Source organism: Nipponia nippon, unplaced genomic scaffold (assembly GCF_047370975.1).
Source record: "Nipponia nippon isolate SJK-2023a ecotype South Korea unplaced genomic scaffold, ASM4737097v1 scaffold_4, whole genome shotgun sequence".
In the NCBI taxonomy this organism is placed as follows: domain Eukaryota; kingdom Metazoa; phylum Chordata; class Aves; order Pelecaniformes; family Threskiornithidae; genus Nipponia; species Nipponia nippon.
Genome location: NW_028262358.1, coordinates 102971777 through 103115955, shown reverse-complemented (window position 1 = coordinate 103115955; position 144179 = coordinate 102971777). Strand labels below are relative to the sequence as shown.

Sequence of the window (144179 nt, the reverse complement as noted above, 5' to 3'; positions counted from 1 at the left end):
CATACTAGAGGGAAGGGATACTGTCCAGAGGAACCTTGACAGGCTTGAGGAGTGGGCCCTTGAAAACTTCATGAAGTTCAACAAGGCCAAGTGCAACGTCCTCCATCTGGGTTGCGGCAATCTCCAATATCAATAAAGACTGGGTGATGAATTGTTTGAGAACAGTCCTATGGACAAGGACTTGGGGATACTGGTGGAGGAAAAACTGGATATGAGCTGGCAATGTGCACTTGCAGCCCATGAAAGCCAGTCGTATTGTGGGCTGCATAGAAAGAAGTGTGGACAGCAGGTTGAGGGAGGTAATTGTCCCCCTCTACTACACTCTCATAAGACCCCGCCTGGAGTCTGCATCTGGCTCTGGGGCCCCCAGCACAAGAAAGACATGGACCTGATAGAGTGAGTCCAGATGAGGGCCACAAAAATGATCAGAGGGCTGGAACACCTCTCCTCTGAGGAAAGGCTGAGAGAGTTGGGGTTGTTCAACCTGGAGAAGAGAAGGCTTCGGGTAGACTTTATTGTAGCCTTTCAGTATATAGAGGGGGCTTATAAGAAAGACAGAGGAAGACTTTTTACCGAGGCCTGTAGTGACAGGACAAGAGACAACAGTTTTAAACTGAAAGAGGGTAGATTTAGCTTGAACATAAGGAAGATGTGCTTTGCTATGAGGGTGGTGAGGCATTGGAACAGGTTGCCCAGAGAAGTTGTGGATGCCCTATCATTGGCAGTGTTCAAAGTCAGGCTGGATGGGGCTTTGAGCAACCTGATCTAGTGGAAGATGTCCCTGCCCATGGCAGAGGGGTTGGACTAGATGATCTTTGAAGGTCCCTTCCAATCCAAACTCTTCTATGATTCTTTGATTCTATGAAATTGTTATATACTGTTTTTATTTTATTTATGGTAATATAAAACCTGTCTCTCAATCTTCATGTGCTATGGTCATTTATTAAAGGGATCTCCATCCTTACAGCTATCCTGTTATAACCATAGCAGTGCAATCCCTTTAAATTCACCAATAAGTAATTCTTGAAGTTTCAGAGTAGCCCAAAGGCATTAGACACCTAAATCCTATTCAATTTAATGAGATACGTGTATGCCAAGGTTTTTGGCATACAAAACATTTGGGTTTTCTTAAAACCCTCTATCTTAAAATCACAGCTCACCAGGTTCAGCCCTTGACAATACCTCAGAGAACTAGATGCTGAGCAGATTTTATCTCTATGAAGAATTTCTGTGTCATGAGCCCCTTATATAATCAGATCACATATACAGGCCATGTTCTCAAGGCCAATGAGGTTCAGGTGATAAAACTGAGGAAAAAAGTTACAAGGCAACTAAAACCAAAGCCTAAATTATGGCTGCCTAATGTCACAGAGAAACAGAACCAGAACTCATGAGTTTCACTCTAGTGTTACTAATGGCAGGACCACCAAATATGCACTCAAACCTTTTCTGTAAGACACATAGAAAACACATAGCTACAAGACATATTTTAATTGTTCACCTGAAATAAGTGTATGCTGTTCCATTGAATTAAATGGTGGTTGCACCTCTGACTAGAACAAAGAGGTATTGCTACTTTTACATGACGCACCTTGAATGTGTGCACACATATAAAGCATAGGTATTAGTATGAGGGGACGTGAATGAAATAAATGTAATAGCCCAAGTAATCAAAAAATGGGAAAGAATTGTAAAGTAGAACTTCAGAGAATGTTTACAGCCTTCTGCCTATAGCTGAGATTACCAAGTTTTGATGCACATTTTCAGCTTCAAGAAATGAAAGATTGATAGTGTGAAGCTGATTGTTATTCCAGTCACCATTGTCCTTGTTGATTTTAGCTAGGACTCTCTTCTGCTGTCAAGATCAGTTTATATTCAAGTGTGTCATAGTATCTAGTGACAAATGCAGACAGCACTGAGATATGGTCAGTATAATTTGCAAGCAGTGACCTTGATTAAAGATTTGTCAGACTGTCTACTTATTAATTTCCTTCTCTAGTGCTATTTCAAGTTAAAATATCAGGAATGGTGAATCCAACCAGGAACATTTTTATGGGTAAATATATACCTGTAGAATAAATTGATTTAATTTACATAGTACTGTGAATTTCTCTCCCTAAATCAGTAGCAAAGTAGCCTGGACTGAATTGTTCTAGGTCTTCCCTACAGCCTCCTTTTTCAAGTATCCTGTATGTTTATGAAAGATGCAGGATTGATGCAACTGTGAAATTAAATCTGCTATTTATTTTCTAGACATAGAAAATACAAGTTGGGCAGTGACAAAGTCTCTGCACACAAGCCAGTCACTGTCTTAACTTTCTCTCCAAGGGGCCAGCTCTGCATCTGCAACTGTGTTTGTCCTCCAACTCATTTAATCTTGAGGTCTTTTTGTGAAAACTGCCATCTAGGTTGTCAGTTCTGTTGGCTCTCTCTGTAATGTTGACACCTCTCCATCAAACAAGGCATGACTGATTCATTTAGCATGTTAATTTACAAGTATCGTTTCTCTGATCTGCAACACCTATATTCCAAGTTATGCTTCATATGTCTGTAATGAAATAGTTATAGTACCTTTATTAAACTTTGCATTGTATTTTGTATATAAATACATATACATAATTACATACATACATAATGCATAATATATATGTATGTATGTATACATGTATCTAAAATACACAGCCAAGTAGTGTTAACAAAAATAAATGCTATTTGTTTGGATAGAAAATTCCTTGTGCAAAACTGAGTATGAACAATATAATACACACAGCAGGATCACATTTTCGTTGTGGTTTATGTGGTCTTGTACAGGATGCTTTACTTGTGAATTTATTAATTTCCAGGATAGCGCAGAGCAAGCAAGTAGATAAGGGTATAGTCCTGGATATGTATCATGTTACATTTGAACTGCAAAGTAGCACTGCTCTACATGTCATATTTTAAAAAATAAATTTACCACACAAAGAAATGTTATTCAAAGTTTGCAAATACTAGGTCAGATCCTGAGATATATAAATCAGTGAAGCAATGATTGAGCTCCAATGACTTTTGCCAACCATTACTTATACCAGTTAACTTACTTACACCAATAAGTCTATAACTTACTAAATCTAAAAACTGGAATGATTGTGCTATATACATCCATTTAAATATACATGGTTCAGCTAACATAATACATTTTCTGTTACCCTTTCATTTTATACCACTTAGCTGGCAATAATAGATTAAAGGATGATTGCAGAGAAAGTCACTAGACCAAATGACTCTCAAATGTTATGAGTAGTGATCAAGTGTTTAATTTAAAAGTTAGAGTCCTTTTACAAAAAAGTATGGGGGAAAGAAGTGTTCTTCATGGAATGTTTGACTGGTGAACTACAGCATTTTGTATAATATCTTTTGTAAAACCTGCATTTTAAACAAGGAGCCAAAATCACTTCAGACAGGCATTACATTGAGAATGTGAGAGGGAGGGAGAAATTAGGATGCAGAGGCAAAGGAGAAAATATTATTACTATTGCTTTTCCAGAAAGGTGAGCTGTTGGTAAGAGTGATAGTTAAAGACAGGCTCACAAAAGTGAGAAACTATTTAACATAACTGAAAAGGAGAAAAGATCTAATATATCATGCCACAAATGAGTACCATCACAACAGAAACATATCCAAATTGTTTTATAATTTATAGCCCTTGTCTTAAGTAAGATGGAATTTTTTCCTCCCCTCCTTACATATGCTAAAGCAGTCAACACTGGAGATAACTATGAGTTACTTAGGTAACTCATATCATCAAAGAGACCTGTTCATTCAGTTTTGTAGAGGTCTTCATAGCATATTTTGAAGGAGAGGCATTAGAGATTAAAAAATGCTATTGGAGTAGATTTGTCAAAGTCTATGAAAAGAGTAAATATGGGCTCCATTTTCTTCAGGATCACTATGCCAAATTCTTTTTCATCTAAATGTTAAATGATGACTTCACCACCTCCATAGTGCCTGTTATCTCCTCCTCACTTAACTCCACACGATGTAGGACCCACACAGAAGATAGTTTGCAACCTGAAGGACGTAGAGAACATAACCACCCTCATCCTTACTCTAGTATTATAGACCCTTCTCAGTCACAGTCATGCAGCCCATATGCACAGCTGTTTTGCTGATTTTTATTTTTTTCTCTCTCTCTTAGAAGAGCTACATAATAGCAGCCAGTGCAACTCCTTAGAAAAAGTCTCCTTCAATCAGTCTTGGTTTTTCTTGGACACTTTGTGAATAAAGAAGCTGGTGGTTGATAAATTCAAACACTAATAAGCAGACCTAAAGAGTCGAACTCTACTAAGAAGGTCGAGACAGCACTCACTGAAACTTTCTCTTAGAACTGTTTCCTTCATTGACATGATAGGGACTCTCCGTTCAGGTAGTTCCAGTAATACTTTTTCGGTAATCTACAACTATTACAGATACTTTTAAGTGTGAAATTGTGGCTTTCAGACTTCCAGTTTCACATGTCTAGTTTCCCTACAGCTTAAACACCCAATGAATATAATGAAGTATATAAGCTAAAATTCAATGAAAACTATTCTATAAAGGTGCCCAAGCTAAAATATGGCCCTTCACTTTTATCATAGAATTGTAGAATCATTTGTGTTGGAAAAAACCTTTAAGATCATCTAATCCAACCGTTAACTAGCACTGCCAAGTCCACCACTAAACCATGTCCTTAAGCACCACATCTACACATCTTTTAAATATCTCCAGGGATGGAGACTCAACCACTTCCCTGGGCAGCCTGTTACAATGCCTGACTACCCTTTCGGTGAAGAAGTTTTTCCTAATAGCCAAGCTAAACTTCCTCTGGAGCAGCTTGAGGCCATTTTGTCTCATCCTATCACTTGTTACTAGGGAGAAGAGACTGACCCCCGCCTGGCTACAACCTCCTTTCAGGTAGTTGTAGAGAGCAATAAGGTCTCCCCTCAGCCTCCTCTTCTCCAGGCTAAACAACCCCAACTCCCTCAGCCAGTCCTCATAAGACATGTGCTCTAGACCCTTCACCAGCTTCGGTGCCCTTCTTATCTAATTAATAAACACAGCTTTATATAGATATTGTTGCATATTTTAAATTACTTTAAAATAATGTACTTAATGGTTGATATTTTTTTTTTCTTATGTATAGGTACCAATCAAAATGAAGTGGTTTTCACTCTTCCTGGTATTTTAGAATTTTCAAGCCCAAAGACTGCCCTTCCAGTTGTAGACTCTTTATTTTCCCTAATTCTTATTATTTAAGCAAAGTGTAATGAATATACATTGGGTTTTTTGTGAGTATTGTAGCAGTCTCATAAACGCTCATTTCTGAGCCATTCAAGATATGCTTAGGAGAATGAAACTATACAGGCTGCTCCAAACAAAATGGTCTGAAAAGGATTAAAATGAAGATTATGGAGTCTGGATCTAAAAAATGTTAAATCAGGTAAGACCTGAGAGACCTTACACAAACTTACTTGCTACTGCAAGAAGCGGTCTCACTTTATAATCCCATGGAACTCTTACATTAACACCTTTTGCACTGCTGTGGGAGTCCAGGGTTTCAAAACCCTCCAAGGAGCTGGGCTGCTTGTACTCAAGGACAGCTCTGAAACAGTGCAGCCATGCAACATGTAATCAGGCTGCTGTGAACAGAGCTGTGAGAAGCCTTGTCAGCCCCTCCTTCACCCAAGAGCTGCACTTAAGCTTAGGCCTTCACCCTTGGACCCTTCCTGTGCTATGTTGGAGTCATGCCAGTGCTTGGCCATATACCTCACTGAGCCTTATCCTGACCTATTGACTTGACTTCCTGGCTTGATCTTGGACCTGTCTCATCTCTGTGGACTTGCCTGGCAACCACTGGACTGACACGATACCATCACTGCTCTGTTCTTCTTGTTCCAGAGCCAGGGTCTGCCTGAATCAGCAAGGTCAGGGGTCCTGCCAGCCTTGCTGCTGCTCTCTCCTCTCTGCTCACCTTCCTTTGAGTATCAGTCCAGTCTTGCTACTGTTGGACACTCAGTGCCTGACACCATGAACTCCAATTGAACTAACATTTCACAGCTCATTATTATTGGCATTTGTCATTTACAAGTAATGCACCAACCCAGTTCTATTTGTCAGAAAAGAGAAGTTTGCGTAATATGTTGGCAATATAGGTCTTCAGATGTCTTTCCATCAATGAGACTGTTAGGAATACATAAGGAAAACCTCTTGTCTCTGCCACAGTGTACATTTTTAGTTCTGTATGCCAGAAATCATGGGAAGATAGGCTATATACTGTCTATATATATATATCTATAAGCAGAAATTATACTTAGATATAAAAAGGTGAGTAGCATGTGTAATTGTATGTGTGTGCAGATATGCCTGCATTCTGCACTGCTCAATGAAAAATGTTCGAGAGGATTTCATTTGGACTTTGGACCATGTAACCGGTAGTAACCAGGAGAACCTGCATGCTTTGGGCTTTTTTTGTTAGTGCCCCTTGATCGGGCCCTGTATCAGTATAATTCATGACATCTGAGCAGATGAAGACTGAGCTGTATGCTTAGGTGGTTAAAAAGTGCTGTGCCTGCCCTCTTGACATGTTAGATCATGTTTCCTATGAAACATTATGAATTATAAATATTTTTTAAGATCTCAGAGGTCTGGACAGTTAGATAAGCTGAGAATGCTTATATATTTATCAATATCAAATGGAACCTTCCAGCCTCTAAGCTTGTCCATCACACACTACTAAGGTTTTTTTTTATTATTTATTTTTCTTCTGGTATATTTATTTTTTGCTACTAATAAACTATATTTTTAGTGTATCAGCCATGTTCCTCAGTCAGATAACATAGTGAGAAAGATGTGTTTAGAATAAATTTCCTTTCAAAAATTAGTGTAGAATCTTTTCAAGTTATGCTCCTGGTACTGACTTTACTCTTATGAAACAGTCAATAACAGGCAAATAGCCACTTTTCCATAGGGTATTACTGTTTCAAAAGTAGCTATCATCTTCCTCTATGCTTTATTCTGTAGACTAACATCTGCTTAGCTCCTAGAATATGTCACTATTGTACCAAAACCCAGCTGTTATCTCTCCTTACAGTGGATTTTAGAAGGTTTTTTAATTTTCCTTAGAAAGATTTAGGGATGACAAGATATCTGGCCAAATTATAATCGTTATGTCATTTTCTCTCTTTTACACATCTCATATCTTTGTTGGACAGCTGCCCAGATGCAAACAAACAAGTAAACAAAAACCTTCACTATATTGACAATAAACATCTTGCATTTTGAATAATAATTCAAAAAGGCAGAACTGATACAAATAGATATAGTGTATTATTTACTTACCATAATGCCTAATTTCTAATGATTCTGCAAAGACTTTAATAGAGCAGCATGAGCAGGTGGTATTAAACATTAACCTTGACAAATATTGTCTGCAGCTTGAAAACCAACAGCTTTTATTATGAACTTTTTTTCTCAGAAGTGATAACTGAAGTTATATTGCAGAAATAGCATATGTCATGTCATGTCATGTGTGATTAAAGTGTCAGCTAAAAATGCAAAAAGGAAAGAGTCATTGCATGTACACTTTTTTGGGTTAAAAAAATTAATAAAAAAGCAACAGATTAGGTAGCTGCTCTTTAAAGTCATGTGTCGATGTTAAGTTTTTACATTTTATTTTTTGAAATATAACATCAGCAGAACTATTAACATAAAAAACAAGAGTTATCATGCCTTTCCCTCACTAAGTGAAAAGCAGCCTTTCTCAGTCAGAGCTGAAAAAAATAACACAACCAAATCCATCAAACCAAAGAGCAAGTAGCCTTTTACAGCCAATCAACTACTGGCCTTGAAGTCCCAGTTTTTCAGAAGGTAAGCAGTACTATGCATTGATTGTAATTGATTCAATGTCTTCTCATCAAAGTCTACCAAAGAATGGAAATATAGCCTCCTCTATAAGGCGGACAGTCTGCACAATGTTTTAAATATAACCCAATGTTAAACTACTGCTGTATTCTTCAGCTAGCACTGCAAATAAGGCTGGAAAAGAGTTCCCTTATAATGCTGAAATATAGGCTTCTCAAGTTAGACCTTTCAAATTTATCTGAGATTCAAAAATCTCCTATGTTTCGTTTTACCTTGAGTAGGAAATGAAATGGAGAGTTGGAGCAAAGTCTTTATAGTTACACGTGAGGAATAGGAGTGAGAAAATAGAGAATAATCAGGCATCAGGCAACCAGGCCAACATATGCATAAGTTACTAGTGAAAGATATCTATAGGCCAGGAACAAGGATCAGATGTCCGTATTCATAAAGCTGAATCTTCTTTCAGTATCTAATGTAAATGACTGTACAACCCTCCCGTCTTGCTTTATGGATATGGGAGTAATTATATATATTTTGTCTGTATAACATTGCACTCCAGGTGTATTCCAAATATACAATACTTAAAGTTTGATGGCCTATGGGCACTGCTGTCTAATGCATTAACTTCTATTCTGCTTTGCCTCCCAGAAAAGATGCTGCTTTCGACGCAGAAATTTCTTATCCCATGCCTTTCATTGTAATTTGAAAAACTCTTCTTCAAGCTGAATTGATTCTTTGTGCTACAGCAGCGAGTTACTTGTAGGTGTCTGGTCCCTGCAGTGACTCAGGAGTTTCTCAAAGAAAACTCTCCCACCTGTTCAGATCACTGAAGCTCAGCTCCACAAAAAAAACCCAAAAACCCCCTTTTTAAAATACCTTTTTTTTTTTTTTTTTTTTAAATAGAATGTGAAATGCTGAGTTAAGGGCTAAGTCTAATACACAGAGAATGAGGAACTCCGGGTGCCTCAGAAGAGGATCCATAAAATCCAGTACACTGAGAGAGACGCCCTCTCTTCAGGCATAAGATGTTCAGCAAAGAGGGCTAAGCAAAATTTTATTGCTTTCACAGAGTGTGTACATATCTACAGCCTTGAAACATGTTAATGGGGATTCTCAACTTTAAACCACCTGGCTGTGTGTCCTCAATGGACTGTAATAGTACACCTACCAGCTGGTTCAGTTTGTTATATTAAAGGAACAGAACCAGACAGAGAAAAACCAAGAAAACTGTTGACATGGTTGAACTGTGGAGCAATCCCGTGGGAAGAAAGGGTCTTTGGTTCTGGTCTTGACTACATGGATTTCTTATACATTTTGCATTAAAGTGGGAACTCGATAAAATGCATAAATAAAGTTGTGGGTGGAGAGGAACTAAAAAGCAGACTGTCTAGTCCCTGTGCTGTGTCGTAACCACTGGGTTACTAGATCAAAGGTAGGTGTGATTGGGATGGATGAGTTTCAGTGATAAATGTGATCGTTCTGCTTTCTGCTCAGACCAGTCCATCTAGGCTGGCTTGTAAGCATTAAAGCTGCATCATACTACAGGAGGTGGAGGTGAGGGAGAGTGAACAACATTAAGTTGTCCTAGGCATCAGTTAAACTCACAACAATTCTGGATATCCATGATTGAACAAACTTAGATGTCAAGACAACTCTATAGGCAATATTTTAGGTATCTGTGTCCTCTCAGGTCAATAAGCAGACGAGTGAAAGGGAAGAAGAAGAAAGTGTGTGTGTGTAAAAGTTTAAATAGTATTATTAGGCTCAGACTATTAAAATATAATGTAGGTTGTACTTTAGTCACTACTGTGGCTTTATATGACTGGTTCAACGTTTAAAACAGTAATGTAAGTGTAGTGTAAGGTAACATTATCCTGATGTAGTAGGATAGAAATATCTTATCCAGCTGAAATAATTCCAAATTAAGTCTGTATAAGTAATGCCTGGAACTTCAGAGGGATGGTAGCATCTTTCTTGCAGCAAAGCCTGTTAAAAAGGTAAATTTACAGTTTCAGAACTATATAATCTAATAATTATTGTAAACCATTGCAAACTATTGCATATTATAAACGTTTTTTCTTATTCTGGAGTTGAGACACAATTCCATAAGATGGAAATGAGTACATCAAAATGGAATACATTATCAACAGAAAAGGATTATTCCATATGATCAGATTTTGGCATGAAACTTTGGGGCAGAGCATTTGGAATTTGATCCCGTAGTCTTTCTCCCTGTAAAACATGCATTAACTTCAAAGGTGGTTTTGCTTGAGTAAGGACTGCTAAAAATCAAGCTCTTGAAAAGGAGATATAAATGACACATAATTCAACACCAATTAAGTTTTTTTCTTTTTTAAGATTCAGAAAACAGAAATGGTAATGGTACTACCAACACTATAGGCTAGGTCCCATTTCTGTTACTATAGGCAACGTGGGAGGGCAGAGGAAATAGTGTTTATACTAAAATTCTGGTATAGTATCTGCAATAATATTCTGTAATACAAGTTTAATTTCCATCCTGCTCAGGTTTATGCATATGTTTAAGAGGGCATCAAATGAAGTAAGTATATACTTGTAGGTTAACAGGTTGAAGTCTTACACTTTGTTCATAACACTTATTATTTATGCTGAGAATTGCATGTGCAAATGTCTTAGGTATGTTTGAATCAGTGTGAAGAAGGATATACAAGCTGTACTGTGAATAAGTATTAGCAGTAAAAAAAAACCCAACTAAAATATTCTTCAGTTAATTGGTCTTCTACAGAATCAGGTAAGTTATGCTTTTCCCCACAACAATGATGGAAAACAGAGGGAAAGTACCAAATATTATTTGTAAATACTTTATGATCAGGTCTCCAAAACACTTCATTAAAACTACGTGAAGGTTATTATAAATGTAATTGTTGAAGAGGCAGCTTATACTTAATGAAAGAAGTTTAAATATAGATATTGGCAGACAGTCAGTTATTGTTTGGTTGCTTGTATGAGAACAGCTCTTGAAGGATCTCCTTAAATTCCTATGGCTTCTGACTACACTTATAAGATGCACTCATGCTTGCAGATATTCAGTGCTCTAAGTGGAACAGTGTGAGACAAGCCTGAATCTTATTCTTTATTTAATTTGAAGCAGGAGCTGACAGTAACCTTTTACATATATCCTTGTGAGAAGCAAGCACTGAAGCCTAAAGTTCTTTTAGCTTCTAGTGACAGTTTTTTTGGTATGTCTTCACAATGCCCCTCATGCTATGTTAATGCACAGCTTCACAAAGGGTCTACAGCTTAAATGCGATGTTTTTAGTCTTGTTGGTACAGTTTTCTATTAATCAACTGAATTGTGGACTATTTGCTAAAATTTATTCTCCTATTGTCTGGAACTGCTACAGACTAGTTCGTATGCTGGCATTTCCTTTAAGATGCTAGGAGATTGGTGGCAGTTTTCATTAGTGTCCCAAAGAAAAACACAAATGCCACAGACATGTAAATTCATTAAGATTTTCTTTTTGATTACTTGCAATTGTAAGCTGCAAACTTTGCTTGGCTGCTGAAAGGTAGGCACTCTAAAAAGCACTTAAAGAGACCTGAAAGGAACTGGAAACATAGCCAAAATGAAATTGCACTTTGACACCAAAAATAGTATTTTCTGGCATTAGGTAACAATGGAAAAAAATTTCTTGTATTCATTCCCTATATTTCTCTTTGTATGTGAGATTAACCACCACTGGTAGACAAAACATGGGTCTCCTCAAATTAAAAATGTGGTATTGTTCAGTCAAAAACATTTTAAGCAAAATATTTAAATATTTATAAATAATCCAGATATAAGACTTTCATATTCTATCCAATTCTTTTACCTTTCTAATAGTTTTGGCAATTTCCACCCCCCCCTCCCTTTTCTGTTAAAGAATAAATTTGAACCCAACATTTTTGATGCTATTATATTGTTCTGAGTTCTTCATTGCCTAATCTTGTAACAATAGGCAATAAACAGATTATTGTGAATCATTAGGAAAGTGTAGAAACATCTTTAATACAGTACAAGAGCATGTAGGTTTAGAAATTGTGCCAGTGTGTGATGTAGTCTGAATAATCTGCTCCAAGAATTCACTATTATTTTATACTGTTTCTGTTTCAACTATATGCTCTGTGCCAAAATCAACAAAAAAAATGTGAAAACTTTATTTATTTATTGTCTGCATCCATGCTGTGGGCAATGGGATGGAAAGCACCCTCCTCACATTTGAAGACAAAACCAAATTGGCATCAATGGCTGGTACACTGGAAGAGGGCTGACATCCACAGGAACCGCAAAAGTCTGGAGAAAGGGAGCAACAAGAACTTAAAGAAGTTCAACAGAGACAAATACGAAGTCTTACACCATGGACCCCATGCAATAGCATAGGCTGGAACCAGACTGATTAGGCAGCAGCTCTGCAGAAATGGTCCTGATGGAGAATAAGCTGAATGTCAGTCTTAATGCACCCTTGCCTTGAAGGCTAAAAACATACCGGCTGCATTAGCAAAAACATAGCCAAAGGAAGTGCTTATTCCCCTGTGCTGCATTTATTAGGCTGGATGTGGAACACTTTGTCTAATTTGAGGACTCTCAATACAAGAGAGATATAAATTGGAGTGAGTCCAGTGGGTAGCCGCCAGGATGATCATGGTCCTGGAGCATCTGATACATGAGGAGATGCTGAGGGAAATGAACTTGATCAGCCTGCAGAAGGCTAAAGAGAAATCTAATTACAGTCTTCAACTATATAATGGATAATGGTGGAGAAGATGGACCCAGACTCTTCTCAGTGATGTGGAGCAAAATAAGAAGATATAACAGTCACAAGTTGCAGCAAAGGAAATTTTTTTGTAATGTGTGAGATCAAGCACTGGAACAGAGTGTCAAGAGATGTGCCATCTCCATTCCTGAAGATTTTCAAAACTTGGCTAGGCATGTCCCTGAGCAACCCCATTCAACTTTGAAGGTAACCCTGCTTTGAGTAAGGAGTAAGACCAGATGGCCTCCAGAGCTTCCTTCCAAACTGCACTATTCTATGATTCTGTTATTTAGAAAACCATTCAATGCTAGATAGGTTGTAAAAGAATCATTCAATCAGCTTGTCTGACTGCCTATTCATATATATCATATTGAAATATATTTCACTCAGTTACAGTTGCAGTACCAATACCTTGTCTTTAACTAAAGCATATTTTATACTTGGCAGTAGCATACCTTGGGGTAAATACAACAGAGGCATTTTGGGGAAAAGGCCTGGTGAGTGGAAGCACAAGAAACATTTGGTAAATTCTGCAGCATTGCAAAACAAAAAAACTGGAGGGAATATTTAACCCAGTTTTTTGCTTCCCACTTTGGCCATTTCTTTTCAAAGAATTTTTCCATTTCATCTTTTACTTTTGCTTGAAATAAAGTGTGAGTTTCAACTGTATTGCAGGTAATCAAAAAGTGCAAAACATTGGAAATAGGGATAATTAAGACATCTAGACTACAGTGTAGTGTCTGTGTTCTGTAATTCATTATAATATCTGCTATAATCATTCTATTTTCTCATATATTTTGCAATGGTCTCAGTTCTGTAAGACAGAGTGTATCTATTCCCTCCATATCTTCATAATTACTGCAGTTTTCTTCACATTTTATGTCAAGGTGAAGGAGCTGTGTTACATGAAAGTGCACATGAAATTTTTAAGGAAAATATTGCTTTCCAACCTCTTACTTACTTTCCTACTAATGTTTGTAAAACATACAGTAAATATATGTTGATTTTACACTTATTTTTTTGAATGTTATATCGTCTTTTACTGTCTCTTAAAACATTTTCTGTGTAATACTTTTTGTAGAACTCAGTACTGATAACACCAATAAAAGTGATTGTTTCAATGTTTCCTGGATAAGAAGCTAAGGGATAAACAGGACTGACATCACTACGTTATGAAAAATTTAAGAAATATATGATAAGTGAGTTGTAACATGTAAGCAAGATTAAATCATATCGTATCATTAAATGTACTAAGGGGCAAAATTATATATGGAAGGAAAAGATGAAGTAAAAGGCACAAAATGAAGGAGATCAGAAAAGAAATTTAATTTCTGAGTTTCCTGACACTAGGCAGTTTATATGTAAAAATCTATGTTTCGTTAATGTTCTTTTGCACTGTAATGTCTTATACTGTTTTATGGTTATGAAAGAGAGAGAAGAGAATGACAGAATGAGCACAGCCAAGTTTGGCCTATATGACAGTATTTCTTCTTTGAAAGTATTACTTTTCTCCATTAATTCTAGCAGCTTAAACTGTGTTTGAACTCTCAAGGGTGGACAAGTAAGGGAATGGGTTGTTAAATTTAGGATTTATATCATAAGTTACAAAATATATACATTTTAAATTAACTAATGATGTAAGCACAATTAATCAAATGAAATTCCCTGAGCTAGTTTGTGAAGTCTAAATCAAGGGGAGTGTTTGAACTGAATGATTTATACTGGAGGTATGATTGTCCTTGTTTGACTTATTGTTGGTGATTAGTGATAGGAAGTCATTAATGAAGGGAAAAGGCAAAGGGTTTTTATGCTATGTGGTAGGAATATTTCCTGTCTATTCTGTTTCCATCTCTCCACCTTGAATTATTTTTTATGGTCATAGTCTATTTTTACTTATAAAATCACAATAAATTGCTAGAAATTACTGCACAAGTGGAAGGGAGATTCTCACTCTACTGCTATGGCAGCGTACAGATGCCTTTATTCACATCAAGTTTAGGTCCTACTTTGATGAATTTCCACTGTATTAAAGCACCAATTAAAATATTAATTAAATGCACAGTGGGAAGTCTTGGCTTGACTTTAGGCATGAGCAAGCATAATTCCTTATGGCTAAATAACTCCCAGTCTTTATCAGTTATGATAAATTAAACCCACAGCAATAGGTCAGCAAAGAGCAGTCCAATGCATAAGCTACAGGATAAATTTGCATTCCTCTTTTTCTACAGCTCAGGGGGGATGTAGGTTGCCAAGAGGAGGAGGTTCTTGGCAATTATCAGAATTGTTAAAGAACAAGTTACAGAAGCAAAGCATCTGTAATCCATGCTTAAATTTCTAGGGTGTGAGATATCAAGAAAATTCTACACTATAATTTTTCAATATAGGATTTAGATTTAAAGTACATGAGGCATTTGTGGCACAATATTCTGTTCATAGTTGATTGGATCCAGGTTCGTGTGTTCATCAACAAAAATATTAGTTATATAATTTACTTCAATTATTCACAATGTACCTCTTCTATTAAGTTGCAACTGTATTTTTGACCAGTGTTAGCGAGAAAGAGACAGAGGAGGCTGAAAACTTTCCTGCTGTTATTATCAGCTGGCAGCCATCTGACAGAAATACTCATTTCACAAGGGGCTGATTTAAAATAAATTAACATTGGAAGATCTTCCTCACAGAAAATCTAGGGGAAAATCCTGAAACTCTAATACAGGGACCAGGATACTCTCTTTTGCTTCCTCCCTCATGTATGGTTAGAGAACTGTGACTTTCCAGTAGAGGCTGGGATGAGCTGTGCCAGGACAAAGGATTGACAGAAGCCATTGAGTCTTGTTGGGTAAAAATGAATAGCTGATTTGGCAGAAGTAGTAGATTTCTAATGAAACTTTACATGACAGCTGTTCAGAAGCTACCAAGGAATCTTACACCTCAAGGAAGACATAATTTTTGAAGAAGAAACATGACAATTAGATGAAGTGCAGACATGTTACATAGAGGTTTCAGATAGGTATGCACCAATACAGATGATGTCATGATCAACATAAGCCTTAAACAATATAATTGGTTAAAGAAATAGCTGCAAGCTGCTGTTAGGGAACATTCACTGAGGTAATGAAGCTGTTAATAAAAACTAATTAAACTACTTTCCTGTATCTTGTCTCTCTTTACCTATATCCAGAAAGTTGCATACTATGGACTGAGACTGGCAATTAAGCTATATTTACATAGTGCCTTTATACTTTTACAGTCTGTTGATATTTACCAGAACAATATCCAGATTTTTTTCAATGTGAATATATGCATACACATATGTACTTAAATTTATATATGCACATTTACCTGTCTATAAGAGTTTAGGCATGACTATTTTCTGTTCTGATCACGTTGCATAAAAGTATTCTTATAAGTTGTTCACAGTGTTTAAAGCTTGGAGATTAAAGAGTAACAACTAATATATATCTTTGACGTTTTCTTATTCCTAATAAAAATGCATACATACAAGTCATGACGTTGTGGAGGAAAGCCACACAGATCTAGGGACTCCATGTAAAGTATTGTTCTTCTGCTCTTTACTTAGATTGCTTCTGACATATAACTTTAATAAATTGCTTCTCAACAAAGAAAGGATAAAAATTATCTTTCTTAAAGCTTGTGTTAGTATGCTTTTCTCTATGAATAACAACCTCCAGAGTACAGAAGGTTAAGAATCATCAGATTCATTTTTCCTTGTCCTCCCAGGCCTTCTCATCAGTTTAGCTTCCAAGAATTTTACTTGCTTAGCTTGTTCAGGTATTCAGTTAAATCTTCCCTGTGAAGACTTAGTTTCTTCTTCCAGGAAATACTGAGATTTTAGAGTCATAGTTTGGATTTCCCCTTTAGGGCACTTGCTAATTTGGTTATTGGGTGACTGTTGCCTTCAGCTCTTTCGAGTCTGCCACCTCCCTGATACTATCTATGATTTGCTCTTGTCTACTGTTCCTGCCTGTGACTGATACCCTATTATAGCTAACACCTTGGCTTGGTGCATAACAGCAACTTGTCTCTTATGCAGTTCTATTTCTTCTCTTGATTTATCTATTTATTTATTTTTTATTATTCCTCTGAACATCACTGACTATGGGTACCAATAGACCAGCTGGGTGGATGACTTTGTTGATTCTACATAGCTAAGAGTATGAGATATTTCATATACTGCTCCCACTAGGTGGGAATCAACAGTTGATTTAGTAGGTGAAGGAGATATCTAGTAATAAAATTTTACTTGACAGCTGTTCAGAAGCTATCAAGGAATCTTATACCGCAGGACGAAGAAATATTTTTTGAAGCAGAAACATGACAACTAGATGAAATGTAGCTATGCTACACAGTTTTCAGATGAGTTTGTCTTCACTGCCAACAAAAATTTATTTACAGAATGACAACAGGGGCCCAAACAGCCCCTGTTTACAAAGGGAGACTGTCTGGCTGTGTGAAAGCATGATGTGATATGGAATCCAAGCCACTTAAAAAGGGAGGTTTTACTACCCCCGTAGTTCTTTAATAAATTGCAGACATTTTGTTTTAAACTTGTTTAAAGTTATCTTTAAACTATCTTCTCATAAGTAATTCTACAGTAGTTACGTACTGTGTTGCAGCCTCAACAGGATATCATCTCAACAGCAAACCTAACCCAGACTTTATCCTATAGATTAGCACAAACTAAGCTTTGAGACCATATGCAGATACTAGTTTAAAACATGACGTACATATGCTTGTACAATCCATTACCTTCCTTTCTCCCTCTCTTCCTTCCTCTCTTCCTTCCTTCCTACCTGAAAGCCGTTGCTGACCAAAGTATTTATACACAGTCTCCAACTCTACAAAACCAGAGTGTGCAGAGATGCAGTTAGAAAAGCAAAAGCTCAGCTTGAATTGGAACTGGCCAGAGATGTCAAAAATAACAAGAAAGGATTCTTCAGGTATGTAAGTTGCAAGCGGAAACAGAAGGAAAACATAGGCCCACTGTTAAAACAGTAGAGGTGAATCAGTCATCAACAACGCTGCAAAAGCAGAAGTTCTCAACATTTTCTTCACCTCTGTCTTTACCAACACTGTTGGATCCCAGGTGCTGGGAACGAAAACCCTGGAGGATCCAAACATAGACCCACCGTCAGTGAAGAAGGAGTTTGTATGTGAATTATTACAGGAGCTACTTGTTACTTGGGAGAAGAGACTGACCCCCGTCTCACTACAACCTCCTTTCAGGTATTTGTAGAGAGCAAAAGCTTGACCCCTACAAATCGACGGGCCCTGACGCCATCCACCCGAGGGTGTTGAGAGAGATGGCTGATGTCATTGTGTGGCCACTCTCTATAATCTTCGAGAAGTTGTGGAGATTGGGGGATGTTCCAGAGGACTGGAGGAAGACAAATGTTACCCCTATCTACAAGAAGGGCTCAAGGATGGATCCGGATAATTATAGGCCCATCAGTCTTACTTCAGTCCCCAGGAAAATTATGGAACGGATCCTCCTGGGGGCCATCACGAGTCAAATGAAGCACGTGATTGGGAAAAGCCAACATGGCTTCACCAAGGGCAGATTGTGCCTGACAAATCTGGTGGCCTTCTATGATAAAGTGACCTGCTTGGCTGACATGGGGTGAGCAGTGGATATTGTCTACCTGGACTTCTCCAAGGCTTTCGATACAGTTCCCCACAGCGTCCTCCTGGAGAAATTGGTATGTTATGGCTTAGACAAGTGGTCTGTGCAGTGGGTGAGGAATTGGCTGGCGGGCCGTACCCAAAGGGTGGTGGTAAATAGCTCTTTTTCAAACTGGCAACCAATCACAAGTGGGGTCCCCCAGGGATCGATACTGGGCCCGACGTTATTCAATATCTTCATAAGTGATCTAGATAATGGGATCAAGTGTAGCCTGATGAAGTTCACAGATGACACCAAACTGAGTGGGGAAGTAGACACTCTGGAAGGGAGAGCCACCCTGCAGGAAGATCTGGATAGGCTGGAAGAGTGGGCTAATGACCTTATGAAGTTTAACAAGGACAAGTGTAGGGTCTTGCACCTGGGAAAACATAATCCAGGAGTGCAGCTCAGACTGGGATCTACCTGGCTGGAGAGCAGCTCTGTGGAGAGGGACCTGGGGGTCCTGGTGGACAGGAAGCTCAATATGAGTGAACAGTATGCTGCTGCGGCCAAGAAGGCCAATAGGATGCTGGGTTGCATCAAAAAGGGCATCACCAGCAGAGATAAAGAAGTCGTTATCCCTCTCTACTCAGCTCTGAGAGTCTGAAGTTTTCCATGCGGAAGCCTAATGATAAATTTCAAAATTGCAGGTGATTTATGAGATAAATGTATGAGCCTTCTGTCCTGGTTTCATCTGGGATTTAATTTTCTTCCTAGTAGGTGGTATAGTGCTGTGTTTTGGAATCAGTATGAGGATAATGCTGATAACACACTGATGTTTTAGTTGTTGCTAAGTAGTGTCAAGGACTTTTCAGCTTCCCATGCTCTGCCAGGTGCACAAGAAGCTGGGAGGGGGCACAGCCAGGAGAGCTGACCCAGACTGGCCAAAGGGCTATTCCATACCATATGACGTCATGCTCAGTATATAAACTGGGGGAGTTGGCTGGGGAGCAGGGATCGCTGCTCAGGGACAGGCTAGGCATCGATCAGCAAGTGGTAATTGCATTGTGCATCGCTTGTTTTGTATATTCTTCTATCATTTATTGTTATTGTTGTTGTTGTTGTTGTTATTATTACTACTATTATTATTATTTATTATTATTATTATTATTATTATTATTCCTGTGCTGTCCTATTAAACTGTTTTTTATCTCAACCAGTGGATTTTACCTTTTTTTTCTGATTTTCTCCCCCATCCTTCTGGGGAGAGGGGAGGGTGAGCAAGCGGCTGCGTGGTACTTATTTGCCGACTGGTGTTAAACCACGACACCTTCTCACTTCAGAATCAGTTTCTTTCTGCAGAACTTCTGAGAGACTTTTATAGCTCCAGAAAAGCACACGGCCTGTATAACATCTGCCAGACCATGTGTATAGCGTTTGGCTACCACAAAGCATTCAAATGGCATTAGCTGTCAAGGCATGGGCAACTGAACTGGACGCCTTACATAACCTAGCAATGTGCCTTTCCTTGAATTTTACTTTTTTGTTAACAAAACTAATGAAGCACTACTTTGTGCCTTCATCTCACACTGATTGTGTGCTGTAAGACCTTGAATTGCCAGAAGAGAGCAGTCTGGCTCATTTTATTTGCCAGATAGGTTTAAGATACTTTCTCATCAATAAGAACACTGCATCCTCCATGAAGATTCCAGCACCAGGTAACAACATAAGCTGAAGGAATCCTGTTTCCTTGTGTGATACCTGGTTGCATTAAACAAACTTTCCCAGAAGGCTGAAAAGCACAAGGTTGATTTAAGTTTGGTTAGAAGAGATGGAGAAGGGAAAAGGGTCCGAATTAGTTGTGATTTCTGTGTTCAGTTCTAATAATCAGAGGATTTTTATCCTATTACTCTTTCAGAAATTACTCCACGCTTACAAGTACACAATGGCATACCTGTTCCTTTGTCACAAAGAGTAATGTGAATTTCCAGTGTGAGCATTTCTTCAAAGTGAGAAAAGATCAAAATGTTAATAAAGCTGACACTTTCACAGATGGCTTTTAGATCACGTCATTTTAATTCAGGATGTAGTTTCTGATTCACTAGTAAACAGAGGAAAGATTACAAGCAATTTTAAAGGGATGATAAAGGGATGATAAAGCTCTGAAAAAATATTATTTTTCTAATCTTAAATTCAAGTTATTATTGGAATTAAATTATTTTCCCTCAAATATACAGAATTAGTCTACATTTATTTCTTTCCTTGAAAGAATTTATTAAAATTCTTTGTAATGCTTCTTTAGTTCTATAGTATTAAAGAAATTATACAGGATTTTCTTTGTTTTTAAGCTGAAAGGAAAAGATTTAATGAATAAGAAGCTGCAGAACATGGCCAAATAACAAATGTCTTTTTACTGCAAAGGAGTATACATATATATGCACACATATCTATTTAACTTTATCTTAATACAGTTCATCTGTGTTTCTGTATCATATTAACTACCAAACAGGTTTTGATCACTTATGACTGCTGATGTTAATGCATTTAGAACTCATTTTCTTATCAGAATGTGACTATTCAGTCACATCTGTTGTTCATTTTACATTTGTTTCAGTGTATCTGAAGTGTTTAGTGCAGCTTCTGAAAGTTAATATGTCTGCTCTCCACGACAGAATGGAGAGTGATTGATTATTAAAAGGCAAGGGAAAATAAAGTAGAAAGTAATTCTTGTAATGACTACCTGAATTTTGTTAAACAGCATTCCACAACTCTGGTGGAATAGTATAAACTGGATCTTAATGACTGAGGTTGGGGGTGAAATGGATTTCATACACTGCGTGAAGAGCTACTGAGGGTTTTTTTTTTTCCCAAAAAAAATTAGTAGCTCAAATTTTTTTTCAGAAGGGGTAATGCAGAGGCTGAAAGCACATGTTTCTGAAACGATGGTAAAGTTTCTGCCCTGGAATAAGCTGAAGCGAATGGTTGGAAATGTTTGTTTCTCTGTTAATGGTCTGTCATAATTAATGTTTGCATCATGTTTTGAACAGGAAAAACACAACACCAGGTATTAAGATTGCCTTTGCCAAAAATGTTCTTTGGTGAAATTTGTGTTATGCCACCTTTCTTTATTACCGAGATCATAACTCAGCTGAGTAGAATTTTGGCCAAACCGCTGGATTCTGATCTTGGCTAGACCCGAGATATAGGCACCCTTTTAAGAGCAACCAATATGAGACTTCCCCATAGAAGCAGCCCACCTCCCTGTCTATCCTACAATGACCTAAAATTTTTTGTTGTTATGTATGTGCCACATGTACAGCTTTAAAGGTAACATTAGTGGGATGAATTAGATTCACTGGCTAGTCAAAAAGTGTTGTCTATTGTAAATAAGCACATTCTAATCTAATTTGATAAGTTCTGACATTTTTCGCTTTAAGATCTAGGGGTTTTGTTAACAAAATAAAATGAGAAAGTCACACATGGATAATTTTTGATTGAGAAATTGAAGAAAAACTTCTAATTCTTTAGGGTCTGGTTCTAACACATTTATTCATGTTGAATCGTTCCTTAAACTGTAAATAATCTCAGTAGGAGACTTAGGCCCCCATTTAATTTTAAAATCAATACCTGTGTACATTTTAAAAGCAATTAGTGAGCAACAGTTTGTGATTGATTATTAAAAGGTAAGGGAAAATAAAGTACAAAGTAATTCTTCAAATGACTATCTGAATTTTGTTAAACTCTAATCTTCATTCATCATAAGACTTTCTTCTGTTGCAGAACAAAAACATTAAAGTGCTGCTCCTTTGCTGTCTTAGAGAATTAGAAAACTAAGGAAACAGGGAAATTACAATAAAAATAAGAAAAAAAGGAAGAGGATAAGAAGGAAACAAAGGAACCCAGTTTTAAATAATGTTATTAGTTCGTTACCTGTACAAATAAAGGAAGAATTACTAATATATATTAATAACATGCAAGCTACTGATTTGAGCACAAGATTAAGACTAACAAGTCATGAGTTTCTGAGCTATAGCACCATTTACAGACCTCGTTTACATCTTCATATTAAGAAGATCTCTTTAGTGAAATTAATTCTCTTTGCAGAAAGCCTGAACATTTGACCTGAATGTGAATAGGCTTTGTAGAGATTTAGGTATATAAACTTCTCTAAATCTCTACTTGATTGTAACTTCAGTTTATAACTGAAATAGTGGTGTGTGATACAGCTACTGAGTTCCCAAACTCCTTCCATGTTACCCTTTCCTTCTAATCTATGTAAGATTATCCGTATTATCTTTCTTATACTTAACTGGAATATTTACACAACATCACACAACTGCTACACCACTTTTCTCACTTAGCATATAGATAAAGCCCAACTTCTATAGGAGACTGCTTTTCTTAATTTTTTCTCAACCTATAAAACAGGACTGACAGCTGTCTAAAGTTCATCTCACATCACTTATGTAAGCAGACAAGATAAGATGTGAAGGGTCTAAAAATAAAATAAATTAGCTTGTCTTTTTTCATGCCTTTACAGTTTAAGGAGTTCAGCTTTTACTACTACTTTATCAGTTCAACTCCTACACCTTTGAAATAACACTAACCCTAAAAATACCTTTCTATGCCTTGACTCCTTGTCACACACTATCCTCTTCTCACCTTCCATTATTTGCCTTCAAAACCATGAAACATTTGCTGCTAGGGGTGTAAGTGCAGAAACAGACTTTGCCACCTCTTTCCTCCCTTCCCAGGAGTTTGTTTTGTGCTCAAGGTCAGCTGGATATGCCACAGCTGTGTAACCTGGGATCAGACTGTGGTAGGGACAGCTGTGTGAGAGAGCTGTAATAAGCCTTGTCTTGAGGGCATCCTCACTTCCCTTGGGAGGTGCAGTTAAGCTCAGACTGTCACCCCTACTCTCTCTGAGCTACTGTCTGTGTGTTCCTATGCCCAGCCATGTACCTTCCTGATTTTGTAATTTTGAGTTGCTGATTTGACTTCCCAGCTTGATCTCAGACCTACCTTATCACTATGGACTTGCCTGGTTATTACTGGGCTATGTCTGATTCAGGTTACTCTCTCTAGACATTCTGTCTTTCCTCAGGTGCTATGGGACTGCATCCTTTGGTGGTGAGGACTCTGCTCCTGCCTGCCCTGTTATGACCTTCCTTTGAGAAGCAGTCTGTCCTTGCTTCTCCCTGACACTACCATGCCTACATTTCTGCATTGTGATGCCTTAATTATCCATTCTGCTGTTGTAAATTCCAACAGCACCTCGCTCCTTCACTTCTGCTATCATTTTGTCATTGTTTTGTTGTCATCTTCTTTTCTTTATCTTGCACTTCCCCCCCCCCATGTTAATGCTGCCTTGTATTTCATTGTCCAGTTTGAGATTTGCCTGTGACAAGTATGACATAGACGTGTTTCACTTCTAGCTGTAGAGCAGGACTCACAAATCTGATTCCAAATCTGAGGATATGTTTAAAGACAGAAAAAAATGTATTGATGCACAATTTTATTCATTTGTAACTTCTTAATGTGAATTTTTTGTAATCGGTGTGAATCTGAGTGTGACAGGATTCCTGATGATATTAACAGAGCAATACTATGATACCTTCTAGGAGGCAAGCTATAGTAATCAGGATTTATACAACTAGGAATAGCTCTGCTAAGTACTAACTAGCAGAAAATTTGTACAGGAAACTTAGGTTCATAGCTTTGTGAAAGATTACTTTGCAATGTATTTGACTTCCAAAAATGCTTCCAGTGTGAAGAAAAAGTAGAAAAGTAGAAATCTGCTGCAATGGATACTTGCATGGGTGTTCTCTTCTTTTTTTCTTTTTAACGATATTTGCTCCAAAATTTTGAAGATTCAAGTATTTTAAAGGAAAAAGGAGAGTGTAAAAAAAAAACCCTTGTAAAAGAGAGCACAGCTTTTTCTATAGCTAGTAAGAATTTTGAGTTAGTGCATAACTAGATACTGCCAAGTATCCTAGGCAGATACTTAGCCACGTATTTGCTCAGATCCTTGGTGTTTTCTGCATGCATCCAAAAATCAAATGTTGCAGTGATGAATACTGCAAAGACTAATTTTTAGGTAGAAGACCCCCCCATTGTGGAAATCAAGACCTTAATTAAATGTCTAAACTGCGTGGGAGAAATTGGTTGCCTCAGAACCATGTTTACAGTGCTGGGAGCCTGCACAGGCAAAGATGTACATCTTGCCCCTTGAATATTGATTTACAGTAATATGATTTTACGAGACACTGAGACTCAAATTGAAGAAAACTCTTTAAGTGGGCACTAAAGGTCTGTTTTGTATAACTAGTATGCTAAGTTAACTTTAAACTTTTTTTTTAATTGAGATAGTGTTAAATTTTAAACAATGAATTAGTAGATAGAGTACTTATCCATGATGTAGAAGATCTGCTGATAATTCTGGCTTCTGGTGGGACTGAAAAACAACAGTATCATTTTCTTGAAAGTTTTTTCATCTTAGGTCGCATATTATAGAAAGGATAAAGATTTTTGACTGAATTTGTTCTACTTTGTATAAAAGAACTGAAAACTCATTTGGCCAGAGAAGGAGAACAAGGCTGAACATGACAGTGTCTAGTAGCTACAGTAATCCTCTGAAAGATGGGGACAAGATGGTCCAATTTTTGTTCTACAGCCTGATTACAAATTTTGTGTGAATAGGTCTTTGTGCAAAATATATGTCCAGTTTTCGGTATAGTGGTCAGAATCCATTACGTAGTCCAGTCTGTCCTCTGGCCACTAGGATGGGGAATGACAGAGTCAATCCATCCAGCTTTAGTCATGGACTCCTGCTGAGTTCAGCCTATAAAACCTGTGGATGCACCTTGATGTTTTGGAGAATTCAGCAGTAAAACTGCCTGATCACGGACAGGCATTCACACCTATAATGCAACATAGCATTTTCTCATTTGTGTCAACATGATACTGAAGCCACACTGGAAATCACCTCAAGGAACTTATTTTCATACATAAAGAGGCAATAGGCTGCGCAGAAAAAAGTGACTAGTCTTTATAGGAGGCAGGTGAATGGGAGTCTGCAAGGCTGTTTTGCTGCTGAAGTCCCGTGTATTGTATTATGGCTTGAGACGTTTAAGGTACAAACACAAGTAAAACTTCAGGTTCCTGGGGAACCTTAATGATGAAAGATAAGATGACTACAGAATTTGGGTTCCTTCAGGTTGCAAAAAGTGGGATTTTGAAGACCTGAGTCTTGGTTTTAGGATCCATGATTTAATTTATTTCACCAGAAATTCAATTTAGCTAAAAAAATTAGAACTGCTCAGAAGCTTGATATACCAAGCCTAGCTTGATTCAGGGTGTCCTTTAGTGTGAAGGACTTACTCTGAAGTTAGACAACTGGTGAAATTTTGCTAAGGATTATATTTGGAATATTTTCTTAGTTGCAGTAACTAAACCTCATTAACAGGTTTTGGAATTTGGTATTTCTAGAGGTTTCAAAAGTAGAAAATTAATTTTCTTCTTTTTTGTAAACTCCACATTCTTCTGCTCTTCTTTCCTTCATTCTCCTGCAAACCTTTATTCAGAAAGCGTTCCAACATGGTATGAAAAGATATTCAGATATGCTCATCTTTCAATTTTCTAATGGAATCCTTGACCTCCTGCCATTACAATTATAAGTTGAATGAAATGGTTATGATTAATTGTTCCTGGTCATAGGATAGTTAACTATCTAACAGATGAATGATTCAGGCAACATGTTGCTGTTCATTCTAAATGGAAAAAAAAGTATGCAGACATTAGTGCTTAAGCAAGTTTAGTATATTAGTGATCTGATTATACTCCTTGTAGTATGAACTGATAGGTTCTGGTTATACTATGAACCTCTTCTAAATGTTGTATGTATTACTTCACTCACTTTAGTGTTGTAAATAAATCCATTTTCTTTCAAGAGTGAAATGACTTGAATTCTGATTCAGTGATTCCCCACAGAAGATAAAAATGGGAAATATGATCTGTTAAGCCATTTATGACATTACATGTTTGTTGTCAGCTTTTCTGTCCAGCTCGAGGAATCCAAGTTCACTTTGTTGCATGTATTATACCAATCTGAAAGATCATTGTGACTGACAAAAGTGTAATTTTCTATTTCATAACTTGCTGATATTGCCAAATATGAAAAGTATGAAAATATGTTAGCGCAATTTCCATTACTAATAGATTTAATAGTGTGGCAACATGCTTCAAAACATCTAATTTCTATTCACTTAGCTGATGGTTAACGTGTTGACACAGATTACTTTTGATACTTTTCCTATTTGACTTTTGTTGAAATTGCTCAAAGGAGAAAATACTAAGCAGAAGAAAGGTAATTAAATATATAGAATATAGATGATTCTTTCTATGTATTTATCTATGTCCTTTTAATATGATTATTATTTTTAAATCGTGATTTGTATTCTCCTTATTTGATCATTTTGCAAGTCCAGTTGATCTAACTGAAGTATAAATTTGTTTTTCTGCAACTTTTTTATAGAATTATAGGAAATAACCCATAGAAGTAATTTGTGTTCCACAGATGAAGGTCAAGAAATGCAGCAGAAGAATAAGTGCTAAATTTAGATTGTTACCTAGAAGATGTACCCTTTTATGACCACATAGAGAAATTTAGGATTCTAGATGTGGTTTTATTTGTTTTTTAATGACCTTAATGAATGAAAGAGGACATTCTTTGGCCTTCAGCTTTTTTTCCTTTTTTTCTACTTTGGCATTCATTTAAAATACTCTCCAAACAGCTCAGAGGTTGCCTTTAATGCAAAAGAGGACAAGTGAAAATTTTTAGGTGATTAGGACTTCAATATCATTTTGTCTGGTAGAACAAAGAATGCTATTGAAATTTGAATTAAACTTTTTCATTAGTTCTGCTAATAACATGTACATGAGAGGAAAAAAAAAGGTAGAATTTTTTTCTGAAGTCAGGAGGTGTTGGAGCCACAGGCAAAGTAATGTCAAGATGGTGAGAAGCTGGAGTTCTTGAATCATCTGCCTCATGCTGTTTGCAGGAATGATGTGGAATTGTCTTTATCTCACTTATGTTCAGGGACATTGTTATTGGTTTTCCTACTTAAAATGTCTGTTTTTTAGGCTTGTGTGAAGAAGAGTCTACGGCCTGAGTTCCCACTATAGATGCTGGCAGTTAGACCCCCATACATACATGTGCATACAGAATAGGGAGTCCCTTACCCAGGAAAAGAGTTAAAAATAGTGTTTAATCAGGAGACAAACCAGGCTCTACTGATCAGGTGTACTGATCATCAGTAGGCCCTTTTATGCCTTTATCTCTCTGTTTTCCCATGTTTCTTCCTCCCCAAACCACCTTAGTTCCTCCCGTTTCCCAATTTTCATTTTTTCCCCTGAACACCTGATAATGTCTTGCACAGCCCCCAAATGCTCCTCCTCTGAACCCCACGATAAACCCCATGCCCCTGGGAAGGGACCTCCTTCAGTCTGTGAGGTGCCATAGAAAACTGCCACAGCTTACTCCTGGTGCGGAGTGTCCCGTGGTCCCTGGGGCTGAGGATCACCTGGAACAACCCTGGGGGGACCTGGGGTGGAGGTTGCATCTCTGAGTGGGGTATTCAGACACCCCTGCCTGCCCTGGGGCCTCTGGGCTCCTCTGTGTTCATAGAAATGAACCTTTAATCACCTAACTTTTCACTGTGTACCTGTCAATAACAGACATAGTCAGCATAGTCACAAACTGATGACCTGGTGAAATTAATGATCAAAGTTGGGGTTACAGGAAATCCTATTTAGCATGAGCTTAGTTACACAAAAACATAAAAATGTCCTTACCGGTTCAAACTAAAGGTCCATTTAGCTTAATAACTCTCGTATCTCATCGTCAACTTTGGTAAATAATAAACATGTAGGAAAGAATATAAAAACAGAGTATAAACAGAATGTATCTTCCTCAGAGGTTTTGGGAGAACCAGAGGTTGCACCTGGACTATGATATCAATGGATGTGGTTTACCTGGAGTTTAGTAAAGCCTTTGACACCATTTCCCACAGCATTCTCCTGCAGAAACTGCCTGCTCATGGCTTGGACGGGTGCACACTTCACTGGGTGAAAACCTGGCTGGATAGCCAGGCCCAAAGAGTTCTGGTGAATGGAGTTAAATCCAGTTGGTGGCCAGTCACAAGTGGTGCTCTCCAGGGCTCAGTATTGGGGCCAGTCTTGTTTAATATCTTTATCAGTGGTCCGGACAAGGGGATCGAGTTCACCCTCAGTAAGTTTGCAAATGACACCAAGTTGGGGGGGGAATGTTGATCTGCTGGAGGGTAAGGCGGCTCTACAGAGGGATCTGGACAGGCTGGATCAATGGGCAATTGGATGAGGTTCAACAAGGCTAAGTGCTGGGTCCTGCAATTGCGTCACAAGAATGCTACAGGCTTGGGGAAGAATGCCTGGAAAGCTGCCTGGCGGAAAAAGACCTGGTGGTCTTGGTCAACAGCCGGCTGACTATGAGCCAGCAGTGTGCCCAGGTGGCCAAGAAGGCCAATAGCATCCTGGCTTGCATCAGGAATAGTGCGGTCAGCAGGACCAGGGAGGTGATCGTCCCTCTGTACTCGGCACTGGTGAGTCTGCACCTCGAATACTGCATTCAGTTTTGGGCCCCTCACTACAAGAATGACATTGAGGTGCTGGAGTGTGTCCAAAGAAGGGCAGCGAAGCTGGTGAAGAGTCTAGAGCACAAGTCTTATGAGGAGCCACTGAAGATTGTTTAGCCTGGAGAAGAAGAGGCCGAGGGGAGACCTTATTGCTCTCTACAACTACCTGAAAGCAGGTTGTAGCGAGGTGGGGGTTCGGTCTCTTTTCCCAGGTAAAAAATGATAGGTTGAGAGGAAATGGCATCATTTGCAGCAGGGGAGGTTTAGGTTGGATATTACGAGCGATTTCTTCACTGAAAGGGTTATCATGCATTGGAACAGGCTGCCCAGGGAAGTGGTTGAGTCTCCATCCCTGGAGGTATTTAAAAGAATGTGTAGACGAGGAGCTTAGGGACATGGTTTAGTGGTAGACTTGGCAGCATTAAGTTTATGGTTGGACTCGATGATCTTAAAGGTCTTTTCCAACCTAAACAATTCTATGATCAAACAGTGGCAGATGTAGCTGTCCTCCATGAATTTATTTAATCCCCCTTGAATACATATATAGTATTCATTTCCTTAGGTTCTTAAGACAGTGAGTTTCACAATTTAAATGGGGAGGAGGGAGAGAACTTATTACTTAGTTTTAAACTTGCTACCCACTCATTTCACTGGAAGCCCCATAGCTTTTATAGACGTCGTATTTCCCCTCACTTACATCTTGCCAGGCTAGGCTGAGTAACTCTAGTTCTGAACCATCTTTCTTGACATTTCTGACCATTCTTAGTACCCATATATAATTCCTCTTTCCCTTTTGCAGAGTGAGAACTGAACTACACAAAATATTGCATGAGTGAATGCATTAAAGGTTGATGCACTGGTTTAATGATGTTTTCTGTTTTATGTCTCACCTTTGACCAGGTCAAGAGAGTAATTTGGTCTCTGTGCCAGTTTTACAACAGCTATGTTTTAAGGCAATCAACAGGGGAATGTGATACAACATGTTTCCTGGTGGTAGCACAAATAATTGAACTGACATTCACCAATTTATTTCATATATGTCATAAATCAGTTGGATAAAGTTCACAGTTGCCTTCTTAGAGTTATGTGTGGGTATATTAGATAGCTGGAACTCTTCTGTCTATAAGTATTATGAATAACAGCAGACTCAGTGACAACTGACAGCACTGCCTTTGAATCCCTAAATTTCTAGGAGAAAATGATTCAACTTCTCTTGAACTTGTATCTCCGTTGGTGTAGAGGACAGGTCTTCATAATGAATATTTTTGTATACTTTGTACTTTTATTCTTTATTCTTATTTGTCATACACTGCATATATATCACACAAAATATTCTGCATATAGTTAATATTTTTAAAAATATATACTGTATTATATTAACAGACAGCTATAATTATATGAATTAATGTATATACAAGTATACATTTTTTAAGATTTTGGAGTTGACATGTCTCACCATAACACACATTATAGAAAGATACATTTTTAATAATAAAACAAAATCCAGACGTGTCAGTTTTTCAGAGCTACAGTGGCTTTGTTTAATCAGTTTACAAGGTTCTGTACTAAGCAGCAGTTACTATGGAAACCTGAAAAGATTCGAACTCAAATAAATGTGTTGCTTAATAGTATGATGCTGAAGACTGATATTCAAAGTGACAAACCTGATGTCTAGTGATCAAGAGAACCATCTAAATTAAAGAAAAAGCAATACAGAAAAAGATAATCTTCTCTTCCCCCTCTCTCCCTCCCCTCCCAAAAGCAGAAGGACTAAAGGAATAAATGAAAAGCAAAGTCTTATAGGGAGGAATAATATTGTGCTCTCAGTAAAGAAAAGTAAATTGTTAATAATATCCCATAGGTTATTTGAACATTAGGTAGCTCTGAGAAAGGAAATGTTCAGTGTGAAAAATATGGACAGAGCTCTTGGAGAAGAGTTGCAATGACAGTGTGGTATGAAGGGAGAAAGACTTTAACATGTCTGTATGTTCACTAGCAGAGATACTAAAATAGCTTGTCTTTTAGTGCCAGATGTTCACTAATGGTACTTGACTCCATGGCTCTATTTCAGTTGACACTGAGTATGCAGCTGCTTTATTTCTTCCATGATTAGCTAAGGCTGAGGTTTAAAGGGGGGTATCTGTCTGAAACACCATCCAGATAGAAAGAAATAGTGATGGCAGGTTGCGGTGAAGGCACAAGGCGATTTGAAGAAGTGACACAGGCTCACTTGACTGAAGGAGCAGAATGATATTATTACCTGCAGGTGTCATCTAGGACTCTTTTATGCCTTTCATTACTTTGTGTGCCCGAACAGATCTTTTGCAATACGTAAAAAGGTGTGCTGTTAAAATAAAACAAAACAAAACTTAAGCAACCTGTTACTTTATTCCTTTATCTAGTAAGGTTCTGGAGTTTTGAGCTTCCTAAATATTTTCATTTTCTATTGTTCTTGCTTCTTTAGAAATAAATAAATAATATTGCCCACTTTCTCCTATGTAGCACAAAATCTTGTTGAACAGAAAAAAAAACCAGGAGGTGACTTTAGTTCTTCTACCTCTAAAGGAAAATGTTGGGGATTCTGCTCTCTTAAGCCATAAATGTCAGAAATCCCCTAGGAAAATTTGAGAGGATTATCTAGCATGAATAAAAAATTTCCAAAGCTACATGAGTTTGATATTAATTTCATAAACAGGAGGTTTAACCTCTAGGATCATAGAATCATAGAATCATAGAATGTCCTGAGTTGGAAGGGACCCAGAAGGATCATTGAGTCCAACTCCTGTCCCTGCATAGGACAACCCCAAAATTCACACCATATGTCTGAGGGCGTTGTCCAAATGCTTCTTGAATATTGTCAGGCTTGGCACCGTGACTGCCTCCCTGGGGAGCCTCTTCCAGTGCTGCACCATCCTCTGGGTGAAGAACCTTTTCCTAATGTCCAAACTAAACCTCCCCTGGCATATCTTCCTGCTGTTCCCTGGGGTTCTATCATTGGTCGTCAAGGAGAAGACATCAGCACCTGTCCCTCCCATTCCCATTGCGAGGAAGCTGTAGACCGCGATGGGATCTCCCCTCAGTCTCCTCTTCTCCAGGCTGATCCCAGGTAGGAGGTGCTGTTTCATAATTGTTCAATTTATAACTCAGTTGATGTAGATCTTCAGCACCCTTTTGGCACTTGAATTTGTTTTCTGTTGATACTCTTGCAGCTATACAATGAGATATCCTTTTTGCCTTGGACTAATGGATTTCTGTCTGTGGCATTGTTTTAAGTATTTAGGGTCTAAACATTAAAACACGATTGCTTTATTGTGATCCTTCACCAGAAATGGTCTCTCTCTCTTTTTCTTCTCTATTTTATTATGCTAAATTGTTCCAGTTGGGAATGCAAATGGTTTTCCAAAGTAAAAGCGAAAACACATTCAGATAAGCAAACAGGAAAGGAAATGTTTATAGCTTATGATTTTGATATTAGCTCATCATTTTGTTGCAAATAACCCTGGAAAGGCACTTTTGGTTTTGTGGATAGTAGAGTGAGGAATGTTAGAAAGAGGAATCCTACCCACTGAACTTAATATAGCATTTTGAATCTATAAAGGTGACTCCTTAAGGACTGTCTTGTTTGACAGATGAGAGATATAGTTTAGGAAAATTTTGCCTCTCAATTGTGTATGAAATTAAATTTATATTCAAATTAATCTGCACAGCTACTATATCTATTATCTGCTGTCATTATCCATTTAGCCTTCTTGTAACTTTGACATGAGAAACAATCCGGCTCTGTAATTCATTAATGTTGGGACAAAATCTGCAGCTTTGTTCTCCATTTGTGTTGGAGTTAAAAGCTGAAGATCTAATCCCTTGAGGTTCCATTTTACACTATTTTGTACTTTCTTTATCTTTTAAATGCCCATTTCCATACCATTTCACCTAAACAAGCCAGGATTTAAGGCAGTAATCTGTGAAAAACTGACAGCAAGAACTGATTTATACACACTGTAGACCTCATCCAATATATTTAACGTGTTTATTATGCTGTCCTATTGTGATAAAAAACATATGCTTTATTGTATTTTGTAATCTGCCTTCAATGGCTCATCATCCATGCACTATTAAAACTTCCTATCTTGTCTATTATAAGTAGCAAGTAGGAGGGAAAATGTGCAAACGTGAAAAGAAAAAAAGGGTATTCCTTATAAAACTGATCCTTTATCACCTCACAGGGAATTTTCACTTATATGCCTTGTTTGTGACAGCATAAATCAAATCTTTGCAAAAATAACAGTGAAATAATTCTCATTGCTTGCAATTTACTAATTCAGATAAACTTGGCAACTTTTTTGCTTCTACATATCTTATTTTGACCCACTGGCTCTTATTCTTGGTTATACTTTGTTCTGATCATTGTGTCAAGCTGTCAAGCACTGGTAAAATACTTTTAGTAATAAATCTAAGCAGAGGGAAGAATTCTTTTTTTCTCCTGTTGCAAATATTCCTTTCCAAAACATGGGAACTGAAGACCTTGTATATGTCACTGAAATGAAAAAAACATGTCATCTTATTATTGTTAATGTGATAAAATTTCTTATTAGAGTGACATAATATTTGTTAAATAACATTTTTGTGATTAATTTTGTTCTTGAATGATTATGATAGGATTTTTTACATATTTTAATGCAGAAACAGTACTGACTTTTGCCAAACTTCTGGCATATGTGTCATCGAAGTAATATTCTTAGGTATTAACTAACGCAAAAATCAAAACTTTTATTTCTTCAGGAGATGAAGAATGATGCTATCAATACTTCCAGCCTATTACTTTGAATAAACTCATAAAATCTTTCTACCTGAATCAGTAGAAACAATGTAAAACTGTATGAATTCATAAGAAATGAAAATTTCTCTTAAAAAAAGGAGAAAGAACATCAAGATTTATTAAATTTCTTTTAATTAAAGTTTACTTTTTAGTCAGTAAAGGTGAAATAGCAGAACTATGAGGGCATTTAAAAATCTGACCACAGAGCATGGTCATTATAAATGTTTTACATAAAATAACAATGTGATCCAATGGAATGGTTCATATGATTATAGAAACCAAATATTTTTATGATGAACTACAATAAGTAGGACAAAATAAAACAAAAATCAAAATTATAAAGGAATAAAACATTATTTACATTTCATATATTTTGAAACCACAAAAAAAAACCTAAGTGAAATGAGGAAAGGAAGAATGGCCTCCATTTAGGAAGAAAAATGAGTGAAAATTTAGAATCATTATATAAGCCTGCCATGATTCTCTTAATATCAAATTTATCGGAAAATATAATTTTGAAATCAAAACCAAAATATATTTACAGATACTTTTTAAATCACTGAAAAAGGGCAAGAATATTTGCAAGTAGCAGGTGCAGAAGACAGAGGTAACTTCTGCAGAATACAGGTTAATTTTCAAATATCTTAACCAGCATGCAGGAAAGCTGATTTAAAAAAAGAAAAAAAGAATGAAAAAAAGAGACACTAATTCAAGAGTTTGAACCTACTAATTAAACTAAAATAACTTTTTTAAAAAAAAGGAAAAACCAATCTTGAGAACAAAAGAAATATATCTGTGTAGCATAGCAAGAAAAAACTCTACACCAACCCACACAATTTCAATAAAGTTGGGAAATAAATACACAAAAGTTTTAAGGAAGAAAACACAGTAGAAAAGCTTGAGTTCAACTAGGAATTGTTCATCTAAAGATAGTTTCATTTTTTCGTACTTTTAAAATGATCAAAGGACATTTTATATCATAAACTTTCATGAGTAGCCATTCATATGGAAATTTTCTAGCCATGTTATTGTGAAGGCAGAATATGAAATATTTTGCTGGAAAATATCACAAATTCCATTCCAAGACCACAGGAGTTGTACAGAAAGCCAAGGATCTCTTGGAAAAGATCTGTTTCTGTGGTATACATTCACAGATAAAATAATACAACTGCAGGTACCCAGGAGTAATATTTTATTGGGTCCTTTGATCTTGTCATGTCATTATGATGAGAAATTTCTTACAAAAAAAAAGGGGGTTGCTGTTCCATGTGTGAATGAGCAAAACAGGATTGAAGTCCACTCATCTGTATAAAGAAAAATTTAGAAAATAAATACTAGAATTTTTTTTTATAGCAAACAAATTATCTAACATTGCACTGTACGTGCAGCATTCAAAATTGTGCCACTTATGGTAGCCTGTACTCAGTGAGATACCAAATCAATTTAATTTATAGTTGTACATCTTCAAATTTCCACATTCATGCCTTTGCCAAGAATTAAAAGATTATACATCTTGTGAAACAGATATAACAGAAAATATTATATCAGTAGTAAATACATTTTAAATAATATTATATACTACATACTTTATAAAATATGTTATCAAACCATCTTCTTGAGAATGAACAGGAACATTTTGATACTGATAATTTGTATTCCTGTTCAAGCTGTCACCAGTTTCAACAGTGCTTACCAAGAGCTGGTTTTAACATGTCATTTTTATTGAAAATTAGATAGTTTTATAATTACCAATTAAGCTTTTAAAATAATAATTAAAATGTAAAGATGCTGCAGATAAGCCATGTTTGAGCATTCTGTCTGTATGCAGATTCTTCAATACAATTGTGTTTAATTTCAACTTTCTTTTTAAAAGACCATGGTAGTTATTTTGCAGGTGTGACATGATCTCCTAGTCACACCAACAGTAAGAACTGCTACAGGCTTTTTTAATATTCACACATGCACCTCTTGGGTGCATTTAGAGAAATATCTTGCAGATTTTCAACCAGGAACTCAAAATAGAGTTATAAGCAAAGAAGTAAAATTTCCTTCCTACATGGAATGCAAGTGAATATGGCTGAGTCCACACTGAAGCTCATTCATATATATCTAGTTGCAGTGGTATAGCCCAGACGTTTACTCCCTAGCACACTTCTCTTGCATGTTTTCTCCATAAATAGGCTCAGCAAGGACTGCCTATGCCAAGGTCATTTGCACAGAAATTTCAACACAGCAATGCCCTAATGAGTCTCTGTACGTTACAGATAAGAAATATGAAAGTACCATGTCCAATTTCATTTGAGACATTTTAATCATTAGATTTATTCACACACACAGTTTCTAGAGTATTTCTTTTGTTGTTGTAGGTTTTGATACCACAGGGGCTAGCAACTATCTTTATTCTGTTAGCTGCTTATCCTTCCTTACAACAGTCCTTTCTGTTCTCTCACATTTATTTTAACACTCAATTAATGCTTAAGTTCTAATAAGTCGTTTCTTAATTCAATGACTGTCTTACATGCATGTAGCATATGTAAGCATGGGATTTCTATTCCTCCCACTGTCTCTTCTCAATAAAGCTAGATTTTCTCAGAAATAACCAAATGGATTGCATCACTATCTGAAGAAGTATTTGGTTCAGAAGAAAGATAATCAAAATATCAATCATAAAATCAAGGAATCAAATTGTCAAGAAATAAAAATGTCACTGTCAAAAATACATGTGTAAACTCACATCTACTTTGATTCTCAAAAGAAATTGAAAAACTTTGTGTAACTTCAAATTCTGAAAATGGTGCTTCTCCTGGCTTTTTAATATCTTCATCAGAGGCTGATGAAGTTCAGATACATTTTCTATTTAAATATGGAAAAATCACTGAGAAACCAAATAAATATTAAATTTTATTTTAATGCTTTTAAATAGATATTGGTCACCAGTTCTTTGGACAACAGTAGCTGTAGCAGTAATCTAAGTGGCATTGTAATTTACAGGTAATTGCATTTCTAGTCTTAGAAAAAGTCTTAACCACAATTTAGTCTAGAAAATGGAACTTAGATGTACTTAAGAGTGAACAGTGAAAGCACTATCTTTAAAAGAGTAAAGGGTCATGAGAAAATACATGGTATTTTATTTTGATCTTACTAAAACAAAATTCACTGGTTTTAGTGCTGGGTACAGTAATTTTGTACAAGATACCAAAATGATCAGTAATATGCTATAGAGGTGGGTCTGGACACTATTGATACTGCAAGCACTTTCAGGGTAGTAGCTATGAGAGAATGAGTGCCTCTGAGCCATGTATGATCAGTTTGTGGTATGGAAAGAGCATAATTTCTGTGACACAATGTGACTTAGCACAGCTCAGCCCCTAAATACAAATTCTGGTTGGGGGCTGCTCAGAAGAAGAGCTCTTTGAGGCGTCATGTCCTAGGAGAGGTCAGCTTGCCTAGCTTCCTTCAACAAAGGCTAGAAATAGTAGTATTATTCTTATACAAATACATAATGGAAATAAAGTGCAAGAGAAGAGTGTTAGTGTTGCTGGAAGACTAAAGGAGACCAAAGAAGAATTAATATAAACTGAAATGGAAGCTGGAAAAGAAAAGTTTTGAATCATATATTTGAAAGCAATGAACCCAGTCAGGAGCCATAAGATTTAAAAAGAAAAACAAAACCAAGAAAACCATAGAAAAATCTTAAATAGCATTTATATAGAGTATCATCATCCTATGAAAGAGACCAGTCTAGTTTTTTGTGACAGCAAAGTACCAGAGTTGATGAGCCTGGAGGATTTTTATAATCCTTTTTTTTTCTGAAAGAGAAGGTAAAACCCAATGCATAGACCAATCACTAGGCACTTCACAAACATGGGACTTCCACAGAAGGTATCTTCTATAGCTATGTACCTCTACGCAATAAGTGTCTAAATCACATACTTTGAGTCTGTTAAATTACTTGAAAGAGGAAAAGTTAGCGAGAATGAAACATGAGGTGTGCTGTGAGAAGATCCAGAAGGGCTGACTTGCTGATTCATCTCTCCTCTGCTGTGCACATGAAAATTTAAGTGCCTGTGTACAGTACAGTGAGAAGTAAGCCATGGAGAATGATCTTGGAGTCTAAATGATCATTCTCTGAGATCTTTTTAGGGATAACAAAGAAAAATCACAGAAAAATGCTGAAGACAAAGACATACTTTCAATCACACTAAGTTCTAGTACTTTTATGCCTCTGCTGAGAGAGGATTCTCAGCTCTGAATCCTCTGAAGTGGGCATCTGTGCTGTTCCTTTGATGAACTAACCTGTCTCTCCATTTTTGCAAAGGCCGTAGGTTAAAGCCTCTGACCTGAAAGTGAGAGAGATGTAGCCTGGAATTCAGTTGCTTAAATACAAACATCTTTTGCCATTTGAGTTATCTCACCAGCTCCTCAGATACTTCTCCAGAAGGGCATGCATCTTCTATAAAGTCTATGACATACTTGACAGAGGTGCGTGAATAGCTTAGACAGCCTGGAGCAACTCCAACGGCTCTAGATGCCTACTTTCGGCACCTGAAATCCCATACATAGAATTTCTTACCATCTCCATGGAAATTTAAGCCAGCATCTCTCAACTTCAGTAGCATGACCTTGAAATCAATTTGGAAGTTTCATGAACAGCAAGAGCAGGGCTGCTTCCACAGGGAAAATGAGACAGAATGGAGAATGACCACAGCACAGGCAGTGACTGCCTAGAGGACCTGAATAGGGTTTTGTTGGTGACAGTAGCAGGCTCCACTGACAGCCCAGTGACCATCAGACAAGGCAAGGTAATGAGTCAGATCTGGTTCTCTGCAACAAGTCCAGCCAGGAACATCAGGAGATGGGATCACCCCCACCCCCCCCACCCCCCAACATAGCTTAGGTAAGGACCAAGGACCCCGGGCTAAGCTGGAATGATGCTCCAGAGTCCATGGGCAAGGGGCAGGGGGAAGCCCCAGGAGAGCTTGGTAAGGGACAGCACAGTTTATTAGTGCCTTCAACAGGCACTAGTTGAGGTCCTCCGTGTACGTGGGCACAGATAGAGACTCTCCACTATTCTTGCTGTAGCTATGCCCATGTACACAAAGAAATCAGGTTTGGCTAGACCACCAATGGAGGCATGGTTCTGGAATTTTAAGACATTCAGTGGAAGAAGAGAGAATTAAATTCTACTTCCAGAACAGTTCAGGAAGAAAAAACAAAATCATGTAAAGATGAGATTAATAGTTTTTTGATGGACAGAAACTTTGCCAAGCCAGGCAATTCTTTCACTGCAAGTTGATGGATCTGGTTCTAATGCACCCAAGCTGAAAAGGGCATTTTACTTTTCACATAGCTAAGGAGAATGACAAAGAAGCAGCAAATAACTATGAAGAGATTCATATGTTTCACCTGTGAATAACAAGGTATTCTCAACGTTATTTTGTGAAGTACCATTATTTTGATTTTGAAGATAGGGATGCAGCAGTGCATAAAGGTTAAGGCCAACTTTTCAAACTTGCTATCCACTCAGGCCATTGAAGGTCACGTGATGAGTCACTGACAGAAACTGGGAGTGATGCCTGGGTTTTCTAAATTCCAGTTGAGTCCTCCAGCCACTGGTTCACATTTCATTTTTTTGTAGTATTTAAATGATCACATAAGCTGTAGTTTGTCACTTACACTCACTCTCCTCTCTTTCCTTTTTTCCCCTCTCTCACACAGACACACAATCTTTAAAAAGCACACAGTATTTATACATTTATATATACATTTGAATAGATACATTTACAGTAGTTCTTATACTATCAGAAGAACAAGTTGAAATAAGCTTTTACTGCAAACAATATTTAAGTACTATAGAGATGGATCTCACCTCACACTGGGAAGATAAATTTCCTGAACTTAAGGAATCTCACTAGGTAGGATGATCACTGAGCACAAAACATACAACCTTTTAGATATAGGTATTGTCAGAGTCACTATGAAAACTAGTCATTCAGGTAGAACTGCAAAACCAGTGATGACAAGCTAATTTAAACATTTTTTTAAATTTAACAATTAACACAGTTGCGGTGTTGAAAGTAATGCATCATGCAAGTATAAAATTAGCCAGCACCAGCACTCCTGTGTTTGTTAAAATATTTGGGATGAGAGCAAGTTCAAATGGCAAGGAAGGGGCATAGTTCTTTTTTTTTTTTTTCCTCTCTCTCTCAAGAACATAAAAAGATAATGAGAAAAAGTGTGTTCAAAAATAGCTCAAAAGAAATATGGCATGAATATTTTCTTACTGAATGACGCATGACAAGATAATGGAGCTAGAATACCATCAAGCCCAGGATTCTCTGTCAAGTAGACCTCATTGTAACTTACAAAATTTCACTTTGCTGTGACTATAGGGAATAAGTTTGTCTGATCTTCTGAGAACACAGAGAACTTTGCAGACAGCATGGTAAAAAAAACCCCACTCTGTTACTGTCAATTTATGAAAATATAGATGGGGACTAAATAAACTGAATTTTGGCTTCTTCTGTTCACAGGAGGATATCTTTTCAAAGGAAAATAGTATTTACTGGGATTTTTTGTTGATTTGCACAACAGCTGGACATACTAATGTTAACTGCCTTTAACATTCTAAGGTAATTAGAAGGTTCTCAATTTTGATCATTTAGTGTTGGATTTGCACATTTCTGTATTGCTTGTTAATGCCACTGCAAACCAGTTCACACATGGGTAGGCAATCACATTTGAAAAGAGCACCAGTAAATTAAGAAGAGCCCACTAGAACTGACTTTCTGATGATGGTACCATAAACACATTGTCTTGTATCCCAGATTGCATGACTCAGGCCATTGCTTGCTAAGACTGTGTACTGGGGAATGACAGGCTTGTAAAAGTACTGTTATATTTTTCATAGATCTGTTGGGGAAGACCAGCCTCTGTACTTGGGATTAGCCACTGCCCCAGCGAACAGCCTTATAAGAATTGCCATGGGACACCATGGTCCATGCCACCATTTACATCTCAGAACTGTAAGAACAATTTATTATTTTCATTTTCCTTCTGTCTGTCAACAGTGACAGTGGTATCAAATAGCCAATGGCACAGGTATACCAGGGCTATATTTGGCAGAAGAAAACATTTTTGTTCAGTATGGATCATAGCAGAAAGTACACATGGATAAGGAGTCAAAAAAGGCTTAGCTGGTGTGTTACAAATTCTCTTGATTATACTGAATAGCTAGGCACGGTATGCAGCAGTAGGTTCCTGAAAAGTCTGATGACTTGTTGGAGAACTTAATCTTCCAACAATGTGTAGAGAAGGGAATAGAGGATTGGGTAGGCAACACTGAGATAGACGCTATAGGAGAAACACTGAAGCGAAAAACAAGAGTCCTAAGTAACACTGAGATGTAGGTACATGGAAGAGCAAAAACTGTTACTTCTACTGCAGAGATGCCAGTTAGTTCAGGACTGAAAAGATCAAAAATATCTTGAAAATTATACTCAACATTAATAAGCTACCCAGCCTGTGCTTTACTCCTGATGGTGGAAATTTATACGGTAAAAATGAGCTTTGTTCACGTAGACTATGTATACTAATATCTACATTAATAAAAGAAATCATTCAAGGACCATTCTCTTGCCTTGAGACCAAGTAGCATGGCATGGCTTGTGTGCACACAGCTGAACACTCTCACTGTGCAGAAAAGGGAGTCTGAATCCACACAGACAATTGGAGACAGTCCCTGGCACATACTTTCTCCTGAGCCATGCCTGGATAATGCCCAGAAAAGCCAGCTGGTTCAATCCAAAAGAGAACAGGGAATGTGCTAACAATTTTACGGTATAAATGACCGTAGGTCACTGCTCAGATGCATGCCCTGATCTGTTTCATTAACTAGTAAAGCCGTAGGAATGAAAACAGAATGTAGTTTAGGATTAGCTTTCAATGGAGATTTGATCTGATAGAATCAAACGCATTTGGAGATTATAGTTCATTTATAATGGATGGAAGTTCCAAACCTGGCTGACTGAAACTGGTGAGCCAATTTCTTTAAGAGGAATGCTGTATTCCTTTCTGGTAGTTATCAAAGGCAATGCAATTTTCAGTTCTTTCCACTGCCTGCTGGCAAATACAGTATTAATTTATAGTGATATGTTGCTGTCTATTTTGTGAATATAAGGGACAACTCTCATGACTCTCAGGCAAATTCAGATTTTTCTCTCCGATCAGAGAGAACTATGGCTCACTCTGCAGTATTAAACATGTTTCCAGTACAATATATGGCACAGCTTAGTAAATCAGTACGCTAGGCATTGTAAATATCCTAGTTGCAGGGCAAGATATCACTTATTTTCTCTTTCATGCCCTTCATGTGGCTGTTAATGCTCAGACAAATGGCTCATCTAGCAGCAGACATACTCCTGAATTAGAACCAGACAGAGTCCACAATCACTCAGTACAGTGCAAAACCTCTGATTGTTTTGCTTCCTTTCTAAAAGAGCCTGATCTGTAGCAAAACTGGTCAATTCCATGTATTCCCAGTGGGAGCAATTAAGACATTTCACTATCAAACTTCTTTGTAACTGGGTTTAATGGGATGATACTAAGCTCCCAAATCTTCTTGAAAGAGTTTTGTGGCATACAGAACATTAATTTATTATATTTGGCTGTTTGCTACTCAGCAGCTGCAGCTGTTTGCTGTGATGTTCATTACTGTCAGTTCTGATTCCTCTTTTCATGTTCATCACATTGTCTATAAGTGTCTACCAAATTTGGTCTAGCAGAATGCATATTAGTATTCTGGTGGCCTAAGCTATCCAGGTGATGAACAGTAAAATACTAACCCTGTAGATCTGACAAGCCTTTTCCAACGTGACCCTCAGGACTACAAGACTGAAAACACAGCATGATTTAAAACAGTAAACTCTTGTATACAAGTATTGTACAAATGATGAAAAGCATGCATTATGACCATGCCTTAGGTGATGCAGTATCTTCTTTCACATAGTTACTGCTTGTTGTAAATATCAGTAATAGGTTATTTGCTGTTTCCATCTAAAATTACACTGCAACATTATTATAAATGACGGAAAATATAAAAACTCCAGGTCACAAAATCTGCCTTGGATCTGAAACAACTAAAGCAGCTTTAATAACCACCACATTATAATAATACATAGGCAAGATGTAGGCTTTTTATATGATACTAGGGTGCTAAAGGAAAAGCATTCACAACAGTCTGTCCCTGGAGAAGTCATTATCAGGTATCAAAAAAAATCCAAACATAACAGTGACAATCCCATAGCTACAGTTGCTGCTCTTTAAAACTTCTTGAAGAATGAAGTAACTGTTTAAAGTGAAATATTCTGTCCAATTCCTTTCCAGGCATGAAAGGTAGGAGCATCACTCGAAAAGTAATCTTTCTCTAAAGGTTATGAAGACATATTTTGTTCAAGGAAAGTTAGTGAGATGACACACAGGATCAGGTGAGAGTCATGGTACAAGTTGACCAGAGCATTCAAAAATTGTCCAAATGATTTATGTTTTGCTGACAGTTGAGCTCTGCTATCTACTCCAAACAGTTCAAGAGGAGGTAAAAAATGAGATTAGCTTGTTGATCATGCTGAAAACAAATAAGACCTGTGACAGTAGTTGTGAACCTAGTATGGGAGGAGGAAGACTGGTTTCCAAGGGTAGATGTGAGATGATGGGCAGTATTTAATGGTAGTGGTTTCAAAACTTGGCATTTCATTGCAAATATGAGCAGAGATCTTTTAAAGAATAACCCCAAATTACAGTTAAGGAGGACTTAGTATGATGCTTAGGAAACAGAAATGTTATGTGACATGATTTAAAGAAAACTGAATGTTAGCAGGTGGGAGTTTGATTGTGCCTGCAGAACTTGTAACTTCTTACATTATAAGTTATAAGAACACAGATATGACCAACATAAATCAGCACAAGAGTATATTTTGAAAGGATTTTGCCACCAAAAGTGGCCAATAGCAGATACCTATTGATATTAAGTATCTCATATACAGGCAATGTGCAGAAGATTTCTCTTCTGTGAACTCATCCAGTTTCACTGTACCTCATGTGAACTTTTACCATCCACTATACCTTCAGTCAAGGAGCTTCATTGTTTCTTGATATAGTAAGGACCATTTCTCTTTGACTCTTTCGGCTCTTGATTCTTACTAACTTGTCTGATGCCTCCTAGGTTTCATACGAAAAGAGTGAGCAATCAATCCCAAACCGTCCTCTTCATGTCATTCATGATTTTATAGACTTCTGTCATATTTTCACTAGGATATCATAAATATGTTTTGTATTACATCTCCACCCTTTTCCTCAATTCCATGAAGGAGTACTACCCTGTGTGGTCATACTCTTTGCAGGAGTAATTCCATGCCTTTGATCCTCTTCATTACCTGGCCATGAACCTATTTTGGTTCTTTCCCCATTCAGCCACATGTTTTACTATTCAGTAACAGGATTGTTAGAATAGGTAGACCTTATGTCTAAAATCCTGATCTCAGTGCAAGTGAAATTCTCAGTACAGTTCCTTCAATAAAGCTTTTTGCTCACATGAACAGAGCAGAATTACATTTTGAAGTGTTTGGAGAATAAAATGCATTTCTATTTAGTAAAGAAAAAAAAATGGAAAATGGAACCATGATATTTTTCTTTTCTACACTAGTAGCATCTGCTTGATTCTGTTGTATATATTATTAAGGCATAAAAAAACTAATAAAAAATTAATTGGTCTTATCTAAACATAACAGAAATGTGTTTATTTCATTTGTGCCTACTAGGTTAAAGCTTAAAAACTAATCATCTTGCTTTCATAGTACTAATTTTGATCCACTGCACACTATTTGAAGTTAAATACAAATTATATGTGATATTTTTAATAGGAAATTCAACATTTTCTACATAGAAATCAAATAAAAATAATACAAGAATTCATCTTGAGATGAATACTAGGGATATTTGCCTTTTAAGGAAAACTATTTTCCTTCTCCCTTCCTCTGTTTTAAGGAACATCCCATATTTCATCTGTGTGTCACGTGAGTAAGGGAAAGGTTGAAATGGATAGCATGCTTACAACAATTTTTTTTTAGGGGATGAAGTCTTACTGAAGAGACCTGACCTTTGGCTATTCTGACAGTTTTCGCAGGAGCAAATTTCGTATTTCCTCATTCTACACCAGAAACAAGGGTCAACTTAAATCAGGTCATCACTCTGGTTCATCATGGGGCAAATGATTTTGCCAACATGGAGAAGATGGTGTAGAGGTATGAATGGGCAGTGAGGGTTCCCAGAATGAGGGGAAAGAAGACCATAAGCCAGCTTTCTAGATGAGAGAAATATATGCAAAAACACAGCTCTAGAAACTAACCACAAGGCTCAAAAAAGAGAAAAATGTTTTCATTTCAGATTGTCTTGAGACTGGAGTGAATTCCATGGTTGAAATAAGTTTATTTTGAATGTTTGAGACTTTCTATGTAAAACTGGGAAGCAAATCTTCTGTTTTTTGCATTTGCTAGCCGGGTGAATGAGTATTAAACACAGGAAGAAACTAAATATACTTCCCTGGGTACACAGAATAAAAGATTGCCATATATTGTCACTAATAAGTTTTATTTCAAAGGACCTCAGTACTATTTACAGGATAGCGTTTGAAATAAGGTGGTCATCAGTGTCTTGAATTTCTCCCAAGAAGCCTTATTAAAGATTTCTGAAAATTTTTATTCAGGCTTAACACTCAACAAATAGATGACTGTGGTCCTTAGGAACTTTGTTGTGTTTTCTTTTCGTAGCGTTTTGAGAAGATTGCAGAAGGACTGCTGGCTGGTGGCAATGGGCCTTTAAAGTTTAGAGGAGAACTACATGTGATTTTCAGAGAACTGAGGTGCGAATTGAGACTACCAAAAATTATCTTGGAATCTACAATGAGACTTCTGCTTTAATACTGAGAAATCTGGTCAGTGAGAAAAAAGTGTTGGAAATCAGTAAAAGAAAATGTCAGGGTATTCATTCCCGAGGGGACTTCTGAATAATCAGTTCTCATCTGTCTTAGCTAAAGGCTGTTTTATTTCTCCAGACTGACTAGTGTACCAGACCTGATGTCAGACAACAATTATATATATAGCAGCTTTAAACCAAGAGTTTTTTGGGTTTTGGTTGTTGGGCTTTTTTTACAAACTTTGTACAGAAATAACTACAGCAACCCTGCAATGCCAAAAGGCAAGTTTGGAAAGTAGTTAGCAGCTAGCCTATCTGCAAAAACTGCAGAATGTATTACTGCATATAGTCAAATTTGTTGCTCCTAAAAGTTATTTGATCTTACAATATGGACACTTCGAGGCCCAGACATCAACAGGTAAGTATGCAGTACAGACACAGTGATAGCTATGTAACATTGAATTTAAAAAATGCTTATGTTAATATGAGTGTATTGTTATTTTGTTAATATGATTGTATTGGTTACATCTTTACTCTGAAAATGGCAGTGGCTGTGATGATTGTGGAAACATTCCTGGCAAATCAATGGAGACCCAGTAAAGACTGAACAGACACATGGTTTTGTATGAATGAGTAAAGGTAGTAATGGCTACCCAAACATGCTGCAGTTTATGAGGAAGTTTCTCATTGCTCATGCATGATAGACTGTCAGCTGTAAGACAGCATGTAACTAGGGCAAAACAAAATAAAAATTATTTTAATGTGGTGTCTAGGAATATGATGCTTGAGAATGTTTTGTAGATAAGAAATGTGGAAACATGAAAAAGAAAAACCAGACTGCACTAGAAGAAACAAATGAGTATCATTGCATTACCCATAGTCATTCGCACAGGTCATTTGATTATAACAATAAATTGAGTAATGTTGCTTTCCAGAATTCACTCTTAGCTGAATTGAAATCTCTTGGTAACACTAAAGCTTTATGTGTTGCTAACAGTTTATTAGTACTTCTTTCAACCAAAGAGACAATTAAGTCTCAGTTGAAAAAGGACATATTTTTTGCTATGGCACTAATACCTCAAAACACAGAAATTCCAAAATGTTTCAAAAAGTCACTCGTTACGGCATACTCATAGGAGAGCAATCCATTGTCTGACTGACTGTTTTCAAAATAGAAATGAAAATTGTTACAGAAATACCCGAGAAAGTAAAAAGATCCTAAAACCAAATGATATGAAATTTAATGATGATATCACTTGCAGAAGATAATGCTATGCTTAGTAGTGAAAGTAAAATTAGTAATTTTCTTCTAGCTAATTTCCCAACTTTTTATAGACTGTATCAGAGAGCAAAATATACTACTGATAATTCATCATCTTATCTTGAGGATTATGTAAAAAAATGTTATAAATCTTTGTCCTCATCTGCTAAAAGCATTTATAATTACTAATTATTTCATTTCCCCATCTTTGAATATAAAGGAGTACTGAAGTATGTTCCTAAAAGATGAATGCTTGTACCCTGTTAAAACATCTGAAAATGTGTTTTTCAGCAGTTAGGCATTATTTCTGAATATCAGATCAGGAACATAAAATAAAAATTTTTATTTTCTTTGAGAATATCAAATGGTGACAAGAGCTTCAAACACTGGCTATTACAAATATATTTTAAGTCCTTTGCAGTAGGCTCAAAATGTTTTGTTTGGTTTTTCTTACTTGTTTTATTTTATTTCATGGTATAGAATTAAAAGTAGAATGAAGAAGAGTAGAAGACTTTTATATGCACTGGGTTTTATAAAATAATTTCCCTGAAGGGTATATTGCAACAAAGAATTTTTGACCAAATTTTCTGGTAATAAATGTACCTCTTCTCTTCAATATATCCTAAGAAAGCAGAAGAAATGAAAGGGAATTTTATTCAGTTTTATGCCTTATTTTTCAAAAAATCTGATATCTCATTTTTATTTCAGTAAACAAAAATTATAATAATGTAATTCAGCCACTCTGAAAAAAACATTAATGTATTAAATGCTCTATCATTAAGAATTATAAGATAAATAGTTAAGTATTAAGTGAAGTCTTGAAACTTGATAAAAAGATGGATAAGGATGTGTTTGTATAGAGTATGCTGTGAACTGGGAGATGTGTTCATGTTTCCACGGTCTTCTACAAGGAAAAGGTCTACCCTTAGAATCCATTTCTTGATAATAGTGGCATTTATTACCTCTGAGGTAGTGGTGGAAAGAGTATCTTCTCTGTGAAATATTAAGAAACTTGCTAACTATTGATTCTGTTAAGGGCGAGTTTAAAATTAATCTGGAATTGCACAAACTGTTTAAAAAATAGTTCTATTAAAAAGCATTAAAACTGATAATAAATACAGTTTACAACAATTTATTCATGTATATAACTGAATGTAAATTTAACAAGATCAGAAACGCATAGAAGAAAAAATAGTACATGACAGAACAGGGAAAGATGTCTTCTTAAAATGCACTTAAATTACAACATTTCCCTTATTTTACCAGTTTTATTTTAGGGAAGCTTGGCCTTAGCTAAGGGAAGTCAAATCAATGGATAAATATAGTAAAATCTTGTAAAATGGAAGACAAAAACAGTGTTATGGATGCAAAGACTGATTGAAAAATGAACTAAGGTATGTCATCTATAAGGACTCCTTAAACCTGTGATTCTTGGGATAAAGAGGAGTGCGGTCACTATAGCAGTTGTCCATCAGTAGACTGCTTTCTCTAGTATAATGTGTTTTTAGAAGTCAGAGAACTGACTGAACATATTCTTGAAAAGCAAGAATATGATAACTTCTGAAAATGCTAAACATAACGAGGTTTTGGTTTTTTATTTTTTCTTCAGTTTTTGAGAAAAAGAAGCAGGGAGAAATTTGGCCCTGATACTAGGAGCTACTTTATGTAAGTAAATGAACTGTGGGTGTTGTTAATACAAGAAATTTTGTATAATTCCCATAATATTATATTTTTTTAATGGTGTCTGTTGAAAATTTACTAAGATAGAATTCCTCAGGCTATTTGTTAGGATTGGTTTGAGTGACAAAGTGCAAGGTTAAACTGCAATAACAATAACCAGAATAATAAGATCATAAGTAGTGATACAGAACTGATATAAATGTAAATGAGTATTTCAGATATTCCATAAGAAAAAGGTAGAGTTTAATTCATTAGTGCTCCTGTCTTTGCTGGATACAGCTGCAGCATTGTTGTTAGCTTATATCTCCATTTATATTTAGGCCTGTGGTTGTATAGTAATAATTTCAGACTGACTAGTCTAACTAAGCTACCAAAGTCACAAATGTTCAGTTAGGTCTCCTTCAGCCTACAGTCATCTAGTGAAATAACTCAGCATGCCAAGCAGCCTGAATTAATTGCTGTGCTACTGCTAAACTACTTCTGTTACTCATGCCAAACAGATCAGAGGCACTCTATTAACTTGAAAGAAGAGGAGAGCTACACAGTAAAAATTATAGTCTGCACCAGCAAGAAAACATAAAAAAAAAAAAAGACTTTGTATAGAATCACAGAATTTCTCAAGTTGGCAGGGACCTCTGGAAGTCATCAAGGCCAAACCCCTGACTCAAGCAGGGTCACCTATAGCAGGGTGCCTAGGACTGCGTCCAGTCAGGTTTTGAATTTCTCCAAGGATGGAGACTCAGCAGCCTCTCTGGGCAACCTGTTTCCAGTGTTTGACCACCCTCACAATAGAAAAAAAAGGGGGGTTTTATGTTCAAATTGAATTTCATGTATTTTAATTTGTATCCATTGCCTATTGTCCCATTAGTGGGCACTACTGAGAAGAGTCTGGCTCCCTTTTCATCATTCCTTACCAGCAGGTATTTATACACACTGATAAGATCCCCCCTGAGCTTTCTTTTCTCCAGGCTAAACTGTCCCAGCTCTCTCAGCCTCTCCTCATATGACCAATGCTCTAGTCTCCTAGTAATTTTTGTGGTCCTTTGCTGGATTTGTTTCAGTATGTCCATATCTTTCTTACACTTTCTTTCCCCACTTATATTTTACTTTATTTCCTGTAGCAAAGCTTTGCTGCCTGGTTCTCCTGCAGAATCCTTCTAGGAAGGATTAATTTCTAATTCTGGGCAGCAGACACACAGTGGAAAGTGGAAAGTCAGGAAAATTGTCTGAATAGCCATGGCCAGCTCTTCGCTTGAGGCCTGAAATCAGTAATTAAGTTTCCTGAACCCTACAGGGACACTCAGGGGAGACAAGGCCATTGCAGAGACTGTAAATGAATTCTCTGAGTTGTTCATTGTAGAAGAAACTGTTGAGGTTCTCAAGCATGATATTTTTGGGAGGTAGTGGGAAGGTTAGGGTGTGAGTTAGCAGAGGATCTGTCTGAAATCAAAGTTATTGTGGAAGTGTTGCGGTACAAAAGACTGAACAAACAGTAGGAATTCACTAGGATTTAAGGTAGTTTTGAACCTCTCACTTAAAATTTCCTTTATGTCTGAAAACTGGAGAATAGCAAATGTGACACCAATCTTAAGAAAAGTCTGAGGTGTACAGCAAAGAAACTTGAGGCTTGTAAAGATTAATGGACACCTGGATAAATTTGACTTATATTACGGAAAAGTCAACATGGCTTCTGTGAAGGGAAGTCCTGCTTCAGAAAATTCTTGAAGCTCTTTAAAGAGTCAATAAACATGCAGATGTGGATGATCTGGCTAATAATAATAGTCTCTCACCAAGTGCTTTAAGAAAATTAAATATCCATAGGAAAGGAGAAACGAGAAAAAAAAGGAATATTGTGACTGTGATATCATTGCTTCTACACTCACTTCCATGTTTATGACACCACTGCTTATCTTTCTACCTTCTTTAGATGGAAGGAACTGCCCCTGCATGTGTCTTTAATTCATGCTTCAGAGGTACTGAAGTTTTTATGATTAAAAGATATAATATTATATTTATAATTTAAAAAGGGAGAGAGACAGAAAAGATCCTGTCAAGAGACAAAGATTCTGTCAAGAGACAGAAAAGATCCATGCAGAAATCAGTGAAACCCAAAATATATTATACTTATTCTGGGACATTATTTTTTATTTATAAGAAGAGAAAAAAATGTCAAGTAAGCGGGGAAAATGCATAAAGCAGGAATCATATAAAAAGTTTTAGGTTTCTGATAATTTCCAGCGGAAAAGTACTATTTAATTTTCTTTTTCAGGTACATAGTGAGATATTTTAGTATCAGGCGAAGGGGTTCTAGGTGAAGACATCTTCTTTGCTAGTGACAAATATTCTGGGCACGTGGGCTATTCAAAGCACAGAGGTTATATAAAGTGATCAAAATAGATAGAGACTGCATAGCTTTTAAAAAGTAATTGTGTCATTACCATACAAATCCTTGCAATTTTGTCACTTAGTTGAGCCACTCAGCCAGTTAGACTGGGAGGAAATATAACAGTATTGAGAAATAGCTATACAGTGATTTTGTAAAAAACAGTAATACAGCATAGAGGCTAATATACTTGGGAAAGCCAGTGATGTTAAGAATCTGTATCCAAACAGTAACAGAAAGACTGATGCAGTTCATTTTCAGAACACTCAAAAATGATAATTAGTATGACATCTGCACAGTTAATAATTAGGTAGTGCGATAAAGCCCTCTCTTTTCTACTGGTTTTTGCTTTTTTTTTTTTTTCTTCAAAATGGAAAGATCATCTGAATAGAGAATGGTAGTTTAAAGAATTATCCCTAACAGACAACTTATATTCTTGTGCATTTCTAAGTTGGTCTGGGCAAATTCTTTCATCAGCCATGAATTATTGAAGAAGTCTAGCTAAACATGAATAATATTCAAAATTTTCTATATGCAATTAATTTATATATATATCTCCAATAACGGTTAGCAGGGCTGAGCCTCTATGCTTTCTACAGAAAAAGATGGGTAGCATTCTTGAAACTATTACATTGTTTTACACAAGTTAAAGAAACCAAATTTAATAAAAGTAATTTCTAAAAAACTCTTTCCATCCTTTTTGTTGCTTTTGGCAATCCTAAACTGAGATCCTCTAGTTTACATTGCTGAAGTTACAAAATAGAAATTACAGATATGTTACAGAATATATTTGATCATTCATATTTGTGAAATGCCCTCTGTGTCTGATTCTACTGATCTGAATGATGCAAATTACATGAGTACAGACAGCACGCATCTGAGAATTTACAGAAATAGGTACATAGAATGCAGTATTAAAGTCCTCAATAATGATAATCTAAGATGTGTTTAGACACTGACTGCTCACAGCTTGCATAAGTGCACTCTTCACTGGGTAAAAAACTGGCTAAATGGCCGAGCCCAGAGAGTGGTGGTGAATGGAGTGAAATCCTGTTGGCGACTGGTCACAAGTGGTGCTCTCCAGGGCTCAGTACTGGGGCCGGTCCTGTTCAACATCTTCATTGATGATCTGGATGAGGGGATTGAGTGCACCCTCAGTAAGTTTGCAGATGACACCAAGTTGGGTGGAAGTGTTGATCTGCTGGAGAGTAGGAAGGCCCTACAGAGGGACCTGGACAGGCTGGATCATTGGGCCAGGGCCAACTGTATGAGGTTCAACAAGGCTAAGTGCTGGGTCCTGCACTTCGGTCACAACAACCCCATGCAACGCTACAGGCCTGGGGAGGCGTGGCTGGAGAGCTGCCTGGCAGAAAAGGACCTGGTGATGTTGGTCGACAGCCAGCTGAATATGAGCCAGCAGTGTGCCCAGGTGGCCAAGAAGGCCAATGGCTTGTATAGTGGCCCTGTACTCGGCACTGGTGAGGCCGCACCTCGAGTGCTGTGTTCAGTTTTGGGCCCCTCACTACAAGAAGGACATCGAGGTGCTGGAGTGTGTCCAAAGAAGGGCAACGAAGCTGGTGAAGGGTCTAGAGCACAAGTCTTATGAGGATCAGCTGAGGGAACTGGGGTTGTTTAGCCTGGAGAAGAGGAGGCTGAGGAGTTGCTCTCTACAACTACCTGAAAGGAGTTTGTAGTGAGGTGGGTGTCTGTCTCTTCTCCCAAGTAACAAGAGATAGGACAAGAGGAAATGGCCTCAAGTTGTGCCAGAGGAGGTGTAGGTTGGATATTAGGAAAAATTTCTTCACAGAGAGAGTGGTTAGGCATTGAAACGGACTGCCCAGGAAAGTGGTACAATCACAGTCCCTGGAAGTATTCAAAAAACGTGCGGATGTGGTGCTTAGGGAAATGGTTTAGAGGTAAACCAGGCAGTTAGGTTAACAGGTTGGACTCGATGATCTCAGAGGTCCTTTCCAACCTTAACGATTCTATGATTCTATGAAAATTAGTCTAAAAAAATTCATTTTATAGAAATATATATTCTGCCTTAAATCTTCCCATTTATCCTGTATCATATGAACTGTGAGAATGTATGTGACAGAAGAATTCCCTGTATTTGTTCTCCTTAGGTTCTCAGGTTTTTTGTACCCAAGTAAGCATGTTAGCGTGGTTTAGGCACCGGTATAATGCAGGATGTTTGAAGCGGATGTTTGAGTGTGGTGTTTAAGCATCATGTACATGGAGCTAAATACTGCAAGGTATCTCTGATGAAATGCATCTCACTTAACTGTAGACATCTGCAGTGTAGACAGCTACACCTGAACTGTTTGCATTCTCCTTACAGTCAATAAAGAGAAATAGGCCCTTTTAAGGTGCAATTTTATCTGACCTAGTTTAAACACTCACATTAAGGTGAGAAGACTTGACTCCTGAGGTGACTATTTCATTTCACGGATTATAGAGAGTTTGCTGGTGAATACACACCACACCCTCACACACACCTAGTTTGGGAATGACACAGACCCTTGCCCCTGCAGCAGCCAGCACCAGGCACATGGGCTGTGGCCCACGGTCCCACTCCACTGGTGCTGAACCCCTCATTCATGCCGCTCCCTACCAGGAGCTGTTTTTTGGGGCACACACCATTCCCCCCCAGTGGCTGGAGGTTAAAGACCCGCCCCCATTCCAGTCACTGGCACTGGGACACCACTTACTCCTGTAGCTGACACCACAGGCCAGGGACACCTACTCCCCCGGTCTGACTTCAGTAGCTGGCATCCAGTCCACGCACACCAGTCCCCCCAGTAGCTACCACTCAGTCCTTGCAACACTCACACACATGGGATAGAGGGTGGCATTACACAGAGAGATAACTAGGGAAGAATTTAATAAGACAGGATAGACTGCGGTGATAAAGCACAGGGCTCAGTCAGAGAAGAGTATTGACCAGCTCTATTTTACACGCAACCAGTCCCTTTTATACACTATTCTCTGTTCTCCTTTCCGTTCCTTCCCCTGCACATTGGCTCTCCCTTGGCATAGTGCAATCGACCCCCTCTCTAACATCCTGCACCCTCAGGTTTGAATCTTTACCAATTACAATGTCCAGGTTTGCCTGCAGTTTCTTGATTGCCCATGAATTAGTACGGCTGATCAGGTTTGTTTCTTGTCTTTGTTTCCGCTATGTTTGTCTGTTAGGTTTGTATCTCTATGCATATTTAGTTTATGGCTTCCACCTTTTTCTCAGTATCCCATTTGACAGGGTCCTTCATCAAGCAATCTTAATGAAATAAACATTCCCATATTCCACATACACTTACTGATTAGTGTGATTGACCAGGTTTGGTTTTCGTTACTGCCTCCCTTACTTGTCCATCAGGTTTGTGTTTCTATATGTTCTTGTTTATGGCTTTCCCCTTTTCTTATTTTCCTCTTTTGCATTGAAAAGCTCCTTGACAAGATACCCTTAAAGGAGCAGACACTCTCTCCTTCCACATACCCTTACAGTAACATTATGATTAGTTAAATCATTTAATTCCAACGTATCTTGCACGATGTTATTCTATAAAACTGGGAAAAATCAAACAGTTTCCTAGTATATTACTACACAGTGATAAAATTTGAAAAACATTGTATTTCACAGCATAACCATTGCTTCAAAGTAGATATAGTTTCATATTTTTGTATGATTAGGCTGAAGTAGAGCCTGAAGTTTTGAGAGCCACTCAACACTTACTAAGGAACTCCCTTTGCAGTATCTATTCCTCCATGGCAAGAAGGAATCAGAGATTTCGACAGCATTTTAGGGTACATCATAGTTTAGATAGAATTATGCTTTGTTTGGGATTACATATCATTCAGCACTAGTCAAAAAGTTGACAGAAGCAGTTAGAAATGTGTCCTGCAAAAATGTGACCATATCCATTTGACAACCTATTGGAACTGTGTTGTTATCAGCAACTGTGAACCATATGCACTCCCATACACATTTTCCCCTGTGAGAAGGGGATTTCTTCAACACCAATGCCTCTCATTTTACCACGGAGTGAATGGGTCAGCTCCTTGTCAAGAAGAAAGTGGCACACAGAGAAATCTACAGGTGTAGAGCTTAGTAATCTATAGATTTTTATTTCTAGAAAATTTAATGATGGAGGTAAAAAATAATGCTCTTACTTCTTATGGAAAGATGAGTATAGAAGCCTTCATAGAGATTTGTGTAAAAATATTTTGAAGAAAATATCAAGTCCAGGAAAGATTTTTTTTTCCTTGTTAACATGGCTGTGCTTGTCTTTTTATGTTTAATCCTTTCTTTGTTTCAAAATAATACTTTATGGTTATTACATACAGAAGGCTGATTAAAGTTGTTCATGATAAACAAGGGGCAGAACCAATGAACTGCAATACATTTCAATTCCCTCAGCTGTAATCCATCAGTCCCTATTAGCAGTATTTGGATATCTTCTGCATGACTATGTGGATACATGTAATTACCGGTTTTGATAGTGAAGAAATATTTTCAAAGGCAATATGTGAAATGCCAGCCAAAGACTCTAGAATACTAACATAATATTTCTTTATTTTCAGAAACTTTTGTGCTAGTTCGCATTGGACTGGTGCACAAAAATCTCCAGTGAATGCAGCCCTTAAAACTTCTTTTGAGATAGTTCACAGCTTGAGAATACTTTCTAAATATAGGAAAGTATCTTAAAAGAAGGAATTAAAGTAAAAACTCGGTGGTCCTTACATGTTTTGTAAGGGAAAAATGCTGCTGGAAAGTCATAGCGGTGTTAAAATGAGGAAAACAGCTATGTTAAACACTATAAGATATTATTTCATCAAAGAGAAAAAAATCAAAGAAAACCAATAAAATATTGCATGGTTGAAAAAAAATATTAAAAATGAGGTTTTCAAGTTTGTTTTCAAAGAAATATCTGTCCACTTGGGAAGTGAATATACTGTGAATGGTAATCAGCACTGCTCAGCATTAAAGGTTATCTGAGAAGCCATTAGGACTATCTTCTGGGAAGAGAGATAATAACTACAGTCACAGGATGGAAGAGTAGTTAAAACTTCAGGCAAAAATTCCGACCAGTTCAGTTGTCTCTGTTTTGCCTCACAGCACTGATCATGCAATTATTTGAGGACTACCACTCCCTCATTCTCAGGTAAATTCCTCCCAATCCACTTCTAATACCCATTTGCCTAAACTGTGAGAAACAAAATATGTAGTGAGAGTACAAGAAGCTATCTCAGTTTATACAATTTGTTCTGATCTGATAGTTTAAATAAAATCACAGAATAAAAATAAACCAATGTTTTCTCTCTGTGATTTTGTCTTTTCTTCAACTCTGTCGATTCTGCTACTGATAAAGGAAAGAAAACTCTGTGGGAGAAAAACAAAGCAAAGCAAACAAAACAAAACATAAATACAAGGAAACCCACACATAATGTTTTACTGTTAAAACAGATATTTTGTTTAAGAGAAAACTAATTGTTTCTGTAAAGCTTGGATTCCAAAATCAATAGGCAACTTACTTGATATGAACCTGCTTAAAACTAGCAAAGATCTGCAAAAGCATAAGAATTTCAGAGAAGCTGATCTAGTTGTTTATTCTCTTACTAATGCTAGAGCATGAGCCCAGAATACTGTATTAGTACAAAGGTCACTAATATATATGGAGTGAGTTTTCTGGAGAGCTGACTTTTTATCACATTAATGAGTCACATTTATCATTGTCTTATAGTTATCAGTTCTATGAAAATACATTATTTAAATCACGAAAACCTCAACCAGACTTTGAGCCCAATTAGCTTCTGAGAGACTTGTTACTTTGCTTCACTGAAACTGATGTAAGTAATATGAGAATCAGTGTCTTTGCCTCTAAAGGTACACTCACACATTGTGTTATGCTTAGATTTGATCCTATGCTTTAGGTTTTCATCTGACATTTTGTGAAATTTTAGATTTCCTAGTCTAGGCACTCCACTGGGTTCTAAAATCCCCAGCTCTCCTAGGGTCAGCTGTATGGTAGTATAATGAAGCAACTTGCATTGTGTTTTTTTACATAGTTTCTAGTCTAAAGAAACTCCATTTTAAGTAGTTTCTTTTTTTGTGCAGCACCAGGTGTCTTTCACGTTAATTTTCTTTCAATTGGCTAAAAAAATTACTAGTTTGCCTTCCCATTCTCCTCGTTCAGTCTTTGTGGCCACCACTGTCTACATAACTGTCAACCCTTTGAACTCAGTCTGTGAAGACAGCAACTAATTAAATAAAAGGGAGCAAAGCTGGAATTACATAAATGGTATTTATTAGATACCTGTGGATGTTGCAGATCACCAAAAATTATTTAGCTACATGCTTAGATTTCACTATTTTGTTCTCAGGAAAAGGAAACTGCAGAAAACCTATATAGACATAAGGTGAGATTTAGCTTGTCTAACTCAGGCGTCTTAAAGTATAAAGTCACAGGGAGTCTAGGTTCTTTATACAAGCAATGAATAAAATAAAAATCTCTAAAGGGTGATTCACCTCATCCTAAAATGACGTCTAAGGTAAGTAAACTGTGTCACCAAAAATGAGCTGTCTGGAAGTAGCTGTGGGTTTCATGGGCAACATAAATTGCATGAGGCAACATAAGTTGAGGTAAGACTGTGTTGTCTCTGGGACCGTTCTTCATCTGCCTTTGGCTATACCTTTCTACTTTCTCCTTTGTAGGGGCACTAACAGTCCCATGGTTCTTTGCTCAATCACAGCAGTTTGTTAATCTTTCTGAAAATGAAATCCACAGAAATGGTTGTTCTTCAGCTAAGTTAGTGGGCTAGTGCTGTGCAGCTCCCGCCCCTGAGCTTGAGGAGGGCAGGATTACTTGCAACAAGATGGTTGTACACTTTGGGCACAGAGAAGCGGGGCTTCCTTTTTCAGCAGCAGCAGCCAAAACCCAGTTTTGAAACTGATACATTTCACAGCACTCTTTGTACACTGTGGTGCTTGCAGAAATGATAGAGCTGTGGAGAGAGAGGCCAGCAACAGCTGGAAATGAGGTCCCAGTGCCTGGGAGGAGCCAGTGTCCAAGACCTAATACAGATCATGTAATTACAGTGTAGGTATATGTTGAGGCAACAAAATGAATTCTACCCTAAATGCCTTGCTTGCTCTCAATAATGTGTAATAAAAAATAAATAGTATTCCTGCTCATAATGAAATGTAAAGAGTTGAACAGAATGCAAAAAGAGATGACAACTCATTGTTAGAAAATTACCCAGTTAATGCAATTAACCACTAATACTGAATGCACAGGTTAGCATGGAGAAGTTTTCACTGCTTTTTCTTTGACAGAGGAGTTATATGGATGATCCTCTTGTCAGTCTTGACCAGAAAAACATGCTACAAAAAAAGTATGTAAATAATCAACATTGAATTTTATTTTATGTTGTAAAGTCAGAATAAACTACGGAGCCAAAAATGTATATTTTAATTTGTAATAGTCCACATTTTAAAAACATTGATGTAAAAATTCTCATTAGTAGCTACTATTAATATAATATTTGAAAACAAGCAAATAATTTTATTTTATTTTTATACATTTGGGACAATAAAATACTGAAAACTATTAAAACCAAATAATTTCCTCAAATTTATTTTGTAATGTATATTTAGAGGCAGGAGTAATGTTGAGAGATTGACAACAAAGTTCACCTTATACATGGAGAGGTAATTATCCCTTGTCGTTTAGACACTAAATCACTGAGCTACAAGCAGCTGGTGATGCATAACCATCATTATAATTTCAGACTGTTGTACCATTTCTTCTAGTTTTATTCAGCAGTTTTAAAGGCAGGATAAGATATTTTTATGGCAGGAAAATTAGTGAACATGTGGAAATGAAAAAAAAAAGTAGAAGAAAGAGGACTATAATTTTAAACTGGGATGATAGTTATGCACCACCAGCTGTTTATAGTTCAGTGATTGAGAATCTAATTGACAAGGAATAATTATTGCCTCTCTAAACAAGGTGAAGAGTGCCTTTGCTGTGATAAGGTTGGACAATGGCCATATAAGGAAGGACCCAAATGTTTGACAGAAATAGTTTTGTCTTTTCCTTCTGTTTAATAGCTTTAACATTTGAGGTTAAATTCTGCTCTGGATTGTATCTGTATATCTCCACTTATGTCAGTGGGTTTGCCTTTGCGTAATGGAATTTGGATAGGCGAACTGACTTTGCATGCATAATTGAAGCAGAATACTACACTCATGATGTATTTGCATGGTGATCTAGCATCCCAATCAAATACAGACCTTATTCTGTAACTATGTTTAAACCAGAGAAATTCTGCATAAGTCAATATAAAGACAGAAGGATCTATGACATTATGTGACAGACTCTTTTCCCTTTTTCTAACTGAAGAAGAGTTTCTGGCTGATATTTGACAACAAATCTCTCAAGAAAGTCAGGCTGCCATGAAAGGAAAATACCACTGAATCATCTGACAGCACAATTTGAATAGTCATTGAACTAAGGTCCTATGAACATTTAAATATTCGGCTAGATATGTCATTTGGGAATGACATGTAAACCAAAGTGAAAAAATTCCTGTGACAGTAAGGAAAAATACCTTAAAAGTAATTTGGGATACTTGTAGAAAAATGGCATATTTCATAAAGGCCGCTACCTTCAAAACTGCAGTGCAGAACAGCTAAATATGTCTGAAACTCTGCAAAAGATCTTGAATGAACAACTTGCATAACAGAGTTTTCTACAGTAAAGGTAAAAGTCTACCTCTACCTTTGCAAGGAAAGGTACTTTCTTGGAGATCAAAGGAAATAAGACAATTAATTTCTTCAGGAAGCCACATGGTTTTCAGCTCCAAGTGTAGTATACATATCTGTGAGCTTGCTTTCATTAATATATACAGCACCATGTATGTTTATGCACTATATGCAACAAGCTTAAACCGTATGTAACCATATCTATAACAGTATGTATGAAAAAATAAATCCCTACTAAAATAAACCCTGACTCAAAGTCCACTTTCTGAGGAAAAGAAAAAAGAACACATACCAGATGATAGTCATGCAATTTTATTCACTAATAGCAAGCATTTAGAGTGCAGTGTAAGAACCTATACAGACTCTTTATAATTATCATAAGTATTCCTTATAATTATCATAATTATCTCACTGTTTTCAAGCTTCAGGCCACAAGATAAATTCTAAATAAGAGAGATCAGTGACCTAATGGTCACTTGTTTGAATTCTCTGATGAAGTAGCAATTGCTTATCTCATCACAGTTTCATCGCTAAAGGATTATTAAGAAAACAGACTATGTGATGAAAAGTAATAAAGTGAAGCCATTGTCTCTCTTAGTTATCTAAACAGTTGTATCATCAGTTATAAAACTATTTAAAATTTTCAGCCAAGAGCTAGATCCCTAGCTGAATCCAGGAGGTCCTTGATACAGCTGAGGAGGAGTGATGAATGCAACTCTGAAGTGAGATTCAAAGCTATGTTCCACAGGCTACTTGGTTTATGAACTGTGATGAATAGTGCAGACTGAAAGTGTTGTGGTCAATGCAAACTGCTAGATTAATAAGCTGAAGAAGATCTGGTCTTCTGCATAATACCTGGTATTTAATAAAGAAGCAGAGACAAATATGGTTCAAGTTCATTTTCAAGTTGTAGCAATTGAAATGCAATTCTCTTACTTCCCAGGAGAGTATTTTAATCACTCGGTTAGTAGCTAAAAAGAGAACAGTGGTCCTTCCAACATCTGTCTTAAAATACTGAGCCCTTCTCTGTAAGGAATTTCAGAATTTTCTATTCTGTGTATCTCAGGTGAGTGGAAGCATTAGACATTTGGTTCTCATCCAGGAAACCTGAGCTCAGAGAGAGATCAATGTCTTCAAATGTCTTTCTGTGTGCTTAGTGTTTGCATTCATCTGCTCCTGCTTACTAGAAGAGATCTTGGACAGATATCACAGACTGGGGTAGCTTCTTGGTCATCTTTCAAATAGTGGCTTAAGTCTATCGTTGTGTTCTACAACTCTTACTGTAATATTTTACAGTTAACTTATTAATTCATTAGATATTTTTTGTAAAATGAGGCTGCAGGTAGTATATTGTGCAGTTACATATAAATAGGATTTCTAAAACATTTTTTGTAAAAGAAACCAATTACATTGAAACTTGAAACAATTCTACTTTTATCCTCGTAAGACATTTCTATTCGTTTTAGATGAAGTGTGATTTGATATTAAGCTGCATTTTGGGATTACTCAGTATCATTTGTGATTTTAAAATGTTGATTTTCCTTCCAGAAGACATTTATAGATAAGAGGTATCTTTTCTGGCTTTCTTTTGCCTTCTAGCTGACAAGACTGCAAGGTCATACATTGATCCTATGATGTTAGCTGTCACATCCTTACTTTGTTACCCTAATGAAGAATCTGGTGGATGGTGATTCTGACTCAGTTGCAAGATGCTGATGTTTCTTTAAGACATTTTCTACATTATCCTTTTGGGAAATAATTCTTTTTATGTTTGGACAGTCTATGGTTCACTGCAAAATGTCTGCATGAAATCAAAGGACCTATCAAAATGAAGACGACCTACTGAGTTAAATTTATTAAATATACTTTTTTTCACAAGACATCTCTTTGAGGTTTTGCCATCCTTTCCCATTTGCATTATAAAAAACATCAAGCGCACAGCATTATAAGTAAAACCTTTAAAAGGTAATCAGATGAGTATTTCAGAAATCACCATTTTAGTTCCTATTCGGAAAACATAATAAAAGTGCATTGGGGAGGAACGCTGAAGCTCAAGAAAATAAAAGGGAGAAGAAAACCTGGAAAACATAATAATTTTGTTGTCTCCTAAGCCAGAATGAATTTCACAAAAAGATGTACTCTGATTTATACTTCTTTGAATGCAACAGCAGAACCCTCTGAACCCTGCTGGGGGAACACAGAAAGATATCAAACTGACTAACCCACTTTGCCACTCATGAGAAAAACATCAGACAGAAGAGGTGCAAAACTGGCTGCCATTGCTACCTCTCTGCATTCCCTCAAAAACTATTCACTCCTCACACCACGATCCTCATACCCCATACCCCAGAAAGTTTCACTGAACAGCAGTGATGGTCTCAACCAAGCTCTGCTGTTACTAACTTCATAGCTTATTAACCTGCCAGAGGACCCAATCATCTTTACTCAGATTTACCATCCCTCACAACCCACCCTTTCTGAATGAAAATTATTTTACAGGTCAGTAAAAGATTTAGTCATCTAAATTCTGCATCAAATATGGGGAATAACTCCTGATCAGTTATCCCAATGATATGTGCCTTACATAACTGTGGATTTCCTGAAATTCTATTAATGCTGTTTAGTGACTCTAAATTTGCCTAAAATTGCAAGTCTGTGTATACCAACTTCTTCATCACTGTTGACAAGGCTGGATCAGCAGGCTTATTCACTCCTGAGCTGAACTGACTTCAGAAACATGGTGTTCTTTTCTGCAGAGCCTCTGAGGACCTTAGGTAGTAGCAGTCTAATGTGTGCAGCACTGAGGTTCACACAGAGGCAGCAGATTGGCCACTGACATTGTTCTTTGAAATTATAGAGAGAAGATGACAATGATGCTGTTCACACAATCACAGAAGGACTGGTTGAGGTTTTATGGGACGTCTGGAGATCATCTAGTCCAAATCCCTTCCTCAGCACAGGGTCATCTAGATCAGGTTGCCCAGGACAATGTCCAGTGGGGTTTTGAATATCTCCAAGGATGGAGACTCCACAACTTCTCTGAGTAACCTGTCCCAATGTTTGATCATCCTCATGGTAAAAAAAAAAGGGGGGTTCTTATGTTTAAGTGGAATTTTCTGTATTTCAGTTTGTGCTTGTTGCTTCTTGTCCATTTACTGGATACCACTGAGGAAAGTCTGGATCCATTTTTTTAACTCCTCTTACCCTCTGCATCACGTATTTATACACTTTGGAAAGATGTCCCTGAGTCTTCTCTTCAGCTTTGCCTTTTAATATGAAGAGAGCAACAATCCCAGCTCTCTCAGACTCTCCTTCTATGACAGATGCTCCTGCCTCTTAATTATCTTTGTGGGCTTTCACTGGACTCACTCCATATCCTTCCTGTATTGGGGAGCCTAGAACTGGATACAGCACTCCAGACTTGTCTCGTCAGTGTTGAATAGAGGGGAAGGCTCATCTCCCTCAACGTGCAGGCAATGCTCTTCCTAATGCAGCCTAACATGCCATTGGCCTTTGCTGTAAGGACACTTTCCTGGCTCATGTCTAACTCATCCATGGGGACTTTCAGGGTATTCTCTGCAAAATTGCTTTCCAGCCAGTTGGCCCCAGCATGTATTGGTGCCCTGGTTTATTCCTCGTCAGGTTCAGGAATTGGCATTTCCCTTTGCTGAACTTTATGAGATTCCTGTTTGCACATTTCTCCAGCCTGTTGAGGTGCCTCTGAATGACAGCACACCCATCTGAGGTATCAACTACTCCTCCTAGTTTTGTCTTGTCTGCAAACTTGCTGAGGGTGCACTCCGCCTCATTGTTAAGGTCATTAATGAAGATGTAAAAACATAACTGGCCCCCATATGGACCCTTGGGGTACACTACTAGTTACTGGCCTCCAGATAGACCTCATGCTGCTGATCAGCATCCTCTGAATGAGGCAGTTCAGACAGTTTTCAATCCAGGTCACCTCTTCAGTCCCAGTATTTGCACTGTGATGATATGATACCATGCGATCCACACTTTGATGCAGCCTGTTCTCTGTTTTACCAATGTTAGTTTGTCTCTCTTCACAGTGCTGAGATAAAGCCTAATCTTGTGACTTCTGACAGTCTGCAAGAGGGAAATGCTGTGTTGCCGGCAATTGGCAAAACCACTCAAATATATTCATCAGCATGTATCAGTATCTACATGCCTGCAGAGACCAGGAAAGAGGCAGAGAGGCCTAGAGAACAGGTTGATTCATGGTGAAAATTCATGGTGAAAATATTTAAGTGCCTTATTCATATTAAGCTGAAAGGAAGAATCAGGAAAAGCAAACGAGATGACAGCTCAAGCTTTGACGCAAGAACATAATCAGATGTAAGGCGAATTTCAGAACACCATAAAGTCATTAATGTTCAGCTCACAGAGCTGAAACAAGTAAAAGAGGAATCTGTGCATCAGAGAGAGTTTGGAACAGAGGACAGGCAAGATCTGGAGTCAGACTGGCAAACAGAAATAAACATCAAGAGCCAGGATAAAATTTTAGGCTCCAGGCACTCTCCAAGCTCATGTGCTTTTCAGGGGTGGCACAGGTAGCTGTGTATGAAACTTTGGTATGAGAGTGGGGAGCCTTCTTTTGTCTCTGGAGGCCAATGAATGGATGGTTGAGAATGGTCATTCCACTTTTGCAGGGCAACAGTCATAAATTTTCAGTCAATGCCATCTGCTAATTAGGATATACCCTTATGCATACGAAAGCAAATAGATAAAATTGAGCCTGTTCTTGTCTTTATTGCAATGTGAAAATCTGCGCCTGAACAGATTACAAGAGATCCCAGGATTTTCTCTGTGCTTTGGTCTTTATAACTGTGTAGCCCAACCACAGGATGCACAACAGAAGCTGCCGTGTTCTCTCTAAACAAGACCACCATCTCTCACCGTGTACTTCCACTACCTGTCTGAAGATACAGGTAGCATGAGTGTCTCACATGTGTGTCTTTCATGCAGGACTCAATAATTAAGTAAATTATCAGAGTTCAGCTGTCTATTGCCTTTTAGTATAAATGGATTTCTTATTTTTATAATTATTCAAAACCTGTGCTTGATATCTTTCATGAAAACCTGACAAAAGGTGTTATCCAATCATCTGTATCATTTGCTAGTGAGACTATCCTTTTGCTAAGAAAGATGGTCGATTGCATCTCTGGGTGGGCACGTATATATTTAATAAAATAATAGTATCAAAGCAATGCCCTCTGCTGTAAGGTAGGTGCTAAACCCTATATCAGCGGTGCACTCTCCTAGATAATATATATGAGGATGAAGAATAGAAAGTTTGTGTATCATCTGTATCGCCACTTTGAATACTTGCTAGTTCTCTCTGGGTTTTATAATGTCAGTACACTTTCAGCTTTTCATAAATAACCTCTCAAGTTGCAAAGTAGGTCAGTTACCATCTAAGTATATATAGCTTTATTAAAAGTGCCAAATGACTTGCAATGTGTGCAGGTGGATCTGGAGAAGCTAATGATATAGAACACAAATGCCAAACTAGAGAAGTGAAAACTTGTATCTGTCAGCAGTCAGACTTCTGGCACATGGATCTCCCTTCGGATGTTGCACAAATTGCTACAGCAGACTCTATGACATGTCAAGGCATGCCAAAAATCACTGTGACAGAACACTTGGAATACTCCTGCTCTCAATATCCTGAAGCAACCAACTTTTGTCCTTGATCTCTTAGACCTTTCATTGAATCATCTCACATATGAAGGCAATGTAGCCATTCAGGTCATGAATGATCAGACTAACCTCTCAACACAGTCCAGTCTTTTTCGTCTAAGGAGGATCTTTCAAGAAAAGGAACTGATCAAACCATAGCTCAATATTCAGTGCAATTATAAAAGACATCCACAGTTTGTGTCCCATTTCAAAGTTATTTTTCTCTCTTTTAAAGTCTGAGCTTCTAAATTCCTCTGTGCATCACAGGAAGCCAGTGAAAAGTTGAAAAAGAATATCTGAGGCTAGTCACTGTGGGTGGCATTCACTTTATTTCATTTTAGCTATCTGAAATCTAGATAGGTAGGCCTTCACTCAGCACTTTATTATAGATAGCAGAGAGAGAGAAAAAAAAAAGAAAGAGATCTAGATAGCTAGTCATCCCATTATCTTAGACACTTAATGATGGATGGTTTGAGGAGGCGATCCCTGTTGGATGTGATTATATTCTTCTGTTGGCTGTAGAAAAAAAATAGATAACTAGCTTTTCCTAGATTCACAACTTCTAGATGCCAACCATCATCCATGTGAATCCCATTCCCAATGTCTGTGCAACACAGTCATTCTTACTGTGGCCTTACTTTCAGCCTGTCCAGGCTAGCTGCTCTTCATGTCCCTATGAGCTTTATTCATTCCTGTTTCTTTTTCCCATATTATGTCTTGTTTACAGAGAGCACTTTTTGCCCTTTTGAAGCCTTATCATGCTATTAAAAAAACAATTCCTGAAAGAATTATTTAACATCAAATATAGAAACAATCCTTAAAGAAGTCACGTTCCTTGCACGATTAACTGGTGACAGTTACATCACTTTGCCACTACTCTCAAAGTTTCATTTGCTTAAAACCCTCAGTATTTTCATGTACCTTGAGAGTTTTTCATGTTTTGTTGATGGATATACAGTATCTCAAATACATTTTAAAAGGCCAAAAGTCTGGTTGATTACTTCAGTCTAGGATGGTACAGACATGTGAACAATGAATGAAAACTAACAAACTGTATCCTAAGATCAGTACTGTAAATGAAAGAAGTAACTGTATCTGACATTTAAGGAAAAAAAAAAAAAAAAAAAAGACAACTTTTATGATTAGAGCCTGAAAGCCTGATAAAAAGACCAAGGAGCTTAGACTTAAAAATTATAGTACCTGTTAAAGAATTCTGAATCATCTCTATTACCCTGGATCAAAACTGACAGTCATCATGAATTTACAAAAATCAAGCCATTTTGTAGTTTTCCCAGTCCACCATTATTTCCGTGAACTGCATATATTGAGAAATATTATAAAATTTAATTTCCAAATAAATGGAAGGAGGAATGCCTACTAGATGTCAACAAAATAGCCATAGTAATAGATGGAAAAGGACAACGTTATAAGTTTGCCTTCCAGAAGGGTTTCCAAGAAACAGGAAAAAGCAAAAATAAAACAAAAAAAAGTAATGTTTTATTTTGCAAAGGAAAAACATCACATAGTAAAATGGAATAGTTAAGTAGAGTTGTCTGTTTGGGGTCTGAAAGTAAATCAGCTTTGTTGCACACACACAGTGGAATAACTAAAGGTTTCTGGTACCAGCTGACTTAATACTTTCTCATAAATAACCTCCATTCATTATCCCTCTATAAAACTGTCATAAAAAGTGTGTGCTATTCATGTTCTGCAGCTTCCTTACAAATCCATTAAGGTTAAAATTGAAAAACAATGCTCGTAATGTCTAAGACACAATATGTTGGCAAACGTTTACATTTAAAAATGTTAATTAAAACTAGATATTTTATTATGAAAGACATTTTATTAAGTTAGAAAGATTGCTAGAATAAGGAGATGAATGTAGAAAATAATTTTGTAAACAATGCAATCATAAGTATTCAAGATTTAGGATTAATTCTTTCTCTGTTTACACCCAGTTTTCAAGCTGAAGTCAATGGGGCAGCAAGGAAGGCTATGAAATTGTTATGATACGTTGATACTAAACTTGACTTAAGGTATTTTGTTTTTTAATTTACAGATACTACACAAAACATAAACATCAAAAAAAAAAAGGATTTATCCCTAAATTGTTAGCGTAACAAAGCAACTCAAAGGTATTGTCTTCATTTTTACTGTCTTCTGGACTTGTGTGGGAAAAAAATCCTAGGCTTTTTCTGTAGTTTCCTGTATACAGGAATGCTGGTCAGTCAGGTTTTTCTCATAACTTAATCTCATATGTTTTATCTTAGCATAGCTGTACTCAGTATCACTATGTATACTTTATGTTTTATTAAGCAATAAGACAAAAACATTCCATGCAGCTATTACGCTATCTTATTTTAAACGTAGACATGTAAGTTCAAGTGGAAAGACATTAACTTTTAAACATTTTTTTTCTCAACTTTTATATAAATATTTTGGGATCATTCAGGAATCAACTTTCTTCACTCCATTTTTTCTTCTGTAAATCCATGGTGATTTTGTAACCATAATGGAAGTCATCTTGGTTTAGTGTTTTGTTTTTTTTTTTAATAATATGCTGTCTTCTGTGTAAGTAATGTGTCCCATAAATCGTCTCTATGCCTGAAAAATGACCTTTCTAAAAATACAAATGTATTAGATATAGATACAACAGTAGACATATTACTGTTTTTACTATAAGAACATAAAATAAGACTTGTTCTATGGCTTGCATTCTCAGAAAAGCAAAGTAAACACCAAGACGTAGTCTTGGATAAAACAAAGATTTAATGCAAAAAAAGGGTACTTAGCATAATGCCAGAAGGTAGCTTCAGTTTTCTTGCTTGAAATTGGACATGTTAGGAATTTGCCATCACATTTGGAAAATTCAGACTATTTTTAAAGATTTTCGCAACTCCAGTAATGGAGTCACAGCAATGAAGTCACAAACAGCTATGATTTTTGCCCTGTCAATCTCTTTATGAAGTCACTAGTCATGAAGGCAAAGAAGAATATCCAGCAAACATACCACCAGTTTTGCATAACAATGTGAGATTAAAAGAATTGAATTAGATTAATAATTCATCTTAACATTCAGCACACTTGACCTCTTTCTCATTTCTGATTGAAATAGAAAATCAGAAAACTAATCAGAGATAATTTCTGATTCAAGATATCTCCATTTTCAAAATAAGTGTTTGGATGAGAAAAACATGCATAGCTCATTTGATACTACTTGGTATTTGATACCACTTGGTATAAAAGTGCCTTGGAAGTGTACAAAGTGAAAATTAGATCTATTAGTCAAGCTTTTAAATAATATTATTTGATTTGCAAGGATATTACAAATTAACACAGATAACATCTATTCCTCTTCCCAAGTCTGTATAAACAAATCTGCAAGAGTAATGAAATGAGGCTAATTTGCTTCTTAATGCATGATCTTACATGTGGATTTTTATATGACCATTAATTTCAGTAACTGAACACTACAGTTAAAGTAAAAGCAAGAGAGAAGTACACCTTTGTTTCCTCCACAGTTCTACAAAACTTGGCTTCAGTTTCCATAGTTTAAGCAAACATGGTTTAAGTACTTTAATTTAACAGTTGTTTGAGTTACTAAGTATTCTTTTTAGTTTCATATTTGAACTAAAACCCCAAGTGATACAGCCAACACCTCTTTGTTGGGTTTGGTCTGCTTTCTAAATGGCATCACAAGCTGATGAAAAATGGCTCAGATCAAATGACACATAATCTTATAATTTGTTGGGGGAAAATTTTAAGAAAGTCGCTGACCTTCAATGAAATCTGAAATTGGGAAAGATGGCATTCAAAACACTAGAAAAAACACTACAGAAGTCTTATTTCTACCCACAGCATTCTAAAATATTGCTTAAAGTAAAAAATGAGTAAATAAATGCATCCAGTGATTTTCTTGGTTGCTGACTTTAAAACACTTATTCACATATGTTCAAGTTTTTGGGAATTTCACTATTACTGTGATGGACATGATAGGAAGAAAAGCAAAGAAAAAGATTTATGACTTATCCTTACATAATGGGATTTCTGGCCAGACTTACCAATTTTTTTCCAAACCCACATTTTTCTTTGTCTCCGTGTCTTTCTATTTCTTCTGTCAGTGTTAGAATAATCAAACTGCAGCAAAGATAGCAGCCTAGAAATCTCAGAGTGCCTGTCACTAGCCTGAAATCTTGCAGTACCCCTACAGTTCATCCAATTAGGATTTTTTTTCAGAGCATGTTCTGAGAGTCTGACCCCTGATATACAAGCTCAATTTGCAATAAATGCCTGGAAAACTTGGAATGTTCTTGTGAATTGAACAACTCCATAAAAATTACTTTGCCACAGCTGTTAGGTGTCTGACCCGCTTTCTAGTGTGTCATATTTATTTTATATGCCAGAACCAAATCTAAGTCAGACATTTTTTGTCATGGGCCCATTGTCAGGGCCTGGCAAAATATCTGCTTAGAATTTTTATGTCAGTTATGTTCTCTATATTTAAAAGTGTATATATTTGCCACAGAATACTTTCTTCATTTTCAATATTTATTCAAGCAACAGAAAAACAGGCTTTGAAGTGAATTGAAATCCATCGCAGCTCTCCTGAGCTGCTAAGCTGTATTCTTTAGGAAAATGTTTGCCCAAGCCAGCTGGGGAATGCTACAGAAATAAGTAGTAAGACTGGATGTTTTTGTTACATAGTAAATGCCATAATACCAATAAACAACTGTAATTTCCAAATACAATTGAAAAAAAAATGGTCAAAAAAAGAGAATTAATTTGTACTGATAAAAATTCATTCTGACTTAGACTTTTGCCTGCTTTATATTCCGCAATATTGGATACACAGTTCTTAATGGAAAAAAGCTTTCTTTCATCACCCTTCAAAGTTTCTTCGAGATTGGTACATTTCCACAAAACACTTCCAATCATTCAACATTTTTAGACAGGAAAATCATCTCCTAAAAAGTCTCTGGCAAACTCTAGAATACAGTGATTTATTGTTTGTCTAGACCAGACAAGCTTCTTAAAGGAGAGATTAAAACTACGTTCAGACTTGATGAACATTTAAGGAAGATCTAGCTTGTGTGGAAAGAGGGTTTTTTTCTGCCTAGTCATCTAAATTCTGTGTGGCAATCTTACAGTATCAGGATTTTTATTTCCCATCATGATACCTTGACATATATTTCTTTCCTGAAATATACAAGAATGTACTGCAAATCAGGTCAAGAAATTACAGGGAAATATTTTTGAGAAAAGGAATAGAAATTGTTTAGTTCACTGAGACACCTATTCCCCAAAGACAGTTATTTTAAAATGAGTTTTAATTATTCATTCTAAAGCAGCCATCCAGTTCCTGAATGTAGCCATAAAATATTCAAAACTTGGTGTGAGGAATGACAAATGAAAGTCTTGTACTGTACTTTTAAAAGTGCATGTCTGACTTCAAAGTTGTTACCAAAAATGTTTCTCACTAGTCATTCTGAGATATAAGAAATAATATGTCAGCTATAATGGAATCATAAGAGGAGTCTTAAGTCCTAACAATTTAAATATAAAGTTACTAATTCAATTTCTACCTGAAAGTAATTCTCTGTTATGCACAGAAGACAGAAAATATGTATGCGCCATTCTGAGCATATATAATTTCATTTCTTTGCCTATGACATTACTATATCAGCCTCCTACATCCTCTAAGATTTCTGATGATCTAATTTTTCCCCATGTCTGGGACTTCCACAAGACTATTGCACTCTGCTGGTGCCATAGCTCTTGTCAGATGGCACATGGATTGCAATCAGGCAGTAATTTTGTCCAACAGTAATTTGACATTTCTGAGTATGAAAAGAGATTGGTTCTGAAATCCAAACAAATACCTTATTTTGAACATGGGATGTGGAACCTGGCTTCAGAGGTAACTTGTTGCTGCTTTCTATCTAATCACAAAACAGTTAAGATATTTAATTATTTCTGATTTAAGCACAGACTCTAAACACATCTTTTCATCTGGTGGAAGTGCTCACCAAGCCACTTTCAATCATCTATCAGCAGTCCTGCCTAACTGGGGAGTAACAAATGTGACATCCATCTACATGGAGGGCCAGAAGGAGGATCTTGGAAACTACAGGACTCTCAGCCTGACCTCGGTGCTGGGGAAGGTTATGGAACAGATCATCCTGAGTGCCATCATGCAGTATGTACGGGACAACCAAGGGATCAGGCCCTGTCAGCATGGGTTAATGAAAGGGAGGTCCTGCTTCACTAACCTGGTCTCCTTCTATGAAAAGGTGACCTGCTTAGTGGATGAGGGGAAGGCTGTGGATGTTGTTTACCTGGACTTTAGTAAGGCCTTTGACACTGTCTCCCACAGCATTCTCCTGGAGAAGCTGGCTGCTCACAGCTTGGATGGGTGCACTCTGCACTGGGTAAAAAACTGGCTGGACAGCTGAGCCCAGAGAGTGGTGGTGAATGGAGTCAAATCCAGATGGTGGCCGGTCACGAGTGGTGTTCTCCAGGGCTCAGTACTGGGGCCGGTCCTGTTCAACATCTTCATTGATGATCTGGATGAGGTGATCGAGTGCACCTTCAGTAAGTTTGCAGATGATACCAAGTTGGGTGGAAGTATCAATCTGCTGGAGGGTAGGAAGGCCCTGCAGAGGAACCTGGACAGGCTGGATCGTTGGGCCGGGGCCAACTGTATGAGATTCAACAAGGCTAAGTGCTGGGTCCTGTGCTTGGGTCACAACAACCCCATGCAACGCTACAGGCTTGAGGAGGAGTGGCTGGAGAGCTGTCTGGTGGAAAAAGACCTGGGGGTGTTGGTCAACAGCCGCCTGAACATGAGCCAGCAGTGTGCTCAGGTGGCGAAGAGAGCCAATGGCATCCTGGCTTGTATCAGCAATAGTGTGGCCAGCAGGACCAGGGAGGTGATAGTGCCCCTGTACTCGGCACTGGTGAGGCCACACCTCGAGTACTGTGTTCAGTTTTGGGCCCCTCACTGCAAGAAAGACATTGAGGTGCTGGAGCATGTCCAGAGAAGGGCAACGAAGTTGGTGAAGGGTCTAGAGCACAAGTCTTATGTGGACTGGCTGAGGGAGCTGGGGTTGTTTAGTCTGGAGAAGAGGACGCTGAGGGGAGACCTTACTGCTCTCTACAACTACCTGAAAGGAGGTTGTAGTGAGGTGGGAGTCGGTCTCTTCTCCCTAGTAACAAGTGATAGGGCGAGAGGAAAAGGCCTCAAGCTGCGCCAGGGGAAGTTTAGGTTGGATATTAGGAAAAACTTCTTCACCGAAAGGGTGGTCAAGCATTGGAACAGGCTGCCCAGGGAAGTGGTTGAGTCTCCATCCCTGGAGATATTTAAAAAGTAGTGGTGGACTTGGCAGTGCTAGGTTAATGGTTGGACCTGACGATTTTAAAGGACTTTTCCAACCTAAATGATTCTGATTCTATGATCTCAGTTTTTGTGAAATTATAAACCAGGACGAACCAATACATCAGTACAGCCCTTGCCACTTGTATTAAGAACAATTGATTAAAAGTTACAGGATATTTTATTTTCTCTGAAAGCAAACATTGGTGTATGCATTAACATGAAAATGGATATCTTTAATCTAGGCTGATGCTGATACAGGGTGAAGAACAGTGAAGTAACACTGTGTTACAAATTAGCCATTCCTCTTTTTCTTTGCTTCCAGACATCCGTAGACCACTAAACTACACTGATCACTACAATTCACAGGTTCTAAGAAAATAGCAAATAAACTCAAATATATATATAATATGTTTTTATACATATTATATATGTATTTACACATATTATATATATAAAGTGCTGGAAGCAAGGACTTGCTGAGAGACAATCAGCTGCCTCTGCAGGTGTTGATTAGTACATGGAATAAGAACAGAAAATGTGGCTTAATTCCTTCATTGACCTTTACTGCATTATGGTAAAAGATTAATGAAAACTCAAGTGTTATTATTGGTATGGAGAGTTGGGGACAGAATATTTTAGGAAAGGATATTCTTGCTAATACATGTCATTAAACGGAAGAGATGCAGGACAAGTATGACTTTGCATTCCAGTAGTGATTTTCAAGCATATTTTAAAGTAAATTAATATAGACAAAAAAGCATGTCCAAAACTGTAAATAACGGATGTTTGCTGTGTCTCATAAATCTACTAGTCAGTTAAACTAACTGAAAAAGTAGCCAAGGAAAGTTGGGTAGCACTTTTCCATCTAATACTGATAATGTGAGAGGATTTGTTATGTAGAAATATATCACGTTTATTTCCAGATATCACTGTATAGAGCTGAAGTTTTAATACATTGTTGCCAAAATAAGTTTTGATATTAGAATTTAATATTGTTCCACTTCATGTGGAGGATAATTTTTAGGAAAATATTCAATGGAATACAAAGTTATATTATACATAGCTATCACTAATGTATCAACATTTATTTGAAATGAGATAAACACCATGTAAAAATGTCCTCACAATTCTGGAACCATTTTTTGGCACAAAATTTTCTAAGGACTGATTCTTAGTTTACGTGACTCCATATTGCTTTTGCAATTGATATCTACATAGCTATAACTTTTCACTACTTTGAAGCATCCTTTTTTGCCCAGAGAAAGAAAGACTCCTCTTTGTGAACAGTTCATCAGCTTTACTCTGATATTGCCAAGGCTCTTTTTTTAATTTTCAGTTTTATCTTTTTCCCAAAGACACCTACTTCCTGTTTCTAACTTCTCCCTTGATTTTAGGGCAAACATACAATTCTGATGTAATACTCCTTTTTTTTGTTTTTCTTCACAAATGTTTCTGATAGACAGAATTTTGAATACCAATATCCCATCATTCTAGTTCATTCTACAAAAACATTAGTAGTAAAAATTGTGTCAGGTTGGTTATGTACTAAACTTTCAAATTATTTTTGCTTTTTTCTCCTCTATTCCAGTGCTTGATTTTTAAAATTTTTTTAATATATATAAACATACCAAATATTCAGTAGATTTGGCCATTATTTTTCTTCTTTCTTCATGTATAATTCTATTCCTGTTTCCATGGCCCAGGACTCATAGAGGTCATCCCTTTGACCATACGAGTTTATTTTATTCACTGTGAACTGCTTCCCTTCATACCTAAGCTAAAAGTTGAGAGGTGATGTTCTAACACCTCTTCCTCCTTGTGAATCAGATGGACCCATTGTTGTTTCAGCATGAATACCCTTGATAGACTTTTGTTGATTCTTGTAAAAAATTACATCTTTTCTGTTTTCTTAGGGAGACACTCTAATGGACTACAGCTGTGCATCAGTACATTGTGTCATCTATGTCTTTAGACCAGTTATTTTGCCTGTGGCATTATCAATTAATATTTCATATCTCAGAAAGCTATACAATTTTTAGAGTTTCTAAAACCAGCCCATCCTTTTTTCCTGGTTTTGTATCAGAGAAAAAGTTATTAATTATATTTGTGAGTTGGAGAGCCATCATAAGCAGTTTGGTCAGTATAATAGTCAGAAAAGAATCTTGGAAATAAAAATTATTTTCAGTTATAACATTAATTCAGATTAATTCAATTACAAATCTACACAGCTTCACTTATACCCAGGATCTTCTTATCTTTCAAACCTTCAGCTTTTTCTGGCGCTCTGCAATAAGCACATTACAAACACTCAGGAAATGTTTTACTCAAACAAGTCCTTTTCTTCTGCTCATTAGATGTAATCACAATATTTTTGGATATGCAGGGTAGATTACTTCATGTAACTTTATGCATATGTGTATGTCTGTTCTGGACTGCTTCTCAAACCCATGCAATGGTCAATTAATCCATGTGTCAGCCATTCATTCTATAATAGATTGCATCTCATCCTGAGATGCCTTTCTCTATATATAGACAGTAGAAAGAATTTGTATGATTGTCATAGACTAAACATTTGATTTTAGAGAGCTAAATTTGGTAAGATGAATCCAATACTTGCTGCCTTGAAGAAAGCTAACTATTACATTCAAACACCAATGGAAAAAATGTCATTAACACAGCTTCAATTATTTGTTGCCTTTCAGCCTCTGTTTAAATCCATTTCTTGAGTAACATCCGTACTTTTGGTTATCAGTATGTATTCAAATCACCTGGGTTTTAAGAGATTCTAGACTGCCTTTAAATCTGGGCCTTTACAGAACACTGATACATGAAAATCACCGTCTGAAATTCTTTCACCAACATTAATCTTCTTTAGGATTAAGCTCCTCCCTCTGCAGAACTTTCAGCCCAAGATCAATGCAGTAATACATTTCTGTACTTTCCACAGAATTGCTGAAAAATTTAGGCTGGAAGGGACCTCTGAAGGTCAACTAGCAAACCCTCCCCTCCAAACAGGCCTAACTTTAAATCAATCTTCTCATACATAAGCATCCACATTCTCAATTTACTGTGGTTGCTCTGGCTCACAGTATAATACTTTAAAGACAAATCAAAGCTAAAACCAAGCTTTTGGAATTTATACATTTATTACAAAGTAGTTAGGTTGCTATGCATAATTATCAATATCTACCAAATGTGAGAAAGGCTAAGTTTCAGTAAGTTTCACTTCTTATAGTAAGACAAAATCCATTCTGACCACCTTCTTCCAGCTAAGCTGTCTTTTTATCATGGCTGCCTTTGTTGGCAAGGGCTTTCATTGAAGGCACTGTCCTACATCCCTACTACCTGTTCTTGCACTGATGTTATTTAATCTCCTACTATACCCAATCCTGGAGGTAATCAGCAGCTGCTTGTCACAGAGTCATTAACAGTCAGTGCCTTTCCTAATGCTAACCACATTTTCTGAACAGAACAGGACTATTCTGTTTCGATGACTCCTGGATGACTTTATTCATCTTACCAGACATCATCTACTCTTACTACAAAATGGAGATCCTAATCTGTACTGAAGGTTACTATCATAAAGAATAGTTCATAAAACAAAAAGGAATCCATGGACTGACACATAGCCCCCAGACCATCATGATTTTATTTTTCTTTTGGTAACCCAAATCAAATATTGGAAAGTTTTAGGCAGTTACATAAATCAGACCTTTTGAACAGAACCTATGGATTAACAACAGCATTTCAAAACAGGACAAAATGGCCTCTAAGAAATCTGATTTTTTATTTTGTTTTGAAGATTCATTTTGTTCAATAATTTGTGACATAGCACCTTTCAGTACCTGGAAATACACTACTGTTTGACACCCACTTTCTGCGGAAAGTTTCCGGAGTAAATTATATAAAAAATGAGAAGGTTCCACATATTTTATGTGGAATCTTCTCATTTTACAGATGAGAAAACTTACTGGCAAGGTAGAAAACTTTAGCAACAACACAGCATGAAGAAAAGTCCTAAGAGAATGAAATATGCTAGGAATACTGATACATGGCATACTAGGCATCACTAAAATGCATTTACTTAATCCAGGAACTAATTGTTTTCATTGTAACTGAATTCAAAGAGATCATCTGAGTTAATAAATTAACTCTTTTATACCTCCAGCTACTGATTTTATCTATGATATTATAGTTTTTAAAGTCTTAACTATACAGCAGTAGCTCCTGCTAGAGAAGTAGTTTTCAATAACACAGAATATTCAGTATACCAATATTTGATGCCTCTGACATATTTCTGGCATACTTTTTTTTCTCACAGTCTATTTACACAGAATTTTTTTAAAATCAAAAGCCATTCCCACAATGGGCTCCTTAGATAGTGGAAATCAGCATAGTTACCAATTATTGTGGAAGTGTAATAGTTTCTCACAAGTATATAAAAATGTGGATATTTAGGTTTTCTACTTAATTACCTAGTCAGCCTTTGAGTAGGTACCCCTCACACTGTTGTAAATATAGAATTTTGATACAGCAATGGAGTTTGCTTCAAACTGTGGACCTGAATCTGCTGAAGGCAAGACTGTACGAGTAACACCCTCTAGAAGGAAACATGAATGATAATTAGATTATTTTTTCTAAATATTCCTGCTCAAGTGATTTATTTTTAAAAAAATACCTCGTCTTTTGTCAAAAGAATATTTAGTTTTATTCTGTATTTTCTGTAATGAAAACTAGTTTTTAAATTTACCTGTATTTCTGATTAATTTTAACAGACATTTAGGGTTTTTTAAAAGCTATTATAATTTTACTTCACCATTAACATTGGAAAGATTTGCAAGGATAAATAATTTCCCTGAAATAAAGTTAATCATGGATAGAGACTTGCTGTTGACTACAATAGAAGAGGGAGAGAGACAATGTTCTTATTTAAACCACTCTATAAAAGCTGTTAAATTTATTGCTGAGACTCTAGCAAATCTGATCAGCCTTTACTGAAATAGTTTTCCCTGAGAATGGTGCTCATCTGTCCATTAATCACCATTTATGTGGATATAGGTAAGTCACTCATGAACATACAGAGAGCAAGTTTTTGATCAAGTGTGTTATTGATTTCACCATCACATTATACCTATATACAACTTAAATCTACTGATATTTCAGGTTTTTTTATGTCATTATGTAGTCAAAATATTCAGTTATCTTACTAGTATTCAGATGGTCAGATATTTTATATAAGAAAGGGATTATGAAATAGTAATAAGCTTGTATATTTCCAATATTTTTTTTCCGATTCCACAGAATCATGTTTCTTTGAGGAAAGGATTATGGTAGGGAAATAAAAAAGTGAAAATAATATCTTCGTATGTTTACATCCTCCTCATAAGCAGAATTATAATTTGTATATTACCATGTAAATAATGAGATTCCCTTGAAATCATACTGACATATTTCTGTATTTAAAGGAGTCACTCTAAATCTTTCTTGAAATGTATATTTTAGTCTAGCTTTTTATATTTGTTAGAATGTCAAAATTTCTGTACTTTGTTCCCATGTGGTCTCTTACGATGTTTTTTTCCAACCTAGAGTTCAATTTTACATCAGGACATTTTTCACAAAAGCAAAGTTCTGTGCCATCTTTTGAGACTTCGCGTTTAACTTCTTTGGCAATACACTGAATTGTCCAAACTGTCATACTGTGGCAATGACAAGAGGAAAAAATCTTTTCCTTTCTGTCTCTTTCTGTGATAAATCTTCCATTGCCTAAGCTCTCTTTGTGCAATGCAGTATTCAATACATTCATGCTTTACCACTCTTATCAGTTCCTTTCACAGAGAAACCATAGTCCCTGTTAGACATTTACTTCTTTTGGAATATCTTTCTCATGCAAATATGACTAAAATAAAACAAAAAAGCCTCTTTTGTGCCTGTCAATTTGGGGGAGTGCCTAATAATCCTTTTCGCAATTCTGCCTGTGCAAAGTTGCACAGAAGGAGTAGTGAAAACAAGTTTTATCTGTATTATGGATGTGCTGCTTGCTAACTAGTTTACTTATTCTACCCCTTGCTGCTATTGCTGATTTTGAAGAGTAACAGAAATATTAACTCTATTTATTAATTAAGGATAAATATAAACTCTACTTGTAAATATATGACCAGATTTCTGTATCTGAATAGATTTCCCTCATTTCATCATCAAAGTACAGGTTTATCCAGATGTGAGCTAATGCCACTGTTTGTCCTCATAAACCATAAGGTTTAGGGGTTTTTTAATGGGGTGCAAATTTTTGTTCTGATTCCTGGATAAAAGATCCTTGGCAAAATCACCTAACACTTGATTATTTTGCTTCAGGCTGCAATAGTGACTGTCTTTAAGTTCATTTAAAGCTTTGCGGAGAGGAAAGAGAACTTCCAGGCAATCTTATTTCCTTGCCTAAGCCACGGGCAATAAGAAGTGTAAATGGGGCACTTGGCAAATCATCTAGTGAGCATTTAGACTAATTAAAACGTGATGAAGGCTGTTTTGAAGATTTCAATTTATAATTTATATTGCAGTGGAAGTGAAAAATCTTACAGCTGTTTTTGGTAAGAGTAGCTCACAGGTCTGATGTGGTAAATTTCCTCTTTATCCAACAACCACATTTTTTTTAGAATGTTATCTGGGCAGAAATTGAAAAGAAATGCTATGTTAGATCTTTGTCATCACAGAATACAGATTAGAAGTCTGCTTGGAAAATTTGGATATTTGGAAACCTTGGAACATTTTCTTAAGTGAGGAGAAAAAGGTCAGAGATTGATTGGAACAACTGCTTACTTTTATCCCTGAAATACCACAGACTGGATGAACTACTGCCTGTCTTGTCATATGAGGACTCCAGGAGACAGTATTGGGTAGAACATAATATACATGGAAACACATCCAGAGAAGAGTGAAAGCTTTTGCATATTTGCTCATCCTTGATTTCTCCATTCTTCCATTTCCAACCTCTAAAACCCTTTACTTCTCTTTTTTAAGAGAAGTCATACTGCTTTGTGGAAAAAAACGAGGTTAATGATAAATTTACTTAGGTCAGGGTCCTCAAAGCATCCTCTGCTCTGGAAACACTGGGCAATATGCTTATGAGCATCCACAGGAATCATACCCTCTCAGTGTCCCACTTCAAGAAACATGAAAGCGTGTAGTTGTGCAGAGCATAAATGGCTTCCAGCTAAAACACACAAGTTGCTTTTTTTTTTAAGATAGTCATTTATTTTACAGAAAAAGGGAAGGGAAGGGAAGGGAAGGGAAGGGAAGGGAAGGGAAGGGAAGGGAAGGGAAGGGAAGGGAAGGGAAGGGAAGGGAAAAGGAAAAAGGAAAGGAAAAAGGAAAGGAAAAAGGAAAGGAAAAAGGAAAGGAAAAAGGAAAGGAGAAAGGAAAGGAGAAAGGAAAGGAAAAAGGAAAGGAAAAAGGAAAGGAGAAAGGAAAGGAGAAAGGAAAGGAGAAAGGAAAGGAGAAAGGAAAGGAAAGGAAAGGAAAGGAAAGGAAAGGAAAGGAAAGGAAAGGAAAGGAAAGGAAAGGAAAGGAAAGGAAAGGAAAGGAAAGGAAAGGAAAGGAAAGGAAAGGAAAGGAAAGGAAAGGAAAGGAAAGGAAAGGAAAGGAAAGGAAAGGAAAGGAAAGGAAAGGAAAGGAAAGGAAAGGAAAGGAAAGGAAAGGAAAGGAAAGGAAAGGAAAGGAAAGGAAAGGAAAGGAAAGGAAAGGAAAGGAAAGGAAAGGAAAGGAAAGGAAAGATATTCCATTCACTTATGGAGTAGATATAAGACAATAAGAAGTCTTCCAGTTCTTCCATTTCACAAAAAAAAAAAAGTCCAATTTTATTTTCTTGAACTAAATGATATAATTTTTGGCACTTTGGGCTCCATCCTACAGCATTCCACCAGTTTTCAAGACCTTTTAAGGGAAACAGTCATTTTACTTTCTCCTGAAAATTTGTCCACTGCATGGTGAAAGGACTAGAAGGCATGACTTATGAGGAGTGGCTGAGGATACTAGGTTTGTTCATCTCAGAGAAGAGGAGACAGAGGGATTACCTCATTCCTAGGATGTGAGGAAATGGCTTAAAGCTGCGTCAGGGAAAGTTCAGACTGGATATTAGGAAAAGGTTTTTCACTGAGAAGGTCGTCAAGCACTGGACAATCCCAGGGAATTGGTCATGGCCCCAAGCCTGTCAGTGTTCATGAAGTGTTTGGGCAATGCTCATAGATATATGTTTTAACTTTCAGGCTGCCCTGTGTGGAATAAGGAATTGGACTGGATGATCCTCACGGGTCCCTTCCAACTCAGGATGTTATATAATCCTATGATGGTTAGCTTGATCTTACTGTTGTCATGAAGTGGTTTATTCATTTACATTTGGATATTCTTACATGTGTCTGCTCCTAGTCATTTTTATACCTGGCAAGGGGTATGCATGCTTGGCTTAGTCTTGTGAACTGTTTCTTTTATGATCTAGATTTTTTTTCCCATGGAGAGTATTACATCTTTTCTTTTATTGCACTGCAATTCCTATTTCTTTTACAGACACAGAAAGGGGAATAAAATCAGTGAGGAGAACTTTCATTCATTGCTTACTTCTGAACACACAATAATTCAGTGTAAAAATACAAACAGCCAAAATTAGCTGTTGCTTTTTCTTTTTTGTGTCTGTAAACATACCTGAACTTTTACATTTGCTTGAATCATACATTGAACTTTCAAATGACAACTGTGAAGTACCTAGTATCAATCTTCCTAAGACTATTTGGTGTATGGACTATAAATCTTCACCTATTCTGAGGAAAAAGCTGTTTAGAAAATAGATTCAGGTGAACTCTTAAAATATCTGCACTGAAAAACTCTAGAGGTCACTCAGAAAACCTGTATATCTTGGGTATGTTATGTTTGACTTAGCTGCAAAATAATCTCACTCTTGGTGCTTCTGTACAGCCAGTGTTGCTGAGAATCAGAGCTGAGATGACCAGAACAATAAGTGGATTTAAAACATTTTCCTCCATCTTTGGATGAAGGCTTTCAGGTTTTTACTGTTGTCATGTGTTCACCTGTCCATATTTGATCAAAGAAAGATGAATCACATTGAAATCAAAATGCAGTTTTTGCCCCATTAAGTCAACAGTCTGACTGAAGCCAATCAGTCTGTTGATATCCTTTCATTTCCATCACTTTCCTGACTTCTCATTCCCTTGTTTACCTTTTAAACTCTCTTACGTTAATTAAATTACCTCCCTCCAAAGCTATTTGCTCTCATTCACTGTGTTAAATCATATTAATCCTTTTGCATACAGCTTTATATCATGCTATTCCAGAAGCCACCTTTCTCACATTATTCAAGGCCTCTAATTCACCTGTTTTCTGAATGTCGTGCCATCAGACTCAAATGGCAGTGGAGGTACTCTGAATATGGTTGCTGCTTAGCTGTCAAGGCATTCATTTTTGAAGAGAATTAGACTAGGCAAGCATGCAATTTTAAATACTTTTCTATTGTGAGATTATTATACAATACATGATGTATTTAAAGAATTGAAGAAATGTTGATTTTCTGCTTGTTTCAAATACCTGTCTCTGATGAATTTAAATAGCTTTATTGGTACTTTTTTCCATAAGTCAAAAATTTATTTAAAAAAAATCTGATTGTGACTTTTGGACTAACATTACACTTTGATTTTCTGTGTTCCAGTGATTTCCACTGTTATCTAAAACATTATGTTTATCATTTGTTTTCTATAAATTTATTGGTCTCTCATTTTTCTCCTGCAAAGTGGTTCTTTATGAACTGAAACTTTGCAAACACTTATGAAATTATTTTATAACAAAAGTTTACAAAAAATGAAATAAAAATAAAACAATGCATTGCTCCAAAGCCTTGGAGTACTTAAGACCCCAAACTTTGGAAGTACACTTGGTCTCCCGTCTCTCATGTATTCTACTTATAAAGAAAAACAATGAACAGCCACAGCATTCATTTTCAGTTATCTTCCCCACTGTGCTACTGTTACCATTGACACTAAATTGGGGCTTCTCAGAGATTTTTTTTTTCCTCCAGTGCAGGCATTACTTGATTTTCTGCACACAATGAACCTCTTTTTATGTGTGTAGGGTGGGGAGGGCACGGGGACATTCTGTTGCTGCATCTCACTCTGCAGTTCCTTCTCACTTCTCCTCCTGTATGTTTGAAGCTAGGACCATCTGTCAGTCATTAGGAATGTTGTTAGCCTTTTCTTTCTCATATGCTCCAGTTCTTCTATCACTGCCAATTTAAACATGCAGTTTTTCTGCATAATGATGTCTTGTGATTTCTTTATGCCAGCAATTTAAATGGCTTGAGGTTAGGAGAAAAAAATGTAATTTAGAATGAGAGCCCAATAGTTGAAAGAAACAAACATTGGGCTAACAGATTAGTTTGCTATCTGATCTGGGGAAAGAGATAACTGAGTTTTGGCCATCTAACTTACAAGAGAAGAATGTAGGCCTGGCTAGTGAGAACTGGGGGCACGGATATGAAATTCTTGCTTACAGAAATAGCTGTCAGTTTTCCAAACAATTAAAGAGCGTAATCAGCATAGTTTGTATGTTATGGGGATGTTATATTGTATCTGTACTTAACTAAACAGAAAATTTTGAAGTGCTCTGTCTTAATTATTGTCTCATAAATCATAGAAGGTTAGGTTGAAAGGAAGTTCTGGAGATCCAGTGGTCCAACCCCCTGCCCTGCTCAGAGCAAGGGACAACTTTGAAGTTATACCCAATTTCAAAGTCAGGTAATGTTCAGGATATAAAGCCAACTGTTAATGTCTCCATGGACAGAGATTCCACAAACTCACTGAGCAACTTGTTCAAGTGTTTAATCACCCTCATGGTGAAAAAATTATTTCTAACATCTAATCTGAATTTGCCTTGTTCCAGCTTATAGCCATTGCTTCATGACCTTTCACTGTGAACTTCCAAGAAGAATCTGGATCCATCTTCTCTATGTCATCCCATTAGGCAGTCGAAGTGTACTTTGTCATCATTCTGCAGTCACTCTTGATGTGCTTGGGGTCTTCCTTCACAGTATTGTTGGTGCCACATAGACAATAAAGAGTAATAGTTTGAAAGCCAGATAAATCTTGGCAATGCCTCTGCAAACATTCTGGATCTGAACTCCTGGCAGGCAATAAACCTCCTGAGACAGATAATATGGTTGACAGATGGATGTCTCCATCTACTGTCTTCCATTGTTTCCTATTGGTGCTGACAAGTAGATCAGGTTCAAGCAGCTCTGATGCTACCCTGAGATTTGTTCCTTTTCAGCTGTTGCCAGTACCCTATACCTATTCTGCTAATGCACATCTGCAAATGGAGAAGGAGCCTTCCTCCTCTTGCTGATTTTGGGACTGTCCATCCCAAACAAGTGTTTGAATGCAGCCTCTAATTGTTCCTTTCTGTATGCAATATGGTTTTCAGATTTTTTTCTTTTCCAAGGTCCACTCCAAAGAATCTTTCCACTTTCTCTTTGTTCTCTCTTATATTACAGTGTCTGCTTGCTTACTTTCATTGCTCCTTCACCTGATGGCTCAGTGCCTGGGCAGCTCCCTTTTGGAGCTCCATCTGGGTTAGGTCTCCAGTGAGCCAGGGGTGATTACTCCAGCTTGTACCTGGGAGTGTGCTCTGTAACACATAATCACTTTCCCACAGTGACAAGGCAGACCAGAGATCCCATGACTCCAACTGAGGTCCTCACCAGTTTAGTACATGGAGACATAGGCAGGAATCCTCACACTTCTCTGCAGTGGTGTATTAATTTAAGAATTCTAAAGGATTTTCTCATTTTCAAATCACAATTAGAACTAAGTAAAATTAAGTTCATTATCAAATACACACACACATATATATATGTATATACATATACGTAAGGCCAGATATAAAGTATGCACTCAGTAAGGTATTCATCATGTTGATAAATTTAAGCATGCTTTAAAAGTGCTTGTGAAAACTTTTATTTCAGTTCACTCTGTCATAAAGTCATTTTTACGTAGGAAAGTCAGACAACTGCATGTTCTATGCTGTTTTGGGCTTCCTGTTCAAAGATGTGTTTTAATTATAATTTGCATATGTTTTTGAAATATCATTGTGCAGCATTCATCATTGTCAGAGGGTATATCAGAAATGCTGCAGCTTTTACATGAGTGTCAATATTTTCTTTACGTATCTCAACTAATCTGTGTTTTTTTGTTTGCGTTTTAGCACTAACTGTGTTACTACCTGAAGTATTTTTTTTTAATTATGTCAGAAGACAAGACTATGTATCTGATGTGAGTTAAAACAGATGCTATTTGTATCTCAGAAATCAGTATTAAATGTATTTCAATAGTTTGCTTTGCTGGACTTGGAAGCAATCCAATGTAAAATAGTACATTGTCATGATTAAGTGCCAAAAGCAATCCTAACCTCAGCATAAAGTTTTCTTTTCAAAATCAGCAGAGCTAATGGAGGAACCTCTTGGTACTAATGGAAAATGTATGACTTTGCATTGGCTATTCCTAACTTTTACCTGGACCAGTGGTTTCCAAAACATCTGATGAAGAATCACTTGCAATCCTTGCAATGTAAAATAATAATAATAATAATAGAAAGTTAAAATGTGCAATTATAAGATAGTGCTTCAAGTTTCAAAGTTCCTTATCTTACAACCAAGCACACAAATCAGTACAAATCAGTTCTCAAGACTTCACAGAGGATTTTGATCAATTTTCTTTCCCATTTATATTTTGTTTGTCTGATTCTGGTAGACATGAGTGATGTTTTGCATTCTTGCCTAAATACAGCAGCAACTGGTTTCTAACAGCTACTTTTAGGGTCTACTGTATTAGTATAATACAGACTTTTGTTATATTCAGTAGCTGGAAAAGTGTTACTTGTCTGAAATTTTTTTTCCACTCAAGGTTGACCAAAGGATAAAGGAAGATCTCTTTCATTTAGGGTTAGGCCAAGTGTTTAAATTTACAGATTAAACTATCTACTTTATATGCAGGAAATAGGGATAAAATATCTCTGAATCCTTCACTGTATAGTGGTTTTTTAATTGGGTTGTGAATGTGTTATGTGCTGTTCACTTCTTTTTATTTTTACAAGAAGTTACATCAATACCTTACCTTGGATATTTGCTGTACTGGGAGCAATTCCTACAAGATGGTGGTTTCACTTGCTGGCATCAGGCAGGATGTATTCAGCATCCTGGGAGTGCCTAGAATACCAATTATCTTTAACTTCTAAACAGTTCACCTGACACCAATCTGTTATCCAGTGAACATAATTTCATCTTTTTTATAAAATTAGAAGTTAAATTTGCAACTTTTTCCCTACTAGACTTTTTCTAGTTTTAATTTTTCATTTGTTCATTTAATTTCCTAAGTCACATACTACATTGTGTCAAGCCAGTCACATCATAGTCTGTTACATCACATTACAATAGTTAATGCATTTTGGCAAGTGTAACCCTTTGGGCTCATCAGTCACCGAATTATGTTCTTTATAAACATCTTTATTATTCTGTGCATGGTATGCCTCTTCTTGTAATGAATGCAAAATGGTGTGTGACCAAAAAGTAAGCACCCTGAAAAGAGGACAAACAGTAAATGATGAAAAATTTGTGGAGTAATTGAAGAGGTTTCTCACTGAAGGAGAATGCATTTCCACAATAAAATTATTACAATTTCAATAGTTCCTGTGATTCCTGTTTGCTATTATATTTCAAATACACATTTGAGTGACCAAATTATAATCTAAATCAATTTAGATTTACCATATTGGTAATGAATATTTCAGGTGTAATTTTAAAATGAGAGCATGGCCTCACACATAAAGAAAATCAAAGTCATAGCCATTGTATACTTTCATTTAGTGTCAAAGGTGTTACAGAAAAACAGACAACCTACCTTCACACATCCTCTGAGAACATATAGTTGTTGAGAAATGATAGCCATTAAGATTAGGGATTTTAACCATCACCTGTGTGGTGAGTTGACCCTAGATGGATGTCAGGTGTGCACCAAAGCTGCTCTATCACTCACCCTCCTCAACTGGACAGGGGAGAGAAAATATAATGAAAGTCTTGTGGGTCAAGATAAGGACTGGGAAATCCCTCAGCAATTACCATCACAGGCAAAACAGACTTGACTTGAGGAAATTGATTTAATTTATTGCCAATCAAATCAGAGCAAGGTAATGACAAAATAAAACCTAAATCTTAAAACACCTTCCACCCACCCCTCCCTTCTTCCAAGGCTTAACTGTACTCCCAATTTTTTCTACCTCCTCCCCCACAGCAGCACAGGGGGACGAGGAATAGGGCTTATGGTCAGTTCATCACACATTGTTTCTGCCACTCCTTCCTTCTCAGGGGGAGGACTCCTCACACTCTTCCCCTGCTCCAGCGTGGGGTCCCTCCCACGGGAGACAGTCCTCCATGAACTTCTCCAACATGAGTCCTTCCCACAGGCTACAGTTCTTCAGAAACTGCTCTAGCATGGGTCCCTTCAGGACCAGACTGCTCCAGAGTGGGTTCCTTCCACAGGGTCACAAGTCCTGCCAGCAAACCTGCTCCAGCTCCTCTCTCCATGGATCCACAGGTCCTGCCAGGAGCCAGGTGCAACCACCGTCACTGATTGGCTCGGCCTTGGCCAGTGGCGGGTCTGTCTTGGAGCTGGCTGAAATTGGCTCTATTGGACATAGGGGAAGCTTCTAGTAGCTTCTCACAGAAGCCACCCTTATAGCCCCCCCCCGCTACCAAAATCTTGCCAAGCAAACCCAATACAACCTGCCACCCAAAGCAGATAATGAAATAATGCCTTAGAATTTTAATGCTAATATTCAAAAAGTTTTGTTACATTTCAGAAGTTCTAAGGAACAGGAAGAAAGTTAAAATTATATTAGTACTTTAAAGATGGATGATAGTGATGAGAACCAGATTATTAGAATGACTGATAGCGGTGGGTTGACCCCAGCCAGCAACTAAGCACTCACCAGCTGCTTGCTCACTCTTCCCCAGCAGGATGACAGAGAGAATCAGAAGGGCAAAAGCAAGAAAAACTTGTGCGTCGAGATATAGTTTAATAAGTGAAGGGTAAAAAAAGAAAAAAAAATTATATAAAAGCAATCCCTCACCACCTCCCTCCAGCAAACTGATTCCCACCCAGTCCTCAAGTGCAGGCTAGTTTGGAAAACCAACACCCCCCTGCCCAGTTTTACAGCTGAGCATGACTCATACAGTATGGAATATCTCTTTAGTCATTTTGGATCAGCTGTCCCAGCTGTATCCCCTCCCAACCTTTTGCCTGCTCCCAGCCTATTCTTTTGCAGGGGTAGAGTGAGAAATAGAGAAGGTCTTGATGTTGTGCAAGCATTGTTCAGCAATAGTTAAAACACTGGTGTGTTATCAACATAGATCAAAAAACAGCATCAAATGGGCTGCTATGAAGAAAATTAACTCTGTCCCAACCAGACCCAGTACATTGATACCAGTACATTCAATCAATATGAAATAAGAAAACATACGCTGGTCAATATGGTCCTATCAAACTTAGTAACCAGTGTTTCAAAAAGTGCCTCAGAAGGCAACACACTCCTTTCTCATAAAGACATCATGTACCCAAAGGATGAAACAGGGTAACTAAAGAAGGACACTGACAAAGACCTATATATAGCAAGCAAACAGCATGTTTTTAATATAGCCAGATAGATGTAGTCACACAATAGGGAACAAGGATATTAATGAGTGATCAATCCACAGCAGATTAATTCTCCAAAAGTGAGCAACCAATTTGAGCCATATTTCAGATGGGACTTAAGTAATCCTTCTATGTTTAAACAGGTAAAAATGAAGTAAGCAATTAATTTGCATGGTCATTGATGTGGATTCCCACAGTCCAGGAAAGCAATGGATACACTTGAATAGGTTCAAAGAAGAAATACAGGATGCTTAAAAATTGGAAAATATGTCGTAAAACAAAGGACTGAAGAGTTCAACCTTTTTTACCTTATTATTGAGAAGGTATAAGGAAGTTCTGATTGTGGACTAGAGCTGCCTGCAATATTCCAGGTAACTGTGTGGATATAGAAGCAGATAGAATAATAGAACTTGCACCAAATGTCAGAATTGAATTTTTATGTTATTAACATCTTGAAGTTTTAAGTGAATCTCAATTCTGAAATGACCTTCTACACAGAATTGGCAAATAGACAACATTTTAAGCAATTCAGACTTGTTCTGGGACTAAAATGCTGACTGAAGGATCTTACTGTGGGATTTGCAAGACTGCAAGCAAATATTTATATTCACTATGGCATACTAACTCAGGCAGAATAATGTGGAGGCTATGCCACAATCATTGTTGAGTGCAGTCTTGAACCATATACTACAACACAACATCTTCTAAATTCTGCATATGTTTAGGGAGCAAATATTTGGCTAGCCCTGTGTTCTGCAGCAGAAATTGACTATGATGTCCAGACCACACTCTTTTTCCAGATACTCTAATTAACATTTCCTATTTTTGAGAGTTGTCCTTTCATAATAAATGGTGAGGCGCAGTATGATTGTCTCAGATTGACCTGATATATCTGTCTGCAATCTGTCAACTGAAAAGATATATGCAAATTAATGCATTTTTGTAAAATATAGCTTGGTGGGCACCTGTCAGCCAGCCAAGTTTAACTCACCACAGCTCATCAAGTGCTTTCACCATTGTATTTACACCAGTCTGGGCCATGACTTTCATAGGGCTGAGATTTAAAATTCAATGTAGCCAAGAGCTTCTTCAAGTAAAGGAAGTTTGTTGGTTTTTTGTTTTTTTGGGTTTTTTTAATGTAACCCTCAGGATCAGCTGAACAATTATCAAATGATGCTGCTAATTTACATCAAGCTACTGTCTATAAGCTAACATTTAAATAAGTAACTTGATTTTCTGTCCAACCAGTGTCACAGATGAGTGGTTAGGCTGCTCAAAGAATCACCATCAAAGATATTTGCAAATACTGACTTTAATAGAAATCTATAAAAGTGTGATTTAACAGAGTTTGATGGCAAGGTTCACTCTATTACTTATTAAATGAATGGAATATTTATCTATATATCTGAAGAGAAAGAAATAGGAAATAGAGTTTGAAGAAAATACAAGGAGGAAAAGGGGAGCCCTCCCCTTGAGTAATGACATTCAGAATGGACCCCTTTGCTTTCTAAACAACTTCTCACAGAGGAGCCTAGGTGCGGCTGGATCCAATCCTCATCTCAGAGCTGGGCAATGATTTATGTCTAAGGATTATATATGTTTAGCAGCAGTTTATGGTTTGCTTGCAGCAAGGAGAAAATCACAGGAATTTAGCAGTAACTAATCATTGATTAATTTGGCATCTACAAAGTGCTTAAATGAGGTTTACTACAATATTTATATCGATACACACACACATGACCACACAATAGGCCTAAATACTCGTTATATATGCAGACGAAGGTACTTATTGAAATACGCACAGTTAAAGGCACCAATAAAAATTCCCCGCTGGGTTTAGTGAAATACTCACTTTAAATGATGGTCTCAATGGGTGAAAGTTGAACCTCAAGGAGCAAAGAGCACCGGAGATCAGGCAAAAATCAAACCTCAAGGAGCAAAGAGCGCCAGAGATCAGCTCAAGTTTTGTTGCCAGGCCTCTATGCAAACTTAAGAGTTTGCAGGTCTCAGAGGCGTCCCACTCAGAGCGAGATTCTGATGCCGAACACTGCAGTCCAGGAGAGCTCAAAGGCTCTCACTTGGTACCGTACCGCTGTTTTATAGGGTCACAAGATGATTGACTTTAGGCATCAGTAAATTTCCATTCTACTTTCACAACCCATGTTGGAAATTACTAAAGTTCTCAGAAATTCCAGTGATGCTGGTACAGATCCTCCTGAGTTACAGCTCAGATAAGATAGGCCCCAAGGCTGCCGGGTGGCGACTGGTGCAGATGAAACATATGTTCCAAGGTTGTTAGGGCTGCCTCCCTGGAACAGACAGGGCTGCTCCCACCTCAGCTGTGTAAGAGTTTCTGATACGGTCAAGGGATGCTTAACTGCCAAACTGGTTACACAAAGGCCAAGTTTTGACGGGACTTACTGAGATTGTAAAGCAGCTTCGCTGCCCATGCTTTGCCAGATGCATAAGAAAAAAAAGGGTGAGGGGAATGCACCACCGCAACCAGGTTTTTAAATGTTTTGTTGTTTGTTTTTTTTAAGTATATATATAAATGCAAAAGATTGATCATTTCTCTTACTATATCACTTTCTTTATCTTCCTATCTTTATAGTTAGATATCATTATATAAAAATTTCCAGTAGTTCTTCTTAATCTCATACTAAAGGTTAAAAATGGGGAAAGGCAAAGTCATTATATTTTACTTGAGTAAAACTTTGAGCAAATTAGTTGAAATAGAAATCTTCCTTATTGATTTGAGTTATTTTGGTATTCACATAGCTTTGTGCAAATGACTTGACAGGAACACATCCTGTGCAATTATTCTAATGCTAATGTACTACCTTTTCTCTTTTGACCTTAATCTAGATAAGAAAAACCTTTTCCACTGAATTTCTCAAAAATTACCTTTAATCTTCAGCTGTTCTCTACTTTCCTTGGAGAGTACCTGTCCATACCATGCTCATGAAGAAATAATATATTGCCACATTTGATTCATTGTCTTCTTAAAGAGACAGAAATGACTTCACTTGTTCATATCTACATCTGTAGCTGTTATTTGGAATCAAAAAAAGAAAAAATGTAGTAGCTGAAGGGGTAGATGAAAAAGTCAAATCAAATAAAATCTAGACATGGACTAAAGCATTATCATAGATAAATAGTGCAATAAAATGTAATAAATGAGGAGGTCTTATAGTTTAAATTACACAATTGAAAACCTAGAGATTTCAGTGACTCGTGGACTTTCTCTAACATAACATCAGATTTGAGATTAAAACAATTTAAGGTGAATATTCAAATAACAGCTATCACCAAAGCAGTTATATCAGATACAGCCTAATCCGGTTCTTTTAGAAATTTATATAAGTGAAAAGAGAAATCAAGGTGTAATTTTAAATGAATGCAAAAAAGTCTTTTCAAAACACAGTATTACCTTAACTTTTCTAAATCAAGTTATCGGCTCAGGCAGTTTTAGTTTTTATTTCCTCACAAGCTACAGGAGTTATTTCATGTAGTTGAAAGGGCAAATGTGGGTAAAATATAACAATTTCTCATGCTTTTTCTCACAGACTGTAAAAGCTTCTTTGAACTGTCATGAAGTTACAAATAGCACCACTTAGGCTTTCTTGACAACAAGTATAAAAAAAAAAAAAAAAAAAAGATTAAAATTTGCTTTATGGTCACAGACATGTCTTTTAGACATGGTAATCTCAAAGTGATGATGTAACATGAAACAAAGACCCAGAAATCAAATTCGTTAGCTTATCTTGATCCTAAGTCCATAATACTGTGTTTTAAAAATATGTAGTTGCCTGGGTAGAAGAACCTGAACATCCAACTATATTAAGAAAAAGGAGTAAAAAGAAACTAAAAAGAAATGGGAACTGTGTCTGTACACATTTATTTGAACCTAATGTTACTTCTTAAGAAGGTGCTATTTTGATTTTCTGTCTCACTGGAATGTGAAATTTGGTTCTTTTATTTCCCTTCCCATTTCTTTTAATGGTATATATTCCATTAGCAAATAAAATAGGCTTTGCTTGCTCTATTTCCTCAGTTCTGCCAGAAAGAAAATTTAATTTCATTTCAGATAGGTTTGGTTAGTTTAGGTTTTTTGTTGTTGTTATTGTTGTTTGTTTTTTTTTTTTTTTGTGAGGGTTTTGTGTTGGTTTTTAACAGGTACGCTTATTTACATTTAATATGTTGTACTTTTCAGACTTAACCATTCTGTGTTAACATGATCTATACTGACATCATCACTATTTTAGCAGAGATTTGGTAAAAAGAAGACTATGCTAACTTAAATAGACATCAGTACACAATTGCTAAACCTGTTAGCCCCTAGTATATGTAACATCTTGTGAATGTAAAGAAATAATAAGGTTATGGAAAGTAAATGATCATTAAAAGGTCTTTGAGACCATTATATTTTGTCATTTGTAAGATAAAACGAACACATGGTATCCAGAATTTTTTCCTGTGTAATATATTTTAGTATGTTTAACTCTATAAAATAAATCTAGAAGTAACTTTCCAAATTAAGAAAGGATGAGTCCTAAATATAGTCTAGTTTGTAAGCAATTTTCAGATGCAGATGCAGAAGTGTACTTTAAATTAAACTACATTAACTTTAAATTAAACTAGATTTTTTTAATATAAAAACTTTAGTGGTACTAGGGAGGAAAATAATTTCTCCAGCTAATACATGAGCTTCATGGATTTATAACAGTGAATATTACATGGATGTAAGAACTTTTAAATTGGATCACAATTTTCTGTCCAGTTCAGAATTCTGACTACAGAAGTGGTCAGTATACCAGGTGTTTAGAGTGAAAATATGAGGAACAGCATGAGAAAAATTGATCCTTCCTCTGCTATTTTCTCTAAGCTCTCTCTCAGCACATCATGTACTTCCAGAGATGGAGGTCATTGCTTTTGACACTACCAACTTCATTAATTCCTTAGTGCCTTCTTTAACCTTTTTATACTTATGGACTTTTTGTTATATTGTGACAGTTATTCACCCAAGTTCAAGGGAGGTCATTCTGCCCCTCTCCACTGCCCTGGTGAGACCCCACCTGGAGTACTGTGTCCAGCTCTGGAGTCCTCAGCGGCAGGAAAGACATGGACCTGTTGGAGCAGGTCCAGAGGAGGGCCACAAAAATGATCAGAGGCATGGAACACCTCTCCCCTGAAGAAAGGCTGAGAGAGTTGGGGTTGGCCAGCCTGGAGAAGAGAAGGCTCCAGGGAGACTTTATTGCAGCCTTTCAGTACTTAAAGGGGGCCTATAAGAAAGATGGGGACAAACATTTTAGTAGGGCCTGTTGCGATAGGACAATCAGTAATCGTTCTAAACTAAAAGAGGGTAGATTTAGACTAGATACAAAGAAGAAATTTTTTATGATGAGGGTGATGAGACACTGGAACAGGTTGCCCAGAGAGGTGTTAGATGCCCCATCCCTGGAAACATTCAAGGTCAGGTTGGACAGGGCTGAGCAACCTGATCTAGTTGAAGATGTCCCTGCTCATTGTAGGGGGATTGGACTAGATAACGTCCCTCCCAACCCAAACCATTCTATGATTCTATGATTCTTTTCATGTTGTGTTGAAAAATATGTCTTCTTTTTTTAAGCCTGCTACCTGACATGGTCATACTGGGATCATCAAGTCCTAGACTTGTTCTTTTCCCCCCCACCCCAGCCTTTTCCTTGCTATTCTTTATTATACAGCTTTCTACCTATAAAATACTTCTGTCACTGCCTCATTTAATCTCTTCCCACAAAGAAGCTGTTCAATATCTGTGATCATCTCATTATTCCTCTTTTTACTTTTTCTAGTTCTTTGATATCCTTTTTGAAATAAAACACGGTACATACAGGTTTTAAGGTATATTTTAAATTTCAGTAATAATATCTGCTGTTAGGAGCACAGGAAAGCATACTTTTAGAACAGAAAGCATGATTATTCTTACTTTATTTTGTTTCTCAAAGGTGCTACTGCAGTGAGTCACAGTAGTTGTTCCTTGTTTACAGAACTGCTAAAGAAGAATCGTAACCACAATATTGGTTCTAACAATGTTTATTTGCAGTACCTCCAGCTATATTCTCTTTTAGAAGCCCATGGATTTTCTGTAGTGAAAAGAACACCCATGCATCCTTCAAAGCTGAGGAATGTTATAGAAAAGGCTGTGATATCTCTTCCATTTGAAATATCTGTTACAACTGATCTTCACAGAGGCGCACACTGCAGATTTAAAGTGGTATTTAGGTTTTTTTCTAAAAAAAAATGGTCTATTGGGGTTTGTGTGTTAAAAGTAGTTTCAGGACCAACTACAAGGACTTCAAATGTAGAAAAAAACCACCCTTAGCTGAGTTTGTAAGCAAACAGCCTGGTGTCTGTTCATATTGTGAGCGGAAGCTGTTATAATTTTAAAACCTTTCATTGTTTCCAAATTCACATTAATGTGTTCAGATTTAAATTTGCTGAAAAATTTGATTAAGAAAGGATAATCATCACATGAACTGCAGAACAAGAGACCACCCTGGCTTAACAATGAACTTTTGGGTGTGCTTAAAAGCAAAGAAGCAGCATGTTGGCTATAGAAAGGCATCCAAATAGCTATTGAGGACTACAAGAATCTTGCTTGGGCATGCAGAGATGCAATAAGGAAGGCTAAGGCTCAGCTAGAACTGAAAGTGGTCAAAGATGTCAAGTACAACAAGAAAGGGCTCTTCAGATACATGAGCAGTAAGCAGAAGCACAGGGAAGACATAGGTCCATTACTATACAGGGCAGGGAAACTAGTCACTAATAATGCTGAGGAGGCAGAGGTTCTCAATAGATTCTTTGTCTCTGCCTTTACTGGCATAGCTGGACCCCAGGACACAAGATCAGCTAGCTACAACAATGCATGTGTTGACCCACCAGTAATGGAGGAAGGACTGCTCTGAAGCCTCTTGCAAGGGCTCAACCCACATAAATCTACGGGCCTGGACAGAATCCACCCCAGGGTGTTAAGAGAAGTGGCTGACATTGTTGCAAAGCCACTGTCTATTATATTTGAAAAGTCATGCAGATCCAGGGATGTCCCTGATGACTGGAAGAGGGCAAATGTCATACCCATCCACAAGAAGGGCCCAAAAGAGGATCCAGGAAACTACAGGCTCATTAGTCTTACTTCAGTCCCTGGGAAAGCAATGGAATAAGTCCTCCTGGGAAATATTACTAACCAAATGAAGCAGGTGATGGGGAAAAGCCAACACGGATTTAGCAAGGGAAAATCATGCCAGACTAACTTGATCACCTTCTACAACAAAATAACATCTTTTGTCAACATGGGGAGAGCAGTGAATGTTGTTTACCTGGACTTCAGCAAAGTGTTTGAAACTGTTTCCCACAGCCTTCTGCTGGAAAAACTGGCAAAATACAGATTGGATGGGTAGTCTGTGAGATGGGCAGGAAATTGTCTAACAAGTAGTACTCAGAGTGTGGTGATCAACATTTTTTACTGAGGCTGACAGCCTGTCACAAGTGGGGTCCCCCAGGGATTGATACTGGACCGCATGCTGTTTCAACATCTTCATAAATGGTCTGGATGATGGGATTGAAACCACCCTCACCAAGTCTGCTGATGACACTAAACTGGGTGGTGAAGTGAACACATCAGAAGGGAGAGGCATCTTACAGAGAGACCAGGACTGTATGAAGTTTAACAAAGACAAGTGCAAAGTCCCACATCTGGGTCGGAATAACCAAAGAGATGCACACAGGCTAGGATCTGTGTGGCTGGGGAGAAACCTTTCTGAAGGGGACCTGGGGCTCCTAGTGGACAACAAGCTGAACATGAGTCAGCAGTGTGCTGCTGCAGTGTCAAGACAAATTGGATCCTGGGCTGCATCCAGAGGTCCATTACTAGCAGGTATAGAGATGTGATCATCCCACTCTACTCAGCGCTTGTCAGGCCGCACCTGGAGTACTGTGTCCAGTTCTGGTCCCCACAATTCAAGAAAGACACAGACAGACTGAAGAGGGTCCAGAGGAAGGCCACAAAGATGATCAAGGGGCTGGAGAACCTGACCTATGAGGAAAGAATGAAGGAGTTAAGTCTTTTCTCCCTGAAGAAGAAAAGACCCAGAGGGGACTTCATCAAAGGATTCTAGTACTTAAAGGATGGCTACAAAAAGGACAGAAGCTTTCTCTTCACCGGGAGCCATATGGAGTAGAACAGGGACAATGGGTACAAGTTGCACCGAGAGAGGTTTCATCTCAACATACGAAAGACATTTTTTACAGTATCAGTCACTGGAACAACCTCCGCAGGGACGTGGTAGAGTCCCCATCACTGGAGGTTTTCAAGATGTGATTGAGCAGGGTGCTAGATAATCTCATCCAGCCTCCCTTTCCCACAAAGGTTGAACCAGATGATCTTTCAAGGTCCCTTCCAACCTGGGCTATTCAATGATTCTATGAACTGTGTAGAATTTAAAACACTTGAACATCTCTTATTATGACTCAATAAAAGTCTCAATTTTATATAATAGAAAACCATGTGATTCATAATATTTTTTTCCCAACTATAAAACATTTCCTCTCTAAAAGATTCAAAGGACATGAAAACATAGACTCAGATTCAGGCATGCTGCACATCTTGTTGAGAGTGGACAACATGAGAGAATATTTACTTTAGTAAACTATTAGGTTGGAAGAGCTAGTATTGCTTACATTGTAGAGTCCAGTGAGAAAACAAAGGGAAAACATGTCTGAGTGAGAGGACTGAGGACCTGAGCACAGTGAATGTGTGAACTTTCTAGCTTTTGCCTTCTTATACTCATACTGCTTGAGATATCTGCTAGAACATACGGTTATCGAACACACAGAGCATTACCATAATCACATAATCATAATCATATAACACCCCAAGCAGCAAAAGGACTAATTTCCTCAGTAATCATCATCCCCTTGATCTATTCTACAGACAGAATGCTGTTTTCTAACATTGTCTGGTTCTCAAATCAAGAATTTGACTTAGTGTAACTTACCTGGAGGGCTATCTTTATGTTCAGTGAAACCAATAATCTTTAAGCATAAAGTCCTCCATAATTTTTCTAATTTCCTTTTACTTTAATCTTTTGTCATGATTCTGGATGTTCAGTGGAAAAAAGGTATTTTATTGCTAACATTATTATAATATCTCTTTCAACAGGTCCTAGACTGAACTCTCCAGACATTACTGTAGTATAAATAACAATAACAGAAAGCACTGAAAAAAACCCAAAGAAACATTAACACTTCATGCTTTTATTTAATTAGTCTTTAAATAGTTGGCCATTACATATCTTAAATTACCTTACTAATTTCACAAGTTCATATAACTTTAAGAACTTTATTTTGTGGATTTTTATGCATAACTCATCAATAGGTTGTTGACAAATAAGACTCCAAAACTAAACCAACTTACTTTCAGAAATTCCCAAACTTTGTACAATGCATTTGGATCAAAAATTTACAGCTCAAGTCTATCTCTAATTAGAACACAGAGATCATCCAAAATAAATATTTGATATATGACTTCCTTTGTACATTTAAATTATTTAAGTAGCACTTGAAAACTGTAGTTCTAAATTTGTGGATGGTCTCTTTTAGAATGGCTTATCAATGTGCAGAAGTGCCAATATGCCAAAGGCTTCCTCTTAAAGCCAATTATGATAGCTATTTTCTAGATGTGCCTTACTTCCTAAAGAGCAGGAAAGAGCCACTCAACAACCATATGTTCTATAAACAAGAATAACGAGGCTATGAGGAGAGAAAAACAAATTATCGCACCTTATCTGTGAAGTTTGTATCAGATTACTTGAAGAAGATATAAATAAGGGTAATATTATATACTTAGAAATAAAATTGTACATTAAACTAATATTTCATTTTATGAGTCTGCTCGACCTTAATTCTTCTCAAAATGTAAGCAAGAATACTCTAAAATTATTTAAGATTTGGGGAACTTAGTTCTGTCTATTTTGTCAGAAATATTCACAGAATTTCATTTGTATTGAATGCTTTGCATGCTGAATGTCAAATGTCAAATATAGGGTATCAGTAAAATATGGTATTAAGGAAACACTTGAAAAACTTATTCTGTAAATAGCCTAAGCAATGTTTCAGTGGTTTGCAAACTTTTCAGGGTATGTGTGAAACAGTTGAAAATGGCTGAATTCATCTCCAGAGTGGCATCAATGCAAGGACTGGGTTACTTTAAACTTGATTTAAAAATACAGTTTAGGCTAAGCATGTTGTGTAGCAAATATGTGTCTGCTTTTACACAGCAAACACCAATCAACAATAGTGTATCTGAATTTTCTGTGAAAATAAAACACTAATCTATTACTGGCTTTACACATTCATGTTCCACATGTTTCATTAAAGAAAGCAATGAAATTTTTCCCACAGAAATTGCTTCCATGATAATACTCAGTTACAGAATTTATTGTCTCAAAACACAGTGGCATCGACTAACATATTTTATCTTTTACTTACATTCTGAATGTTAAGTATAAAATATTTTGCTGTGATCATTCATTACACTTTTAAATTTATTTCAAGTGTGCTTCTGTTGCACTGGTGATGATCAAATTTTGAAAAGAACAAAAATATATAAAAATAGAACAACATAAGAATTGAAAACTCTTTACCTAAACTTTGGTGATGTTGTCTTTATAGGTGGAACACATTTGGTCTTTTGAAAGTCATATTTCAGCAATAGTATCCCCAGGTAGCCACATTCCTTCCCCAATTTCTGCTGATTTTTTATCCTGGCAAAAACTGCACATGACATTTGTATTTGTGGATCAATATAAAATGCTGTGAAGCTGATGACTTCACTTATTTTTTACATTGTGGCTCCCATCGAGTGAGTAATGAGAATGACAGGGCAGAAAAGTAAAAGTAACTGAGACTAGATTTTTCAGAGCAGCTTTGTATAGGCCAGAAGTATAAAGGTGAGACTTTCAAAAGAGTGCTTCCCCATATGCTTCTGGTAAATAAGTGACCAGAACAGCATCTCTTCTCCCATACTCTGTTTGCCTGTCTTCCAGATCTCATTCTTCCTGTTTGTTTTTTTTTTTTTTGTTATTCGTTGTCAATTATTGTCTGCCACTCATTTCTTTTTCTTCTAATTTAATAATTTTTATTCCATGAATCCCTTTCCTGAAATGAATCTCTTCTTTGCAGGGTCCTCCCGGGTCCTTTGTGTAGTCATGCTTTTTTCTCTTCTACCCCCTCATTTTCACTGTTGCTTTGGTACTTTCTTGTCTTTCTCCACTCACTCCTTCGTCTGGTATTACATGCACTGCTATTCCCTTTCAGTGTTGCCATCTCAGTTTCACCATTTGGTCTCTGTCCACCTATGATAAAGACTCACAATACAGAAAAGGCAGAGAAGGCTCCTCACTGATTACTCAGAAAACATGTAGAAGCAGAAGCAACAAATATCTTCATGCTGGCACAGCTCAAAGTATGCAGCCAAAAAGCTCTCTGCTGCCTCATGTTTCACTGAGCTATTAGAGGAAGGACTCACTTCATACCTTCATAGAGCATTGGCTGGCTCTTCTCTCCTCAACCTGTTCCAACAGTAAGCTCTTTAATGCCTTTTAGAGGTAGCAGCTCAAAAGTACTTTGTCACAGTAGTAGATGATGTATGTTATGAATTGCTTAGAAAAGAACTGTATGTTCTTCTTTAGGTCAAAGTGGCCACCTAATTTAATGGGTTGTGTTGTCAAAGAAAACTGAAGATTGCTAGAAATAAATTTACAGTTATATTGCACTTATCATATATCTGTCATGCTGCATGGACATGTATTGTAAGCACAATGTTGGAAAACACAGAGATTACATTTGGTCTAATGGAACCTGACAGACATGGAAATGGTTGGCATTCACTAGCTGTCCTTCGTGTTTCAGATTTGGGGACTTTAATATAACTCCAAGAAGAAGACAGGAAATCCATAGAAATTTAGCTGCTATGTTATCAATATATTGATAATCTCCATTGAATTATGTGTAATTATGTGTTTGCTCCATTAGTTACTTTATAATCTACTTAGATGGAATTGTTTTAGGAAGTGTCTTCTGATGTTGAGAAGATGAAAAACTTGTGATGAATAGCTATCACATGTAGCAAAAAACAAACTATAGGCTACACATAGCTATAGCAACAACATGATGCTAGCATATAGCAACACAAGATGATGTGCTGGTTGGTTAAAATAATCCAGCATTTTAAAAACTAGCTCTGTTTGAACATCCTCACATTTTGCTGAGTATGACAATAATTCCTGAACTTTCTTCATGCAATATCGTTATCTGACATACTTTCTTTCTTTTTCGAACACACTGAACAATGGTTGTATAACAATAACTAAACACAAAACTTTTTTTTTTTAATTTAAAATATATGAATTGGATTCTTTAAATTAAACATCCTTGTAATGTTACAGATAGTTTCTCCATCATTTTCAAACTGCAATGATAATGCCGTTTACCAATACACTGTAATACTAATTCAAACCAAAGGTCTGTCCCCTCACTGCTGGACTTCAATGCTGGCCAGCAGGAAAAGGGCAACCCTCCTTGCTTTCTGCTCTTCATGGGTATGGTATGTTAGCTGCAGTCAAGAGACTAATCATATTTCTCAACCTTTTTCCCTTATCTGTGCACCGTTCCACCCAAAAAAGAAAACCAGAAATCCTCCCCAGCTACTGTCACTGCATCACCATCAGCTCTCTGTGACCTCTGCTGCTGCAGATACCACTGTCAGTACCAGCCACGTGGAAACAGAACTGCCAGACACACAGGAGCTAGTGGCTCTGGGGACATGGCGGCTCCCAGGATCCCACCAGTGAAACCTTAGCATCCATCACTTGAAGACACGGGGCAAATATGGAGAAACATGGGGAGTCTGTGGCCACTCACTGTTCCTTCATATGAACACCTGCTTAGCAATTCTTATTAATTGCATCGAAAGACCACCTTCCCAAATAACTATTTTTATGGCTCATAATAATTCAAAGTTTACTTTTAAGGCATACTATTTTTATTTGTGAAAATGTGTGTTGTGACCAGGGAACTAAGGAAAGTAATGGTGATATTTGCTTAACAAATGATAAGACTCTATTTTAAACTGTATTGGGTTTATGTGGCAAGGTTTTGGTAGCAGGGGACCTTCTGTGAGAAGATACAAGAAGCTGCCCCCATGTCTGACAGAGTGAGTTCCAGCTGGCTCCAAGATAGACAAAAAATGCTGTGCAAAAAGCAGCTGGGAGAGAGGAGTGGGAATATGAGGGAGAAACAACTCTGCAGACACCCAGGTCAGTGAAGAAGGAGGGGAAGGAGGTGCTCCTCGTGCCAGAGCAGAGATTCCCCTGCAGCCCTTGGTGAAGACCATGGTGACTCAGGTTGTTCCTCTGCAGCCCATGGAGGTCCATGGTAAAGCAGATATCCACCCTGAAGTCCAGAGAGGACCCCACAATGGAGCAAGTGGATGTACCCTGAAGGAGGCTGTAGGCCGAGGAGAGCCCATGCTGGAGCACGCTCCTGGCAGGAACTGCAGCCCATGGAGAGAAGCCTGCTCAGGAGCAGGTTTTCTGGCAGGACCTGTAACCCTGTGGGGGATCCATGCTGGAGCAGTCTGTTCCCGAAGGACTGCACCCCATGGAAAGGACCCACGCTGGAGCAGTTCATGAAGAACTGCAGCCCATGGGAAGGACCCGTGTTGGAGAAGTTCATGGAGGACTGTCTCCTGTGGGAGGGACCCCACACTGGAGCAGGGGAAGAGTGTGAGGATGAAGGAGCACCAGCGGCCAAGTGTTATGAACTGACTGCAACACCCATTCCTCATCCCCCTGTGCTGCTCAGGGGGAGGATGGAGAAGAGTTGGGAGTGAAGTTGGGCCTCGGAAGAAGGAAGGGTGATGAGAAGATGGTTTTAGATTTGTTCTTATTTCTCATTATCCTACTCTGTTTTTAATTGGCAATAGATTAAATTAATTTATAGATTAAATTAATTTCCCTAAATTGAGTCTTTTTTGCCAGTGACAGTAATTGCTGGGTGATCTCCTTGCCCTTATCTTGACCCACGAACATTTCCTTGTATTTTCTGCTGCCGTCCTGTTGAGGAGGCAGAGTGACAGAGTGGCTTGGTGGGCACCTGGCAGCCAGCCTAGGTCAACCCACCACATAAACATATGGATATTAAATAGAAGAAATATGTACCCATGATCTTGTTACAGGAATTCTTACCTCCATCCTTAACGCTTAAGGCAAGAGAAATATCATCCTTTTAATCCAGTCTTCATTTTGTAAGATATTGCCCAATTCCTGGACAGTGTTGCTTCAAGGTGCTGGAGCGTGTCCAAAGAAGGGCAACGAAGTTGGTGAAGGGTCTAGAGCACAAGTCTTATGTGGACTGGCTGAGGGAGCTGGGGTTGTTTAGTCTGGAGAAGAGGAGGCTGAGGGGAGACCTTACTGCTCTCTACAACTACCTGAAAGGAGGTTGTAGCGAGGTGGGGGTCGGTCTCTTCTCCTTAGTAACAAGTGATAGGACAAGACGAAATGGCCTCAAGCTGCTCCAGATGAAGTTTAGCTTGGCTATTAGGAAAAACTTCTTCACCGAAAGGGTAGTCAGGCATTGTAACAGGCTGCCCAGGGAAGTGGTTGAGTCTCCATCCCTGGAGGTATTTAAAAGAAGGGTAGACGTGGTGCTTGAGGACATGGTTTAGTGGTGGACTTGGCAGTGATAGGTTAACGGTTGGACTCGATGATCTTAAGAGTCTTTTCCAACCTTAACGATTCTATGATTCTATGATTCCATCTGTCAAATAACTACGTGCATGGATACAGTCTCTAGAATATGAAGGAAAACTTTTAATACAGCCAAGCTTATCAACAGGATCACTCTCAAAAGATAAATTTGTAGTTTCAGCTTCCCATGAGCAAATATAATTAAGATAAAACAAGAAGGTGAAGCAAACAAAGACATTTAAACTTTTGTAATGGGACAGCTAATAAATCTGTTCCCTGCACCCGTCCTTGCACAGCAAATCCATTCAGTAAAGTACATCATCTTCTTTTAGGCACTCACCGAAGAACAAAGCTAATGAGATACTACAAAGAGGCTTTGGACAGATTGGAGGAGAATCATCTGCTCAAAAAATTCAGTTGTGTTTTATCAGGTGAGAGTCAACTGCTGTTTTTCACACATGTTGATAAATCTAAAATCAAATACAGTATTCAGAACATTGCCTTTTCATGATAGCAAGCCATGATTTGTTGAAGGAAAATGGCTTCATTGCACTGTCTATTATTTATTGTATAAAAAGGGCACACTGAAATGTATTATAAGAGTAGTAGTTGAGAAATTAAACCTTAAATGTATCTCTGACCCTTTTAACAAGCCTCTCTTTTTCTTTTTAGTGTTCTATTTCGGAAGTTCAGATCAATATAATTTTCCATCCTTTAAGATATCAATTATGATACTTAGCCAATTTATATAATTTTTCATCTTACATCAGTAATTAATCCTAACAACATTCTGTGACAGAGTTTTAGAGTATTATTATATCAACATTTTATCAGTGAAGGTAACAATTACATTTTCAGACAAAGCTTTATTTCATTTCTTAATGATCCTGTATTCTTTGTTGCTGATTTTATGTAGTTTGTAGTACCATTGCTATGGTCAAGACATAGTTGCAACAAATGGCTACTCTGTCTTTCATTTTAGTGAAAACAGTTTATACTGCCTGCAGCATCACGAAAAATGACTCGAGATAAAAATGTATTGTACGTTGCTCATATTATGTACATTGTAAATTTCCTCTAAAAGACTGAATATTTTAAAACTACAGCTAAGATAATAAGTGGAAAATGAATCTATCTTCTTTCTCAGAAGTGTCACATTTTGGAAATGCTTGCTATAATGTTCTGAGATGCTGCTAAGTGTGATCATATTTCAGTGAACATAAAGATATACAAATTTCATTTTAGTGGTCAGTTCAGGAGGAACAGAAATTATGTGGGTGAAAGCTACTAAATCCAGTAAAGGGATTTGCAGGATTGGTTTCAATTCATGTTAATTACGTCGTATTGGCAGTTGCTGATTGATGAAGTGGTTCTTAGATGTGCATACACGTCTACTGCAAGGGTTGACAGAAAAATGTTTTCTTTTTGAAACCAAATATTTTTACAAAAAACTATCTATTTCTGCTTTTTCAAGTTTGAATTTGAGATGTGCTCACAGTCAGAAACATCTACAATTTGATTTGGTCTCACTAGTAATTAACAGAGTTTATTGGAACTAATTATTTGCTGGCAAATACGGAGTTGTTAGAAAGAATAAGGTGTCAGTTATAAATAGTAAATCATCTTGTGATTGATACACTTTGAAAACATAGGACATGAAGTTTAAGTCCTTTAGCTGAGAAGAGAATGGTAAACTTTTAATCTGTGAAGTGTTCCAGTTGAAATTTGAAAGTTGTATGACATGTGTGCCCACTGCTGCTTAAAATAGTTAATTGTTTTAAAATGAGATGTGATTTAGCCCAGGGGCCTATAAGGTGACTATATTTGCATCCTTTGGGAAAACAAAACAAAACAAAACAAAACAAAACAAAACAAAACAAAACAAAACAAAACAAACAAGCAACAAATCCCACACCAAAAAACAAACTACACAACCCCCAGGTCTTTAATATCTAAATTTGAATCCCCAAAACTCTTGCACACTCTTAACCTCACTCCTATGCACCTGTCTTCATCAGCAAAACAGTATAAATCATCATCATTTGTCTCATAAATACCATAGAAAATTTCAGAGAACCATAGAAAATTCCAGAGAAAAAATATAATGCAGAACATGCTTACTTACGGTTTGGATCAATAATTATTTTTCATTCAAAAGTTTCTTCTGAAAGACTTAACAATTGTTTGGATTATCTTGAAATTCACTTTTAGGCCCAGAGCAGTATCACAAATATACAATTTGGCCCTAAACACAATGTATTTTATGAAGCCTGTAATTTTTTCTGCCACTATTTTTGTTTACACAAGTTCAGTCCACGTCTTTGATCCTCCTACCACTGATCTCAGTTTTCACTACAAGGACTACATAGTGATTTTTAGTTATTCAGGGCTAAGTTTGAAAAAAGTAGATGGGCCTAAATCTTGTGAAATGATAAAAAAACCCAAACCCAAACAAACAACTACTGCTATAATTGAGTAAGGACACAGAAGCCAAGTCAATCAGGTATTCCTGGGGGGGGGGGGGGGAGAGGGGAATGGAAAAAAGGTAAAAGTACCCACATTCTCCAACCTATCTCCACAGCTGCTCCCATTTTCCTTCCAGCTGAGCAGGCCAAGTGTTTTCATCAAGTTTTTGTTGTCTTTAGAAGTTTCATTTACTCAGAATGCAAACAGATAGTGTCATGTGATAAATTAAAGACCCATCTCATTGTGAATACAAAGTGCCCAAAATATTATCATTGATAAAAATGTTTGAATTGAACTGCCATACAGTAATCTAGAGACATAAGCAGATTAATTAAAATTTGCATGGTTGCAAACAGGTCACAATTATAAAACCTGAAAAATCAATTGCATTACAAGTGGCTGAAATATATTCATTAGTCTCACAAATTTCACCTAGGTCTACTCATATCTGTCGAGTTGATAAGCATTAAGACTCTGCCTGTCTGTCTGTCTGTGCATTTCTCTGAGGGAACTGGAACTCAGAATTTTCTGTTGCATTTGTCCTAGCTTAAATTAATATATTCTCTCTGTTATTCAGGAAAGGTACTGTAGACTCTCAAGATTTATTTTTTTAGTCAATATGAAAAATACATTATGTTCCATTATGCCCTAGATGGGAATTTGTTCAGACTACTCTGTTCTAATTCTTAATCAACTAACCTGAAGAAACTGTGAAGAAATCTGTTCTGGGTTAATTAATTTTGGATGCAGTTACTCAAAATATATAACAGCATACACTGAAAATCAATTATCTAACTGTCAATCCCCATTGTTATCACATTTAAAATAAAGAGTGTATAACAGTGAGAATTTCACAGAAACAAAATTTATCATACCCTCTCTCGAAAAATGCATCCCTCCCTGCAATTTAAGTAACACTATGGGAATTCCTGCCCCTCTTAGGCTCTTGATGAATAGAATACATTATTAACTTGTGTGTTCGTTAATATTTCTGTCTTGCTGGAGCTAGTTCTTATTTCCCCTCAATTTGAGATGTCAGAAATTAATTTAGCACTGCCCTTGAATATTACCTCAATTATGGGATTGAAATAACTTAAACTAACCTCATGAATGTAAATGTTTTAGACAGAAGTTTTCATGATAAGTAATACAGGAACACTGCAACACACAGATGTGCTACTAAGACACTGCTTTCATTTCTAGTACTAATTACTTGATAGAGATTTTATTAAAATATGTATTTTCTCCAATCACATAAGCAGAGTCAGTATTCAATGGCTACTTTTCTATATCCTCCTTCTTCCTTCTTTGGAAAATCAAATAAATATTAAATATACCTGACTGAAGTAGTTAAGCTGCTAAGATAATTACATTTACACAAGCAGAAGTTGTGGTACGACCATGTGTCATAAAAAACATGAATAGAGATTGATTATTCATTTCTTTCCATAAGTACGTTTTTGAGCATTATAAGAAATTCTAATTAGCATGTTCAAACCAAATCAACCCCCCCAACTTTTTTTTGAAAAAAAGTGCAGAAAAGGGGAACTCATTGCCACATTATATTGTGGAAGGAAAATATTTATATGAATTACAATCCAACAATTATTCACAGTCATTCACAAGGCACTGATCTGGATTAAATAAAATTTGAATAATTTTCCTGTTATATGTTATTGTGCAGTTCTGTGAATACTCATACTGGTACAAGTGTGGCTGGGAGTAAGGCGGCAGAACAAACAGGAAAGGATGCAGAGAGAAGGACAGACTCTTTCAGTCTTTACCTCAATGTGATACACTTACCTACCGACCTACTATTGGCTGCTGTCTGAGGCATGATACTGGGCAGGAAGGAAGGACCCATGTTCTGATCCATCATGGGCCATTCTTGCGTTCCAATGTGGTGTATACGACTGTGGTTAAAAGGCAACCTGAACTCTTGGATAGACTAGAAAATTATTAAAGATACACTCCATGACCTTTTAATTTTAATGATTTTACTTTGAGAATCCTTCCATTTTACTGATACTCACTTGGTATTCTTAGGTGTATTAACTTCAGTGCAGTTATATTCTATTTATCCGCTATATCTAAACCAAGAATTTTGCTCAATATACTTTTTAAAGTAATCGAGATCTCTGAATTTTACTGGGCCTGTGTTTATAAAGTGACAACTATTTTCAGAAATAATTCACTAGCCTATGTTGTACCTTTTATCTATGGGTTTTTTTTACACTAATGGAAGCAGGAATAAAAATCTCAGTGCTTATAGTTCAGCCTTTAGGTCACCATGGAAAAAGACTGATACTTAAAAAAAAAGTCCTACAGATTCCTCCTCCTTAGCCCGTAATTCTTCCGTCTCAGAACATCCAGGGAGCAAGACCTGCATGTACTGAGACACTGCAGTCATTTAGCACTTTCACAATTCAGGTTTACTTAGCTTTGTTTTAAGCAAAATGTCTCCAGTGTATTTTGGAAAAATCTCTGTAAAAATCTAATGCAATCCAATGGACTTGGTTTTCAAAACTACTAAAGGTAGTTTTGAATTTTTTATATTCTATTGTCTTCAGTTGAGTCACTTCCTACTTACATTGCCATGTCCTAAGCCAGAATTCAGTTTGTTATGTCTTCAAAAGAAAAGCTGAAAAAGTCTATTCATAAGATATTTTCCTGCCAAAGTGATTGATAGAACATACTGCCAAATATTTTAGTAGAAGTTGTTTTGTTTGTGGTTTTTTGTTTTTTTTTTTTCCCCCAGCTTAGTTTGTATAGCATATGGCTGTGTACAGAAAGAGGAACACACACTATGTCTTTGAACTCAGGAGAAAACAGGCCAACATCCTGAGACACCAGGAAACAGCACACTTCAGACCAAATGAAAGCAATTCAGGAAAATAGGGGAATGACAAACATAAAATGCTCCTTTAAGGAAAATATCAGTAGAGGAGTATATTTTTCTGAGTGGTTCTCAAAGGTACCAGATACTTTGTTTTGTTCCTGTTTTTGAAGGAGAGTCTTGCCTTTGCTTCTACAACTTTCCAGCTTGAAAAAAAAAAATATAGCTTTGATGTTTTTTAAATACTTTGTAGAATCTGCTAACACTGTGAAGGGTAACTCATTTTAACAGCAAACATTTGCTCCATACTTTCAGGAAACAAGCATTGTCACACAGGAAGAATGCCTGTAGAGCATCTGCAGTAATTTTTAACTGTAGGGATGCAAAACATCATGTCAGCTTAGGCTAGCCACTCTTAGGATTTGCAAGTTGCTAAAAGGCATCTGTATTCAAATGCTACAGCTGAAACAGCTGCACCATGATGATCAGCATAAAGAAGAACTAAGCACATCTGGTCTAGTTGCTAAAATAATTTTCAGCTCCACTGTTGAATTCCTTTTGTCTGATCTATATATTTCATGCATTTTTTATCTTGGAATCTGACATCATTGTTGACAAACTCCTATAGTTTGACAAGATTCTATGCTTATTAACTAAAAAAAAGCAGAAACTATCCATAGCATCTCTGCTTATTCATTGGATGCACAGCATATTACCTCAAACTAGATCTTAAACCTGAACCAGCAAGCTTTGGGAGTGGAAACTATATAGCTACATTACATACGCCATTGACCCAGCTAATTAGACTGCATATGGTGCCACACTAATGTATCAGAGAGTTAAACTACTATCAGAAACAGAACTAGCTCTTCATAGACCTGGGCTGTGACAGCTGGTTCAGCATGCTCTGGTGTTGTGAACACCTGACTTCAGAAAACTATGGATGGTAAAATCATGTCTGTTCTGTAAGCAAGAGCAGAAGGTCTAACTTCACAACTGCTCACTTCTGATTGTAGTTTTGGCTAGTAGTTACAAGCCTATACGGAAAGACCTGCTCTATCATTAAAGGAGACCTCTGTCTTCATGGCTGATAGGAGCCTGAGATCTCAAGATGATGGAAGTGCTTTCCTACAGCCTTGGGCAAGGTACCTAATCTAGGAGAAAATGCAATAGTCCTCCAGCAGAGGATGAGCAGTCTTCCCACACCGGGCCTGTGGGTCTCATCCTTTCTTCCAAGCTATCTTCTGAAGATGATTATTACCACTTTATTTATTCAGTTTGGTCCAGTTGGGCATGTCAGGTGTTCTCTGAGAAACCTTTATAGATGGATCCCTTAGGGGAATTTGTCAGAGTGATGACAGGTTGCTAGATCTCCTCAGATGTGGGAAAACAGACGTCTAACTGACAAACCAATTAGGAGTGATTTGGAGCTCAGTGTAGGAGGCAGAATGGACCTGGTGTTCTCCTGGTCATAAACCTGCAGCTAAGAGCCAAAACCTAAATGAAATAAATTTCCTGACAAGCAAAATCTTGTGCATCATGGATAGAGGTGCAGAGCAGGCTTCTGTCTGGCTTCCTACAGAGCTAGCACCTAGGCAGTGTCAGCAGCTGGGAGATGAAAACAAGAACTAGAAAGTTAATGCAGAAATTGATGAAGATACAGAAATTGGTAAAGTACAGGGAAAATGGAGGTGGTGTTTGAGGCTGTATGCAACTTCCAGAGTCAGTGCTATGAAGGTGGCGACATGCTGCACTGGCTGGGGTGGCCACCCCTGGGAGGTGTTGTGGTAGGCATCTGTTACAGACAGCCTAATCAAAAAGAGGAATTGATCCATGCATCTTTAGGAAGGGCAAGATGGAGGGTCCAGGAAACTGCAGGATGTCCAGTCTCATATAAGTCATTTGGAAGATCATGGAGCAAAATAGACTGCCAAGGAAGTGGTGCAACCACAGTCCCTGAAAGTATTACAAAAACATATGGATGTGGTGCTTAGGGACATGGTTTAGAGGTAGACCAGGCAGTTAGGTTAACAGTTGCACTTGAAGATCTCACAGGTCCTTTCCAACCTTAATGATTCTATGATTCCATAAAATGGAACAAATTCCACAGAAAGCCACTTTCCATCACATGAAGGACAAGCATGTGTTTGGAGACAACCAATATGGATTTACCAATGGAAAATCATGCCTGACCAACCTGTTAGCCTTCTATAAGAGGAAAGCAGGGGGTGTCATTCCCCTTAGCTTAGGAAGGCTTTCAACACAGTCTAATATAGCATCCTTGTATGGTCAAAGGTGAAGCAAGAGGCATTTCTTCCAGATATAATTAAAAAAGAAAAAATCTTAATGAGCATACCAAGTATTAGAACATGTTTCACTAAGATGTTGTGAAATCTCTACCCTTGGAGATTTTCAAAACTTTTGGATTAAACCCTGAGGAACCTGATATAACTTAGAAGTTAGAGTGCTTTAGACATCCAGAGGCCCTCCCAACCTATTGTTTTTTCCCAGTGATTCCATGACTGAAGTGTAAAATTCAGAAAATGAAGATGTTTATCTGTCTTCAAAGGTGGGTGAGATGACAGATGAGATGAACAATTTAAGGATGAAATAATAAATATTAGAACTCCAGTTTCAAACTAAAACATTTGGTGCCTGAGTACTTGTTTTAGATCTATTCTTTCAATTTTGTACATTCCCAAAATCTACATACAGATCTAGATGCAGACGATCTTGATCAGAACACTATCAAAACATGTATATCAGATGTATGTAAAAGTAAATTTCCATAAATAGGTATGTCAGTCAAAAACTAAAATGTTGGTCTGATCCCATTCATTCTGTATTCAGTATAGGTTTATATGTTGGCATCTGCCATAAGAGTTAAAGTGGACTTATTTGTTTGAACTGTATTTACATATTCAGTATTAACACTTTTTTTTCAGAGATTCTTCTGAAGACCAGAGAAGATCTTTCTGGAGACCAGAGAGGATCTTTTTCACCTTTTCAGCTTTCTTACATAACTTGGTGAAAAGAGCTCAGAAACATTTTTGTCTTCATACTGCTGTGAGCAGCAGACATTCAGAAAGCCATCCTGAGCAGGACACTGATTCCGTGAATGTCTGTGGTTACAGTAGTTGCAATGGACCTAGATGACTCCTTCCTTTTCTGTGTTCCCATAAATAGGAATTTGACACAAGTTCAGGTTCATATGGGGAGCATCACTATGCCAATGTGAGTATATGAGAATTGCAAGTCATCAGCAATCTTTTATTTGTGGATGAAATGGTCAATTTCTAGCAGTAACTTTTGGCAGAAACCTGGACTACATCTATTGCACAAATTTAAACCGTTTGGTATGTCCATCAGTCTGCTAGTTTTATGTTCTGATTCTACCGGATCCTAAGCCACATGGGCAGATCTCTAGTATCAGTCTCATATCAGGCTGTAAATTGCTTTGGGTAAGGAAAATCTTTTTCAGTCTGCACTTATACAGGTAATAAGATCTTTATTTAATGCTGGACATACTAGAGTCTAAAATAAACCAAGTACATGACATGGGGTCCTATTGGAGGTCAATATAATTTAGCCTCATATCATACAGTAGGATAAAGATTATTGTATTCTTGAGAAAAGTATACCTTTAAAATGCCTGTCTGAGTACAACCCAGGGTACTGTCTAATAAATCTAAGGCACAGAAGTATTATCAAATACAGATGTTTCTCTTTAGCTTTATTTTTAGACAGGCTTAGGAATCTTATTTAGTCTCCAACAATTATAGTGTTTTGATTTCATTTATTTTACTAAAATGGATTATAAAAATTCTAAGATAACATTTATGAAGTTTTAGCAATTTTTCCTAAGGGAGTTCTGAGAAGAAAGATCTTTGAAGACTACAGTCAGCCAAGAACACATAACTTCAGGTAGAAAATGGTAATCCAAATCTTTATGTTTTATCACTAAAACTGAAAAACTTCATCTTGCAGTATTTCCTATTCTGTTTAGAAAGCTGCTTTATAGATCAGGTTCACTTCAGCTCTGGAAACAACAACAACAAAAAAAAGATTCCCACTTAAACAGAAAATAAGTTCTACTATTGTGTGGGTTGTTTGGTTTTTTCCTCTTTTTTTTCTTCCTGGCAGTCTCTATGACAGACTAATGCTGTTCTGAAACAGCATCTGAAGGTCATGTGCTTTAGTTATGCAGCAGGCTCATCTATTCAGCAAAAAAGCTAGGAAAGCTGTTTGAAGCTTGCATAATTTATGCAGGTCAAGGCTAGACAGGATAGGAAAGGAGAGTTTTAACTAATGAGATTTTTACTAATGAGCTCATTGTGCAGATCTTTCCCTTTGCAGAACATTGCTCCTGATTCTTCAAATTCTTAGCTACACATGCATGCATGTATTTGTACATGCACACACACACAGATGTCTTCTTTATATTAGAAAATGGCTTTGATGCATGCTGGCTTATATTTTTACCAGTTATATGTCTGATTTTCCTTGGTCACGTGTATATCTATTTACATATCTTAATTCCTTCATACTTAAACATCATTCTTCTTATTTCTTTCTTTTTCTGTGGTTTTTTTTTTTCTTTTTCTTTTTGATCAGAAAGGAATCATCTCCTTCTATTTTTATTTCAGTGGCGACAGTGTAAACTCTCTATGATACATCCCAGGGTATCAGTCTCCAGCAAGCCTTACTGTATAGCTATAAAAGGAGCAACCTAGTAACTGATCTACTACCTACTGGGAAATAGTTTTACCAAAGTTAATTTAAAAAAAATATTCTTTTACATAAAAATATATCCTTTCTGCACCATTCTATCCGAGAACTAAAAGTCTGAAAGGAACAAATTTTCCTTCTGAAGGTCTTCAGTAGACTCTCCATCAGGTACACAGGTAAGATAGTAATTTACTGCAGGAGTAAAGATTTAGAAAGTGAAACAGGCTAGATCCCAGCTCCCTGTGGGTGCCTGAAATGCCTCTTCAGCCAGCAGGTGATCTTGCAGCAACAGCAGTTTCTTACTCTGCTGGTTACACTGAGCGGTTCCAATTAAGGAGGAGGATTATCCCTTGCATGGGAGCTGGCAACGGCTCTAATGTCAGAATTGTCAGGCTGGTCACACACAAAAAAAATTGTGAAGATGAAAAGCACTGGCCTGATTGCACTCCGGCCAAGAAAAAGTAAATGGCTACATAGGGTAACTAGCAAAAGCGACTCTGATGACAGGAGGTTGGCATGGAAGATAGTTGGCATGTCTTTTAAATGCATGCCTGAGTATGTCCCTTTGCATGACAATGCTGCAGTTTGTGCTCAGAAGTATCTAAGAACCACTCCTTGTACAGACTCTGCAGCAAAGGAAGGAGGACTCTTGCCCATTGTGCCCAGTCTCTTTGTTTACTTGTCTAACCACACTAAAACATACAGTAGTCATTCGACCTCAGTCATTTGGTGCTCAGTTGAGATATCTGCCCATTCTTAGATATCTTCCTAACTGATGATAAGGAAAACAGAGGTTCTTCAAAGGGCAACCCAGCCTTCTTATAATTGGAGTTACTTAATATTTGAATGACTGTTGGAAAACATCTGTCTCTCTCTGCTGACTTTTGAAAGACTGAAAGTTAGACACCTTCTTGACTAAAACTGGCACAGTGAATGCAGGCCTTACTGGATTCCTGCTGCTAACATAAAGTTATTGGTCTACTACACCATTAACTTGGCCTTGCAGAAATCATGTGATGATACATCAAATGTATGGACATTTAAATTGTAAAATTATTGCCACTTCGTACATTTGAGTCCAAGATAAACTTGTCAAAACACGAGCTGTAATTAAAGTCCCACGACTCGCCTTGAACTTCCCGCACTAATTGTTAATTAAAAAACAGACAAAAATTATAAATAAATTTTCAGGTTTTACAGAGATAACCTAAACAGTTTCTTAAGCCTACAAAATATAATTCTAATATTTCTTTTTCTACTTAGCTATACAGGAAAACAAAACTAACTGGAAGTATTCTGTGCCTCGCCATGCCATGCCAAGCTCCATCTAGTTTGATGCATTGCCTCAGTTCCTCAAAGAAACAATATTACTCACATTGAAATCAGTGGGAGTTCACGTCTTTAGAAAGTAAAATTTAATTTATATAAATGGAAATCTGAAGAACCTGCTGATATTACAGATTCACTACTGTATAGTGAACAATTCAAATCTGGATGGGCCAGGCAATTTATTGGTTAGATAAAAATGAGAATTTTTAGCATTTTCATTGTGTTCAATATACATTACTTACCTTATTTATCAGGGACTTTGTTTCTGTAATGACTGACAGAAATCTTTTACTCTTCTTTGACTGTTGAGTTCTTTATGTTTATGAAGTGAAGACAAATCTAAAACATTTTTCTTATGGGCAATTTGATGCTACAAGATATACGTTAGTTTGATGCCCCTGTAGCAGGGGTCCTTTATTTTCGTCCAGTATTTCCTGCTGCACATATTTGATGTGCAGCACATATATAGGTGATTTCATAGAACAGAAAAGATGAAATGTTATGAAAAGACATATAGGCATGTGAGTCTGATGTGCCCTTAATATGTTGCATCTATTACCCTTTGACAGATCGTTGCTGCAAGAGCTGGGAACAATATTTTATACTTTTCATAGGCTCCACTAAACATGTTTAGTATTGCCAGATCTTCTTTCAGCCTTGTACAAACTAGGCCCTAGCAACTTTGTCAAACTGAATTGTATCCAGTCATTTCCAAGAATGCAAGTTCTTAATCTACTGGTGTTCAACAGCTGATCCACAGGCCAAAGTTAGCCCAAAATATCTTTCCATCTATTGTGTTCCCATTCTTTTCTCCTGATTTAGGATGGGATTCAACTGCTTAGCCATGAGAAACTTCCCTGGAGATGCCCTAGAATAACTCAGAAATTCAGATGAACTAGAATATTTGGAGTTCATGGCTACAAAACTTTAATGCATACCTATATCTAGCAATCTATATCTATATCTATAGCTTCCTCTTGTGGTCAAGAGTTTTTCAAATATTTAGCAAGAAGTCTTTCCTGTTCTGCACAGAACTACAAAGACCTTTTGCCATCCAAAATGACACCTTTTGTTCCCCAAAGCAATATAAGTGTCTAAAGGGACTAGTGAAATTCTTGTTGTCTGATCAGTTCCCAAATTGCCACAGATCAGGCAGTCTTGTTGCCCAAATTTAATTTGCATTCAACAGTTGTTAAACAGATATCAGATCCTTGAACTCATATTTCTCAAGTTAAAAGTAAGGCTTCTTATAAAACAAGGATCTGATTCTATCTATGAGATTTTACAATTCAGTCTTCAAGCGCTGCCGCTAAACATGACCTTGAACATCTGGGGATTCTTTCTGTTCATAAATATGTGCAGAAGATGCATACAGAAATACCACAGTCTTGACGAAAGAAAACGAAATAAACAGAAAAACCTCTCTTACTAACAGTCCATGTGGATGTATTCATGTGTTTTTGTCTGACTCGCAGTTTATCTAGTTCTGGCTGAAATTCTTGTCTCTTCTGTGCTTATTGTTACAGAAAAGATACACAAAAGATTTTTTGAAAACAAAACAAGACAAAAAATCAACAAGAAGTTGGGAACATCTCCACCTGGAGGAATACCAGTAAAATTTACTCATTAGAAAGTTTTGTCTGGAGAGTTTTATTAAAGTTCTCTTTTTGAAAATCCCCTCATCTCTGCAGTAACAGCTGGCTTTAGCACTCACAGGATGATCTGATAACTCTAGACTGATTGCCTGTTATGGACCTGGGCTTTAATGATGTTGAGGTGAACAGCAAGTTTCTGTATTTGTGCTGTTAACAGACAGAATCACTAAGAGTTTTCAGAGCATATTGGGAAGAAAAATAAGCCTTACTTTACTGCATGATGACTATAAGACCCGGAGCCCAGAATTATATAGGAGGAAAGAACAATTATAGATAAGTAAAAGAAATCAATATGTAGTCTTTGCTTTTCACAGGATGGCAATGTCCACTGTGGGAGAATGGAATGCACAATTGCTAGTGTAGTCTACAGATGACTTTTTTGATGAGGAAGAAGATTATTTTGATGCTAGGTTGAAAGATTTAAAAGTTATTGTAGAACTGCTCAAATAAAGTCCCTCTAAAAGTGGGCAAGGAAAAGCTGAACCAGATGAGGCACAGCAGTTGTGTCAAAACAACCATCTCTCATTCTCCAAAATGCTTGAAAAACATTCTTCACTTTTTCCTTTTTAGCAGGCAGTAGCTGGTCAGAACTAGTAACAGATTATCAACAACAGAAGCTGTGAAGCTGCTTGCACTGATTTGATGGCAAGCACCACCAGGAAAAAGAAAATCCTAAGCAGCAAAAATTATAAATTAAGGTCAAAATCAACCATGGTATGGGGACATGATATTCCAATGACTTTTTATAAACATTGCCCAGTTTAGCAGTGTCCAAATGACATTAACTACCAAATTCCAATCAAAATTATTTAAAAAGCAAGGAAAGCACTTGAGGCAAAGAAACTATTTTAAATTTTGCACTTACCATAAATAAACTTGCACTAGATTTTGGAACTTTAACCAGTGGTGTGCAAATAGTTTTTTAGCCCTGAAGTAATCCTAAAACTAGTTATATCTTTCACAGACATTTTCCAGTTTTATCTGTTGCAGTTTCAAGTGTTTGATTACATTAAAAGTGGATTTTGTTAGTTGAAGCAAAAGGTATTCAAAACAACCTATGTATATTACGATAGTGCTTTTCTTTCATATGAACAAATATATTTTTAAAAGGGTAAACAGATTTGTGTTTCTGTAACCCAATGTATTGATGTACATATATCCTATAAGCATTTGTATGGTTACCAAATGAATGAATTCATTAGAGCCTGCAACTTCTACATTAAACATTGCCCTAGATATTCTGTTAGAATCATCTTTCAGTAATCTTAACTGAAGAGGAGGATATAATGCAAGTGACAAATAAAACAAACATTCACAGGTACCTTTCTTTATGTGAGCAGGTCTTTTAAACTCCAAAGGGCTAGTCATACATAATTATGTGCATGCATTTGCAGTTACAAATTCCTGTCTTTAGACATGAGAGAAATGTCATTGTTGTTAGCCTGGCACTGGAAAAAGTTTCATGTCCCTAATTAAGCAAACCTCCCTAAGAGTTTTCAAAGGGTACAGTCCTGAAAGAAGCGGGGGTGTGAGGGGTGGTGAGGATGGGGAGGGGTAGAATATATGGGAGAGCTCAGTTCCCTTTTTGCAAAGCACAATGACTGTGCGCAGAAATGCCAGTCTGGTCTGATAGTTTGTAACCATAGCAACTCCTGCAGAAGCTAGAGGTGAAAACAGAATATTAGGGGTGTCCTCTCTCCAGACCACTGCAGTGGAAAATGAGCAAAAGGGAGAAAGAAAGACTGTAGAGATTTATCCTGCCCCAGGAAGTTCACCTTGTAAATTTCAAAAGATATTATTTCCCATCCTCCTCTGCTGAGTCCTTAAAAGTTTGTTTTTGTTTTTGTTTTTGTTTTTGTTTTTGTTTTTGTTTTTGTTTTTGTTTTTGTTTTTGTTTTTGTTTTTGTTTTTGTTTTTGTTTTTGTTTTTGTTTTTGTTTTTGTTTTTGTTTTTTAAAAGGAGCCATATTCCAAAATAATATAATTAAAATATTTGGGTGGAGGACCTAAGGTTAGAAGGGTAGAAGAACCTTCATTAAAGCATTTAATTACATACAGAATTTATGCATAAGGAATGTTTTCTTCCTTTCTTAAATATATATAGCCAATTAAATGGTAGGGAACTAATCTTTTTCAGTCATGAGATGCAAATGATAGTAATAAATGCTTTTTTTTTTTTTCTTGTAGAGCAACTAGTCTTCAGAATTAAAATAAGTACTGCAGTTTGCTGTCTTCTACTTGTGTGCACAGAGGCCTTTGCTTCAAACATTTTGGAGAATATATTTTGTATAGGCAATTGCTTTTAATAAGCTGATTTTGTAAGCATTTACTCCTCCAGTCAATTTTCTGGAAAGCCTTGTATTTTTTCGTTCAAGGTCTTGCAGCTCAAAACTTCCAAAGGGAGTTTTGCTTATCAAAATCTTTTGCAGTTTTCACAGAAATGGTGAATGTCAGCTCCCAATTAGCTCTATGCCATGCTATTGGGTTCATTGCCTATCCAGCCAAAGCACACACAGAGCAGACATCTGTAATCATAGAATCCCAGAAAAGCTGAGGTTAGAAGCTACCTCTTGAGATCATCTGGTCCAACTCCCCTGCTCAAGCAGGGTTACCTATAACAGGTTGGCCAGGACTGTGTCCAGTCAGGTTTTGAATAGCTCCAAAGGATGGAGACTCCACAGCCTCCCTGGGTAACCTGTTCCAGTGTTTGGCCACCTATTAATAAGATTCCCCCCCTGACCCTTTTCTTCTCCAGGCTGAACAACCCCAGTTCTCTCAGCCTCTCCTCATATGATTGGTGCTCCAATCCCTTAGTCATCTTCTTGGCCCTGTGTTGGACTTGTTCCAGTATGTCCATGTCTTTCTTGCACTGGGGAGCCCAGAACTGGACACAGCACTCCAAGTGTGTCATCAAGGCTGAGAAGAGGGGAAGGATCACCTCACTCGACTTGCTGGCTCCTCCTAATGCAGCCCAGGATGCCACTGGCCTTCTTTGCCACCAGGGTGCACTGCTGGCTCATGTTCTGCTTGCTCTCCACCAGGACCCACAAGGTTCTTCTCTGAAGAATTGTTTTCTAGTCAGTTGGTCCCCAGTGCGTACCAATGCCTGGGGTTAATCCTCCTCAGATGCAGGACTTCACATTTCCCATTGTTGAGCTTCATGAGATTCTTATTGGCTCAATTCTCCAGCCTGCCGAGGTCTCTCTGAACAGCAGCATACCCATGTGGTGTATCAGTCACTCTTCACAGTTTTATATCATTTATTAACTTGCTGAGGGTCCAGGTCCTTAACGAAAATGTTATACAGTATTGGTCCCAGTATCAAAACTAGTAACTTGCCTCCAACTGATCTCTGTGCCACTGATCACAACCCTCTGGGTCTGGTAGTTCAGTCAGTTTTCAATTCACCTCACTGTTCACTAATCTAAACTGCACTTTTCAGCTTGTCTATGAAGATGTTATGGGACACAGTGTCCAAAGCCTTACTAAAGTCGAGGTAAACAACATCCACTGCTCTTCCCTCATCTACCAAGCTAGCCACCTCATTGTAGAAGGCTATAATGTTGCTTTAGCGTGATTTCCCTGTCATAAATCCATGCCACCTACTCCTAATCACTTTCTTATCCTTCACATGTCTGGAAATAGTTTTGAAGAATAATTGCTCCATCAGCTTCCCAGGGACTGAGGTGTGGCTGACTAGCCTGCAGTTCCCCAGATCCTCCTTTTTGTCCTTCTTGAAAATAAGAGTGACATTTTCTCTCTTCTAGTCATCAGAAACTTCTTCCAATCACAATGACCTTATAAAGAAAATTGACGGTGGCATTGCAGTAACATCAGCCACTTCCCTCAGCACTCATGGGTGCAACCCATTTGGCCCCATGGACTTATGAATGTCCAATTTGTTTAAGCGCTCCTTAACCTTGTCCTTCTTCACTGAGGATAAGACTTCCTTGCTCCAGACTTTCCCTCTTGTCTCAAGGACCTGGAACTCCTGAGTGCTGGTCTTACCGGTAAAGACTGAGTCAAAGAAGGCATTCAGCATCTCAGTCTTTTCCATGTCATTTGTCATGAGGTCCCCCTGCCCCATTCAGTGGCAGGCCCACGTTTTCCCTAGTCAGTCTTCTGTTGTTTATGTACCTGTAGAGTCCTTTCTTGTTGCCCTTCACATCCCTCACCAGATCTGACTCCAGGTGGACCTTGGCTTTCCTAACCTCATCTTTGCATGACTGGACAGCATCTCTTTGCTCCTCCTTTGTCACCTGCCCCTGCTTCCATCTCTTGTATACTTCCTTTTTGAGTCTGAGTTCAGTTAGGAGTTCATTTAGTAGCTCCTTGCTTATCCATACAGGTTTCCTGATGCTTTTGCTTGATTTCCTGTTTGCTGGGAGGGACCTTTCTTGAGTTTGTAGGAGATAATCATGTACTTAATTAAAATGCTGAGACAGTTGCAGATGATTACTTGGCCTTTATAGTGACACACAGGTGATAGACTCAGGGTAGGGTAGATATGACATCCCTGCATCAAAGCCATTCCGGTACATCAGGGTCACAGAACCACATTAATATGCATTGACACCCATAAATAGGAACCCAAAGTATACAGTGCTCTCTTCCCATGTTACATATGTAACTTAAACTTCACATTAATAGTAATAATGCTGTTCTGGTTATTACTTAGCTCTTTTCAGTCTCTTATCTCTGCTCCCTGGTTTCTTCAAAAATATAATTTGATTATGCTATTGGATTGGAGATGGGGAAAAAATTAGGCATTATATGAAAATAATTGATTGTGATTAATAAACATCATGGAAATCACTGTCAGGCATTTTCCGCAGAATGCAGGACAAGTCTCAGAACTAAGAAATAAAAACAATTGAAAAATCTTCAATTTCTTTTAAATAAAGGTAATTTCAGGCAACTACAATCCATGCATTTGTTTTCTACATGGAAGAGTGAGGCTGAATTTATTGAGTAATCTATTTAATGAATTATTTTACAAATAATTTGTTCTGTTCTGGACAGTATTTTGAATGTAAAGAATGCAAACCCTAATTACTAAGAAAAAAATAAATAAAATCCAACATACATGTAGCAGTGTCTCAGTTTTTCCCTGTAGTTTTAGAACTCCTGTGGAGGCATGGCTTTAAGCTGAAAAAGACGGCATGGCATGAAGCAAAAAAATGCACTAGAATTTGACTAAAAGATAAATAAACATTTCAAGAATCATAGAATCATAGAATCATAGAATGGTTTGGGTTGGAAGGGACCTTTAGAGGTCATCTAGTCCAATCCCCCTACAATGAGCAGGGACATCTTCAACTAGACTAGGTTGCTCAGAGCCCTGTCCAACCTGACCTTGAATGTTTCCAGGGATGGGGCATCTAACACCTCTCTGGGCAACCTGTTCCAGTGTTTCACCATCCTCATGGTGAAAAATTTCTTCCCTCTATCTAGTCTGAATTTAACCTCTTTTAGTTTAGAACCATTACCCCTTGTCCTATCACAACAGGCCCTGCTAAAATGTTTGTCCCCATCTTTCTTATAAGCCCCCTTTAAGTACTGAAAGGCTGCAATAAGGTCTCCCTGGAGCCTTCTCTTCTCCAGGCTGGCCGACCCCAACTCTCTCAGCCTGTCCTCAGAGGAGAGGTGTTTCATGCCTCTGATCATTTTTGTGGCCCTCCTCTGGACCTGCTCCAACAGGTCCATGTCTTTCCTGTGCTGGGGGGCTCCAGAGCTAGATGCAGTACTCCAGATGGGGTCTCACCAGAGCGGAGTAGAGGGGCAGAATCACCTCCCTTGCCCTGCTGGCCCAGCTTCTTTTGATGCAGCCCAAGATACTGTTGGCTTCTGGGCTGCAAGCGCACATTGTCAGCTCATTTCCAGCTTTTCATCCCCCAGTACCCCCAAGCCATTCTCCACAGGGCTACTCTCAATCCCTTCATCCCCCCAGTATAGATACTGGGGCTTGCCCTGATCCAGGTGCAGGACATTGCAGTTTGCCTTGTTGATCCTCATGAGGTTCACACAGGCCCACTCCTCAAGCTTGTTCAGGTCTTTCAATTTCTTCAGTTGCCTTTTAGTTTTGAATTAAAATAGGGTATTTCACGGCTAGTTCTTATGGAAAAAATTCTTCGGTGTTGCAAACTTTTGCAGCCAGGTTAGTGTATAAATCATGAGTGAGAACAGGTGTACTTGTCGGGACAACAGATTCTGTTCTGCTTTATCGGCTGCCACCCAGGGGTTCTTTTCCCATTTTCCACTATTCCTTTTTTTATATTTTTTTCAAAACAAAATGCCCACATTCAGTTTGTAACGTTCCCTTACTTTCTCTTTCCCCACTCTCTCTCTCTCTCTCTTTCCTGAGAGCTTAAATAAGCTTAAATTTATAAAGTGAGTATAGCTCACTTTTATTCCCCTGAGCTGAACATGTATGAAATACAGGTAATATTTTGCCAGGCATTAGATAGAACATTTTTTAGTTTTTTTATTTACCAAGATTTATACTAAAAATGCTGGTAGTTTAACAGATTAATTAATTTAGTGTTCTGTAACCCTTCATAAATGTTGCAACTTATTTGAATTTTTCACCATACAAACACAAAGTTACAACCTGCCATGCAGAGCATAAAGAAGTATTTGAACTCTACAGTTCAGGTTCAACTATTTAAAATGTCACAGACTATGCTCATGCTTAAGGAATGCATATATATATATATATATATATATATACACACACACATTACAAGTAGGACAAAGCAAAATCTAGACAACTGTAATCTACCATATCCCACATCTTACAATTGCCGATTTTGGAGCTTGTTACAAAATTGAAACTTAAAAAAAAAAAGAGCCCATCAAGAAATCTGAAATTCTTTTGGGAGGAATTTGGCTTCACTTTGTGCAAACTTGAAAGTCATAGCTATATACTAAAGTCAATAGAAATTCATCAGCGTTGAAGCTTCAGTATTGCTAGTCATTTTTCACAAATTTTGTTTTGGGTTTTCAGATGGGTCCAATTTCAGACAATAATGTGAACTTTGGGTTATATCTACGTAGAACAATGAATAAGCAAATTTTCTGCCAAGTGTTCCATTTGCTAGGCTGAATTTACACAGATATACAGCTCTCAGGATCCAAACAAGCTCTGAACTCTGCAATATAGATTTATCCCTAAAGACTGATGGGAACAGAAGAAAACATTTGTAGAAAATGGAAATGACACTGCAGTGAATTTTTCAGCTCTAAAGATGAGAGGAGAATTGTTATTATTGTGTCTGCTAAGGAAAGTGACAGCAACTGAGATAACAGGGACTTTGCTTCATTTGCTGTATACATTTCAGTGTGTTTTCTCTACATTCACACCTGTATTTTCTTTTGTATTTTTTTAACAAAACCAATACAAAAATATCACTATGAACTGTCATTTAATGTCTGAAAAATAATGGCCCTTCTGTGGGATAAAGAAGATAAAAGATTCCTTTATTTTTCACTTAAAACTTTAAGGATGTGTACCTCGGTTCCATTACAGAGCGGTCTAATTAAATGCATTTGGAAAGGTCCAATTACTCTGGCATAATGGACACCATAAAACTTTGGGTTGAATGCACATAAACATTTGTCCTAAATGGCCAACTCTATTTCTTTATCTGAATCTGAACCTAGCCAGATTTTTATGAGATTTGGGTTTCCACTGTCAGGTGACCACGCAGCTCCACCTTCCTCAAGATATTTGCATTTTCTCAGTAGCTGTTAGTTCTTGAACCTGAAGGAAGAAAAGATTCATGGATGTGTCAGTGACAGTGCTCTGAATGGAGCAACTAATGTGTCAAGAGTCTACTATGTGCCAGCACTATACTCTAATTTCCTCCAGCGCCAAGGACTGCTCTTGAAACTCACTGCCTGACACATCGGCAATGTACCTTGTGCCAGCCTTCTGTACTGCTCAAATGCTGGGAGTAACTCCTGACCCTGGGAACAAGTGCATCAGAGCACACTACTAGAGACCCAACACCATTTCAGAATATCTGTAAACTACAGGAGCAATGGGGACTGCAAAAGGTGTGTATGGGGGAGAGAACTAATTCCATGTCACAGCAAAGGCTCTGCTTGTGTGGTTTCAAGCATTTATGAATGGTTAATTGCCACGTATCTTTATTGCATAGCAATGCTTACTGGCAAGAATGTCAGTAGTCTTAACCTTAATGGTGTTATTTGGTTTACATGTTCATTTTTGTGCCCATAACCAGAGGTCACAAAGGGTCTTATCTCCCCCACTCCCCACCTTTACAGTTCACCCTCATGATTGCACATGCAATACTGGCATTGCCTTCATCAATATCTAGGTTTCTCTGCAGGAGAAACAGAGCCATACCATCTGTTCCACTTGTCTAAATATAGTAGCTCAAGGGGAACGTACAGCTGCTCATTTATCAAATTTTACAAGTACCTGTAAAACAAAATGTTTTGTCTGGCTGAAATCCCTGTCTCAAGCTCTAGAGATTTTTTTTCTCAAATATGATTGAATAGTGTAAATAGCTGATCTCAGCAAGTCACACTCTAGCCACTGAGAGTTTAGGGACTTATTAGAGAAAGTAGGATTAGACAACTAGCAAGTTCCTAGCCAAGAACAGCACTGTCTATCCCCATTATGTATTTATTTTTCAGCTGGAAAATATACTCAGCAACTCCCCAACCTGAAAGAAATGTTTACAATTTTCTTTTTTGACAGGAAGCAGTATTTTCTCATTTTGTCTCATCATCTCTCTCACATTGCAAATGACATGATGATAATGAATCACATTATTTGCACTGTGATGACTTGACTAAGTAATGGAATCATAGCTATTCTGAAGAAAGCTGAAAGTAGTGAATCTTAGATGTTATTGGGAAAAGGCAATTACTGTTATTTGGCAGCTGAACTTTCCAGTTGAACAAACAGGAAATACGAAAGGGGAATGCCTAAATCCGAGGCTGCAAACTATTTCTTAAAAAAAAAAAACAAAACAAAAAACGCAACCAAACAAAGCCCACATTAATGAAACATTTATATTTATGGTGAAGGAAGAAAAATAGAGAAAGTTGAGGGAGAAAGCTAAACTTAACACATTTGCAAATATAGTGGGCACTGAGAACTCACGCTGACTTCATTGACTGCAGTGGCACCCAGAAAAATCAGGCTAATTCATCTTTACATAGCAGAAGCTAAGAGAATAGAATGTGTTTTTTATGAGAAAATATACTGATATAAATCTAACTGGAATAAAAGCACAGCACAGAGGATTGAATTATTCAAGCATATATGAGAATTTTGAGGATGAAGGAACAAATCAAAGTTTAAAAAAAAAAGTTTAAAAAGATTTCTGTATGACTGGAAAAGACTATTGCTAAGAAAGCACACACACACAGAGTTATCACAGTCCAGCTGTTATGCAGAAAATTGTTGCACATGAGTTATGTACAAATTCTTCATTTTCATGCTTAGTGTATATGGATGCTTACTGCAAAATGGAGAAGAATAGGAAACTTCCCAGTAGCCAGGCACACTTGCAAGCCAAATGAGGACAGTTCCCTCTCTCAGAACATGTTGTATTCCTCTGAGCCCAGATCTCAGCAGAGAATCCTACTATCTGGAGTGCAGATCATGAGAAGCTTAGCCCCTTGTGTTTCAATTAGCATTTCAGCTATCAAATGACAGTGCCATAGCTTCTCAGGCAAGCTGCTGGAAATATGAATAGTTGCACCAGTATTGTGTTTAAGCTGAAGAATAAGCAAAAGAAAGATACAATATCACAGAATTGTAGAATTACAGAATCATGTAAGTTGAAAGGGACTGCAGGGAGGCTCTAGCCTGGGAGACTTCGTAACTGAAGACCCAGGCAAAGACAGGAGAGTACCTCAGCCTTGTCTGGGTCTGCTGTCACTGAATCACCCACTCCATTCAGAATGGTCGCACATTTTCATTGTTTAGTCTTTTCTTAATAATGTAGCAGTAGGAGATTTTTTTTACTGTCCTTGATGTCCCTTGCAAGTAACAACTCAAGTTGAGTTTTGTTTTTCCTAACAACAGCCTGACATGCCTGGGTAGCATTTCTAAATTCCTCCTTTTGTTACTGACCCTGCTTCCACCTCCAGCATACTGCATATCTAAGTGGAGCATTTTCATAGCTTTTGGAATTCAGAAAAGTAAGTCTGACCAGTTGTGAAGTTGTGAAGGCAGAGCATTTTAATGAGTTCATCAAGAACTGAAGCAATATTCCCTAACTGGTCTGTTACAAGCTGAATTTGTTGGCGTTGAGGTAATTTTTTCCCATGGCCAGTCATAGATGACAGAGAAGCTGATAAGAATATTTGCATGGGTTTAGGATTATATTAGATTCAGATATGCATTTCAGATCATATGGATCACACTCACTATTAAACACATTACAGATTTTCTCTTTATGGAAATGGAAGCAGAAAAAAAATTCTGTAAAGTTTATTTTTTGAGGCACTTAAGAGAAGTTAATGAATGTTGTGCATGTTCATACTAAAAAAATTCATTATAGATTAGAAATTACCTTATCTGTGGTTGAAGAGAAAAAAAAAAGTTTGCTAAGTTAAAAATTTGCTAAATATTGAATTGGTTTTATAATTTTTTTATTAGCCATCTATAAATACAAATTCTAATAATCATGATTTTCATACAATCTAGATCTGATATAAATTTCTCATTAACATAAATGATATATTAGATATCATAATTAATTAATCAAATATAGATTAAGAAATGCTTAGTGAATGAATACTTAAAGTAGCTAAAATAAAACATCATGTCTATTACGTTGATTTCTTGGAGAGGTTCCAGGGCAATGGTTATTAACATCTCAGTGTCCTATTGCACACAGGAGCTAAAAAAACCAAAAGGATGAATATGGACAGTGGGGTGGAGTTAGCCTCATTCTATTTCTGTGTTCTGAGATTTGGTTGAATAAACAGCATTCATTTCAACAACAATGAACTGTAACTTATGTCTTAACTTCTGCTGATATCAACTTGTAAATTCCTGCAATAATTTCAGAGTGACTATTCTGGGCAAGCTTAGCAAAGTATTAAGTGTCTAACTGACCATGTCTAAGTAGACTGGCAACAGCATGGACTCAAAATTGACAGTATTATATTTTAAATAAGCTTAATGATCTAAGTAAATAAAATTGGAGGTCACTTTAAAAAAATTTTTCCACATCAGTGGGTTCAGCCTTTACTAAGATCAACACAGAACAAGCTCCTACGAAGTCTATAAGGTTACCACTTCCACTCATTTACTAGACAAAGTGCTTCTTCCATGAAAAATATGTAAAGCAGTTATAAACTTCATAAACAGGAAAGCAAATCACCCATCAAACAACTCAGATATATATTTATTAAAGAATTGCCCTGATGAGCTTGTGGAGCTTATCTGCTAAGTAGAAATAATTCCCACTTAAAATTTGCTATGGTATTTTGTGGATGGTAGGTCTGCATGCAAGGTGAAGAAGACAGCAGAGGTAATGGTTTATGAAATGTTGCTCATACTCCATTGTGTGATCAACAGTCTCACAGATGCTGAAAGTGGAGACCACAAGTCTTTTTTTGCCTGTCTATCTGTCTTTCTATCTATCTATCTATCTATCTATCTATCTATCTATCTATCTGTTTATCTGTCTGTCTGTCTGTCTATCCATCTATCTATCTATCTATCTATCTTTCTATCTATCTCAAAGTTTCCAAAGCAATTATGTTCAAAGAAACAAGCTTTCTTTATCTTTGCACAGTATTTGGACTGTGGTGGTGCATTCTCTGCTCCCTGTTCTTCTTGTGCACCTGGCAGAGCATGGGAAGCAAAGCTGCTTTACAGTCTCAGCAACTCCTGTCCAAACTTGGCCTTTGTGTAACCAGTCTGGCAGTTAAGCGTCCCTTGACCGTATCAGAAACTCTTACATGGCTGAGGTGGGAGCAGCCCTGTCTGTACCAGTGAGGCAGCCCTGACAACCTTGGAACATATGTTTCATCTGCACCAGTCGCCACCCAGCAGCCTTGGGGCCTATCTTATCTGAGCTGTAACTCGGGAGGATCTGTACCAGCATCACTGGAATTTCTGAGAACTTTAGTAATTTCCAACATGGGTTGTGAAAGTAGAATGGAAATTTACTGATGCCTAAAGTCAATCATCTCGTGACTCTTATAAAGAGCGGTACCAAGTGAGGTCAATGGTTATTAACATTTGAACTCTCCTGGACTGCAGCGGGCTGCATCACAGTCTCCCTCTGAGTGGGACACCTCTCAGAGCTGTGAACTCTTAAGTTTGCATGAGCTGATCTCTGGTGCTCCCTGCTCCTCGAGTTTTGACTTTCACCTGATCTCCGGTGCTCCTTGCTCCTTGAGGTTCAACTTTCGCCTCTTGAAACAGTCATTTAAAGTGAGTATTTCACTAAACCCAGCGGGGAATTTTTATTGGTGCCTTTAACTGTGCGTATTTCAATAAGTACCTTCGTCTGCATATATAACGAGTATTTAGGCCTATTGTGTGGTCATGTGTGTGTGTATCGATATAAATATTGTAGTAAACCTCATTTAAGCACTTTGTAGATGCCAAATTAATCAATGATTAGTTACTGCTAAATTCCTGTGATTTTCTCCTTGCTGCAAGCAAACCATAAACTGCTGCTAAACATATATAATCCTTAGACATAAATCATTGCCCAGCTCTGAGATGAGGATTGGATCCAGCCGCACCTAGGCTCCTCTGTGAGAAGTTGTTTAGAAAGCAAAGGGGTCCATTCTGAATGTCATTACTCAAGGGGAGGGCTCCCCTTTTCCTCCTTGTATTTTCTTCAAACTCTATTTCCTATTTCTTTCTCTTCAGATATATAGATAAATATTCCATTCATTTAATAAGTAATAGAGTGAACCTTGCCATCAAACTCTGTTAAATCACACTTTTATAGATTTCTATTAAAGTCAGTATTTGCAAATATCTTTGATGGTGATTTTTTAAGTGGCTTAACCACTCATCTGTGATAAATTGGCATAGTCGGCAGGATGGCAAGTAGTGTCACTGCTTACTTACAAAAAAATGGAATAAGTCCACTTCCTAAATTCTTGGATGAATGGGCTTGTGATAACTGGCATGACTGGGAAGCTGTGGAAAAACAACTACAGGTGGTCAGAGCTCATATAAAAGAGGGTAAAGGAAAAGGAATTATTTGCAAAATGCTGGATACCTGGGAAAGGCTGCGGCTATATTAGATAAAGGAGAACTCAGGCTGACACCTGGATATGGAGGCAGTAGTCCAACGTATCTGTGTCTGAAAAGAACTAAGTTGACAAAGGGAGTTTGGCAGGGAGGGAGCCATCAAAGGTTTAAGGTCTAAGGACATTTACAAAGAACAGTTCTTCACAGCAGCTCCCAACTCAGTTATGTATGTGCCCAGTGCTAGTCACACTAAATATACTCTCACAAATAACAGTTTGTAGCAAAGACCCTTCTGAATTGTGATAGCCTTGCACAGACTAAATGGCAGCATATCAGGCCATAATGCCTCAGATTTTGTATTCCACTGTATTTTTAAATATAGATGACATCTATATATCTATAGTATCATCAAAAATAATGTTCAGAAAAGAAAATGCCCATGTATATATATTTTAACAGTTAGATTTAAGGCCTCTGAAAAGTTCCATAGTATTATAAATGCCCATTGCCTACGTTGTTTATGGCTGTTTCTGCTTTAAGTGGAAGTAAACACCCTAGACTCTGCAAACTACAGAACTGAGTATACCTGTGACACTTGCATATGCCTGGGAAATGAAGTTGTTGTTTTGTTTAACTCTCTGTTTTGCATGATCCTTGTGTTAAATTGTGTAGATTTGCATCTGCTTATGCTGTATTATGTGAAGTGTTGAAAACATATTTAACCTAACACCAGCTCACATATGAAACCTATTTGTCTAGTGGAAAGACATGAGAAAAGACCTACAAAGAAAAAAGGAGAAAATGTATGCATTTTGAAACTGCTTATTATAAGGGCCTGATTATTACCACCAAAACTACCATCCAAAAAACTGTGTAACCAGAATTCACCATTAATGGGAATTCCATCAGTGCAGACAGCGTGTCATACATGAACATAGGCTGTTATTCGCTGTCAGCAATAATGCTGATTCCAAGCATTTTAGTGATAAGCCTAATACCAGATGCCTCATAATTTGTGGTGTAATTAGCTTTGTCTAGTTTAGTAGGAATATGTCAAGTGCTATAAGCAACACAGAGAAGAATCACTTTCAGCAGCTGTGAAAATTGATATAACTGGTATAATTCACTTGTCCACACCTTACTGAAGAGACAATGGATTGCATACATTTTTGAAGAGGATGTGGTTCGGTACCAGAGCAGACTGCTATCTGTTTATATTTCTGTGGCAGCTGCACCGTGGATCAGATGGGCTCTTCTGCAAGGAGAGGCAAGGTGTACAGTTGTTCACTGAGGTGATGTATTCAGCCAGGGATCCCTTGAGCATGGAGCAGAGGGTGCAGAAGGGTAACACCAGGCTGCAGGGAGCCTGACCTTTGATAGTAGGCTCAATCATTCTAGACACTCTCTCTGCAACAAACAGCAGAATCATACTAGATTTATTTGTAAATATTTAATTTCAAATTTAACAGAAAATAATTCAATTTTCATTATTTACAGATCTATCATGCTCTAAAACATTCCTTTTTACTCTGATAAAATCTGACTTTAAAGATTGCAAGTCTTCAGTGCTTCATTCGATTTTATTGTAGTCCAGCACTGCACTATCCATCACTGTCATCTGGGAAGGTTAGAGTAGAAAAACACATATAAATACACATACCCGCCACTCACCCGCCAGTCCCACATATGGCTTTAAAACTCTAATTTGCTCAGCCCCATAATAGACTAAAAGATAATAGTTTACATGTAATGGCTAAGTTGCAGCAGCAAAGTGCAGTGAATGGCAAACAAAAAAGCAGCACCCCCTTCGCTAAGGAAGGTGACAAGGGACACTGCAAAGGTGACGGCGGACATGCTGGCATTTAAGTAACAATGTTGATCAGTTTGGCATCCTTAACCCAGAGAAGCAATGTGGAAGGAATTCTTTCCAATCCCATTCAATTAGGATCTTAAAACACCTTTATGCCTTCTTGTTATCCTCTCTGTTTTCACCACATGCAGGATGTTTTAAGTATTTTGGACATACACTCTTTGTACTCCTTGTTGTGCACTAAACTTGGTTCAACTCTGGTCTCAAGGTTGCATTCCTATAGTGACCAGCAAAAGATCATTTTCAGCTTGTGCTTATACCTTTGGAGGCCTCTGGTACAATCCTGTGTCTGTATTAAGGCCTCTGCCATCATACTACTGGGGGTCTTTGCTACATCAGAATCTTTTTTACTCTATCCAAAAAGATTTAAGAAAAGTAGATGAGGCAAACTAGTCTCCCCTCATGCTGGCTCTGGCCATGGTCCCATCACACCCACCTGGCAGTATATTAACATAATAAGTTGCTATTTTTTGACTTAATACACATTTTTTTCTTCCAGCTCACTAGAAACCACACTTGTTCCTTGTTCCTCTACCAGCAATCCATTGCTGATTAATTCCCCTTAGTTTGTACATAATAATGTTGAAGTCCATGAGGATGCATTTTAAGCTTTGCCCTCTATAGGGATCACAGGTGTAACATAAGCTGTAGAGAACAGAAATTTCACTAATTCAATAATGATATAATGTGGACTTCAAATACCTTCCTAGATAATACCAAAACTAAGTTTTCCTTTCTCATGTGTTGGAAAACCTTAAGAATTAAAAATAGGACAGTTGTACTCTATCTGTGGGCTAGCATGACTAGACACAATGGCTTGTTTATACCAGGTTCTTTTTGTAATATGATCAAGATCAGGACATGGACCCAAGCATCTACACAGAACTGCATATACTATAAACTATTACCATGGTCCATGAGACAGTTTCATCTGGGATAAACTGGGCCAGGAACCGTTGGATGCAGCTATCCTACTCAGTAGGAGAGTTCTGTTACACGGATGTAAACCACGCTATCTCTGCTGGCTTCAGCGTTAAAGAATGGTCAACAGTCCATTTTAGTTACTAATGTCGGCATTGTTGACTATATACATCATATATTCAAAAAGCCTATGTCCAGAGAACGTTACTGCTACAGTTCTGGTCTTTTATATTGCCTCTTCTTTACTCAGAGCAATTTAGTGTTGCTTCTTTCCTCCTTTCTTTAAGACTTTTGTTACCTTGGAACCCTGAAGTTGTTCCAGCTCTTACTTATTCTTAATTGTTCTGATTTTCTGGTACATTTTAGAAAACACTAAATTAATTTTAACAGTTGTTTTTTTAGTATAGTTTTTAGTATATTTTTTTAGTGTAGTTATACTTCTAATTTGGTTTTGTGTGGTTTAGTTTCATCTGGTTTGGTATGTTCTGAATTTAGTTTGGTTTGGTTTGGTCTGGCCAGTTGGACAATTTCTTGCCTCCCTTCCAAGAAATCTAGATTAATTCTTATAAACAAGATTATTTATAATTTGCTGCTTTTTTCTCTTTTTTATTCAAATTTTTTTGCTTGCTTTTTTCCCCACCTGTTTTCTTCAAACGAATTTAGTACTTCTGAGAACAGACATTTAACAAATAAATGCTCTGCTTTTCCAAATAACATTCTACTTTCCCAAAGAATACATACAACCTACTAGAGCAGTTCAAAAAGACAAGGTTGATTTAATTTTCAGATACTTATCTATGTTCCTGCCTTGTCTTCTGGCTACCACAAAGAAAGACTGAGATCGCATAAAAGTGTTGATGATACTTTTCTGAAGCAGGGGCACATTAGGAATAGTAGAGCAGTCATTAGCTGTTTTTGTACAGACTGTGAATTAATCTTCAAATAGAAAAGAAGCTGTTATGTTTACCATGCAGTTGTGAAAGTGTCTCTCCCTGTCTCCCCTACTGATACAGAATCTCAGAACTTGCAACAGGGAAACTTGGAAATACCCAGGCAAAGTTAGCACAGAAATTCTTCCTCTGCCATATTACATCATCTGTCTCTCACTGCTGTCTCTAGGTGCCCATAGAAAAATCCCACAGCTTTTTTAGTCATATCATAGATCAGCACTTTCTATTTAATAAAATTATAAAGATCTGTTGTTGCTGTTTGATCATTGTTAATACAAAGATGTAATTCAGGATTTCCACTGTAAATGCACCAGACTTGCAGTTCGATGTAAGTAAAATCAAACTAATGTAATGTAAATTTGACAAATTTTCCTCTCCAACAAACCTAGAAGATCTGTTCATGTGTATATTCATGGCCTTTGAAAGTTTTGGACCTCACTTTCACATCACACATATTAAGCATTACAATATTTGAGAAAGGAAGTTTCTTAAAATCCTATTTCACAAAGTAAATAACAAAGGTGGTATCTGTCCTGGACTGACATAATAACCATGGTCATATATTTATTGTTCTGTCTGGAAGTATCAATGTATTCAGTTCATGATCTATCTTTTTGCACAGAGATTTTTGGTTAGACAAAGACATTTATGACCATCCAGGATGCCCTGTGTTGCCTACACCATAGATTTTCATCCACTGTGACTAGCATCAAGTCTGCAGTTCTTTCTTAATGTTATATATGTGAAATGATGATTTGGTGGGAAATTAGGGAAATTACGTTGCCTCTGATTTTTTCTTTCTTTGAAATCAATGAGTTTTTTTTTTCTTTTGATTCATTATTTTCAGCTTATTTTTCAAAATATTTAGCATTCAGTGTCTTTCTTCCACCACCACCTTTTGTTTAAATCAACAAATTATTTTCTGCATGGAAAATATTTTAATTCAAACACGAACAGTACTTTCAATTTCTATACCAAGAGGCATAGATTACGGAATAGTCAAAATGCAACTGAGAAACCTTCCAAAAAGGTATTTCTGTAAATGATTTTTAAAAGCTTTTTTCAATATGTCATTTTTTCAATTCTGTCAGGACTGTGAATCTGTTCAGTTACATTAACCAGTTTAAATACTAAAGATACACCTTAAATTGCACTACATAATACACTGCAAGATACAGTGTCCTAAAATACTTCATTTGCATTATAGAATTCACTACTTAAAATGGAGAAATGCCCAAAGGACATTTTGGAAAAAAATCTCCAGGATAAAAAAAAAGGAAGAATTAATGGAAACATGTTCATCACTGTAATTTTGTTCTCCCTTTCTTCAATACATGTGATGATGAAAATGGTATTTACTCCTGTTCTTTATGAGATTGATAAAAAATACAGTTAATTTGTGATAAAAAATACAGTTAATTTGCCTTTTGTTTGCTCTATGCTGTGATCCAGCTGAACAGTATGTCCATCAGCTCTGTGTTAATTCTTTCTACTCCACAGTAGTAAGATCTGAGTTGTCACCTTATGCGACCATGAAATTCTTAATGACAAATTGGAATGAACTTATAGTTGGGAAAAATTTATGTTATTCTCTTTATCATTCTCTCTTCTCTTTTTATTTTCCTTTTTCTCTGCTTCCTTCTCAGTATTCATCTTCGTTCTTCATTTATTCTGCATTCGGTAACCAGTGTGTCCTTTACAGTCAGATTGGCCCTGTAACTCAAATAATTATGTCTCAGGTGAGAGGAATACCTTATATTTTGGCAAGAAAAATAACAGTTGGTAGGATTTTTGTTTATTGTAGCTTGCAACTCTTCTTTCCATTGTGGGGCAAGACATGTTTGATGATGGTTAGGAAGATCTTGGTGGTACTATATCATGGTACTACTATGGCATAAGGGAGGCTGAGAAAAGGAACGTGTATCATACCTCAGGATCTACGTATTTTCTGCTCATGATGTGCTTTGAGCCTGGCTGTAGTTCAGCTTGTCTCCAACAAGCTTAAGAAGAACCTACCTTGGGATAAAAACATTGTGGGCTGGGCTTGGTCTTATCTGCAGCTTAGCTCTTCCAGCTGCTTAGACTGGTAGAAGCACTCTGTGTATACCTGAACTTTTCCTGGTGTCGTGGTTTAACCCAGCCAGCAACTAAGCACCACACAGCCACTCGCTCACTCCCCCACAATGAGATGGGGGAGAGAATCAGAAGAGTAAAAATGAGAAAACTCATGGGTTGAGATAAAGACAGTTTAATAGGTAAAGCAAAAGCCGTGCACGCAAGCAAAGCAAAGCAAGGAATTCATTCACTACTTCCCATCGGCAGGCAGGTGTTCAGCCAACTCCAGGAAAGCAGGGCTCCATCTCACATAATGGTTACTTGGGAAGACAAACGCCATCATGCTGAACGTCCTCCCCCTTCCTTCTTCCACCAGCTTGTATACTGAGCATGATGTCATATGGTATGGAATAGCCCTTGGGCCAGCCTGGGTCAGCTGTTCTGGCTGTGCTCCCTCCCATCTTCTTGTGCACCTGGCAGAGCACAGGAAGCTGAAAAGTCCTTGACTAGTGTAAACTCTGCTCAGCAAGAACCAAAACATCAGTGTGTTATCAACATTATTCTCATCCTAAATCCAAAACACAGCACTATACCAGCTACTAAGAAGAAAATTAAGTCTATCCCAGTTGAAACAAGGACACCTGGTGGTAGCGGTTGAGATTCTGACCTGGTCTGAATGCATGCTTAAAGAGTATGAACTTTAATCAATTCTGTATTCTAAAACAAATACAGATCTCATCCTCAACTAACCAGAAGATGTACGCTGAGTCTGCTTGAGTATTGTGGCTAAACTGTTGACTACTGCACATAGTAACACTCCACAGACTCCATATATGTGAGTACTCTGGTTAGTAAAGGAACAAGAGCTCCATATTTCCCGCTGGCTCCCTAGGCACTTTGTGTTCCAGCTGGTATGTGACAACCAGCACTGAAGAAATGCAAACCACTTTTTGAAAACAGGCTTAAAAGACTTTATGCAGCACACCTTTTTGAGGTGCTTCCCTTGTGTCTGCTCTGCATGGACAGAATGTCTCAGAACATCTCATCTGCCTGGTACAGCTGAGCACCTGAACACAACACTCTGGAGGAAAGCACCTTAGCCTGCAGCATTTTAAACAAGTTAAGACTGTAGATTACATAAAAGCAGGAAGGCATACAGTCATTTACATAGCCAGACAGCTGGCATTTCAGAGAGAGAGCTCTTGCACACATAAGGGATAAAGACCTTCAATTGTCTATAATAGTCAAAAAATATTAGGCTGTTTGATCTCATGTAAAGGACAAATATGTCAATATTGGAGAGGTTACTTGATAAACTCTGCTTGACATTGCAGAACGGCTGACCCCCATTCTCCTATGCTGTTATGAATGTCTTTTGGCTGTAATTAACATATAACTTGTACAAATATTTTCTTTCTTCTGTTGCCACAAAATCATTGTTATTTCCAAATGCATATAAAAAGGCTGAGACATCATGTTTACTTCCTTCAGTAGATATGGCTCCAAGCATAAGAATTATTTTATTTATCTACTAATTATCTGGTAGCAGAACAGGTAGAAGATGCTAAAACATTTGCATTAATCACTTTTCTGAACAGATTTTTAGTTCTTCAGCAGCACATTATAAATTATAAAATATCAAACATTAATTTTGTGTTTATTCATTCAAAAATAATGCTATACACTGGAATTTTGTCCCTGATGATATGGCAATATTTTATCCTTTCCTTATTATTGCATACTTTTCTGATTTTTTTAGCATTATACTTAGTCATTTAGACATAGCCAGTTTGAAGTGACATTATGACTTGAGTATACTTTTGTATGTGTTTTAATGCCTTGCAACTGGACTGTTGTCTCATAATTTTTGTGTAACATGATGTTGCAAGGATGCTGGTACTGGATTACCTACAATCATCTGAAACAATATGGTTCCTTTCTCTGTTGGAAAACAATAGGTTTTCCACTTCTTAACCAAACTCATGCTGCAGGGAACTACTCAAAGGTATCACCACAGACTGTTTCTATATGCTTTTAGGAATTATCAAGTTTATAGTATTAGTTTTAATATCAGTGTTATCAGCCTATACCAAACTCATTACCCCTCAGTCATACCTCTCAGTTATTTTTGAGCTAGCTAATACAGGTATTAGAAGCTGCATGTCAATGGGAGCACAGATCTCTACCTGGCATCATCACTTGACTATTTATCCATCTACTCTAGTGACATTTGCAGCACAATGGGTTCAGCAGCCATGCAACTATGCAGCATGAAAACTTGGGCTACTTACTTAGATCATCTGAGCTCAGAAATGTCTAAACATATTGTAAGCATCACAAGACAAGTATACTTATGAGTGGCATTTTGCTTCATCCCTTAAAGCATTACAGTGGTGCTATGGCTTCAAGGTTTTCTAAACCTTGTCTGATATTTCAACAACTATAATAAATGAACACCAGAACTGCATGCAATATTTTGGTATGTTTGTTGCAGTACCAGTTTCACCATAACTGTGTGAAGAGAGGAATCACCTCAGTATTCCTACTTGCTGCATATCCCTTTCACAGACCCAGTGACTGTGCTAGATGATTTTTAACCACAGCACTCTAAGGGTTTACAGAGATTTCTTAACCTTTGTGATTATTGCTAATGTTTTCCCATGGATCATCATTCATTTCTCCCAGAAATATAATTTTGCATTTTGCTATATTTTTAAAGGCATTTTGTTCCATATGTGATAGTTTGGGAGGGATGTCTGTGTAAAGCATAGGAATTCTGCTTAATTCTGTTCACCTATTTCTTTATTTAGAATATGTTAATTCACTGAGAACTTGAAAGGTTAGTTGTAGACCCACAGTGTATGGCTGAGCCATTGGGCTGTCAGTATGTTTTCCTGGTCTCTCTGATACAGGATCTCTTTTAGCCGTCCTTTGCCATTATTTATCTTTCCAATAAGACTTGCATTATCTGAAAGTATCATCAGAAATAAGTCTGATGTCTAGATAATTGATACAACTGCTGAACCTTATCAGGTATAAAGTCAATATTAGTAAGACCCTACCAGAAATGGTAGGATATTGTGTGTACTGCCTACTAACAGTTTTGCAAACTGTTTAACACGTTATTCATTGATATTTACATTAATTCTTAATCAAAATAAAATGTAAATATAATACTGAATGTATTCCAAAAGCTTTAGTGTATTATATCTTTTCAGTTACCAATTTTAATCTGGTCATATAATAAAATCAGTTGTGTTTGACAAGATCCATTAAAAAAACATTCAAATGACACTCTTCTTTCAATTGTTTAGCAATTTAACCCTCCATGAATTTTCCTTTATCTTCCTAAGGATTTAAGTCAAACTAGTCAACTTCTAGCTAGTAAGTCAGCCTCCTTTATTTTTTCTGAGTACTGACACAATAGCTTTCTGTCTTCTGGTAACACCAGTGGGCCAGAGGTCTCTTAGAGATTTTGTCATTCAAGTTTTTTGAGACAGCTAATTTAAAAATGACTATTAGTGAATCTTTTTAGCATTTCCATTGACTAAGTGGAAAATAAGCAACTTGTGGGAGTTTTTTTGTTGTTGTTTTTTAAGCAAAATCAGGATATTGACTTATGCCTCTGATCATGTCGCCATGCACAGGTGATAAATTCTTGCATCAGACTACATGATGGAGTAGTTCAGGAAACCCATCTGGTGTGTGTCTCATTTTCCTTGTGGCACTCTGGATGAGTAAATTCTCAGCTCTGCAACTTCAGAAGGGAAGATACGTAATTATGTAATCTTTAAGATGGGTAAAAGGGACAATAAATTATTTCTAGGGTTGTCCTATCCAGTCTAAGACATCACGTCTGTTAAGGGTTTTCCATTGCTCTGAGATCATAACATTGTGTGCATTGGGTTTTCTTTGTTTATATTCTTCCTGTTTTAGGAGGACATGGAAAAGGGTAGAAATAACATGCTACTTGTACTAGCAAAGTATCGGATATATATTATAGTTAAAGAGGTAATGGATTCTTCTGATTTTCAACATTCTTATTTTATATGAGATTCCTATTTATTTACCTTTACTCCATTTGCTTTATACTTCTAATTGTTGCTTCTATTTCACAATGAACCAGGATGAATGTTTAGATGAACTGTACTCCTGAATTCTGCAATCCTATCTTTCTTCTTCAAGTGTTACTCATTTCTATTAAGATTTTTCTGTCTGCATTTTTCCTTATAGCCAGTTTTCCTTGTAATTTTTCTTGTCTTTGGGAAGTGCTATTGAAAGGCATTTAAAGAACAATGCAATCCTTAGGCACAGTCAACATGGGTTCACAAAGGGAAAATCCTGTTTAACTATTTCAATACCCTTCTACGATAAGGTCACCCATCTAGTGGATGAAGGGAAGACAGTAGATGTAGTTTTTCTGTATTTTAGTAAGGCTTTTGATACTGTCCCTCACTACATCCTTCTAGACAAGTTGTCCGGCTGTGGGATGAGCAAGTGCACTGGGTGAAGAACTGGCTGAATGGCAGAGCTCAAAGGGTTATAGTGAATGGAGTTACATCTGGCTAGCGACCAGTCACCAGTGGTGTTCCTCAGGGCTCACTCAGTTCTAGAGCCAGTTCTGTTCAATCTTTTAATCAATGATCTAGATGCAGAAGTTGAACGCACCATTGGCAAATTTGCTGATGATACCAAACTGGGAGCTGCTGTTGACTCTCTCGAGGGACAAGATGCCTTGCAGATGGATCTAGATAGATTGGAGCATTGGGCAATCATTAATGGGATGAAATTTAACAAGAACAAATGCCAGATTCTGCACCTACAATGGAGTAATGCCGGGCACAAGTATAAGTTGGGAGAGGAGTGGCTGGAGAGCAACCCTGCAGAAATGGATCTGGGGGTGCTGGTCAACAGCAGGCTCAATATGAGTCAGCAGTGTGCCCTGGCAGCCGCTCAATATGAGTCAGCAGTGTGCCCTGGCAGCCAAGAGGGCAAACCGCATCCTGGGGTGCATCAAACACAGCATAATCAGCTGGTCAAAAGAGGTGATTATCCCACTGTATTCAGCATTGGTGCAGCCTCACCTTGAATACTGTGTGCAGTTCTGTGCCCCACAATTTAAGAAGGATGTCCTTGAATGCAGTGTCCAGAGGAAGGCAACGAAGCTGGTGAAAGGGCTGGAAGGAATGTCTTATGAGGAGTGGCTAAGGACTTTGGGCTTGTCTAGTTTGGAGAAAAGGAGGCTGAGACATGGCCTCATTGCTCTCTACAGCTTCCTGAAGAGGGGAAGTGGAGAGGGAGAGAGGGAGGTGCTGGTGTCCCTGGTACACAGTGACAGGACTTGTGGGAATGGTTCAAATCTGTGCCAGGGAAGGTTTAAGACTTGACATTAGGAAGCATTTCTTTACCAAGAGGGTGGTCAAACACTGCAACAGGCTTCCTAGAGAGGTGGTTAATGCCCCAAACCTGTCAGTGTTTAAGAGGAAGTTGGACTAGATGATTGTTGTAGATCCCTTCCAACTGAAATATGCTATTGTATTGTACTGTACTGTACTCTATTCTATTCTGAAGTAAGCCCTTCTGCAGAGCCACATATACATTTTTAGTTTAGAGAGTATTTTCCCATATCAAATATTACCGAATTGTGAATATTGTTATCAATACTGGATGCCCCTGCATCCAGAATGATGACAAATTAATCTTTCTTAAAACTGTCTTCTGTTACAGTGTCTTTGTTATTTCATTGTACACGTGGAAAATAGTGCAGGTGGAGGAAACAATATCTTGCTTTTGAATATCAAGGAAACATGAGAGACACTCCAAATAATAAGTACACGTGGAAATACTAAGACACACTAAACCAAGTTTACATTATTCATACTAAACAAATAATGGCTTTGACAAGTGCCACTACAACAGGAAAAAAGAATATTGTGAGAAATGGGAATCTGCTGTATATTGCAGGAGAAGACCTAACTTCAGGTATGTAGCACTGTGGGATCCTCTGAAAGTCTACTAAGCTGTTCTAAGAACAGCAGAGCAGTCACAATTCAAATTAAAAGGACTGTTCAGCATTTACTTTCTAAATGGACCCCTAAAGAACAAAAGCTAGCCTTGTTTTGAAAGCAGTGCTTAACAACAGCCCTAACAACCTATGGATTTATCTTTTTAATCCTTATTTTCATCAAATGTTTTCTGGACCTGGGATTTAACATTAACATCTGAATTGTCATTTGGTATGTATTGCAGAATCATTAATTCTAGCAATAAAATGTTTTGTTGCACCTGAAAACAGTAAACAGATTTTTCAAGACCACTAATTAGCTGTATATGATCTCTCTGGATGATATTGCTTAAACTTCAGACTTTAAACGCTTCCATATGAGCAGCAGCAACTAAATACCACCACCAGTTCTCTCCTCATTGTCTGGGCTGTCCCAACCCAATCAATGGTGAGTTTAAGATGTCATAGGACAGTTTGATGGTGAATCACTAGCGGACTGTGTGATGGCTTTATTACCCTTTTTTAAGATTAGGTGAGAGGCCTCAGTATCTATAGAAGCTGCACAATAATGTAATTAATGACACTTCGGACATATTTGTGAGATACCGCACCTACTGCTTTCTCCTAACTTCAAGATTGCAGCAAGGCTTTATGAATAGCAATTAATGACACATTTAAAGAAACTAGGTAATGAAGGGGACTATGATTTGTCTTGTAATTTGTCAATAATATCTATATTTTTAAATATTTTTTTAGTGCTTCTGTACATACTTATGAAAATATGTAAAGACAGTGTGGTTCCTCAGTCACCTGAATATTTGGCAGTTAAGAGCTCATTTTCAAAATGGCAACCTTAAATGAAGCTTTAAAATTCTGACAGTTTTTATACACTGCTTCACACAATTTACTGAACACATATAGCATTTCTCCATTTTCTCTTATGTTAATTTGTCACTGATACTTTCTGTTTTACATCTCAAGCTAAATCTCTCTATCCTGTTTCAGTTTACTTAGTATAACACAACAAAAATAAAATCTATTTGCTTTTACAACAGATGCGAATATTCCTATGTGAATGTTCATAAAAGTAATTTAAAGATGAGAATTACAAAAGTCACAGTAACAAGAACCTAACTTCGTGTATTGAAAGAAATTTTGATAAACGTAAGAGAAGACGGAATTAGTGACAATGAGAATAATAATAAAAAAATCTGATTAAATAACAAAGGGCTAAGCTGAAACCATGTATCATAAATTAGACAAATAGGGGAGCAAAAATCAATGCACCTAAAGTGATATGTTAAAAATTTCCCCAGAATGCATTTTCAATAAAATATTGAGCAGCTGAGCTTTTTCATCTATTGCTCTGTTATGAAGTCTTATAAGTGCCTTCATGAGGAAATCTTGCAGCAAACCTCAGTCCTTTCAATTTCCACTCACTCAACCATCTCAATTGTCTGATCTTTAGCATCAAAGATTCTGAAAAAAAGGTACACTATTCATACTATATTGCTGTCTTCACTGGCTTTGGCAAGATCTTGGACATAATCTAGAGTGTAAAAATTGGCTGCATAATGTTATGAACATTTTTACGTGCTTTCTTTCTCTACCTTATTGTTTTCTTCTTCACTATCTCTGTCTTTTTTGCCTTTGATAAAGAAAGCCAGTTTAGTGAACCAAGACTATCGTTATCACACTGCTGCTGTGAGCCACAGGGAAAGAGCAGCTAAAAAGAAGTCTCTTAAATAGACTGATGCTTCTATGAGTTTGGAGAGTCTTAAAGGAGCAGCTCAGACTGCCTGTTGTGCGTGCCGTTCATTTCTTCAGCCTTTTGTGTGATTTGTCTTGTTCCATCTTGAGTGAAGGAAGATCTGACTTCAACAAGGACAGCAATAAAATCAGCTTTTGACCTTCTCAGTTAACCACTGGGTAGAACGGATTCTGCCTCAGGGCAGGAATTAGATGACCTTTCCAGACCTATATTGTAAGATTTTCTACTATAACGTTTTCTCATTTTCACAAAAAGACAAGTTATTACCACCGTTATTACCATTTAAAAGACTGTCAAATGAGATGCTTTCTTTAGAAAAACTCTTAACAGCTCAGGTAAAATGAAATAAGGGATATTGCAAAATGAAAGCCTTATGGAATACTGAGCATTTTAAATACTTTAATGAATTCTTGTTCTAGGTGTCTAAGAAAATTACACAGGTTTTTAATGGTGACTGTAAATAGGAAACCATATTACTACGTGAAACACAAAACCACTCTGAATTCCTTTCTGTTTTACAATGACCTTGCAAGGACTTACAACCTGGTTTTGGGGCTCATGTAAGAAGAAGGTCGCTGCTCCCATTCTAACAAACTGGTAGAAGAAACAAAATGAGCATGTACTGGTATCATAGGCTATTGCTGAAGTTAGTGTCTTTATTTTTATCATTCTGTTTAAAGTTTATGCAGAGCTTGAGATAATGAAATAATTGTGTAACTATGAACCAACAAAAATGTAATTAATGTCCCCTGAGTGGCTCTGTTCAGAAAACCCTCAGCTCAACCATCTCTGTAGCAGACTTATATGTAAATAATGCTCGGTAACGATGTATGCTTATATTTTGGAAATAATATGTGTTTGTCATGTGTATGACATGAAAAGATCAAAGTAAAATTCCAGATCTGAACTGTTTGATGGAACTCATGGAAGTTTTCTACTGAAGATACAGAATACCACAAAAACTGAATGAACTATA

The 144179-nt window shown here is 37.3% G+C and overlaps 2 long non-coding RNA genes across 4 annotated transcripts in view; one reads left to right on the top strand and one right to left on the bottom strand.

The window, feature by feature from the left end:
• Positions 1-30454: 30454 nt before the first annotated feature.
• Positions 30455-90675, bottom strand: LOC148053458 (uncharacterized). 2 transcript variants are annotated; one of them, XR_015708459.1, is made up of 4 exons: positions 90476-90675; positions 88932-88998; positions 35002-35063; positions 30455-33477 (listed from the first exon to the last, which is right to left on the bottom strand). It is a non-coding gene; the product is annotated as an uncharacterized LOC148053458 (long non-coding RNA). The 2 variants fall into 2 exon arrangements; XR_015708458.1 differs by lacking the exon at positions 88932-88998 and adding an exon at positions 86050-86141.
• A 38001-nt stretch (positions 90676-128676) lies between these two features.
• LOC148053457 (uncharacterized) overlaps positions 128677-144179 on the top strand; it is a 116318-nt gene continuing 100815 nt past the window's right edge. For both annotated transcript variants that reach the window (XR_015708541.1, XR_015708540.1), the window contains exon 1: positions 128677-128855. This is a non-coding gene — a long non-coding RNA (uncharacterized LOC148053457). The remainder of the gene's footprint in view (positions 128856-144179) is intronic.